Source organism: Panthera leo, chromosome A1 (genome assembly GCF_018350215.1).
Source record: "Panthera leo isolate Ple1 chromosome A1, P.leo_Ple1_pat1.1, whole genome shotgun sequence".
Classification (NCBI taxonomy): Eukaryota; Metazoa; Chordata; class Mammalia; order Carnivora; family Felidae; genus Panthera; species Panthera leo.
The window spans coordinates 83,528,143-83,672,321 of record NC_056679.1 but is presented as its reverse complement, the minus strand read 5'-3'; the positions used below and the strand labels follow the sequence as shown (position 1 = coordinate 83,672,321).

General features: G+C 35.6%; 2 pseudogenes; both read left to right on the top strand.

Annotated features, from left to right (window-relative positions):
* Positions 1-19,375: 19,375 nt before the first annotated feature.
* On the top strand, positions 19,376-20,295 carry LOC122229528 (annotated as a pseudogene).
* Positions 20,296-49,995: 29,700 nt separating this feature from the next.
* LOC122229519 lies at positions 49,996-138,366 on the top strand (annotated as a pseudogene).
* Positions 138,367-144,179: the final 5,813 nt, after the last annotated feature.

Below are 144,179 nucleotides of genomic sequence, written 5' to 3'. Positions count from 1 at the left end.
GAAACACTGATGTTACACAATTGTGTGAACTTTTTCTGCGGCGGGCTGATGCTCTGGGCATCAGCAGCAGCACGGTCTCCCAAACATTCTTGGGAATGGGCCGGCACCCAGCCATTGGTCAGTGATACATTCGCCAAGAATGTTTGAGCGGGACAAAGCCACAGTCCCTCAGAAGTGAGGGGTTGGGAAACACAGCCACGTGTGAGATAAAACTCAGGAGGGAGGTGCCACCTGGAAACTTGATTGGTTGGTCACAGACAGTGTAAAAGTGGGAGTGGACAGAAGCTGGACAGAAAAGGAAAGGTGCAAGATTGCTAATCAGGAAGAGCACAGAGTTCTGATACTAGAGACTGGGTAGCTGGGTGATGCCATTTTCACCCCTCCTGTGCATGTGCATACACACCTATAGCTGCCACAACAATCCACCCCAGTAATCTAAGCACCACCATCTAATGTACAATGGTGCCATTACACTAAGCCATGCTCAACTGGGCCAACCTCCCTCTTCAGGAACAACACAAGTCTTTCTGCTTACTTAGTTTACAGACTATAAAGTGCTTCATAGTTCGACTTGTAGCAGAAACCGATGTAATTTCAATCATACTTCGGTCTGTTTGCTTGTCCATCTATCCATTTTTTTTTCTTTTCTTATCCTTGAATACAGAAAGAGGAAAAATTATTTTTACTTTCCATTTCTATTAAAAATAATATTATTTAATTGTTTTCTACTATATTTTTATTGTTTGTAACTTTTTAAAATTCTATTTTTTACTTCCATCATTTCATTTTATACTATTTCACTGTATTCATTTTTTCAAATTTTCAGAAATTTTCCTTTCTTTTCTTTGCTTTTCTTTTCCTTTCTTTTATTTTATATCTTTCCCTTTTTTCTCTAATTTCTCAAGCTCCTTTCAACAAATACACCAGGACACACCTAGGATCTAGATTACTTTATTTGATTTTTGTGGAGTTTTTAATTTTTCAATTTTAAATTGTTTACCTTATTAATTGCTTTTCTCCCTCAAAATGACAAAATTAAGGAATTCACCCTGAAGGAAAGAATAGGAAGAAATGATATCCAGGGAATTTACAACACAGATACAAGCAAGATGTCCGAATCAGAATTTAGAATCACGATATTAAGAATATTAGCTGGGATTGAAAACAGATTAGAATCATTTTCTGCAGAGATAAAACCTAGTCGGGATGAAATAAAAAATGCTATAACTGAGCTGCAATCTCAAATGGTGGATGAGGCAGAACAGAGAATCAGCTATATAGAGGACAAACTTATGGAGAACAATGAAGCAGAAAAAAAGGGGATATAAGGCAAAAGAACACAATTTAAGAAATAGAAATATCAGTGACTCATTAAAAAAGAACAACGTCAGAATCATAGGGGTCCCAGAAGAGGAAGAGATAGAAATAGGGTAGAAGGGCTATGTGAAGAAATCATAGCATAAAACTTTCCTAACCTGGGGAAAGATGCAGACATCAAAATCCAGGAAGCACAAAGGAATTCCATTAGATTCAACAAAATCCAACCATCAAGAAAGCATATCATAGTCAAATTCACAAATACTCAGGCAAGGAGAGAATCATGAAAGCAGCAAGGGGAAAAAAACAAAACAAAACAAAACAAAATACAGTCCTTAACCTATAAGGGAAGATGGATCAGGTTTGCAGCAGACCTATCCACAGAAACTTGGCAGGCCAGAAAGGAGTGGCAGGGTATATTCAATGTGCTGAATCAGAAAAATATGCAGCCAAGAGTTCTTTATCCAGCAAGGCTGTCATTCAAAATAGAAGGAGAGATAAAAAGTTTCCTAGACAAACAAAAATTAAAGGAGTTTGTGACCACTAATCCAGCCCTGCAAGAAATTTTATGGGTGACTCTCTGAGGGGACAAAAGATGAAAAAAATAAAAATAAATAATAATAAATAAAGACCAAAAGCAACAAAGCTTAGAAAGGACCAGAGAACACCACCAGAAACTCCAACTCTACAAGCAACATAATGGCAATAAATTCACATCTTTCAGTACTCACTCCAAATGTCAATGGACTAAATGCTCCAATAAAAAGACATAGGGTAACAGAATGGATAAGAAAACAAGATCCATCTATATGCTGTTTACAAGAGACCCACTTTAGACCTAAAGTCACCTTCAGATTGAAAATAAGGGGATTGGGAACCATCTATAATGCTAATGGTCGACAAAAGAAAGCTGGAGTAGCCATGCTTATATTAGACAACCTAGACGTCAAAATACTGTATCAAGAGATGAAGAAGGGTCTTGTACTATAATTAAGGGATCTATCCACCAAGAAGACCTAACGGTTGTAAACATTTATGCACCAAATGTGAAAGCACCCAAATATATAAATCAGTTAATCACAAACATAAAGAAACTCATTGATAGTAATACCAGAATAGTAGGAGACATCAACATCCCACTCACAGCAACTGACAGATCATCTAATCAAAAAATCAAGAAAGAAACAATGGACTTGAATGACACACTAGACCAGGTGGACCTAACAGATATATTCAGAACATTTCATCCTAAAGCAGTGGAATATACATTCCTCTCCAGTGCACATAGAACATTCTCCAGAATAGACCACAGACTGGGACACAAATCAGCCCTCAGCCAGTACAAAAAGACTGAGATCATACAGTGCATATTTTCAGACCACAATGCTATGAAAGTCGAAATCAACCACAAGAAAAAAAAAATCTGGAAAGGCAACAAAAATTGGAGACTGAAGAACATCTTTCTAAAGAGTGAATGGGCCAACCAAGAAGTTAAAGAGTAAATTAAAAAGTATATGGAAGCCAATTAAAATTATAACACCACAACCCAAAGCCTCTGGGACACAGCAAAGGTTGTCATAAGAGGAAAGTACATAGCAATCCATGCCTTCTTAAAGAAAGAAGAAAGACCTCAGATACACAACCTAATCTTGTGCTTTAAAGAGCTGGAAAAAGAAAATCAAATAAAACTCAAAACCAACAGAAGACAGGAAATAATAATGATTAGAGCAGAAATTAATGCTATTGAAACAAACAAAACAAAACAGTAGAACAGATCAACAAAATGAGAAGCTGGATCTTTGAAAGAATTAACAAAATTGATAAACCACTAGCCACTTTGATCAAAAACAAAAAGGAAAGAACTCAAATAAAATAAATCAAAAAGGAAAGAGGGGAGACCACAACCAATACAGCAGAAATAAAAACAATAATAAGAGAATATTATGAGCAATTATATGCCAATAAAATGGGAAATCTGGAAGAAATGGACAAATTCCTAGAGACATATATACTACCAAAACTGGAAAAGGAAGAAATAGAAAATTTAAACAGACACATACCAGTAAATATATCAAATTACTAATCAAATACCTCCCAAAGAACAAGTCCAGGGCCAGAAGTCTTTCCAGGGCAATTCTACCAAACATTTATGGAAGAGTTAACACCTATTCTCTTGAAGCTGTTCCAAAAAATAGAAATGGAAGGAAAACTTCCAAACACTTTCTATGAGGCCAGCATTACCTTGATTCCAACACCAGAGACCACACTAAAAAGAAGTATAGACCCATTTCCCTGATGAACATGGATGCAAAAATCCTCAACAAGATATTAGCCAACTGGATCCAACAATACATTAAGAAAATTATTCACCACGACCAAGTGGGATTTATGCCTGGGATGCAGAGATGGTTCAATATCCACAAAAAAAAATTAACATGATCTGTCACATCAATAAAAGAAAGGACAAGAACCATATGATCCTCTCAATAGGTGCAGAGAAAGCATTTGACAAAATACAGCATCCTTTCTTGATAAAAACTTTCAAGAAAGTAGGGAAAGAAGGATCATACCTCAAGATCATAAAAGCCATATAGGAATGACCCAACGCTAATATAATCCTCAATGGGGAAGAACTGAGAGCTTTCCCCCTAAGGTCAGGAATAAGACAAAGATGTACACTCTCGCCAGTGTTATTCAACATAGTATTGGAAGTCTTAGCCTCTGCAGTCAGACAACACAAAGAAATAAAGGCATCCAAATTGCCCAGGAGGGGGTCTAAGTTTCACTCTTTGCAGATGACATGATACTGTATATGGAAAACTCAAAAGATTCCACCAAAAACCAGCTAGAACTGATTCATGAGTTCAGCAAAGTTGCAGCATATAAAATCAATGCCAGAAATTGGTTGCATTCTTATTCAACAACAATGAGGCAACAGAAAGAGAAATCAAGGAATTGATCCCATTTACAATTACACCAAAAACCGTAAAATAGGAATAAATCTAACCAAAGAGGTGAAAAATCTATACACTGAAAAGTATAGAAAGCTCGTGAAAGAAATTGAGGAAGACACACAAAAAAATGGAAAAATATTCCATGCTTCTTGGTAGGAAGAACAAATATTGTTAAAATGTCGATTATACCCAAAGCAATCTACATATTCAATGCAATCCCTATCAAAATAACACAAGCATTCTTCACAGAGCTAGAACAAATAATCCTAAAATTTGTATGGAACCGGAAAAGACCCGAATAGCCAAAGCAATCTTGAAAGAGAAAACCAAAGGAGGAGGCATGACAATCCTGGACTTCAAGTTATACTACAAAGCTATAATCACCAAGACAGTATGGTACTAACCCAAGAACAGACAGTAAGATCAATGGAACAGAATAGAGGACCCAGAAACAGACCCACAAATGTATGGCCAACTGATCTTTGACAAATCAGGAAAGAATATCCATTGGAATAAACAGTCTCTTCAGCAAGTGGTGCTGGGAAAACTGGACAGCGACATGCAGAAAAATGAACTTCGACCACTTTCTTACACCATACACAAAAATAAACTCAAAATGGATGAAAGACCTAAATGTAAGACAGGAAACCATCTAAATCCTTGAGAAGAAAGCAGGAAAAATCCTCTTTGGTCTTGGCTGCAGCAACTTTTTACTCAACACGTCTCTGGAGGCAAGGGAAACAAAAGCAAAAATGAACTACTAGGACCTCATCAAAATAAAAAGCTTTTGCACAGCAAAGGAAACAATCAGGAAAACTAAAAGGCAACCGACTGAATGGGAGAAGATATTTGCAAACAACATCAGATAAAGGGTTAGTATCCAAAATCTATGAAGAATTTGTCAAACTCAACACCCATAAAAACAAATAATCCAGTGAAGAAATGGGCAGAAGACATCAAAAGACGCTTCTCCAAAGACATCCAGATGGCCAACCAACACATGAAAAAGGCTCAAAATCACTCATAATCAGGGAAATACAAATCAAAACCACAATGAGATACCGCCTTACACCAGTCAGAATGGCTAACATTAAGAACTCAGGCAACAACAGATGTTTGTGACGATGAAGAGAAAGAGTATCTCTTTTGCATTGTTGGTGGGAATGCAAGCTGGTGCAGCCACCCTGGAAAACAGTATGGAGTTTCCTCAAAAAATTAAAAATATAACTACCCTACTACCCAGCAATTGCACTACTAGGTATTTATCCAAAATATACAGGTGTGCTGATTTGAAGGGACATATGCAATGTTTATAGCAACACTATCAGCAATAGCCAAACTATGGAAAGAGCCCAAATGTCCATCGATGGATGAATGGATAAGGATTGGTGGTATATATATATATATATACACACACACACACACACACACACACACACACACACACACACACTGGAGTATTACTTGGCAATCAAAAAGAATGAAATCTTGCCATTTGCAACTACATGGATGGAAGTGGAAGGTTATGCTAAGTGAAATTAGTCAGTCAGAGAAAGACAAATATATGACTTCACTCATATGAGGACTTTAAGATACAAAACAGATGAACATAAGGGAAGGGAAACAAAAATAATATAAAAACAAGGAGTGGGAGAAAACATAAGAGAGAATAAACAGAAGGTTACTGGAGGGTTGTGGGAATGGGGGATGGCCCAAATGGGTAAGTGGCATTAAGGAATCTACTCCTGAAATCATTGTTGCACTATATGCTAACTGATTTGGATGTAAATTAAAAAAAATTAAAAAAAATTAAAAAGCTGAATGAACAACATTCCATTGTATAAGTTCTGGATGTCCTATGTATAGCATGTTGACTGTAGTTAGTTTTCACAACTGTATTATATACTTAAAATTTACTATATGTGCAGATCTCAAATGTTCTCACTACACAATAATAATGGTATTGGAAGTGATAATTATGTCAATCAACTTATTGTGGAAGTCATTTCACAGTGTATTCATACATCAAAATATCAAGCTGAATATCTTAAATATGTGTAATTTATAATGGTTAATTATACTTTAATAAAACATAAAAATCAAACTGATGCTAGAATTGGAATATCCTGTCTTTTGTTCATTAGCTTGAACAGTTTGCCATTACCTTGGACAATTTCCTTAAGCAGTTTTATTATGGAAGAAAAGAAAAAAATAATAATAACAGTACCTGATACATGCAATGTTTGTAAATGTCTGTGAGTTCACATACATCCTGCTCAGTGTCAACCATATAGGAAGCACTCAATATGGTTTTCCTGTTATTGTTATGGATGTGAGGTGGAGCAGAAAATTTCAGTGAGTTCACACTAATACTTTAAGAAGGAGACATAATCATCTACCCAGAGTAACTATTTTCAAAAAGCATAAAAGCTAATTTTTTTTGTTGTCCTAGGAGAGGAGATGAAAAACAATGAAAGCTATTATAATTAAAGACAAGGGAATGGAATCTCCAGAGGGGTAACACATTAATTTTCCATCTTCTTCCCATGGTCAGACTGGGTAGGGTTTATCTAGGAATAAAAATTCTTTTACTTTAGACTGATGATTTGTGTCTTCCAGGGAAGTTAAAGAGAGTGAGATTTCAATAAAATAATTCAGAGCAGGTATGATGCCACATTCTATGAGTGCTTCTAGAATAAAGTGAAAATATATTCATAATTTTCTGTTTCAAACATTTTAAAAGAAAGTTATATTTTGACAGGTATATGTGTATTCATGATCAAGGATGTACCATACACATGCAATTAGAGTAATGCTGATTATCTGGGATGTTAAGTAATATAATAAACTGAGAATGATATTTAAATGAGTGCTGTTATGAAGACTTTGGACCCTTTCATGATTTCTATGAGTAGCTCTCATGATTACTAGGGGTTACTACGAGTATCCCTAAATGTGTTTATTTTCTCTAGTTCTTTAGTATGTTTTCCATTTATTAATAATGATAAAGTTTCCAATTGTGTGTGAAGTGTTTCTTTTTTATTATGTAGATAAAAACGTGCAAAATATGTAATTTTCTTTTTCTGTAGTGTAATATCTCATTGAAATTATATGCTATTTAGACTCCTACTAAGAGACAGTATAAATAATCAGGTAAGAGTGTTTGCAAGTTAATGCCAAAAGTTCTGTTGAAAATGGAGATCTGGAGATAATTGGTTTCATTTCTTAAGTGATTTTAGTCCTAAGCACTTTATGTGATTCTTTCATTTAATCTGTGCATTTTTTTTTTTTTGAGGAATGTGATAGTACTCTGTTTGTAAGAATATGAGAATTGTGGCAGGTGTTAAGTACTTGCCTCAGCTCACACATGGAAAAAATTGGGTAAAAATCCATGTTTTATTTTCATATAATGCTGAGAATAAGAATATGAGAATAGAATGAGAATAAGAATATGAGTGCATCATTTGAAATGCAATTTGAGACCTCATTGTCTTTTCTTTTAGTAAGCACAGCTCACACTCACAGAACCTGTACACTTGTTATGTTTTCTTTTAAGACCTTTATATGTATTTTAAAATAGATTCATATAACTTCAAATTTAACAACAAATTTATTATGTATAAAGCACTTTTGTAAAGGCTTTACAAAAACATTACCAATGTTTTTTTGGAAATCAGTCTGACACTCTCTAATTATATAACCTCCTGATTTGGTTATAATAACCATTATTTCGATACTGCTCTACTTCTTAAATAATGTATCATCTGTATTTAAATTTCATATCATAGAATTTGTGAGTTAACTGTGATCTGTTAATTCAACATTTCATTATTGAGGCTCATTAATTATAGTATAGCTATCAGAGAGTGTAGCTATGCTCTTAAAACGGGAATTAATGTACTTTAAGTCTGGATTTTGCTACTGGAAAAAGGGTTACTATGGAAATTTTTGCTCATGAAATTTTTTTCCTGTTCTCATCTATTTTTTTTCTGACCATTCCTCCACAAACGAGTATAATTAGTTTAGCATCCAGAATTGATTACATCAATATGTAGCCTGGCATCATTTCGCATACTGTTTTGCTTAATTTTTCTGGTCAAATCCTGGCCAGTCAGTGTATATCAATTAATTAATTAATTAATATCAATTAATTCGTTCAGTGATTCTTTTCTCAATATCTGGGAATGGTTTCCATGATTTATGGGTTGAACTTGTTATGGACACATACACAGAAAATCACTGTCACGGAATCAAGTCACTCTTCTTTGAGACTTAATGAGATCAAAATACAGAGAAGTCATTCTGGTAGATTAGTATTTGTAGGTTGTGATCATTCATGAATTGAAATTTTAAAATATTTTTAGGTTTTTCTCTTTCTTACTCACAGCATCATTCACAATTTGTATACACGATTACAACTTAAAGAACTACATACCCTCTTTTAAAAAATGAAAGATAAATTCAAACTCATGAGGCTGGATTCAAGGTTCTAGCTTCCTGTCAGCTACATTTTTCCTTGCTACTTAAGTTTTTGCTGCTGTTGTTGTTGTTTTGGTTTGGTTTGGTTTGGTTTGGTTTGGGTTTTTTACCTCTTCAAAAAATGTGATGCATGGATTAATAAAAGTATATTCATGTTAATTTTTATATTCATCAGGTTAGTCTTTTTGTTTATGACACTGTTTTTATTACCTGGAATGACCTGCTTCATATACAAACTTTTATCATACATAAATAATCACATAAAAAATAAATTTTAAATGTTACAGTGAACATGAAACATTAACTTAGCAATATCTGTTTTTCTAAAATCTTGTATATATGTAAATTTTTCACGCATGTTCCACTTTGTGGAATTTATGCATGGATTGTTCTTTATTATGATGTGCTGTCTTTTTTTTAACTTCCCCCTAGCATTTAGTCAAATACCACCAGATAAGTGAGGTCCCCCTGAGTACTCTCTTCAAAATGGAACACTCCATTTCAATTATGTTTCCACACCTTCATAGTGGTGTCTTTTTTGTTTTTGTTGTTGTTTGTTTGTTTTTGTCTCTATTGGTAAGGGTAAGTTTCTTTGTTGTTGTTTGTTTGGTTTTGTTTTGTTTTTGTGCCTGTTGTGATTGCTGCTTTACTCCCGGTGCCCAACACATAGACAGAACTTCAGAAACATTGTTTGAATGTTTGGACATTAAGTTTCTGTGAATTTCTGTTTTTGTATGTAGTAATTATTTAGAGGACATTTTGGATATATTGGCCACTCTGACTGGGATGAGGTGATATCTGAGTGTGGTTTTGATTTGTATTTCCCTGATGAGGACCGACGTTGAGCATCTTTTCATGTGCCTGTTGGCCATCGGGATGTCTTCTTTAGAGAAGTGTCTATTCGTGTTTTCTGCCCATTTCTTCACTGGGTTATTTGTTTTTCGTATGTGGAGTTTGGTGAGCTCTTTATAGATTTGGATACTAGCCCTTTGTCCGATATGTCATTTGCAAATATCTTTTCCCATTCCGTTGGTTGCCTTTTAGTTTTGTTGGTTGTTTCCTTTGCTGTGCAGAAGCCTTTTATCTTCATAATGTCCCAGTAATTCATTTTTGCTTTTAATTCCCTTGCCCTTGGGGATGTGTCAAGTAAGAGATTGCTACGGCTGAGGTCAGAGAGGTCTTTTCCTGCTTTCTCCTCTAGGGTTTTGATGGTTTCCTGTCTCACATTCAGGTCCTTTATCCATTTTGAGTTTATTTTTGTGAATGGTATGAGAAAGTGGTCTAGTTTCAACCGTCTGCAAGTTGCTGTCCAGTTCTCCCAGCACCATTTGATAAAGAGACTGTCTTTTTTCCATTGGATGTTCTTTCCTGCTTTGTCAAAGATTAGTCGGCCATATGTTTGTGGATCTAGTTCTGGGGTTTCCATTCTATGCAATTGGTCTATGTGTCTGTTTTTGTGCCAATACCATGCTGTCTTGATGATGACAGCTTTGTAGTAGAGGCTAAAGTCTGGGATTGTGATGCCTCCTGCTTTGGTCTTCTTCAAAATTACTTTGGCTATTCGGGGCCTTTTGTGGTTCCATATGAATTTTAGCATTGCTTGTTCTAATTTAGAGAAGAATGCTGGTGCAATTTTGATTGGGATTGCATTGAATGTGTAGATAGCTTTGGGTAGTATTGACATTGTGACAATATTTATTCTTCCAATCCATGAGCAGGGAATGTCTTTCCATTTCTTTATATCTTCTTCAATTACCTGCATAAGCTTTCTATAGTTTTCAGCATACAGATCTTTTACATCTTTGGTTAGATTTATTCCTAGGTATTTTATGCTTCTTGGTGCAATTGTGAATGGGATCAGTTTCTTTATTTGTCTTTCTGTTGCTTCATTGTTAGTGTATAAGAATGCAACTGATTTCTGTACATTGATTTTGTATCCTGCAACTTTGCTGAATTCATGTATCAGTTCTAGCAGACTTCTGGTGGAGTCTATCGGATTTTCCATGTATAATATCATGTCATCTGCAAAAAGCAAAAGCTTGACTTCATCTTTGCCAATTTTGATGCCTTTGATTTCCTTTTGTTGTGTAATTGCTGATGCTAGAACTTCCAATACTATGTTAAACAACAGCAGTGAGGGTGGACATCCCTGTTGTGTTCCTGATCTCAGGGAAAAAGCTCTCAGTTTTTCCCCATTGAGGAAGATGTTAGCTGTGGGCTTTTCATAAAAGGTTTTTATGATGTTTAAGTATCTTCCTTCTATCCCGACTTTCTGAAAGGTTTTTATTAAAAAACGGTCCTGGATTTTGTCAAAGGCCTTTTCTGCATCGATTGACAGGATCATATGGTTCTTATCTTTTCTTTCATTAATGTGATGCATCACGTTGATTGATTTGCGAATGTTGAACCAGCCCCGCATCCCAGGAATGAATCCCACTTGATCATGGTGAATAATTCTTTTTATATGCCCTTGAATTCGATTTGCTAGTATCTTATTGAGAATTTTTGCATCCATATTCGTCAGGGATTTTGGCCTGTAGTTCTCTTTTATTACTGCGTCTGTGTCTGGTTTAGGAATCAAAGTAATACTGGCTTCATAGAATGAGTCTGAAAGTTTCTCTTCGCTTTCAATTTTTTGGAATAGCTTGAGAAGGACAAGTATTATCTCTGCTTTAAACGTCTGGTAGAACTCCCCTGGGAAGCCATCTGGTCCTGGACTCTGATTTGTTGGGAGATTTTTTATACCGATTCAATTTCTTCACTGGTTATGTGTCTGTTCAAGCTTTGTATTTCCTCCTGATTGAGTTTTGGAAGAGTGTGGGTGTTTAGGAATTTGTCCATTTCTTCCAGGTTGTCCAATTTGTTGGCATATAATTTATCATAGTATTCCCTGATAATTGTTTGTATCTCTGAGGGATTGGTTGTAATAATTCCATTTTCATTCATGATTTTATCTATTTGGGTCATCTCCCTTTTCTTTTTGAGAAGCCTGGCTAGAGGTTTGTCAATTTTGTTTATTTTTCAAAAAACCAACTCTTGGTTTCGTTGATCTGCTCTACAGTTTTTTTAGATTCTATATTGTTTATTTCTGCTCTGATCTTTATGATTTCTCTTCTTCTGCTGGGTTTAGGCTGCCTTTGCTGTTCTGCTTCTATTTCCTTTAGGTGTGCTGTTAGATTTTGTATTTGGGATTTTTCTTGTTTCTTGAGATAAGCCTGGATTACAATGTATTTTCCTCTCAGGACTGCCTTTGCTGCGTCCCAAAGCGTTTGAATTGTTGCATTTTCATTTTCGTTTGTTTCCATATATTTTTTAAATTTCTTCTCTAATTGCCTGGTTGAGCCACTCATTCGTTAGTAGGGTGTTCTTTAACCTCCATGCTTTTGGAGGTTTTCCAGACTTTTTCCTGTGGTTGATTTCAAGCTTCATAGCATTGTGGTCTGAAAGTATGCATGGTATGATTTCAATTTTTGTATACTTATGAAGAGCTGTTTTGTGACCCAGTATGTGATCTATCTTGGAGAATGTTCCATGTGCACTCGAGAAGAAAGTATATTCTGTTGCTTTGGGATGCAGAGTTCTAAATATATCTGTCAAGTCCATCTGATCCAATGTATCATTCAGGGCCCTTGTTTCTTTATTGAACGTGTGTTTGGATGATCTATCCATTGTTGTAAGTGGAGTGTTAAAGTCCCCTGCAATTACCACATTCTTATCAATAAGGTTGCTTATGCTTATGAGTAATTAATTTATATATTTGGGGGCTCCCGTATTCGGTGCATAGACATTTATAATTGTTAGCACTTCCTGGTGGATAGTCCCTGTAATTATTATATAATGCCCTTCTTCATCTCTTGTTACAGCCTTTAATTTAAAGTCTAGTTTGTCTGATATAAGTATGGCTACTCCAGCTTTCTTTTGGCTTCCAGTAGCATGATAAATAGTTCTCCATCCCCTCACTTTCAATCTAAAAGTGTCCTCAGGTCTAAAATGAGTCTCTTGTAGACAGCAAATAGATGGGTCTTGTTTTTTTATCCATCCTGTTACCCTATGTCTTTTGGTTGGCGCATTTAATCCATTTACATTCAGTGTTATTATAGAAAGATACGGGTTTAGAGTCATTGTGTTGTCTGTATGATTTATGCTTGTAGTGATGTCTCTGGTACTTGGTCTCAGGATCCTCCTTAGGATCTCTTGTAGGGCTGGTTTAGTGGTGATGAATTCCTTCAGTTTTTGTTTGTTTGGGAAGACCTTTATCTCTCCTTCTATTCTAAATGACAGACTTGCTGGATAAAGGATTCTCGGCTGCATATTTTTTCTGTTTAGCACACTGTAGATATCGTGCCAAGCCTTTCTGGCCTGCCAAGTTTCAAAGGAGAGATCAGTCACGAGTCTTATAGGTCTCCCTTTATATGTGAGGGCACGTTTATCCCTTGCTGCTTTCAGAATTTTCTCTTTATCCTTGTATTTTGCCAGTTTCACTATGATATGTCGTGCAGAAGATCGATTCAAGTTACGTCTGAAGGGAGTTCTCTGTGCCTCTTGGATTTCAATGCCTTTTTCCTTCCCCAGTTCAGGGAAGTTCTCAGCTATAATTTCTTCAAGTACCCCTTCAGCACCTTTCCCTCTCTCTTCCTCCTCTGGGATACCAATTATGCGTATATTATTTCTTTTTAGTGTATCACTTAGTTCTCTAATTTTCCCCTCATACTCCTGGATTTTTTTATCTCTCTTTTTCTCAGCTTCCTCTTTTTCCATAACTTTATCTTCTAGTTCATCTATTCTCTCCTCTGCCTCTTCAATCGAGCCGTCGTTGTTTCCATTTTGTTTTGCATTTCGTTTAAAACGTTTTTCAGCTCCTTCTGACAGTTCCTTAGTCCCTTGATCTCTGTAGCAAGAGATTCTCTACTGTCCTCTATACTGTTTTCAAGCCCAGCGATTAATTTTATGACTATTATTCTAAATTCACTTTCTGTTATATAATTTAAAGCCTTTTTGATCAGTTCATTAGCTGTTGTTATTTCCTGGAGATTCTTCTGAGGGGAATTCTTCCGTTTGGTCATTTTGGATAGTCCCTGGAGTGGTGTGGACCTACAGGGCACTTCCCCTGTGCTGTGGTGTATAACTGGAGTTGGTGGGCGGAGCCACAGTCAGACCTGATGACTGCCCCCAGCCCACCACTGGGGCCACAGTCAGACTGGTGTGTGCCTTCTCTTCCCCTCTCCTCGGGGCGGGATTCACTGTGGGGTGCATGGCCCATCTGGGCTACTTGCACACTGCCAGGCTTGTGGTGCTTGGGATCTGGTGTATTAACTGGGGTGGGTAGGCAAGGTGCACAGGGCAGGAGGGGCAGGCTTAGCTCACTTCTCCTTAGGTGGTCCACTTCAGGAGGGGCCCTGTGGCAGCGGGAGGGAGTCAGAGCCGATGTTAGAGGGGTGGCTCCACAGAAGCACAGTGTTGGGCGTTTGCGAGGAGCGAGCAAGTTCCCTGGCAGGAACTGGTTCCCTTTGGGATTTTGGCTGGGGGATGGGCGAGGGAGATGGCACTGGAGAGTGCCTTTGTTCCCCGCCAAACTGAGCTCTGTCGTCCCCGGGCTCAGCAACTCTCCCTCCCTTTGTCCTCCAGCCTTCCTGCTTTCTGAGCAGAGCTGTTAACTTATGACCTCCCAGATGCTAAGTGGCACTTGCTGTCTGAACACTCTCTGTCCGGCCCTTCTGCTTCTACAAGCCAGATTCAGGGGCTCTGCTTGGCTGGTGGGCTGCCCCTCCGCCCCAGCTCCCTCCCGCCAGTCCGTGCAGCACGCACCGCCTCTCAGCCCTTCCTACCCTCTTCCATGGGCCTCTCGTCTGCGCTTGGCTGCGGAGACTCCATTCTGCTAGTCTTCTAGTGGTTTTCTCAATTCTTTAATTTAAAGAAAATCATTTAAATATTTATTATTATTTTGTATTTAACTTATTAGTACATTTATGGCATTTTCTTGAATAAGGACATTATAGTTTGTTTAAAAGTTATCAGAATTTTGTGGCATATGTCCAGGTAACAAATATTCTTTTTTCTGTGTTGGAAACCCAAATATGTATTCAGTTACTTGGAGTCACTTTGATTAAGATTTGGTGCACTGGGCTTTTTACATTTACTTAGTGTTTTATATTTTATTTTTATTCTTCATTTTCATTTTTCCAGGCTTGAAAAATAAAGCAATGTAGTACTTGAAATAAGATGATGATTTTTGGGGCGCCTGGGTGGCTCAGTTGTTTAAGCACCCAACTTTGACTCAGGTCATAATCTCACAGTTCTTGAGTTCAAGTCCCATGTCAGGCTCTGTGCTGACAGCTCAGAGACTGGAGCTTGCTTCAGATTCTGTGTCTCCCTCTCTGTTCTTTCCCTGCTCATACTGTGTTTCCCTGCTCTCTCTCTGTCTGTCAAAAATGAATAAACGTTATTTTTAAAAAAAAAAAAGGAAAGAAGATGATGTTTTTAAATCACACTTTCTATTTTCTTCATCACAAGTATGAAATTTTTATTTAATATTCCAGATCCAAACTCCTTTTCTTAAAAGATTTTTTTTAATATTTATTGATTTATTTTTGAGAGAGAGAGAGCTCTCATGCCTGTGTGAGAGGGGAAGGGCAAAGAGAAAAAGCTAAAGAGGAAATTTAAATCAGACTCCACCAGTCAGCACAGAACTCAGTTCAGGACTGGAAACTCGGTAATACTGATATCATGAACTGTGCTGAAAACAAGATTTGGATGCTTAGCTGAGATAATCACCTAGGCACCCCTTCAAGTGGTAAAGACTCACCTAATCTCCATGTATCAATTCAAAAAAGAAACGACTTTACTATTCAGATCCAAAGGAATTGAAAAATTACCAGTGGTCATCAATTAGGCATGGATACTTGTAAATTTTATTAATGATTATAGGTCTTACTTTGAAATTCAAGATATAAACTTATTGTTTTCTAAGAAAGCATATTATTATGTAATAGTAAGTATAAAATATTTATAACTCTGTTGCAGTCATATTTCTTTCAATGGAAATACTGTAATTCTAATTGCATAGGCTTTATTGGACCACTAAAACACAAGTGTATGAAATGTACTTAAACTGGTGAATGATCATACCAGTTAAAGAATGGGTCCATTTGACCATGAGAAGAGAGATATTTGCAGCATTGTTTCTGTGAGTCAGATTCTCCCATTTCCCCAGGGGGAGCAAAATATCCAATGGCCCAACTATCCAGATGGGAGTCTCAGCCAAAGATTTGTGTCATACAGCCAAGAGGTTTCATTTGATGGTACCCAATAAATACATAGGTGTTACAATCAATCAGTGCCAAACAAGTCATGTTCCCTTAATATATCAGAATGACTACACAACCCCATGGTATTCATCCCATATTTCTAGTACAGTGGGTTGATTCTGTTTAGAGTGATTGTTCTGTTCCCAACATAGGGATCCCCAGGTACTCAAATGCCCATAACCCAGAGCACCCCACATTAACCCATCCCAAATGAGCACAATCACCAAATCCTCTGGTGGTGGTATTTCCAGGACCTTATTTTCTTTTAAAAAAAATATTTAAATTCCATTATTTAACATAAAGTGTAATATTATTTTCAGGTGTACAATTTAGTGATTCAACACTTACATACAGCACCCTGTGCTCATCACAAGTGTACTCTAAGACCTTTTGGGTGAGCAAACTAAGGACACTTTTTGGGATGGGCACTGGCTGTCATATATAAGAGATGAATCACTGGGTTGGTTCTACTCCTTAAGCCAAAACTACACTCTATGCTAACTAACTTGAATTTTAAGAAAAAAAAACAAAGATCAACAAACATAAAACACTCAATATATTTCTATGTTTCAGCAAAAACAAAGAAAAGGTAATAGAAAAATACAAAAAGAAAAAAAATTTTAAAAATAAAAAATAAAAAAAATAAAAAATAAATAAAAAAATACAAAAGAACAATCAAATGTAAAACATTCAGGAGCTTTTCTATCCAACAAAGTTAATAACTTTAAAAACAACAATTTTGTGGATGGTAAAACACATGGAGGAAAATATTGATGGATTGAGAAGTATGTAGGAAACTTCAAGATATTAAAAAATGTCAATTCTTCCCAAGTTAAGAGACTCACATCTTGTATTATATTGGAAGACAGGAAGCAAGGGAGAGTAAAGTTGCAACATTTTATAATTTCTGGATCTCTAAATGTATAGCATGGTGACCAAAGTTAGTTAACACAACTGTATTATATACTTAAAATTTACTAAAAGTGTAGATATCAAGTGTTCTCCCTACACAGGAATAATGTTATTAGAGGTGCTAGTTATATTAACTTATTTTGAATGCCACTTCACAATGTATACATATATCAAAATACCAAGGTGAATATCTTAAATATATGCAATTTTTACTGGATAATTATACCTTAATAAAGCAGAAAAATGGAGCTGATGTTAACATTGGAATATCTTGTCTCCTACTTTTCAAAACCATTACTTTGGACAATTTGCTTAAGTAGTTTTATTATTGAAGAAATTAAACAAAAAAAATTATCAATAAGAATACCTGACACATGCAATGTTTGTAAGTGTCAGTGAGTTTAGACATGTGCTTGCCACAGTTCCAATTTAGTATGCTTTTTCTCTTACTGTTATGTAAGTGATGGGGAGCAGAAGTTTCAGTACTCCTCTAGTACTTAAGGAAGGAGATGTAATTATCTACCCAGGGTAAGTATTTAAAAAAAAAAGTGTTTTCATTTATATTGCTGCTTTTTGTCTTCCTGCGAAATTACAGAGGGTGAGATTTCAATAAAACAATTAACAGAAGGTATGACACAAGGTCTTATGAGTGTTTCTAGAATTTAATTGAAAATACACTCATAATTTTCAGCTTAAAATCTTTAAGAAGATAGTTATATTCTCAGAACTATATACATATTAATATTAATGGATATACCATAGCCCTATAATTAGAATACTGATTTTTTTTTCTGGGAGGTTAAATAATATAATAAACTGAAAAATTATATTTAAATACATGGTGATATGAAGACTTTGATCCCTCTCATGATTACTATGAGTAACTATCCTAAAATGTGCATCTTGTTTATACTTCATTATTATATCTTTCCATTCATTTATCAATAATGACACAATTTCCAATTGTGTATAAGGTGCTGCTTTTATTTTTTATTGTGGAAACACAAAAACATGCAATATATGTAGTTTTCCTTTGCAGTAATGTACTATTTCATTGGAATTATATACTACTTAGACTCATACTAAAAGACAGTATAAACAATCAGGTAAGAATATTTGGAAATTAATGTCAAATTTTCTGCTGAACATGAAGCTACAGAGATAATTGGTTTCATTTCTTATATGATTTTTGTCCTAAACATTTTATATCATTCTTTAATTTAATCTGTACAATATTATTTTGAGGAAAATAGTAGTACCCTGTTTGTAAGGATATAAGAATTGTGGCAGGAGTTAAGTTATTTGCTTCAGCTCACAGATGGGAGCAGTTTGTTAAAAGTCCATGATTTTTATCATATAATGCTTGTATTATTAAAAAAAATAAGTTTATTTATTTTTGACAGAGAGAGAGAGAGAGAGAGAAAGTGGGAGAGGAGCAGAGAGAGATGGAAACACAATCTAATCCAGGCTGCAGGCTCTAAGCTGTCAGCACAGAGCCCATTGTGGAGCTCAAACTCACAAACTGTGAAATCATGACCTGAACCAAGGTCAGACCCTTAATTGACTAAGCCACCCAGGTGCCTATCAATTCTTCCAATATCTGCCTCTATTATCATGAATTTTACCTGTGTCTGTCTTTACTTGACCTTCTTCTTATAAGGACATCAGTCATATTGAATTGGGGTTTGCCCAACTCCATCCAGTATGATTTCATCTTAACTAATTATTTTCAAATTAGTTTACATTCAGAGGTGCTGGGGTTGACTTGACATATATTTTGGTGAAACACAAGTCACCCTATCACACTGGGCTATTTTAGTACAAAGCTTCTACTAAGTACAAAGCTTCCATATTTGTATAATTAAAATCTTTCTCAATTCATCAACTACTGGACAGAATATTTTCTATAAATACAAATGAAACACTCTAAACTGTAAAGTAATAGATAAATGTAAAGGATTTGTTAACACTGATAAAAAAAGTGCCTAGTATCATGAGAGCTAATGTTCATATTGTATTCTTTATCTCTGTTACTTTTTCTGCCACAGGCTGACTTAAGTTGAATTTTTAAATCAACTTATCTTTAAAGGACTTTTGATATTTCCAAATACTATTTAATAGCTTTGGGGAAGTTTCCTTTTTGAGGATGCATTATAAATTATGTAAAAATGTATATTATTTGCTTAATTCTCAAAGGGTGACAAAGGGTCCTTAGAAGCTGAACTTAGCAAATGTTCAACACTTTTACAGATTGACAATACCAACAGACATATTTCTTTTCAATATTATAGTTCTTGAACTTTGAATTTCCTAATCCTGGTGAAGTCATCTTAATCATTGACCTGTGAATTTACCACAATCACAAGGTTTGTAAGACCCTGGGTACATATTTATCAAATTAATGAAGTAATGTCACTTTTTGTTGTATTAGATCAAAAAAAAACATTCATCACGGCACAGGACTATCAGATATTTAATACTGATATCATCATTCTAGGAATCTCCAGTCACAGCCCCAACCACATCTTCCTCTTCTGTTTGGTGTTGGGCATCTTCACAGTGGCCTTCACGGAAAACAGTGTCATGGTTCTCCTCATCTACCTGGAAACCCAACTCCACACACCCATGTACTTCCTTGTCAGCCAACTGTCCCTCATGGACCTCATGCTCATCTGCACCACTGTACCTAAGATGGTTTTCAACTACCTATCTGGCAGCAAGTCCATTTCTGTGGCAGGGTGTGACAGAAATTTTCTTCTATGCATCATTAATAGGTTGTGAATATTTCCTGTTGGCAGTCATGGCTTATGACCGTTATATTGCCGTTTGCCACCCTCTAAGATAAACTGATCTTATAAGTTCTAAAATTTGTGGACCTATGACTGTGTCTTTCTGGATCCTGGGTTCTACTGATGGTCTCATTGATGTTGTAGCTACACTTTCCTTCTCCTATTGTGGGTTCAAGGAAATAGCCAACTTCTGTGATTTTCCTTCCATGCAAATCATCTCATGCAATGATACTTCAACATTTGAAGAAGATATTTTCTACTGTTGTATCATAATGATTGTTTTCCCTGTAGCAATCATCATTGCTTCCTATGCTCATGTTATTCTGTCTGTCATTTGCATGGGTTCTGGAGAGGATACCCACAAACTTTTGCCAGCTGTTCCTCTCACCTCATGATGGTCATAATGTACTATGGAGCAAATTTGTTCATATACATGTCCACTTCGACTGTTCTCCCACTCAGCATAAAATTGTTTCTGTTTTCTACACCATCCTTACTCCCATGCTAAATCCTGTCATCTATAGCCTCTGTAATGAATAATTGGCCAGACTATTCATGAAGGTGTTGGGGAAAGAGAATTCTTCCAAGTATGGAGAATAATTTGCTTAATTACTTTCATGCTTTGCCAATATCTCTTTAGTGCTCCTTTTATTTTCATCAGTTGTAAAATGTGACACTTATGTGCACATTTTTGGAATAACACATTCATGGGCAACACACAAATCCTTGATTTTAAATAAAACTGTTTCACATTGTTATTATTATTCTATATTTAATTACATTATGATTAAATACAGTTTATGACCTTACAGTTATGACCTTTTCTTGAATAAGGACACTATAGGTTGATTTAAAGTTATCAGGAATGTTCTGACTTATATCTGGGTAACAAACAAAGCTTCTTTCACCATGTGGTAAACCCAAAACTTAATGCAGTCACTTTAGAGTCATTTTAGGTGAAGATTTCATACACTGGGATTTTTAAATTTATACAATGTTCAATATAGAGTGCAAGCAGGGGAAAGGCAGAAGGAGAGAGAGACACAGAATCCAAATCCAGGCTCTGAGGTGTCAACACAGAGCCCATTTGTGGGACTCAAACTCACGAACCGTGAAATCATGACCTGATCTAAAGCTGGACACTCAACCAACTGAGCCACCCAGGCGCCCCTACACTGTCTTTTTAAAATAATGTTAAGAGTTAATTGGGTTTCTGTAATGCCTAGTTGAATTATTTTCAGGATTTTGAGGGATTCTGTTTCCATGAGAAATCCAATTATACTCACATACTAATGTGTATTTTTTTTTATTCTGGATCATCATAGATGGACATATTTTCTCATATATTTCATGTCAGCTTCTTTCTTTCAGTGAATCTTCATAACTCCTAGTCAATTAAGGTAACTTCACATAGATTTTGAACAAAATTGAGGACTTTTCACACATCTTTGCTCTTGTTTATAATGTTTTGCCATGGAAAAAGAGATCCTGAATTATCTGTTTATTCTGTCTGCTTAACCAAATTTTCTTCGGTGAGTCTGCAGTATATTTATAGAAAAGTCTACAATGGACCTTATATATATAAGCATTCCCAATTTTTTATGTCTTTTGTGGGTTAACATCCTTTAATCACGTTCAACCTATGCTCTAATTGCCAAGGAATACTTAACTTTGTGTATAGATTTATTCATTTTTTTCTTGTCCCTTTTTTTTCAAACAACCAAAACAAACAAATGCACTGTACTATATGCGGAAACTGACAATTCTTCCTGTTTTCTTCCTTCTTCCTTCTATGTTTTCTTATATCTTAAAAGTCTCCAATCTTGTTCATTGATTATCTTAGAACTTTGGCTTGGCACTAATATTCCCTACCCTTTTACAATGGAAAGCAGATCCCTGTGTATCCTGGATGCTGGTGCCTATCCATATTGTCTCTGTAAGCCCTGATATAGGGTGGAAGGAGTTGCCTATGGACCAGAGGTCAGACCAATCACATTCTAAGAAGTTGGGTTCACATTCTGATCCAAGAAAAAATCATTTATATAACAAAAAAAAATTGCAAGATCTAGCTATTATATATTGATAGACTCCAGGAGGACATGCTTGCCCTATATTCTCTAGGTACTACACAAAAGAGGGGAAAATATGACACTAGATATAGCTAAATTAATTTATATGGGCTCAATGCTATCTTAATTCAACCATTCCCCATTTGGTCTGAAGTGACTATACATAAAAAAATGAAGTCTCAACCCTTTCAAGATTACTAAACATTGGTTCCAAATAATTCTGATTTCTAATGCCCTCAAATACCAATATGGTTGGCAAGTCAAAGTAAGGCTTATGGTGTTCTTGGGGCCATGACCTATACTTCCTGTTGTTCCTTCAGTACTGAATGTATAATTGGAATAAATATACTTGACAACCAGGAGAATCACTAGATCAATATTTAATCTATAGGATAAGGATATTATGGTTAAAAGAGCAATGTGAAAGGCTTCATTTTATCCAATTTAGCCCATATGGTAAAACAGAAACAATACTACATCCCCGAGGGAAGTGCAGAAATTAATACCATCATCAAAACATGAAAAATGCAAATTAGTGATAACTACTAGATTCCCATTTAATTCATTAGTTTGGCCTGTACAGACTCAGATGAATCTCAGAGTATAACTATGTATTATCAGGAAATTAATCAAGGGATAAATCTAATTATAGCTGCTGTCCTGATATATCATCTCTGCTGGAGACAATTAGCACAACTCCTGGTATTTAGTGTACATCTATTAACATGTTTTTTTTCTTCCTATACTACTTTGTAAATACCGCCTGAAACAGTTTGTTTTTACCTGTTTTGGTCAACAATGTACCTTTACAGTTTTGCTTCAGGGCTGCATCAGTTCTTTGCCAGAACATTGCCCATTGAACCTTGGTTGTTTTGATACTGCACAAATCCTCACACTGCTCCACTTATTGATGACATTGTGCCCATTGAACCTATTTAGCAATAACTAAATAGGTTATTGTATAGCAATATACAATAGCAAGTCTTTTTTTCTTTCTTTATTTCTTTTTTTCCATGTTGAGAACATTTTATTTTTATTTCATTCATCATCATTTTTCCCCCCTCAGGTTTACTGAGACGCAATTCAAACTCAGCACTGTACAAGTTTAAAAAGTACAGCATAGTTATTTCAGTCACACATATTGTGTAATAATTACCACAAATTTGAGTTAACATTTATCTTTTTGTATAAATCGAAATAAAAACCAAAAGAAGAGACTTATTTTTTTCTTGTGATGAGAATTCTTAGGATCCACCCATTTAATTTTCTTTGTCTTTTTTATCATCTTAACTTTCATATATAGCCATAGCAGTACCACAGTTTTTACTACAGTCATTATGTATTATATTGCATTCCTAATATTTATTTGGAAAAAAAATATCTAAACTCTTTATTTTATTTTATTTTATTTTAATTTATACCCAAATTAGTTAGCATATAGTGCAACAATGATTTCAGGAGTAGATTCCTTAATGCCCCTTACCCATTTAGCCCATCACCCCTCCCACACCCTCTCCAGTAACCCTCTGTTTGTTCCCATATTTATGAGCCTCTTATGTTTTGTCTCCCTCCCTGTTTTTATATTTTTTGTTTCCCTTCTCTTATGTTCATCTGTTTTGTCTCTTAAATTCCTCATATGAGTCTGATCTCTTTTCTAAGATATATATATATATATATATATATATATATATATATATGTGTGTGTGTGTGTGTGTGTGTGTGTGTGTGTGTGTATCGGTTCACATACAAGGGAAGTCATACAATATTACTTTGTTTTTCTTAATTGTTTTACATAAATGATGTCTTCAAATTCCATTTGTGCTGTAACAAATGAAATAATTTCATCATCATATTATGGCTGAAAAATATTTCAATAGATATATACACAACACAACAGTTTTATCTGTTCATCTATCCGTGGACATTTACATTATTTCCATGTCTTATATATTGTGCATAATGCTGCTATAATTATAGGGTTGCAGATACATTTTTAAATTAGCATTTTCATTTTCTCTGGGTATATTCTCAGAAGCAGAAATACTGTAACACGTGGTACTTCTATTATTTTTTAATTTGTTGAAGTTCCTCTACATTATTTTACATAGTGTCTTTACCAGCTTACAACCCCACCAAAATTCCCCTCTTTTCACACTCATGCCACTTTTTATCATTTCTTGTCTTTTGATGATGACCTTTCTAATAGGTTTGAGGTGAAATGTCATGGTGGTTATAATTTCCCTATTCTTAAACACTGCTGATGCTATCTTTTCATATAACCATTGGTAATTAATATATATTCTTTGGAAAAATTTATAATCAGGTAATTTGCTTATTTTTTAATTGAAATATATTTAGCGATTGAGTTGTATGAGGTTATTTTTTGCATATATGTTGGATACTCAACCCTTATCAGAAATACGGCATGAAAAAATAGATTTCATATTGTGTAGGTTGACTTTTAACTTTGTGTTTACTCATGTTGTTTTGCAGAAGCCTTTTACTTTGATATGATCTCATATTTAAAATTTTTAGTTATTAAGCTTTACGTGTTACATCCAAAAATATCATATCTAAAAGTCAAGTTAAAGAGGTTTGTTATTCTGTATTTTCCTTCAGGGGTTTCATGATATGAGGTTTTAGATTTAATTTTTAATTCATTACATGTTAATTTTGGTGAGTGGTAAAAGATAGTTTAATTTTATTCTTATATATGTGAATATCCAATATTCCCACCAACATTTGTTGAAGGTATTGTCTTTTTCCATTGAGTATTCTTGACTCTTTTGTCAATCATTAGGTGAAGGTATATACTTGGGTTTATTTCTGAGCTCTTAATTCTATTGCATTGATCTATTTGTCTGTTTTTACAATAAGACAATAATCTTTTCACTAGCATGATTTATAATATATCTTGAAATGAGGAAGTATGGTGCCTCATCTTTGTTCTCAGGATAGCTTTGGCTACTTCAGGTATTTTGTGCTCTACATAAATTTTTAGATTATTTTTTCTATTTTGCAAAATGTGCCATTAAAATATTGACAGGGATTTCATTGAATCTATAGATGGCTTTTGTGTATTGACATTTTAACAATATTAATTTTTCTAATTCTTGAAAATGAGTTATATATCCACTTATCTATCTTAAATTTTGCAACCTGTATAATGTAGTTTTCAAGGTAAAGATCTTTTGCTCCTTTGGTTAAGTTTACTTTTAAGTATTTTATTTTTATTTTTTTCTAAATTGTATGTTTTTATTTATTGCTTTTTTTTCAGATAATTTGTTATAGGTGTGGAGATGTACTACTAAATGCTGTATATTGATTTGTATGCAGCACCATTACTGAAATCATGGATTACACTTAAAAGGTTTTTTTTTTGTGGAGTATTAAGGATTTTCTATGTAAATAAAAACATGTCATTTTCATATAGAGACAATTTTACTCCTTTTCAAATTAGGATGCATTTATTTATGTCTCTTGTCTGATTACTCAGACAAGGACTTCAGTAAAAATACTGAATAGGATCAATGAGAGTATGCACTCTTGTCTTATCCTTGATCATAAAGAAAAGTTTCCAGTTGTTGATTATTGAGTACGATGTTAGTTTTGGGCTTGTCATATATTGTCTTCATTATGTTGAGATATTAATTATTTCTATACTTAATTATTAAGAGTTTTTAATCACAAACAGATGTTAAGTTTTTTTCAAACTATTTTTCTCCATCTATTAAAATGATCATAAGGGATACAGAAGATGGTGATGGACTAGGAGGACACATAGCTGGTGTCATACCATAAACACAAGTAGGTACCTATTAAATCATCCCACATATATCAAAAGTAGCCCTGAAGATTGAAAAAAACAAACCTCACAACTACAGGGAGAGAAGAGACCACACCAAAGAGGGTAGGAAGCGTGGAGACCGAGTTTAGGGGAGAAACAGATCACAGGAACTAGGGAGGACAGGGAGTCATGGCCACAGAGGAGGGTGAGAGAAAGAGAGCAGTACACAGAGACGTGCACAAGGAGATCATTTTTTTTCCAAAGCCATTATCTTGGGAAAATAAAGGAGGTGAATATCATGAGTTTTTGCAACATATGTGTTTTATTTTTAATTTTTCTTAATATGAATTTTTTTGTCAAATTGGTTTCCATACATCACCCAGTGCTCATCCCAACAGGTACCCTCCACAATACCCATCACCCACCCTCCCCTCCTTCTAACCCCCCATCAACCCTCAGATTCTTCTCAGTTTCTAAGCATACAGTTATAGAGGTCAGCAAGTGATGACCAGATAGAGCCCAGAGTGCACTCACTGCCCTGCCCCTGGAGAGACTCAAACAACCTGGGGGCAGATTGCATGAAAATAGCAATCTGAAGAATATCTGGGGAACACAGGGTAAAGATTATTTGCTCTTTGCAAGGTGTTTCCCTGAGTGGCAGCTTTCATTGAGATGACTCTCTGGGAACAAAAGAGTTGGTTGGCAATTTTCTCTTCCCTGCCACTAGTGTTAACACAGTGCCACCTGCAGGAAGAATCAGGACCAAACAGGGTTGTCTAACTTTTTACATCAAGCCCTGCCCTCAAGATATCTGATATCTCAGTCAAGCTTGGCTAATACCAACATGGTGAGCCCCTCGTTCAGAAGACCAGCAAAAACATCTCCCCACACCAGGTGTCCTGACCAGAGAGTTCTGCAGAGCCTGAGTCCCAGTGCAGGTGGTGTCAGGTCTCATTTCACAAGCATAACAGAGAACACCAAGTTAAAACCACTTTTAAGCCAGAGATCAAAAACTCCACAAATCATCCCAGGAGAGCTTTTGCAGATGACTGGCTTGAAGGATAGTGTAGCCAAAACACTATAGTAGAGTGAATACAACTCACACCAGAGGCACTACTTAACCACTAGATCTGGGGCAGTACATGACCTCTTCTTCATATTGCCATTACTTTCATGAGCAGGAAACATAACTCCCTTTCTAAAACAGGGGAAAAGACAGAGAATTAGACAAAATGTAATTATGGAGTAATTTATCACAAATGAAAGCACAGTATAAGGCAACATGAACAGAACTAAATAAATCAGATGTAAGTAATATGTCTGATGGATAATTTAAAACAATGATCAAAGGACACTAGTTGTGCTTGAAAACATCATAAAGGACATCAGTGCAAATATCCCAGAGAGAGATAAAAGATATTAAAAAGAATCAATCAAAGTGGAAGAATGCAAAAGTAGAGATGAAAAACAGGCTTGATGCAATGAGCAGCAAGCTACAAGAAACAAAGGAACAAATTAATGACACAGAAGCCTGGAAAGCAATGAAATATGGAACATGAGAATTGAATTAAGGAATTCAGTGAGTTAATCAAATGTAATAAATTTTATGTTGGAGGCATCAAATAAGAAAGAGCCACCTGGGTGGCCCAGTTGGTTAAGTGCCCAATTTCATCTCATGTCATTATCTCACAGTTCGTGAGTTTGATCCCCACATTGGGCTCTGTGTCATATGCAGCCAAAGCCATCTTGAAAGGGAAGCTTAAAGCAACACAGGCTTACTCCAAGATGTAAGAAAAATCTCAAATAAATGACCTAACTTTACAAATAAAGGAGTTAGGCAAAGAACAATAAACAAAGCCTAAGACCAGCAGAAGAAATAAAATAATAAATATTAGAGTAGAATTAAATGATATAAAAATGAAAAAAAGAAAAATAAAGAACAGATGAATGAAATAAGAAACTTGTTCTTAAAAAAATCAATAAAATTGCAAAAGCTATACCTGTACTTATCAAAAACAAAAGCAAAAGAACTCAATAGAATAACAAATGAAAGAAGAGCAATAAGAACCTACAAAAAGTACTACAACCAATTATAAGAGAGTTTTATGAAAAACTGTATTCCCGTAAATTACACAACCTGGAAAAAATGGATAAATTTCTAGAAATATATATACTACCAAAATGAAAACAAGAAGTAGAAAACTTGAACAACAAAGAATGATAACCAACAAAGACATTAAGTGATCAAAAACTCCCAGTGAACAAATTTCATGAACAATGTCTCCAAGGGGGTGCCTGGGTGGCTCAGTCAGTTAAGCCTCTGACTTCAGCTCAGGTTGTGATCTCACAATTCTTGAGTTTGAGCCCCATGTCATGCTCTGTGCTGATAGCTCAGAGCCTGGAGCCTGCTTCAGATTGTATGTCTCCCTCTCTCTCTGACCCTCCCCTGCTCACAATCTTTCTGTCTCTCTCTCTCTAAAAAATTAATAAACATTAAAAATTAAAAATACAAATAAACTTTAAAAATATTAAAAAAACGGCTTCTAGTGGAAATATTACCAAAGATATAAAGAAGAGTTGATACCTATTACCAAACCGTTTAAAAAATAAAAAAGAAGAAAGAAAAAGAAAAAGAAAAAGAAAAAAGAAATGCAAAGAAAATCCACGAAATTCATTTTATGAGGCCAGGATTATCCTGATACCAATATCAGAAAATGATGATAATCATACTACTAAAACAACAACAACGGCAACAACAACAAAGGCTAATATCCTTGATAAACTTAGATTTAAAAAAATAATCAATAAAGTACTATTAAACTGTATCCAAAAATGCATTTAAAAAATCCTTCACTACAATCAAGTGGCGTATATTTCTGGGTTGCAAGTGTGGATCAGTATTTAAAAACCAATCAACATGATACATCATATTATTTTTTTAAAAAAGATAAGAACCATATGATAATTTCAATAGATGCAGAAAAAGAATTTGGCAAAACCCAACATTCATTCATGGTAAAAACCCTCAAGAATGTACTTTTAGAGGGAACATACCATTACATAATAAAGTCCATATATGAAAAACCCACAACTAATATCCTCCTCAAAGGGGATAATGTGAGAGCTTTTTCTCTGAAGTCAGGAACCAAGAGAGGGATATGCAGTATCACCGCTGTTATTTAATATAGTACTGTAAGTCCTAAATGCAGCAACCAGATAATAAATACATACATACTTACATACATATATACATACATACATAACATCCAGATTGGGAAGATAGAAGCCAACATTTCACTGCTTGCAGATGACATGATACTCTGTATAGAAAACCTGAAAGGCTCCCCCAAAAAACTCCTGTATCTGATAAACAAACTCAGTAAAGTCACAGGACGAAAAAAATCAACGTACATAAATGTGTTTCATTTCTATAGACCAATAATGAAGCAGCAGAAGAGAAATTAAGGAATAAATCCCATGTTGCACCACATTGCACCAAAAAAACATAAGAAATCTAGGAATAATCCTAACCAAAGAGATAAAATAACTGCCCTGAAAACTATGCAACATTGATGAAAAAATTGAAGATAACTCTAAGAAATGGAAAGACATTCAATACTCATGGATCAAAACAGATATTGTAAAAATGTCTACACTTTCCAAAGCAATCTGCACATTCAATGCAATCCTTATCAAAAATTCCAACAGCACTGTTCACAGAGCTAGAACAAAAAAAAATCCTAAAATTTGTACAGAGTCACAAAAGATGGAGATAGTCAAAGGAAACTTGAAAAAGAAAAGCAAAGTTGGGGACATCACAACTCCAGACTTCAAGCTATACTATAAAGCTATAGGGATCAAGATAGTATGGAACTGGCACAAAACAGACACATAGATCAATGGAACAGGAAAGAAAATCCGGAAATGAATCCCCACCAATATAATCAATTAAACTTTGACAAAACAGGAAATAATATTCAATGGAAAAAGACCATCTCTTCACCCAATGGTTTGGAAAAATTGGACAGAAACATTCAAAAGAATGAAACTGGAAAACTTACACCATACAAAAAAGTGAAGCCCAAATAGATTAAAAATCTAAATGTGAGATTTGAAATGGTAAAAATGCTGGAGGAGAACATAGGCAATAAATTTGTCCCTTTTGGCAGTAGCAAATTATTTCCAGATGCATCTACTGAGGCAATAAATCAAAATAAAAAAATTAACTATTGGGACTACATCAAATTTAAAAACTTGTGCACAATGAAGGAAACAACAAAACTGAAAGCAACCTATGCACTGGGAGAAGATATTTTCAAATTACAAATCTGGTAAATGGTTATTATCTAAAATGTATAAAGAACTATTAAACTCAGCACCCCAAACTCAAATAATCCAATTAAAAATGGGCAGCATAGATAAATAAATATTTTTACAAAGAAGACCTACAGATGGCCAGAAGACCCATGGAAAGATACTCAATATGATGATCATGTAGGAAATTCAAAAAAAAAATACAATGAGATATCATTTCTCACCAGTCAGAAGGGCTAAAACCAACAACACAAGAAATAACAGGTGTTGGTGAGGAGGTGTAGAAAGAGGAAAATCCCTGCACTATTGTTAGAAATGTAAACTGCAAAACAGTATGAAGGTTTCAAAAAAGTTAAAAATAGATCTACCATATGATTAAGCAATTACACTACTAATTAATTACCAAAGAAATATAAAAACGGTAATTCTAAGGGAAAATGCACCCTTATCTTTATATAGCAGCATTATCTACAATGGCCAAATTGTGGAAATACCAAAAATGTCCATTGACTGATGACTGAATAAACGAGAAGTTTGTATTTCTGATGGAATTTTGCTCAGCCATAAAAAAAAAAAAAACAATTAAATCTTGCCATTTGCAACGATATTTGATATCCCATATGAATGGCACTTGATCATGGTGAATAATTCTTTTAATGTGATGTGAATTAAAAAGCTAATTTTATTGTTGTTATTGTTGCTGTTGTAGAATTTTTGCACTGAAATTCATTAAGGATATTGTCTGTAGTTTTCTTTCCTGGTAATGTCCTTTTCTGTCTTTAGTTTCAAAGTTAGGTGGGTCTCATAAAATGATTTTGGGAGTCTTATCTCCTTTTTTATTTTCTTGAAGAGATGGAGAAATATTAGGATTTATTCTCTTTTTTTTAAATATAATGTCAAATTTGCTTCCATACAACACCCAGGGCTCATCCCAACAGGTGCCCTCCTCAATGCCCATCGCCCACTTTCCCCTCTCCCTTACCCCCTAACAACCCTAAGTTTGTTTTCTGTATTTAAGAGTCTCTTGTGGTTTGCCTCCCTCCTTATCTGTATGTAACTTTTCCCCCCTTCCCCTCCCCATATTCTTCTGTTAAGTTTCTCAAGATCCATATATGAGTGAAAACATATGGTATTTCTTTCTCTGAATGACTTATTTCACTTAGCATAATACCCTCCAGTTCCATCCATATTGCTTCAAATGGCCAGATTTCATTCTTCTACTTGCCAGTTAGTATTCCATTCTATATATAAACAATATCTTCATTATCCATTTGTCAGTTGATGAACATTAGCCTCTTTCCATGATTTAGCTATTGTTGAAAGTGCTGCTATAAACATTGGAGTTCATGCACCCCTATGCATCAGCACTCCTGTATCCCTTGGGTAAATTCCTAGCAATGCTACTGCTGGGTCATAGGGTAGTTCTACTTTTATTTTTATTTTTTTTAGAGAAACCTCCACACTGTTTTCCAGAGTGGCTGCACCAGTTTGCATTCCACCAACAGTGCAACAGTGCAGTGTTTCTCCACATTCTCACCACCATCTATAGTCTCCTGATTTGTTCATTGTAGCCACTCTGACAGGCATGAGGTGGTATCACAGTGTGGCTTTGATTGGTATTTCTCTGATGATGAGTGACATTGAGCATCATTTCATGTGTCTGTTGACCATATGGATGTCTTCTTTGGAAAAGTGTCTATTCATGTCTTCTGCCCATTTCTTCACTGGATTATTTGTTTTTCAGTGTGGAGTTTGGTGAGTTCTTTATAGATTTTGAATATTAGCCCTTTATGTGATATATCATTTTCAAATATGTAATCCCATTCCGTTGGTTGACTTTTAGTGTTGTTGATTGTTTCTTTTGCAGTTCAGAAGCTTTTTATCTTTATTAGGTCCCAATAGTTCATTTTTGCTTTCAATTCCCTTGCTTTGGATATGTGTCATGTAAGATGAATGGGAAAAAAATGTGGTTTATATATACAAAGGAATACTACTTGGCAATGAGAAAGAATGAAATATGGCTTTATTTAGCAACGTGGATGGAACTGGAGAGTGATATGCTAAGTGAAATAAATCACAGAGAGAAACGTACCATATGTTTTCACTCTTATGTGGATCCTGAGAAACTTAACAGAAGACCATGGGGGAGGGGAGGGGAAAAAAGTTAAAGAGGGAGTGAGACAAACCATAAGAGGCCCTTAAAACTGGGAATAAACTGAGGGTTGATGGGTAATGGGAGGGAGGGGAAAGTGGGTGATGGGAATTGAGGAGGGCACCTTTTGGGAAGAGCACTGGGTGTTGTACGGAAAACAATTTGACAATAAATTTCATATTAAAATAAATGCTGCAGCTGAGATCAAAGAGGGTGTTTCCTGCTTTCTCCTCTAGGGTTTTGATGGTTTCCTGTCTCACATTCAGGTCTCTCATCCACTTTGAGTTTCTTTTTGTGAATGGTGTAAGAAAGTGGTCTAGTTTCATTCTTCATGTTCCTGTCCAGTTCTCCAATCACCATTTATTAAAGAGATTGTCTTATTTCCATTTGATACTCTTTCCTGCTTTGTCAAAGATTAGTGGGCCATACATTTTTGGGTCCAATTCTGGGCTGTCTATTCAATTCCATTGTTCTATGTGTCTGTTTTTGTGCCAGTACCATACTGTCTTCATTAGTACAGCTTTGTAGTAGAGGCTAAAGTCTGGGATGGAGATGTCTGCCACTTTGTTTTCATCCTCAATATTATTTTGGCTATTCTGGGTCTTTTTTGGTTTCATGCAAATTATAGGATTGTTTGTTCTAGCTTTGAGAAGAATGGTGGTGCAATTTTGATTGGAATTGCATTGAATGCATACATTGCTTTGGATAGGATTGACATTTTAACAATGTTTACTCTTTCAAACCATGAGCATGGAATGTTTTCCCCTTTCTTTATGTCTACTTCAATTTCCTTTATAAACTTTCTATAGTTTTCAGCATACAGATCTTTTACATCTTTGGTTAGGTTTATTCCTAGGTGTTTTACAGTTCTTGGTGCAATTGTAAGTGGGATAAGTTTCTTTATTTCTCTTTCAGTTGCTTCATTGTTTGTGTATAAATATGCAACTGATTTATGTACATTAGTTTTGTACCTTGAGACTATGCTGAATTCATGTATCAGTTCTAGTAGACTTTTGGTGGAGTCTGTTGGGTTTTCCATGCATGGTATGCTGTCATCTGAAAAAAGCTAGAGGTTGATTTCATCTTTGCCAATTTTGATGCCTTTGATTTCCTTTTGTTGTATGATTGCTGATGCTAGAACTTCCAACACTATGTTAAACAACAGCGGTGAGAATGGACATTCCTGTAGTGTCCCTGATATCAGGGGGAAAGCTCTCAGTTTTTCCCCATTGAGGATTATATTAGGTGTAGGCTTTTCATGAATGGATTTTATGATGTTTAGGTATGATCCTTCTATCCCGACTTTCTCAGGGTTTTTTATTAAGGAAAGATGTTGTATTTTGTCAAATGCTTTTTATGCATCTCTGACAGGATCATATGGTTCTTATCCTTTCTTTTATTAATGTGATGTATCATATTGATTGATTTGCCAATATTGAACCAGTCCTGAAGATCAGGAATGAATCCAACTTGATCATGGTGAATAATTCTTTTCATATGCTGTTGAATTAGATTTGCTAATATCTTGTTGAGAATTTTTGCATCCATATTCATTATGGATATTGGCCTGTAATTCAATTTTTTGATGGGTCTCTATCTGGTTTGGGAATAAAAGTAATGCTGGCTTCATGGAATGAGTACAGAAGTTTTCCTTCCATTTCTATTTTTTTTGGAACCACATGAGAAGGATAGGTATTATCTCTGCTTGAAATATCCGGTCGAATTCCCCAGGGAAGCTATCTGGTCCTGGACTCTTATTTGTTGGGAGATTTTTGAAAACTGATTCAAAATTTCACTAGTTATGGGTCTGTTCAAATTCTCTATTTCTTCCTCTTTGAGTTTTGGTAGTGTGTTTGTGTGCGTGTGTGTGTGTGTGTGTGTGTGTGTGTGTGTTTAGAGTTTGTCCATTTCTGCCAGGTAGTCCAGTTTGTTGGCATGTAATTATCCATAGTTTTCTTTGATAATAGCTTGTATTTCTGAGGGATTGTTTCTAATAATTTCACTTTCTTTCATGATTTTATCTAGTTGGGTCATCTCTCTTTTCTTGTTGAGAAGCCTAGCTAGAGGTTTATCAATTATGTTTATTTTAAAAACAATCTCTTAGTTTCATTGATCTGTTTTACTATTTTTTGTGGGGGTTTTGTTGTTGTTGTTGTGTCTGTGGATTTTTTTTTGGATTCTATATTGTTTATTTTTGCTCTAATCTTTATTATTTCTCTTCTTCTGCTGGGTTTGGTGTGTATTTGCTTTTCTGCTTCTAGTTCCTTTAGATGTGCTGTTGTATTCATATTGAGGATTTTTCTTGTTTCTTGAGATAGCCTGGATTGCAATGTATTTTCCTCTTAGTACTGCCTTTGCTGCATCTCAAGGGGTTGCATTGTTGTGTTTTCATTTTCTTTTGTTTCCAAATATATATTTTTAAATTTATTCTCTAATTGCCTGGTTGACCCATTCATTCTTTATTAGGATGTTCTTTAACCTCCATGCTTTTGGAGGTTTTCCAGATTTTTCCCTGTTGTTGATTTCAAGTTTCACAGTATTGTGATCTCAGAGTGTGCATAGTATGATCTCAATTCTTTTACATTTATTGAGGGCTGTTTTGTGACCCAGTATGTGATATATCTTGGAGAATGTTCCGTGTGCACTTGAGAAGAAAATATATTCTGCTGTTTTAGGATGTAGAGTTCTAAATATATCTGTAAAGTCCATCTGATCCAATGTATCATTCAGGCCCATTGTTTATTCACTGATTCTCTGTCTAGATATGTCCATTGTTGTAAGTGGAGTATTAAAGTCCCTGCAATTACCATATTCTTACCAATAAGGTTGGTATGTTTGTGATTATTTTTTTTATATTTGTGTGCTCTGGAATTCGGTGCACAGACATTTATAATTGTTATTTCTTCCTGAAAGATAGACCCAGTAATTATTATACAATGCCCTTCTTCATCTCTTGTACAATCTAATTTAAAGCCTAATTTGTCTGATATGAGTATGGCTTCTACAGCTCTCCTTTGACTTCCAGTAGCATGATAAATATTTCTCCTTCCCCTCACTTTCAATCTGAAGGTGTCCTGAGATCTAAAATGGGTCTGTTGTAGACAATAAATGTATGTATCTTGTTTTTTTGTTTAATCCATTCTGATACCCTATGTCTTTTGATTGGAGTATTGGTCCATTTACATTCAGTGTTATTGTTGAAAGATATAGGTTTAGAGTCATTGTGTCATCTGTAGGTTTCTTGCTTGCAGTGATGTCTCTGGTCCTTTGTGGTCCTTACAACATTTCACTCACAGAGTCCCTCTTAGGATCTCTTGTAGGGCTGGTTTAGTGGTGATGAATTCCTTCAGTTTTTGTTTCTTTGGGAAGACCTTTATCTCTCTTTCTATTCTGAATGACAGTCTTGCTGGATAAAGGATTCTTGGCTGCATATTTTTCCTTTTCATCACACTGAAGATTTCCTGCCATTTCTTTCCGGCCTGCTGAATTTCAGTAGACAGGTCTGCCACTACTCTTATGGGTCCACCTTTGTAAGTTATAGCCTGTTTATCCCTAGCTGCTTTCATAGTTTTCTCTTTTTCCTTGTATTTTGCCAGTTTCAGTATGATATGTCATGCAGAAGATTGATTGAAGTTACATGTGAAGAGAGTTCTCTGTGCCTCTTGGATTTAAATGCTTCTTTCCTTTCCCAGATCAGGGAAGTTCTCAGCAATGATTTGTTCAAGAACACCTTAAGCCCCTTTCTCTCTTTTATTCTTCCTCTGGAAAACCGATAATACAGAGATTGTTCTGTTTGATTGAATCACTTAGTTCTCTACTTCTCTCTTCGTGATCCTGAATTTTTCTATCTCTCTTTTTCTCAGCTTCCTCTTTTTCAATAATTTTATCTTCTAATTCATCTATTCTCCCCTCTTCCTCTTCAATCCATGTGGTGGCCACCTCCATTTTATGTTGCACTTCATTTACAACAGTTTTTAATTCATCATGACTATTTTTTTTAGTTCCTGGATCTCTACAGCAATAGATTCTCTACTGTCTTCTATGCTTTTTTCAAGACAGAAATTAATCTTATGACTGCTATTCTAAATTCTTGTTCAGTTATGTTGCTTAAATCTGTTTTTGATCAATTCTTTATCTGTCACTTCTTCCTGGAATTTCTTTTCATGAGAATTCTTCCGTGTCTTCATTTTGGATAGTTTTTTGTCCCTAATGAGTTTTAAAAGCTTGTTATGTACTCTGCACCTGCAAGCACTGCTATATTACTGTACACTGTCCATGCCCAGGCCCTTCACGAAGTGTTTTTTGGAGAGTGTTACTTCATTTCTGTTGTTGTGATTTTGGTTATTCTATTTCTTTACTTGTAGTGATGTTTTGGACCCTCCACAGGGTGGGCTTTGATTTGTTCCTTGAAGTAGCCCTAGAAAGGAAAAAAAAAACAGGCAAACAAATAGGAAACAAAAACACACAAACACTCAAACAAATGAAGCAAGCAAACAAACAAACAAACAAGTCCAAAAGCATAAAACCAGAAACACCAGTTACAAGAACATGGTGGAGATGGTGCTGATGGACTAGCACATATAAAGAGAGAAATTACAGGGAAGGGAAAAAGAAAAAAATAAACAATGTCCATGCTCAGAGACTAAAGAGCTTAATCTGGAAGTAGAAAAAGGAAAATAATGAAGGAGGTGGGGAAAAAGAAAAGAAGTTAGTTACCCAGAGAAACTATGTGACTTGATTATTCCAGAGAGAGAGAAAGAAAAGGAAAGGAGTATAGAACATGTATCAAGAGAATGGATTAAACATGTCTGCTTAAAAAACAACAACTAGAGTAACCAGGCTAGAGGAAGGAAGGATAAGGAGAAAAGGAAGGAAGAATATACCTAAGTAACAAGAATTGTCCTAGAATTCATCCAGACAATGCAGCAAAGCTGGTCTGGAAGATGGGGCAGTCTGATTCCTCAGTATCTATCCCACTCCAGTAGATTTGCAGTCACCAGGTGCAGAGGGGCATGGTTTGGTATATGCAGGTCCTGCCTCCACTGTGGGCCTTGAGGACCAATCCCTGAGGCCCCGCCTTGGTGGTGGTGGCAAGAAAAATGGCGAACCTTTAGTCTCTTCTCCAGGGACCTGTGTCCCAAATCGCTCAGTTTGAGCTGTCCTCACTGTGTGGGGGGTGTAGATGAGGCTGTCTTGCTCCACCAACTCCCATGCCCAGGTGCTTGGCTGGGATTCAAACTCCCACTCTGTGCAGCCAGGTACTGGGGAAGGGCCACTAGGGACCACCAGATATGTGGCAGGCTTTTCCCCACAGTAGTCTAGGGAGGGGATAGCTTTCTCCTACTGCAGACTGCACCCCCTACCTACCACCAAACCTCGGTGTGGTGCCCTTCTTCCCCAGGTGCGCAAACAGGGCAGCTGGCCCTAGTCCAAAAAAGCCTGGCAGTAAGAGATGGGCTCCTTCTCCATCCCAGTCCGAGGTTTTGCTTTTGTCCAGACACAGTCCTACACTTCCCCAGCCACCCCCTCTCTACCCTTTGTCTCTCTGCAGAAGGGGATCCCTCCCCTCCATGATACATGACCTGTTTTATCTCCCCCAGTTTGAAATCACCCACCTACGGCCTGTCAGGTTTTCCCGGTGTCTCCCTGGTAGACTCAGTCTCTTTTCCTCACAGTCTCTTGGGGTTGAAAGTCTCTTGGCTTCAATGCATTTTTGTTTGAGAGACGCAGGAATATGGAACCCCTTACTTCTCTGCCATGTTGGCCCCTCAGACGATTAGAAATTTCATCTCTGCCCTGCATTCTGTAGGAAGGAGAAAGGGACTGGAAATGAAGTTAATAATCGATCACACCTGTGTGATGTAGCCTCCATACAATTTCCAATCATATAGGGCTTCGAGAGCTTCTGGATTTGTGAACAAATTTCAGATTTATTTTTTCTTAAAATGTTGGGTAAAATTCAAAAGTGAAACTATCTGGTCTTCACTCAGCTTTAGAGATGTTGGAATACTAATTGAAACTCCTTATTAGTAAAATATCTATGTAGACATTTTATTACATTGCTATGTAGTTATGTTAGTTTGTATGTTTCTTAGCATTTGTCCATTTGTTGGTTGTCTAGTTTGTTGGCATTTCATTGTTCATAGTATCTCTTCTGACCTTTTCATCATATAATCCTTTGTATATTGAAAAGGTATCATTTGTAATATCTCCTTTTTTATTTATAATGTTATTGATTTGGATCCACTTTTTTTCCTTGATTAGTTGAGGTAAATGTCAATTTTGTTTATGTTTTCAAAGAAATAATTGCTAGTCAGGTGAACCTTGTTTTTCCATTTTCTGTTTTATTTGTTTTTGTTCTAATCTTAATTATTTCCCTTTTTTCTGCTAACTTTATTTTCATTATGTTCTTCCTTTCTAGTTCCTTAAGGCATAGTGTTAGTATGTTTATTTGAAATCTTTCTTGTATTTTAATGTAGGCATGTATTGCTCCAAACTTACACTTCAAAATGATTTTTCTTCATCCCATAAGGTTGGTATTTTGTGCTTCCATTTAATTTATTTCAAAATACTCTTTTCAAAATTTGTCTTATTTCATTACGTCCTCATTTGTTTAGAAGACTTTTATTTATTTTTTAAAATTTTTTGTTAACATTTATTCATTTTTTTCAATATATGAAATTTATTGTCAAATTGGTTTCCATAAAACACCCAGTGCTCATCCCAAAAGGTGCCCTCCTCAATACCCATCACCCACCCTCCCCTCCTTTTAAAAAATAATCAGTGTGAATTTTTCAGTTTTCTTCTTGTTATTCATTTCTAGTTTCATAACACAGAATTCACAGAAGACACTTGGTATGTCAGTCTTCTTGACTTTGCTGAGATTTCTTTTATGATCCAACATATGTATATCCTAGAAAATCCATCATGTGTACTTGAGAAAGGTGTTTATCCACTTATTTTCAGTATTTTGTATATATATTTTAGGTCCTTTTGTGTACACTGTTTTTGAAATCCATGGTATTCTTATTTTTATCTCTTTTGTCTGGATGATCTTTTGAGTGTTGGGAACATGGTATTAAACTTCCTATCATTTTGTTGGGTTTTATTTCTCCTTTTAGCTGTGTTACTTTTTTAGCTTTGTTTATTTAAGTGCTCCATTGTTGCATTCTTGCATGTATAACTATTACAATTATTTCCTTGATTAATTGTCCCATTTATATTTATTTAAAGAATTTATTTATCTCCATTATTTTTAGTTTTAAGTTTATTATTTCTGATAAAAGTATAGCCATCCTTCCTTTTTTTTCCCACGTGCTTTAAATATCTCCCTCCGCTCTTGGTCTATGTGTATCTGTAAGAATATAGTCAGTCTCTTGTAAGCAGCATATTATTAGCCCCTGCTTTTTTTCAAACCTTTAAACCATATTGTATTTTTGATTGGATGATTGAATTCATTTACAAATGAAAATATTGTTAAATGAGAAATTACTGTTGGCATTTTAATTGTATTCTTCTTTTGTATTCCTTTTTTTTTCTTGTAATTTATCCTTCTAACTATTTCTGTATTTTGGTGTCATGTGGGGCAGTATGCTTTGACTTCATCATGCTCTTTTATACTACTACCACAGATTTTTTCCTTTGAGCTTACCATGAGTATTAAATGAATTATTGGTGGTCTGGTGGTGAAGATTTCACTCAGTGTTTGTCTATCTTTTTTCATTTCTTAAGGGAAACTTTGGTATAGTATTCTTTGTTGAAAGTTGTTCTTTCAGAAGGTGGGAAGATGGCAGCGTAGGAGGACGCTGGACTCACCGTGTCCTGCTGATCACTTAGATTCCACCCACATCTGCCTAAATAACCCGGAAAACCACCAGAAGACTAGCAGAAATGATTTTCCGGAACCAAGCATAGACGAGAGGCCCACGGAAAAGGGTAGGAAGGACAGAGAGGTGCTGCACGCTACATGGACTGGTGGGAGGGAGCCAGGGCAGAGGGGCAGCCTGCTGGCAAAGCTGAGCCCCTGAGTCTGTCTTGCAAAGCAGAGGGGCCAGACACAGTTTGTTCTGACAGCAAGCGGGACTTAACATCAGGAAGGTTATAAGTTATCAGCTCTGCTCAGAGAGCGGGAGGGCTGGAGGACAAGGAGAGAGAGAGTTGTTGAGCCCCAGATGACAGAGCACAGTTTGGTGGGGAACAAAAGCACTCGCCAGCACCATCTCCCTCGCCCATCACCCAGCCAAAATCTCAAACGGGAACCAGTTTCTGCCAGGGAACTTGCACCGGACAAACACCCAAGGCTGTGCTTCTGTGGATCCATCCCTCCGGTGGCAGGTCTCACTCCCTCTGGGGGTCACAGGGCCTATCCTGAAGCAGATCTCCTAAAGAAAAGTGAGCTAAGCCTGCCCAACCCGCCTCTGTGCAGCTTGCCAATCCACCCCAGCTAATACGCCAGATCGCCAGAACCACAAGCCTGGCAATGTGCAAGTAGCCCAGATGGGCCACGCCACCCCACAGGGGATCCCGCCCTAGGAAAGGGGAAGAGAAGGTACACACCAGTCTGACTATGGCCCCAGTGGTGGGATGGGGGCAGACATCAGGTCTGACTGCAGCCCTGCCCACCAAAGCAAGTTATTCAAGACAGCACAGAGGAAGTGCCCTGCAGTTCCACACCATTCCAGGGACTATCCAAAAGGACGAAACGGAAGAATTCCCCTCAAAAAAAAGTCCAGGAAATAACGACAGCTAATGAACTGATCAAAAAAGATTTAAACAATATAACAGAAAGTGAATTTAGAATAGTAGTCATAAAAATAATCGCTGGGATTGAAAACAGTATATAGGACAGCAGAAAATCTATTGCTACAGAGATCAAGGGACTAAGGAACAGCCAGGAGGAGCTAAAAATGCTACTAATGAGCTGCAAACTAAAATGGAGATGACCACGGCTCATATTGAAGAGGCAGAGGGGAGAATAGGTGAACTAGAAGATAAATTTATAGAAAAAGAAGAAGCTGAGAAAAAGAGAGATAAAAAAATCCAGGAGTGTGAGGGGAAAATTAGAGAACTAAGTGATGCACTAAAGAGAAATAATCTACGCATAATTGGTATTCCAGAGGAGGAAGAGAGAGGGAAAGGTGCTGAAGGGGTACTTGAAGAAATTATAGCTGAGAACTTCCCTGATCTGGGGAAGGAAAAATGCATTGAAATCCAAGAGGCACAGAGAACTCCCTTCAGACGTAACTTGAATCAATCTTCTGCATGACATATCAGAGTGAAACTGGCAAAATACAAGGATAAAGAGAAAATTCTGAAAGCAGCAAGGGATAAACGTGCCCTAACATATAAAGGGAGACCTATAAGACTCGTGACTGATCTCTCTACTGAAACTTGGCAGACCAGAAAGGAATGGCAGGAGATCTTCAATGTGATGAACAGAAAAAAAAATATGCAGCCAAGAATCCTCTATCCAGCAACTCTGTCATTTAGAATAGAAGGAGAGATAAAGATCTTCCCAAACAAACAAAAACTGAAGGAATTTTTCACCACTAAACCAGCCCTACAAGAGATCCTAAGGGGGATCTTGTGAGCCAACGTACCAGAGACATCGCTATAAGCATGAAACCTACGGACATCACAATGACTCTAAACCCATATCTTTCTATAATAACACTGAATGTAAATGGACTAAATTCGCCAAGCAAAAGACATAGGGTATCACAAAGGATAAAAAAACAAGACCTATCTATTTTAGACCTGAGGACAATTTCAGATTGAAATTGAGGGGATGGAGAAGTATTTATCATGCTACTGGAAGTCAAAAGAAAGCTGGAGTAGCCATATTTATATCAGACAAACTAGACTTTAAATTAAAGGCTGTAACATGGGATGAAGAAGGGCATTATATAATAATTACAGTGTCTATCCATCAAGAAGAGCTAACAGTTATAAATGTCTATGTACCTAATACGGGAGCCCCCAAATATATAAAACAATTACAAACATAAGCAACCTTATGGACAAGAATGTGGTAACTGCAGGGGACTGTAATACCCCACTTACAACAATGGATAGATCATCTGGACACATGGTCAATAAAGAAACAAGGGCCCTGAATGATACACTGGATCAGATGGACTTGACAGATATATTTAGAACTCTGCATCCCAAAGCAACAGAATATACTTTCTTCTCGAGTGCACATGGAACATTCTCCAAGATAGATCATATACTGGGTCACAAAACAGCCCTTCATAAAGATACAAGAATTGAGATCATACCATGCATACTTTCAGACCACAATGCTATGAAGCTTGAAATCAACCACAGGAAAAAGTCTGGAAAAACTCCAAAAGCATGGAGGTTAAAGAAAACCGTACTAAAGAGTGAATGGGTCAACCAGCAATTAGACAAGAAATTAAAAAAAAATTGTGGAAACAAATGAAAATGAAAATACAACAATCCAAATGCTTTGGGATGTAGCAAAGGCAGTCCTGAGATGAAAATGCATTGCAATCCAGGCCTATCTCAAGAAACAAGAAAAATCCCAAATACAAAATCTAACAGCACACCTAAAGGGAATAGAAGCAGAACAGCAAAGAAACCCCAAACCCAGCAGAAGAAGAGAAATAATGAAGATCAGAGCAGAAACAAACAATATAGAATCTAAAAAAACTATAGAGCAGATCAATAAAACCAAGAGTTGGTTTTTTGAAAAAATAAAAATGATAAACCTCTAGCTAGGTTTCTCAAAAAGAAAAGGGAGATGACCCAAATAGATAAAATCATGAATGAAAATGGAATTATTACAACCAATCCCTCAGAAATACAAGCAATTATCAGGGAATACTATGAAAATTATATGCCAATAAATTGGACAACCTGGAAGAAATGGACAAATTCCTAAGTACCCACACACTTCCAAAACTCCATCAGGAGGAAATAGAAAGATTGAACAGACCCATAACCACTGAAGAAATTGAATAACTTATCAAAAATCTCCCAACAAATAAGAGTCCAGGACCAGATGGCTTCCCAGGGGAATTCTACCAGACATTTAAAGCAGAGATGACATCTGTCCTTCTCAAGCTATTCCAAACAATAGAAAGGGAAGGAAAACTTCCAGACTCATTCTATGAAGCCAGTATTACTTTGATTCCTAAACCAGACAGAGACCCAGGAAAAAAAGAAAACTACAGGCCAATATCCCTGATGAATATGGGTGCAAAAATTCTCAATAAGATACTAGCAAATCGAATTCAACAGCTTATAAAAAGAATTATTCACCATGCTCAAGTGGGATTCATTCCTGGGATGCAGGGCTGGTTCAACATTTGCAAATCAAGCAACGTGATACATCACATTAATAAAAGAAAAGATAAGAACCATATGATCCTGTCAATCGATGCAGTAAAGGCCTTTGACAAAATTCAGCATCCTTTCTTAATGAAATCCCTCGAGAAAGTCGGGATGGAAGGAACATACTTAAAGATCATAAAAGCCATTTATGAAAAGCCCACAGCTAATATCATCCTCAAAGGGGAAAAACTGAGAGCTTTCTCCCTGAGGTCAGGAACACAACAGGGATGTACACTCTCACCGTTGTTGTTTAGCATAGTGTTGGAAGTTCTAGCATCAGCAATCAGACAACAAAGGAAATCAAAGGCATCAAAAATTGGCAAAGATGAAGTCAAGCTTTCGCTTTTCGCAGATGACATGATATTATACATGGAAATTCCTATAGACTCCACCAAAAGTCTGCCAGAAGTAATATATTAATATAGCAAAGTTGCAGGATACAAAATCAATGTACAGAAATCATTTGCATTCTTATACACTAATAATGAAGCAACAGAAAGACAAATAAAGAAACTGATCCCATTCACAATTGCACCAAGAAGCATAAAATACCTAGGAATAAATCTAACCAAAGATGTAAAAGATCTGTATGCTGAAAACTATAGAAAGCTTATGAAGGTAATTGAAGAAGATATAAAGAAATGGAAAGACATTCCCTGCTCATGGATTGGAAGAATAAATATTGTCACAATGTCAATACTACCCAAAGCTATCTACACACTCAATGCAATCCCAATCAATATTCCACCAGCATTCTTCTCGAAACTAGAACAAGCCATCCTAAATTAATATGGAACCACAAAAGGCCCCGAATAGCCAAAGTAATTTTGAAGGAGAAGACCAAAGCAGGAGGCATCACAATCCCAGACTTTAGCCTCTACTACAAAGCTGTAATCATCAAGACAGCATGGTATTGGCACAAAAACAGACACATAGACAATGGAATATAATAGAGCCTCCAAAAATGGACCCACAAAAGTATGGCCAACTCATCTTTGACAAAGCAGGAAAGAAAATCCAATGGAAAAAAGACGGTCTCTTTAACACATGGTGCTGGGAGAACTGGACAGCAACATGCAGAAGAATTAATCTAGACCACTTTCTTACACCATTCACAAAAATAAACTCAAAATGGATAAAGGACCTGAATGTGAGACAGGAAACTATCAAAACCCTAGAGGATGAAGCAAGAAAATACCTCTCTGACTTCAGCCGCAGCAATTTCTTACTTGACACATCCCCAAAGGCAAGGGAATTAAAAACAAAAATGAACTATTGGGACCTCATCAAGATAAAAAACTTCTGCACAGCAAAGGAAACAATCACAAAACTAAAAGGCAACCAACGGAATGGGAAAAGATATTTGCAAATGACATATCAGACAAAGCACTAGTATCCAAAATCTATAAAGGGCTCACCAAACTCCACACCTGAAAAACAGATAATCCAGTGAAGAAATGGGCAGAAAACATGAATAGACACTTCTCTAAAGAAGACATCCAGAAGGCCAACAGGCACATGAAAAGATGCTCAATGTCACTCCTCATCAGGGAAATACAAATCAAAACCACACTCAGATATCACCTCATCCCAGTCAGAGTGGCCAAAATGAACAAATCAGGAGACTATAGATGCTGGAGAGGATGTGGAGAAACGGGAACCTTCTTGCACTGTTGGTGGGAATGCAAATTGGTGCAGCCGCTCTGGAAAACAGTGTGGAGGTTCCTCAAAAAATTAAAAATAGACCTACCCTATGACCCAGCAATAGCACTGCTAGGAATTTACCCAAGGGATACAAGAGTACTGGTGCATAGGGGCACTTGTACCCCAATGTTTATAGTAGCACTCTCAACAATAGCCAAATTGTGGAACAAGCCTAAATGTCCATCAACTGATGAATGGGTAAAGAAATTGTGGTGTATATACACAATGGAGTACTACGTGGCAATGAGAAGGAATGAAATATGGCCCTTTGTAGCCACGTGGATGGAACTGTAGAGTGTGATGCTAAGTGAAATAAGCCATACAGGGAAAGACAGATACCATATGTTTTCACTTTTATGTGGATCCTGTGAAACTTAACAGAAACCGAGTGGGAGAGAGCCAAAGCATAAGAGACTCTTAAAAACTGAGAACAAACTGAAGGTTAATGGGGGGTGGGAGGGAGGGGAGTGTAGGTGATGAGGATTGAAGAGAGCACCTTTTGGGATGAGCACTGGGTGTTGTATGGAAACCAAGTTCACAATAAATTTCATATAGTAAAAAATAAATAAATAAATAAATAAATAAATAAATAAATAAAACTGAGTATAACCTAAACATAAAAAAAAGAAAGTTGTTCTTTCAGTATTTGGAACTTGTAAACCAGTATTTTCTGTCATGAAGGATGCATGTTGAACAATCCATCAATCTTTTTATGGGGTTCTCTTATATGTATTTTTTTGTTGTTTTCTATTATTGCTTTTAAAATTCCTCAAAAAGCTAAAAATAGGACTACCCTATAACCCAGCAATTGCACTACTAGGAATTTAACCAAGGGATACAAGTGTGCTGTTTTGAAGAGACACATGCACCCCCATGTTTATAACAGCACTATCAACAATAGTCAAAGTATGGAAAGAGCCCAAATGTCCATCATTCGATGAATGAATAAAGAAGATGTGGTGTGTGTGTGTGTGTGTGTGTACACAATGGAGTATTACTTGGCAATCAAAAAGAATGAAATCTTGCCATTTCCAACTAGTGGATGGAACTGGAGGGTATTATGCTAAGTGAAATTAGTCAGAGAAAGACAAAAATCCTATGACTTCACTCATATGAGGACTTTAAGAGACAAAACAGTTGAACATAAGGGAAAGGAAACAAAAATAATATAAAAACAGGGAGAGGGACAAAACATAAGAGACTCATAAATATGGAGAACAAACTGAGGGTTACTGGAGGGGTTGTGGGTGGGGTGATGGGCTAAATGGATAAGGGGCACTAAGGAATCTACTCCTGAAATCACTGTTGCACTATATGCTAACTAATTTGGATGTAAATTTAAAAAAATTAAAATTAAAAATAAAATAAATAAATGATAAAATAAAATAAAATAAAATAAAATAAAATAAAATCCAACCAGACAATACAATGGTCGGAGAGGAACCTAAATGAATTGGTAATGAATAAAAACAGATCATTCAAAGCAAAATAATAATAACAATAATAATAATAATAATAATATAAATATAAATAAAATTCTTATTTGTCTTTGACCTATGATTTTAATTATAATGGGTACTGATGTAGCTGTAGTCAGACTCAATCTATTTGGTATCCTTTGGTCGTTTTGGATATGGAGATCTATTTCCTTCACTCGCTGTAGCTTTAAATATATTTTCTTTTCTTGTTTTCTCTTCTCCTTCTGGAATTCTTGTAATGTGAGTATTGTTTGTTTCTTTTAGAGTCCTGTAGTCCGTCCCCTATGCTCTGCATATTTAGCCTTCAACGGCTAAATCATCTTCCTGCATTAATCATCTTCCAGGTGTTCTCACTGGACCTTCCTCTCACCTAAGGCAGGGGCCACACTCTTTGGCCACTGGACTATGAGTCAGCTCTCCTACCTTGGCAGGACTGGGACGACCCACTTATGGGAATCCCCAAACTTTCCCAAATAAGCTTTTCAGTCAGCATGAGCCAAGAGCTATGCTCTATAGTGTGTGTGTGGAGCCATACTTCTCATTTCAACACTTGACCCAGGCAGACCTGCACCCTACTAAATTCTCTGGCCATACTGCATCTCTGTACTTCTGCAGATAGCAAAACCACTGGTAGGAACTTCTGCTTAGACCCTGCAGGTAAGAACCTAGTCTGCCAAAAATTGAGTGGTGGTTTTTGGAATCCCCTCCCTCCTTCTCCCTCACAATCAGATTCCCAGTGGTTGAGCCCTGCACATTTCCATTATACTGAGGGATGAAACTAAAGTGGAGGCTTCCATGAAGTGATCTTCAATGGTGAGGGTGGGGATGGGTATTATCCCTGGTTTCTCTTTTCCTACTGAACAACTGTAGGTTTAGGAAGAATTCATCTGCATGGGGGTGTGCTGGACAGGGAAAGGATTAATGAGGTCATGATGTAGACATCCCTATTATTATTCTTTTTTTACTTTTTTTTACATTTATTTATTTTTGAGAGACAGAGACAGAGTGTGAATGGGGGAAGGTCAGAGAGAGAACCTGAAGCAGGTTCCAAGCGTGGAACAAGCTGTCAGCACACAGCCTAACATGGGGCTCAAACCCACGAACCTTGAGATCATGACCTGAGCCGAAGTTGGACACTCAACCAATTGAGCCACAAGGCGCCCATCTCTGTTACTATTCTTGTCTGTCTTAGTTTCTGTGGCACGGGGGTGTTCCTTGGCCTTCCTCTTGTGTTTTAGGATTGTCTCAGTGGTGTCTTGTCTATGTATAGTTGTTAGTTGTTCTCTCGTGAAGCACAGCAAAGTCAAGAATAATTTATGTTGCCTTATGTGGTCTGTCATTTTCTTTTCTAGACATTAAGAAATTAAGATTTTCTATTGAAGTGACAAAATTTTGGTAGGATGTAAAAATAATATAATGTTGTATATAATAGATTTATCAATTGAATTTGGTAATGTTTTTATATATAAACCATATAATCAATTCAGTTTTATTTATTTCACCAAATTAAGTTACAAAAGTATAACTCTTTGCCACAAAGTCACAAAACATCACTTACTAAAGTATAAATAAAGTTCCAAGCCCCTTAGATGTATCTCTGTATGTAAGGTATAGCAGAGACAACAAACACATAGCAAATTACAGCTTATGTAGGTTACATAGAAGCACATGTTGCCAATTACCAAATTAAGCAAATCAAAACACAGAACAGCTGATGAATTTAAATACTAGATAAACAGCAAATACTTTTTAGTGTAACTTTGCCACAAATATTGTATCATGCATTTTACATTAATAATGATTATTAGTTGTCTGATATTCAAAATTAATAGGCTACACTATATTTTATCAAGCAAGAATATTCAAGCTATAAATTGAAAACTTGTAAATTATTTACATACTATGAAATTATTTAGTTATTCTAAAATTATTATTATAAAATTATAAAATAAAATTCATTATAATTTTTCTGCAGTATTTATTTCTCTCCTGCTTAATTAAAATTATTGAAATCAGAAAAAAATATAGTGCTCACTTTTTTTTAAATTTAAGGGTCACAATTATACATTTATGTTATGTTATGTTATGTTATGTTATGTTATGTTATGTTATGTTATTTTTTGAGTTTCTATACTGGATCCTCTTTTTATTTTATTGTTTTAATCCAAGTTAGTTAACATACAGTGTAATAATGGTTTCAGAAATATAATTTAGTAATTCATAACTTACATAGAAGATCCACAATGCTCACTTGTAGCCCCTTTAAAAAAGTGCATTGTTTATCATGTAGTTTGCATTTAATGAATATTTGAATTAATGACTAAGTAATAAGAAAGGAGATGACTCCAAAGGATGAGGATCCCAGTAAATTATGACTGATTTCAGTTATAAAGCATCACATGCGAAAACCCAATGGGAAACTATAAGTACAGTATTTTAGCACATGCTGATTTTTATTATAATAATATGTAACTGAGGTAAAATATGCAATAGGGATAATTTCACCTATGAAAGAATAGAACTGTATCAAAAAGAAAAGTCAGTTAGCAAACTAAAACCTAAATGATCTAAATACTTGAGGTATAAAAGCTAAAAAAAATAAAAATGTATATTTATCAAAGCTATGTGAATGTGAATAAAGCAAAATTAATAAATACGTATTTAGGAGTGGGTACCTGTTTGTGGAGAGACAAGAAGATAAAGAGAGTCTGTGTAAATGTAGTATTGTATTTGGACAAAAGAAAAACCTCTCCAGACCATGGACTGGGGAATGAGAAATACGTAGAGAGCCAGTTTCTACTTGCAAACAGCCTTAGCAGCTGAAAATAGGAGTTTTCAGGGATGCACATCTTTCTCCTGACCACATCTTTCTCCTGCCTGCATGTGCATGGGGGATGGAAGCCAGGCCTGGGTCAAGGTAGTGATTTCAGGGGCACACTGGGAGACAACTGTCCCTTCCCTCAAGTACTGTGGGAAGAGTTTATTGCCCACCTCCTGCCCGCCCTCGCTCCACCAAGGACAATGGTTGCCAGCACCAGTCACAGGCCCTTTGTCAGCTTCATGGAGTAGCACTACCCCAGAACCAGGTCCACATGGTTTTGGATCCCTTAAGACAATGGGTTTTGAATCCCAGCTGAAGCACCTAGGAGGTCTGGGAGACTGTGAAGCAAGACAGGCTGAGTGCCCACGCTACTCTGCTGCCTGAACAGTATGGTCTGAGAGACCTGGTGTGGGGAAGAGAGATTGGGATGTCACATTTTTCTCCCCATCACCAACACAGTGGGGTTTCAGAAAACAGGACAGCAGCCCCCAGTGGAGGCGGGACCTACTTACACCAAACCCAGTTCTTCCATGCCTGCTAACTGCCTATCTACCAGAATGGGATTGATGCTGAGCAAACCAAATGGCCTCTCCTCCAGATCCACACAGCCACCAGTCCCAGGCACCAATGGACAACGGTCCTGTGATTTTGTGTGTTAGTCTGTTTTGTTATTATTATTACTATTATTATTTTCTCTCTTCTTTCCTTCTCTTCTCTTTTCCCTTCTTTTTTTTTTTTTTCTTTTTACTTTCCTCCTTTTTTTTCCTTTTCTTCCCTTTGGAATTTTAGTATATCTATATCATCTATATCTATATCTATATCTATCGTCTTTCTTTCTTTCTTTCTTTAACTTTCTCTCTTCTGGTTGTTTGTTTAATCACGCATTTTTACTCTATTTTTTACACCTTTTCCACCTCTCCTTCTTCTTTATTTTCCTCCCTCTCTTTATCTCTGGATTAAGCCTTATAGTTTCATGATTCCCTGCCTGGTATTTTTTCTTGCCCCTTTCATTTCTCTTTTTGTATGGGATAAGGTTTCTCTTCCCCTTTTTTCTTCTTTTTCAGGGTTACTTCAACAAACATATCAAACCACATCTAGTGGAAGGTCCAATCCACCACTAAGAGCAGTGAGATAGAGCAGCCAAAGATGCAACAACAGAGTGTACACAACCCACTCCAAAAACACTTCCTAAAGTGCCAGACCCTGGACAGTGTATGACCCTTTTTAAATACGGTAGTACTCACAAGTGCAGGATATATAACAATCTATTACAACTCGTAAAAGACATAAAACTAGCCAAAATGCCAAATGGAAGTAATCTACTCAAAAGAAATTCCAGGAAAAAATGACAGACAGAGAATTGCTCAAGACAGATATAAACAATATATCTGAACAAGAATTTAGAATAATAGTTATAAGACTAATGGCTGGGCTTGAAAAAAGCATAGATTACAGCAGAGAATCGATTGCTGCAGATATCAGATACCCAAGTAGTAGTCATGATGAATTAAGAAATGCGGTAAATGAGATGCAAAGTAAATTATACATAGTGAAAAGGATGTGAGAAACAGAGGAGAGAATGGGTGAAATAGAAGATAAAATTATTGAAAATAATGAAACTGAATAAACGAGGGAAATGAGATTACTAGATCACAAGGGGACAATTAGAGACCTAAGTGACTCAATGAAACCTAATAATATCTGTATCATAGGAGTTCCAGAAGAAGAAGAGAGAGAAAAGGGGGCAGAAAATATATTTGAACAAATTATAGCTGAGAACTTCCCTAATCTGGGGAAGGAAACAGACATCCAAGTCCCGGAGGCACAGAGAATCCCCCTCAAAATTTACAAAAACAGGTTAACACCATGACATATACTGTAAGTATCAAATTACAAAGATAAAGAGAGAATTCCCAAAGCAGCTAGGAACAAAAGGGTGGTGGACACATGAGGTTAGTAACAGATGTATCCACTGAAACTTACAGGTCATAGAGCAGTGGCAGGAAATATTCAATATGCTGAATAGAAAAAAAAATGCAGCCATGAAGCCTTTATCCAGCAAGGCTATCATTCGAAATAAAAGGAGAGATAAAGGCTTTCCTAGACAAACATAAACTAAACGGGTTTATGACCACTAAACTATCCCTGCAGGAGATTTTAATAGGGACTATATGAGAGCACCAAAGACTACAAAAGACCAGAGATAACCATAAGCACAGAACCTAGAGATAACACAATAACACTAAATCCATATCTTTCAATAATCACTATGAATCTGAATGGACTAAATGCCCCAATCAAAATACACAGGATAGCAGAGTAGATTTTTCTTTTAATCTGTCTATATGCTGCATACAAGAGACTCATTTTAGACCCAAGGACACCTGCAGTTTGAAAGTGAAGTGATGGAAATATCACATTACTGGATGTCAAAAGAAAGCCAGAGTAGCCATACTGATGTCAGAGAAACAAGATTTTAAAACAAAGACTGTAACGAGACATGAAGAAGGACATCCTATCATAATTAAGGGGGCTAACATTCAAAAAGAGCTAAGAGTAAATGTTTATTCCCCCAATGTGGAATTTCCAAATATATAAATCAATTAATCACATACATAAATAAATATGTAGATAATAATACCAGTATTGTAGGGGACTTTAATACTCCACTTACTGGGGCGCCTGGGTGGCTCAGTTGTTTAAGCATCTGACTTGGGCTCAGGTCATGATCTCACGGTCCGTGAGTTCAAGCCCCGCGTGGGGCTCTGTGCTGACAGTGCAGAGGCTGGAGCCTGTTTCAGATTCTGTGTCTCCCTGTCTCTCTCTCTGACCCTCCCCCACTCATGCTCTCTCTCTGTCTCAAAAATAAGTAAACGTTAAAAAAAAAATTTAATACTCCACTTACAACAAAGGGCAGATCATCAAGGCAGAAAATCAATAAGGAAACAACTCTTTGATGACACTTTGGACCAGATGGACTTAACGGATATATTTAGAACTTTTCATCCAAAGGCAGTAGAACACACATTCTTTTTTTTTTTTTTAACATTTTTTAAAAGAATAATGTTTATTCATTCTTGAGAAATAGAGACAGAGCATGAGTGGGGGAGAGGCAGAGAGGGAGACACAGAATCCCAAGCAAGCTTCAGGCTCTAAACTGTCAGCACAGAGCCTGACACTGGGGTTGAACCCGCAAACAGTGAGATCATAACCTGAGATAAAGTCGGATGCATAACTGACTGAACCATTCAGGGGCCCCTAAAATACACATTCTTCTTGAGTGCAAATGGAATAATCTCCAAAACAGATCACATACTGGGTCACAAAATAGTCTTCAACCAATATTAAAGGATTGAGATCATACATGCATATTTTCAGGTCACAGTATGAAACTTAAAATTAAGCAGAAAAAAACTTTAAATTCCCCAAATATATGTAGGTTTAAAAATATCCTATTAAAAATGAATGGGTTAACCAGAAATTAAAGAACTTCAAAAATATATGGATGCAAATGAAAATAAAAATACAACAGTACAAATCCTTTTGGAATTAGCAAAGGCAATCCTAAGAGAAATATACATTGTAATCCAGGTCTATCTCAAGAAACAAGAAAGGTTCTAAATACAGAACCTAACCTCACACATAAAAGAATAAAGGACAGCAGCAGAGAAAGTCCAACACCAGCAGAAGAAGAGAAATAATAAAGATTAGATAAGAAATAAACAATATAGAATCAAAAAAATTAGAACAGGTTACTGAATATAAGATCTGGATTTTTGAAAGAATAAACAAAATTTATAAACACCTAGCTGACTTCTCAAGAAGAAAAGAGAGAGGACCCAAATAGATAAAAACAAGAATGAAAGAGGAGAAATCACAATCAAAGCCAAACAAACAATTATTAGAAATACAAACAACTATTAGATAATACTATGAAAAATTATATGTCAATAAACTGGACAATCTGGAAGAAATGGACAAATTCCTAGACTATCCACACAATACCAAAACTTGAAAGGGAAGAAATCGAAAATTCAAACAGACCAATTGAATCAATTTTCAAAAATCTCCCAACAATTAAGAGTCCTGGGTCAGATAGCTTCCCAGAGGAATTCTACCAGACATTTAAATCAGGGTTAATACCGATTCTTCTCAAGTTGTAGCAAAAAATAGAAACAGAAGGAAAGCTTCCAGACTCATTCTATGAAGCCACCATTATCTTGATTTCAAAACCAGACAAAAACTCCACTAAAAGTAGAATTACAGGCCAATATCTCTCATGAACATAGATGCAAAAAATCTCAAAAAGATACTATCAAATCAAATTCAACAGTGTATTAAAAGAATTATTTGCTATGATCAAGTGGGATTCATTCATGGGCTGCAGGGCTGGTTCAATATTAGAAAATCAATCAACATGATACATCACATTAATAAAAGAAAGGATAAAAAGTATATGATCCTGTAAATAGATGCAGAAAAAGCATTTGATAAAATATAGCATTCTTTCCTAATAAAAACCCTCAAGAAAGTTAGAAGGAATATACCTTAACATAATAAAAGCTATATATGAAAGGCCCACAGCTAATGTCATCCTCAATGGGGAAAAACTGAGTGCTTTCCCCTTGAGACCAGGGATATAATAGGGATGTCCACTCTCATCACTATTGTTTAACATAGTGTTGGAAGTCCTAGTCTCAACAATCAGACAACAAAATGAATTAAAATGCATCCAAGTCAGTAAGAAGGAAGCAAAACTTTCACTTTCGACAGATGACATGATACTCTACATGGAAAACTGCATGCAAAGACTTCACCAAAAAGCTGCTAAACTGATATATGAATTCAGCAAAGTAATGGATATAATAAAATCAATGTACAGAAATAAGTTGCATTCTTATACACCAATAATGAAACAACAGAAAGAGAAATGAGGGAATTGATCCTATTTAAAATTGCACTAAGAGGCATAAAATGCCTCTATTACTATAAAATGCCTCTATTACTTTTAGAATAAAAGTAATCAAAGAGGTTAAATATCTGTAGTATAAAAACTATAGAAAGCTGATTAAAGAAATTGAAGAAGACACAAAGTGGGAAAAGATTCCCATGCTCATACATTAGAAGAACAAATTTGTTAAAATGTCGACAAGACCCAAAGAAATCTACATATTCAATGTTATGCTAGTCAAAATAGCCCCAGCATTCTTCACAGAGCTAGACAAGCAATCCTATTTTTTTTATGGAACCAGAAAAGTCACCAAATAGCCAAAGTAATCCAAAGTTGTTGCTGGAGATTTGAAGTTGGATCATTTGTCACCCATAATTCAATTAGGTCCCTGTCATTGGATATATGTAGAGAACTGAATCCCTGCTACAAGGTTCAGGTTCAAGTTTTAAAACAATAAACAGTGAGAGTAATTCCACTACTTGGTATTTACAAAAGTAATTCAAAATATATGTGGTATCTGGGTGGCTTAGTTTGTTGAGCATCCAACTCTTGATTTTGGCTCAGGTTATGATCCCAGGGTCATTGGATAGAGCCCTGTGTCAGGCTCTGTGCTCAGCATGAAGCTTGCTTAAGTTTCTCTCTCTCTGTATGTCTCTGTTTCTGTCACTCTCCCTCTCTCCCTTTGCCCATCTTTCTTACAGCCTCTCTCTCTCTCTCTCTCTCTCTCTCTCACTCTCCCAAATTAAAATTAAAGACATAAAAAGATATATGCACTCGTATGTTTATTGTAGCATTATTTACAATAACCAAGAAATGGAAACATACCAAGTATCAATCCATAGATGAATGAATAAAGAAGATATGATGTGATATATAGATAGTAGGTAGATAGATATGATATATGATATGACATGACATTATAGAGATATATAGAAATATATAGAGATATGATATATATCATATGATTTCATTCATATGTGGAATTTAAGAAACAAACAGATGACCATGGGGGAAGGGAGGGGAGAAAATAATTACAAACATAGAGGGAGGGAGCAAACCATAAGAGACTCTTAAATACAGACAACAAACTGAGGGTGGATGGGGGGTGAGAGAGAAGGAAAATGGGTAATGGGCATTGAGGAGGGCACTTGTTTGGATGAGCACTGGGTGTTGTATGTAAGACAATTTGACAATAAATTATACACACACACACACACAGACAAAACAATAAAAAACAAACAAAAACAGATAAACAAACAAAAAACCAGACTCTTAAGTACAGAAAACAAACTGGTGGCTGCCAGGGAGAAGATGGGTAGGGAAATGGATGAAGTAGATAAAGGGCAAAAACTCTGCATCCCAAAGCAACAGAATATACTTTCTTCTCAAGTGCACATGGAATATTCTCCAAGATACATCACATACTGGGCCACAAAACAGCCCTTCATAAATGTGAAAGAATTGAGATCATACTGTGCACACTTTCAGGCCACAATGCTGTGAAACTTCAAATCAACCACAGGAAAAAGTCTGAAAAACTCCAAAAGCATGGAGATTAAAGAACACCCTACTAAAGAATGAATGGGTCAACCAGGCAATAAAACAAGAAACAAAAAATATATGGAAACAAATGAAAATGAAAATACAACAATCCAAATGCTTTGGGATGCACTGAAGGCAGTCCTGAGAGGAAAATACATTGCAATCCAGGCCTATCTCAAGAAACAAGAAAACTCCCAAATACAAAATCTAACAGCACACCTAAAGGAAATAGAAGCACAACAGCAAAGACACCCCAAACCCAGCAGGAGAAGAGAAATAATAAAGATCAGAGCAGAAATAAACAATATAGAATGTAAAAAAAAACAGTAGAGGAGATCAATGAAACCAAAAGTTGATTTTTTGAAAAAATAAACAAAATTGACAAACCGCTCGACAGGCTTCTCAAAAGGAAAAGGGACAGAACCCAAATAGATAAAATCATGAATGAAAATGGCATTATTACAACCAATCCCTCAGAAATACAAGCAACAATCAGGGCATACTATGGAAAATTATATGCCAACAAACTGGAAAACCTGGAAGAAATGGACAAATTCCTAAGTACCCACACACTTACAACACTGAAACAGGAGGAAATAGAAAGCTTGAACAGACCCATAACCAGAGAATAAATTGAAGCAGTTATCAAAAATCTCCCAACAAATAAGAGTCCAGGACCAGATGGCTTCCCAGGGGAATTCTACCAGACATTTAAAGCAGAGATAATACCTATCCTTCTCAAGCTATTCCAAAAATAGAAAGGGAAGGACAACTTCCAGACTCATTCTATGAAGTCAGCATTACTTTGATTCCCAAACCAGACAGAGACCCAGCAAAAAAAGAGAACTACAGGCCAATACCCTTGATGAATATGGATGTAAACATTCTCAAAAAGATATTAGCAATTCGAATTCAACAGAATAGGAAACAAATATTCACCACAATCAAGTGGGATTCATTCCTGGGATGCAAGGCTGATTCAACGTTCGCAAATCAATCAATGTGATACATCACATTGATAAAAGAAAAGAAAAGAATATTATGATCCTGTCAATCGATGCAGAAAAATCATTTGACAAAATTCAGTATCGTTTCTTAATAAAAACCCTCAAGAAAGTTGGGATAGAAGGAACTTTTTAAACATCATAAAAGCCATTTATGAAAAGCCCACAGCTAATATCATCCTCGATGGGGAAAAACTGAAAGTTTTCTCCCTGAGATCAGGAACATGACAGGGATATCCACTCTCATGCTGTTGTTTAAGATAGTGTTGGAAGTTCTAGCATCCGCAATCAGACAACAAAAGGAAATCAAAGTCATCAAAACTGGCAACGATTAAGTCAAACTTTCACTTTTTGCAGATGACACTTTTTGCAGATACATGGAAAAGCCAATAGATTCCACAAATATCTGCTAGAACTGATACATGAATCCTGAAAAGTCACAGGATACAAAATTATTGTACATAAATCATTTGCATTCTTATACACTAATAATGAAGCAATAGAAAGACAAAGAAAGAAACTGATCCCATTCACAATTGCACCAAGAAGCATTAAATGCCTAGGAATAAACCTAACCAAAGATGTAAAAGATCTGTATGCTGAAAAGTATAGAAAGTGTATGAAGGAAATTGAAGAAGATATAAAGAAATGGAAAAACATTCTGTGCTCATGGATTGGAAGAATAAATATTGTAAAATGTCAATACCACCCAAAGCAATCTACACATTCAATGAAATCCCAATCAAAATTGCACCAGCATTCTTCTCGAAGCTAGAACAAATCATCCTAAAATTTGTGTGGAACCACAAAAGGCCCCGAATAGCCAAAGTAATATTGAAGAAGACCAAAGCGGGAGGCATCACAATCCCAGACTTTAGCCTCTATGACAAAACTGTAATCATGAAGACAGCATGGTATTGGCACTAAAACAGACACATCGACTGCTGGAATAGAATAGAGACTCCAGAATTGGACCCACAAAAGTATGGCCAACTAATCTTTGACAAAGCAGGAAAGATTATCCTATGGAAAAAAATATAGTCTCTTTAACAAATGGTACTGGGAGAACTGGACAGCAACATGCCGAAGAATGAAACTACACCACTTTCTTATACCATTCACAAAAATAAACTCAAAATGGATAAAGGACCTGAATGTGATACAGGAAACCATCAAAACCCTAGAGGAGAAAACAGAAAAAACCTGACTTCAGCCGCAGCAATTTCTTACTTGACACATCTCCAAAGGCAAGGGAGTGAAAAGCAAAAATGAACTATTGGGACCTCATCAAGATAAAAAGCTCCTGCACTGCAAAAGAAACAATCAACAAAACTAAAAGGCAACCAATGGAATGTGAAACGATATTTGCAAATGACATATCTGACAAAGGGCTAGTATCAAAATCTATAAAGAACTCACCAAACTCAACACCTGAAAAACTAATAATCCAGTGAAGAAATGAGCAGAAGACATGAATAGACACTTCTCTAAAAAAGACATCCAGATTGCCAACAGGCACATGAAAAGATGCTCAACGTCACACCTCATCAGGGAAATACAAATCAAAACCACACTGAGATATCACCTCATGCCAGTCAGAGTGGCTAAAATGAACAAATTAGGAGACTATAAATGGTGGAAATGATATGGAGAACGGGAAACCTTTTGCACTGTTAGTGGGAATGCAAACTGGTGCAGCCACTCTGGAAAACAGTGTGGAGGTTCCTCAAGAAAATTAAAAATAGATCTACTCTATGACCCAGCAATAGCACTGCTGGGAATTCACCCAAGGGATACAGGAGTGCTGATATATAGGGGCACTTGTACCCCAAAGTTTATAGCAGGATTTTAACAATAGCCAAATTATGGAAATAACCTAAATGTCCATCAACTGATGAATGGATAAAAAGTTGTGGTTTCTATATACAATGGAATGCTATTTGGCAATAAGAAAAAATGAAACATGGTCTTTTGTGGCAACGTGGATGGAACTGGAGAGTGTTATGCTAAGTGAAATAAGTCATACAGTGAAAGACAGATACCATATGTTTTCACTCTTATGTAGATCCTGAAAATGTTAACAAAAGACCATGGGAGAGGGGAAGGAAAAAAGAAAAGTTAAAGAGGGAGAGAGCCAAACCATAATAGACTCTTAAAAACTGAGAATAAACTGAGGGTTGATGGTTGGTGGGAGGGAGAGTGAGATGGGTGATGCGCATTGAGGAGGGCACCTGTTGGGATGAGCATTGGGTGTTGTATGGAAACCAATTTGACAATAAATTTCATATTAAAAAAACATAAAAAGCATAATTTAATGTTTGTTTTGGTAGGGATATATTTTACTCTAAGAATTACATCAACACATGCATTAGTATACTGTAGTCTGCGTGTCAGCAGGGTCATTTTTAGTATTACACTGAAATACACTTTTGATCTAATCAACACAAATGGATGTTTATCACTTCAAATGTGTTGTTTTTGTATTTTCCAATGTAACATTATGTAATGTGTTTCTTTGAATATGTAATGTAGACAAGATGAGTTACAGTGGTCCCTAGATTCATAATTAGTAATTAAATTCACATACTTATTTTATAATTTATCATTATTTTACCTTTTTAAAATTTTCTTTCCTTTACTTTTTTAATTAAATCAAAGTTAGTTAACATAAACTGTAATACTGATTTCAGGAATAAATTTTAGTGATTCATCATTTACATTTAACACCCAGTGGTTGTCCCAACAAGTGCCCTTAATTCCCATCAGACATTTAGCCCTTCCCTCCGCCCCCTACCAAACACCCCACCAGCAACCCTCAGTTTGTTCTCTGTATTTGAGAGTCTCTTATGGCTTTTCTCCCTCTCTGTTTTTATATTATTTTCTCTTCCCTTATTTTCATCTGTTTTGCATTTTAAATTCCCCATATGGGTGAAATCGTATATTTGTATTTCTCTACCTGTCTTATTTTGGTTTGCATAATAAAGTCCAATCCCATCCACGTTGGTGCAAATAACAGGATTTCATTCTTTTTGATTGATGAGTAATATTCCAATGTGTGTGTGTGTGTGTGTGTGTGTGTGTGTGTGTGTGTGTGTGTTATATCAAATCTTCTTTATCCATTCATTAGTCAATGGACATTTGGGCTCTTTCCATACTTTGACTATTGTAGACAGTGCTGCTATAAACATTGTGGTGCATGTGCCCCTAGGGATCAGCACCCCTATATCCTTTGGATACTTAGTGAAATTGTTGATTTGTATTATAGTTCTATTTTTTACTTTTTTTATGAACCTCCATATGTTTTCCAGAGTGGCTGCACCAATTTTCACTTCCTTCAATAGTGCAAAAGGGTTCCTTCCCCCCCCCCCCATCCTTGTCAACATCTGTTGTTGCCTGATAATTTTAGCCATGCTGACAGGTAAGAGGTGATATCTCATTGTGGTTTTGATGTATTTCCCTGACGATTGGTGATGATGAGAATTTTTTGATGTGTCTGTTGGCCCTATGGATGTCTTCTTTTGAAAAGTGTTTGTTCATGCCTTTGACTATTTCTTCAGTTGGTTATTTGTTTCTTTGGGCGTTGAGTTCTATAAGTTCTTTATAGATTTTAGATACTAACCCTTTATAAGATTATCATTGGCAAATACCTTCTCACATTCCATCAGTTGCCTTTTAAAGTTTCGTGATTATTTAATTCACTGTGAAGAAACCCTTTATCTTGATGAGGTCCCAATAGTTCATTTTTGTTTTTGTTTCTCTTGCCTCCAGAGACAAATCAAGCAAGAAGTTGCTGCAGCCAAGGTCAAATAAGTTGTTGTTCATTTTGTCTTCTGGGATTTTGATTGTTTCCTGTCTTACATTTAGGTGTTTCATGCATTTTGAGTTTATTCTTGTGTATGGTGTAGCAAAGTGGTCTAGGTTCATTCTTCTGTGTTTCGCTGTCCAGTTTTTGCAACACCATTTTCTGAAGAGACTGCCATTTCTCCTTTGGATATGCTTTCCTACTTTGTAAAAGAGTAATTGGCCATACATTTGTGGGTCCATTTCTGGGTCCTCTATTCTGATCCATTGATCTTTGTGTCTCTTTTTATGCCAGTGCCATACTGTCTTAATGATTACAGCTTTGTAATACAGCTTGAAGTCCAGAATTGTGATGTCTCCGGCTTTGTTTTTCTTTTTCAGGATTGTTTTGGCTATTCAAGGTCTTTCCTAGCATACAAATTTTAGGATTATTTATTTTACCTCTGTGAAGAATTCTGGTGTTGATTTGACAGGGATTGCATTGAATATGTAGATTGCTTTGTGTAATATTGACATTTTAACAATATTTATTCTTCCAACTCATGAGCATGGAATGTTTTTCCATCTGTGTCTTCTTAAATTTCTTTCATAAGATTTCTATAGTTCTCAGTATATAGATTTTTCATCTCTTTAGCTACTTTTATTCCTAGGTATTTTATGGCTTTTTAATATGTTTTTTCATTCTTTTTCAATAAGTCACTTAGTTCTCTAAGTCTCATATCATGCTCTTTTGCCTTTTTTCCCTCTTTTTTCTGCTCCATTATTCTCCATAAGTTTGTGTTGTATATTGCTGATTTGCTTCATCTACCCTTGCAGTCATGGAATTTATTCAAGATTGCATCACAGTAATAGTATTTTTTTTATTTCTTCCTGATTAGATTTTATTTCTATTATCTTCCCCCAAAAAAAGATTCTATTATTTTTTCAACCCCAGATAGTATTCTCATTTTCATGGTTCTAATTTCTGGTTCAGACATCTTGGTTACATCTGTGTTGACTAGGTCCCTGGTGTCATTTCTTACTGTTTTATTTTTTTTTTTTAAGGGGGGGAATTTCTTCATTTTGTCATTTTGGAGGAGGAAAAGATAAAATTAAAAATTAAAATTAAAAAAAATTAAAAAGAAACATAAAATCAACTAAAGAAAGCTAGACCCTAGGTGTGTTTGGTCTTCTTGTTGAAAGAAGCTTGATAGAATAGTGAAAAAATGGAAAGTAAAGGGAAAAAAAGGTAAGAAATTATTTACACATTAAACATATATACACATAATAAAATAGAATAAATGAAATAAATAAAATGAAATGGAATAAAAAATTAAGTAAAAAAATAAATTTTTCTCTTTCTGTATCCCAGAAAGATGAAGAAAAGAAAAAAAAGAAAAGAAAAAAAAAATTTAAGCAAAAACAGAAGCAAGGAAAACAAATAAATAAACCAGCCAACAGAATGAAATCTGAATGAAGTTACATCCAGTTTCCCCAAAACTGAAACTATGAAGTTCTTGATGGTCCTTAAATTATGCAAGTGGAGTGGCTAGTGCTGGTCTTCTACGGGACGTGCTTGGAGGGCTCATTTGGGCGCGCCTTGGTGTAACAGCTCCATTCTCCACTAAGTGGTGCTGCTTAGCTTATTGGGGTGGATCAGTGGGATGCACGTGCATACATGTGGGTGCACAGGAAAGGTGGAAATGGCTTCACCGATCTCCCTAGTTTCTGGCACAAAAACTTCACTCTCTCAGTGGCCTGAGATCAAGTGCCCCTCTTTTGTCACAGGCCTCCACTCCCCGCCTCTACCCTGCTCATGTGCAAGCTGTTCTCCTGACAGGTGGCACCTCCCTCCAGAGTTTTATATCAGATGTTGTTGTGTTTTAAAATTCCACATTTCAGAAGCCCCTGCGGGTTGGACCTGCACTGATTCTCTGAGGGAAGGTCTCACTGAGCAATGGCCAGGTGCTGGCTTGCCCCAGAAAACCAGGTGATCACACAGTGGCAGAGGTTCAAAGATTATGGCAACTCACAACACACTTCTGGCACCAGGTTTCACCACACTCTGCCATCTTTGTCCCAATACCAGCAAATGTAGCTGTTTTCTGGGTTCTGCTGGGAACTTTTCCTGCGGGGAGGTTGTAGAGCCTCTACCAAATGCACTCCACACAGGGGGATTGCTTCTCCTCATGTGGCATATGGACTCCACAGACCCCACTGTCTGCTCCTGGGGATTTTCCCTACTTCCTCACCAGAGCACTGCCAAGCACTGAGCTCTGAAACCTCAGACTCTTGGATCCACTGTTTGTAAAATTCTGGTGGTATAGAAACCCTCTCCTTTTTTCTCATTAATTGTTTTGGGGAACAGATTTCTTGTCTAATCCCCTGCAAGTGTTTTCAGTCTTTATCTCTCTTTATAGATTCTTTCAGGGGAGTGCTTTTCTTGCAGGATCCCATTGTTCCACACTCTCCCTCTTTCTTTTTCTCTATCTTCTTTTCACAAAAACAGCTCCCTACCCTCCTTGGCTTTTCTCTCCCCCAGTTCATCCCTCCCCACAATGTACTTGCAGAGTTCCATGGCTCAAGTTATGCAGATTGTTGTACTAACCCTCAGATAAATTTCCTAGGCATTCAAAATGGTTTGTTGCTGATCTAGCTTCATTTCAGGGATGAGACAAGCTCGGGGTATCCATGTTGCTCTGCCCTTTTAACTTCTCCCAGAAATACCAAAAATATTTTCCTTTTTAAAAAAGTATTTATTTATATTTAACTTAGGTAACACAGTGTACTACTCATTTCAGAGATAGAAGTTAGTGATCCATCATGGGAAAGACAGTGTCTTAAGCAAATTGTGCTGGTAAAACTGGATGTTGACATGCAGAAGAATGGAATTGGGTCACTTTCTTACACCATACAATAAATTAAAAGAAAAAGGATGAAAGTCCTAAATGTGAGACAGAAAACCATCAAAATTGAGGAGAAAAAAGGCAGCAACCTCTTGGACTTTGGCTGCAGCAACTTCTTACTAGATATGTCTCTGGAGGCAGGGAAATAAAAGCAAAAATTAACTAGTGGATCTTCATTAAGAGAAAATCTCCTGCACAAGGAAGGAAGCAATCAGTCAAACTAGAAGGCAATTGATGAAATGGGAAAAAAGTATTTGCGAATTACATATCAGATAAAATGTTAGTATCCAAAATCTATAAAGAAATTATCAAACTTAATACCCCAAAAAACAAGCCAGTGAAGAAATCTGCAGAAGAAAATATTTTCTAATTTAAAAAATTGTGGACAAATTTAGATTACTATAACAAGGATGATTTTCTCTTTCACAAACAATTTTTGCTAAAAAAAATACAAAGCAAAACAAAACAAAATAAAACAAAACAAAAACACAAGCTTTTACCATAGCAAAAGTTGTTTGAGCCATGTCAGAGTAAAAACTCTAGATTTTTTGGAATTTTAAAACATGGTAATATTTCCTTATTTCCATTATTCTTCTATGTGATACATATTTAAGATATTTATGCTCAAATTTCTGAATTATAATCTATGTGTTATGCATATAAGTGTTAAATTTATTGTCTATACTTGTAAATGTTATGATTCATCACCAATGAATTAAAATTAATATTCAATTAATTTAATATCAGAATAGGAATTGATAATTAAATAATATTGGGTAAATGAATATTTGGTATATATAATGGGATATTACTTACTCATCCATAAAAATAACGAAAACTTGCCATTTTCAATGACATGGAAATAATAAAGTGTATTATGCTAAGTGAAATAAGTCAGGCAGAGAAATACAAATACCATGATTACAATCATATATGGTATTTAAGATACAAAACAAATGAACATAGAGGAAGGGAAAAAATGAGAGAGACAGACATAGAGAGACAGAGACAGAGAGACACAGAGACACAGAGAGAGAGAGAGTGAACCATAAGAGACTCTTAACTATAGAGAACAAACTGAAGGTTGATGGAGGCAGGTGGGCATGGGATGGGTTACATGAGTGATAGTTATTAAGGAGGGCAATTGTGATGAGCACTGGATGTTACATGCAATTGATGAATCACTAAATTTATCACTTGAACTCAGTTTTACCATAAATGTTAACTAACTAGAATTTAAATAAAAACATGAGATCAAAAAAAATTAAAAATTAAATCTTGAGTCTTTAGTTGGTGTTTGATGACTGAGTCATGAAAGAGTTTTACAAAGATTTACTGTATTTTTACTCCAATCCAAGATCTTGGAATCAAGTATATATTATAATATATAGCATACATTTAATTAATTAAGACAACAGGGGTGTCTGGGTGGCTAAGTCGGTTGAGTGTCTGACTTCATCTCAGGTCATGATCTCACAGTTCATGGGTTCGATCCCCAACTCGGGCTCTGTGCTGACAGCTCAGAGCCTTGAGCCTGCTTCGGATTCTGTGTATCCCTCTCTCTCTACCCTCCCCTGCTCATGATCTGTCTCTCTCTGTCTCTCAAAAATAAATAAACATTATTTTTTAAATAAATAATTAAGACAGCAAATGACAGTGCTTATATTTTATCAGAAGTATACTATCAGCTAAATTTGAAGCTCCAAAAAAGAAATATTTATTTTTGATCTGGCTAGAAAAACCTGAAAGTTTATAAATACAATCATATAAATTTTATAATTTTACATCTTCTATGAAGAATAATTTAACTTTCTTCATCAGGGTTATATAAATTGCAAACTCTACAAAAAACATTTGAAGAGTACTCTTTACACCGATAAACTTAAAATTTTTCTTTTTGAAGTTTATTAATTTATTTTTAAGAAATAGAGCATTCAAAGGGAGAGGAGGAGAAAGAGGGGGAGAGAGAGCATCCCAAGCAGCATCCCCACTCTCAGTGTGGAGCCCAATGTTGGGCTCAAACTCATGAAACGTAAAATCATGACCTGAACAGAAATCAGGAGTTTCACACTTAAGCAACTGAGCCACCAGGTACCCCAAATTTAGAGTTATTTATGTAAAAACTTTAGTAATAAAGTTACTTTTAACTTTGAATTTGGGTTAATGATACTGAATTGATTAATTTACTTAACTTCAACAGGGAAAGTTTTTAAGTGGATATGCTTTCACTTCAAAATAACATCAAATAATCTAACAATAAAGAAATGTTATACTTTTTATTATTTGATTCAGTGACTTAAAATGTTTAAGAGTATGGAACTTTTTGGTTATAAGAATCTAACTTTTTAACTGTAAATTTTATTAAATATAAATACTTACCAAATATGTACATGTATATACATATATGTATATACACATATACATGTGTATACATATATGTATACACAATAGGTATATATGAAATATCATATATTTCATGACATATATATGTATAATTAACAATGTAATATTTCTCAGATTAACACATTTACTTATACTAACATTATTATATGTGTGTAGTGAGGTGCTTAATGTTTTCTACAGGCAAATATTCATTCTACTAAAGACCATAGGTGCCCTCTAATGGGTGTGTTACTTCAGGGTTCTATATTCTAAAATACTAAAATTGTCTTCTTTGAAATTATTCATTTATACTCTCTTAAAATCACCTAATTCCTTGGTTATTTTTGTCTAAATACAATCTATGACTATAAATATTCATATATGCAAAAATTATTTCTCCTCATACCTTATTCTCAGGATAAATAAAGAGTTTGTTAACTGCCTTCTTTAGGAATTCTTTGTATTCTGAGAATTGTTTTCAATTATTATACTGTATGTATTTTAAGATATTTTAACAGATACTGTAGTTTAGATAACACTAGTAATCTACTGATAAAATTAGAAATAAAAAAGTAATATAATATATTTGACATCTATTGAATTTGAACACATAAAAACCTTATGGTTCATGATATGTACCAAGACACAGATATCAATGTCGATCATTTATTATGATAGTTTCAAACTGTAAAAAGCCTAAATGTTGTCAATAATCAAATGTACACTTGTGTTACCATCCCCAGAATACAAGTAATAAACATACCCTTTGCATATGCCTAAATTCACTAAATTTTATATATTAATTATTAGCAGGTTTGTGTATATTAATTATACCTCATTAAAGATGAAAACAAATTAAATATATACATAAATCGTGTTATAGTTTGAGCAATGAGCACCCTTAACTTTTACATTGTAGAGTTTTGCACACTCCAGCATCATAAAACTATTGAGAAATTGAAATATGATCAGTCATAATTGAGATATAGTACCAGTGTAAAATTCACACTACATTACTAAAACTACATATGTAAAAATAATATGAAATATCTCAGTAAAACTTTGCAATAATTATGCACTGAAATGGCAATGTTTGGGATATATTGGAGTAAATGACATACGCTTACCATTGCTTTATTCTTATTTAAAGTGGTTGCACAGATAATTAACGTTATATTTGTGACTAGCATTTGTGGGTCTCATATTTAGAGCAGTGGTAGGTGCTACTCTAAAATAATATAAATAATGAAACTGATAATTTCAAAGCATGAATGATTATCACAAATAAAATATTTGCCTGAGGAGTCCATGAAAAAAGGGATGTATGGTATATCTTTCTATTAATGCAAATTTGAATATAAGCAATATGAGTCTGTCATTGTTTGGAATTTATTAAAATGTTTCTTTTAGGAGGATGGGTGTTTATTGATTTTTAGAAAACATGCTTGTTGCTTTTTACAAATTGTGAGTTTTTTTAATATAGATGTGTGCATTTTATGAAAAATGATCACTAAAGTGTGCATTTTTCCTGTATTTGGTATACTTCAACAAATAATATAATTTTTAAAAATGTGTGTGATTTAAATAAGGAAATTTAAACAGAAATTATACAGAATTACATACACATATTATAAATGGAAAGTAATATAAACCTGAGATAAATATTAATCTGCATAATGGGAAATTCAGCAAAATATCTACAAAAGAATAAGATGGAATGGAATAGCAAGCATAAGAGTAGAAACATGCAATTAAGGAAAACACACAATAGAAGGTTCCCAAAAAATCAAAGGTTGGAAAATTGAGATTGATCAAAATAAAGAGAAAAGATAAGTTAAAAATATAATAACAAAATAATGCATAACCATAAAATGAGCAGCCATTTATGAGAAAATATCTTGATATAAGTGTTGTAATTTTTGGCTTTACATTTGATATTTTACCTGAAATAGAAAAGTTGATGGCAAAATCAATACAAATAAGAATTGCAAATTCAGTATCCTAAACAGAGGCTAGTGAAATATATTCTAAAGACAAAATAATAACAAATATACATTACATTAAGTAGTCTTATTTTTAGTAGTACCACTCATACTGTAAAGAAAAGCAATTAATGCTAACATTTTTTAAAAATTTAATGTTTATTTGTGTGTGTGTGTGAGAGAGAGAGAGAGAGAGAGAGAGAGAGAGAGCATGAGTGGGGGAGGGGCAGAGGGAGAGGGAGACACAGAATCAGAAGTGAGCTCCAGGCTCTGAACTGTCAGCACAGAGCCCATTGTGGGGCTTGAACCCACAAACCACGAGATCATGACCTGAGCCAAAGTCAGACACTTAAATGACTGGGCATTCAGGTGCCTCACTAATATTTTTAAGAAGCAAACTTTTCATGGTAAGATAAAATATACCACACATGGAGAATCAAATACTTTATTTGAAATTATAGAATCTTAATTTCAATTAGAAATACAATGTAAAACCGTGATGTATCTTTTTTTTCTAGATGATACATATTTTAAACTCTCTGTTGCAGAAGTTTAGAAGCCATTGCAATGAGTAACAGTAACAATGAGCCCAGTTTCAAAAATGTGGTGTGTAGATGCAATTGTTAGGAATGTCAACGACTGTTTTTAAGAAATTGCTCACAAACACCACAAAACACGTCCTTTTTCAGAAAGCAAAAGAATTCCAAAGAGTAACAAAGTTAGGTCACAGGAAATTGGAGTCAACTTGAAGGGATTCAACTGGCCAAATATGGGATAATTTGATGATGATGCAAATATAATAATCATAGCGGTTTAATTTTAATGAATGTCACAATTCCTAATGATCCTCCCTCCCCCAACTAGGAGTATTATTCACTACTGGGGGACACATATCTTGTCTTTACCACATGTGTTTTATTAGTGTGACCAAATAATTGTTAGAGAAAGTTTTCATTATAAAATGCAGAAAAAGTTACAATATTTGCAAAAATAATCTTGCTGTATTGATTAAATCATGGATCTAGGCAACAACCATCTATGTCTCTTCATATCATTAGTGAATTTATAAGAGGGGTATTTACTAATTATTGACCAAAGTTATAATAGATTAATCCATTGATCAAAAGTGGTATCAGTAAGAGTGAGCAAATTGGAAACCAGATCCTCATGAGATCCCATAGGAAGTACCCAGCATTGACTCTGAAGTACATTTGATGTATTTCAGACTACATTTGATGGCAAATTTGGATCAGAAGCTACTCAAGCCAATTATTTAACAGAAATAAAAATATTTATAACAAAAATTCAGAAAGTATAAAGATCAAATCAAGTTGAAAAACGCACTAATGGTGTAGTCAGCCAAATACAAATATGAAGCATTCTATAGGATTATATGTCTCTAAGAAATAAATAAAATTATCCTAGACTGGAGAGTGTCAACTTTGTCTTAGTTGGGATTCCACAGAAGCAGATCTAAGTTGAAGATCTGATATAAGTTTAACTGAGAGTTGAGGCATAAGGAATGACTACAAATAAGGAGAGTTAACTAATCATGAAGCAATGTACAAAAGTGTGGGACTGCAGCTTAATTCAATGAGTCATTTCTGGAAAAGTGTATAAAGCACACCCTCCTTAGAATCACCCTTGCCAGTGGGAATGGACAAACATCCTGACTCTCACCAAAGGTTGGTTGAGAACTTCTTTACTGGGGTGGGGCAGGAGGAAAGTTAATTCCTTGATTTTCAAGGTTATGTACACATGAATGCAGTGACCTTTCCTGGAAGTCAAAGGGATGTATTTGAGACTGATGGTATAATTTGGAAATTATTATATCAAAAAAAACAAGCTAAGGAAGAATCAAACGGCATAACAAACCATTGCAACATGTGAATTTTATATCCTGATCTAAATAAGCCAACTGCCAAAAAAAAAAAAAAAGAAAAAAAAAAGAAAAACACATGATTTTTAAGACAATTGAGAAATATGATTAAGGATGTGATATTAGATGACATCATAGAAATATTAATTTTCTTATCATAATAAAGTACCATGTTTTTGTAAAAAAGGAAGAGTTATAAATTTCATATATAAGATGTCTAAGATATGCTTTAAATACCCCATATCATTTAAGTGTACTATGTTGGGTGGACATATATGAAACAAGATTTTGTGGGTTATGCTAGTTTCTCCTTTTTTATACACAATTGTCTTAAATTTGAAAACTTCTGCTGAAAATTAAAATATAGCTAAACTTCAGAAAAAAGAAAGAATATAAATAGAAAGAAAGAACAAAGAAAAGAAAGAGAAAAAAAAGGAGGAATAGAGGAAAAAGGAAGGAAGGAAGGAAGGAAAGAAGGAAGGAAGGAAGAAGGGAGAGAGAAAGGGGACACCTTCTGTGTGGTGTTCCTCTCCACATAGTACTCCTTGCAACTGTTGCATTTGAGACTGATGCATGAAAACCTGGGGAGAGGCTCTATCTTCTTAGGTCCCTGAAATGTCATTAAGAAGAAGTACCTACTGTACATTGATTTTGTATCCTGCAACTTTGCTGAATTCATGTATCAGTTCTAGCAGACTTTTGGTGGAGTCTATCAGATTTTCCATGTATAATATCATGTCTTCTGCAAAAAGCAAAAGCTTGACTTCATCTTTGCCAACTTTGATGCCTTTGATTTCCTTTTGTTGTCTGATTGCTGATACTAGAACTTCCAGCACTATGTTAAACAACAGCGGTGAGAGTGGGCATCCCTGCAACAGAAAGACAAATAAAGAAACTGATCCCATTCACAATTGCACCAAGAAGCATAAAATACCTAGGAATAAATCTAACCAAAGATGTAAAAGATCTGTATGCTGAAAACTATAGAAAGCTTATGAAGGTAATTGAAGAAGATATAAAGAAATGGAAATACATTCCCTGATCATGGATTGGAAGAATAAATATTGTCACAATGTCAATACTACCCAAAGCTATCTACACATTCAATGCAATCCCAATCAAAATTGCACCAGCATTCTTCTCGAAACTAGAACAAGCCATCCTAAAATTCATATGGAACCACAAAAGGCCCCAAATAGCCAAAGTAATTTTGAAGGAGAAGACCAAAGCAGGAGGCATCACAATCCCAGACTTTAGCCTCTACTACAAAGCTGTCATCATCAAGACAGCATGGTATTGGCACAGAAACAGACACATAGACCAATGGAATAGAATAGAAACCTCAGAACTAGACCCACAAACATATGGCCAACTCATCTTTGACAAAGCAGGAATGAACATCCAATAGAAAAAAGACGGTCTCTTTAACCAATGGTGCTGGGAGAACTGGACAGCAACATGCAGAAGATTGAAACTAGACCACTTTCTCACACCATTCACAAAAATAAACTCAAAATGGATAAAGGACCTGAATGTGAGACAAGAACCCATCAAAACCCTAGAGGAGAAAGCAGGAAAAGACCTCTCTGACCTCAGCCGTAGCAATCTCTTACTCGACACATCCCCAAAGGCAAAGGAATTAAAAGCAAAAGTGAATTACTGGGACCTTATGAAGATAAAAAGCTTCTGCACAGCAAAGGGAACAACCAACAAAACTAAAAGGCAACCAACGGAATGGGAAAAGATATTTGCAAATGACATATCGGACAAAGGGCTAGTATCCAAAATCTATAAAGAGCTCACCAAACTCCACACCCGAAAAACAAATAACCCAGTGAAGAAATGGGCAGAAAACATGAAGACACTTCTCTAAAGAAGACATCCGGATGGCCAACAGGCACATGAAAAGATGTTCAACGTCGCTCCTTATCAGGGAAATACAAATCAAAACCACACTCATCACCTTACGCCAGTCACAGTGGCCAAAATGAACAAATCAGGAGACTATAGATGCTGGAGAGGATGTGGAGAAACGGAAACCCTCTTGCACTGTTGGTGGGAATGCAAATTGGTGCAGCCGCTCTGGAAAGCAGTGTGGAGGTTCCTCAGAAAATTAAAAATAGACCTACCCTATGACCCAGCAATAGCACTGCTAGGAATTTATCCAAGGGATACTGGAGTACTGATGCATAGGGGCACTTGTACCCCAATGTTTATAGCAGCACTCTCAACAATAGCCAAATTATGGAAAGAGCCTAAATGTCCATCAACTGATGAATGGATAAAGAAATTGTGGTTTATATACACAATGGAATACTACATGGCAATGAGAAAGAATGAAATACGGCCTTTTGTAGCAACGTGGATGGAACTGGAGAGTGTGATGCTAAGTGAAATAAGCCATACAGAGAAAGACAGATACCATATGGTTTCACTCTTATGTGGATCCTGAGAAACTTAACAGAAACCCATGGGGGAGGGGAAGGAAAAAAAAAAGAGGTTAGAGTGGGAGAGAGCCAAAGCATAAGAGACTGTTAAAAACTGAGAACAAACTGAGGGTTGATGGGGGGTGGGAGGGAGGAGAGGGTGGGTGATGGGTATTGAGGAGGGCACCTTTTGGGATGAGCACTGGGTGTTGTATGGAAACCAATTTGACAATAAACTTCATATATTAAAAAAATAAATAAATAAATAAATGCTAAAAAAAAAAAGAAGTACCTACTCACTTTTCCAGCACTACTACATGAAAAATAAACAAATGTCATTTAGTTGTAAGATATTATAAATTATTGTGTCTAATTTTTATTATAATTAACCCAATTCAAATGATACAACTTTTTGAATACAATTATATCTGCACTTAACTTTATTGGATGCTGAAGAAAATACCCATAAGAAGAAAAAATAAACTTTATTCCCAGCAAACAATGTATAAAATCAACTTAGATTAAAAGGACATATTCAAAACAAAAAATAAACATTTATTATAAGTTATAGGCAACTATTTTTATGTCATAGTTGAAAGAAATCTATCAAATAAGTTATAAAGAGTAATGCATAAGAATATTATTAACACATTTAAACAATGTAAAAACTAATATAATGTGTCCACTGAAATATTCCACCTTGAAGAATATGGATAAATTCCTAGAAAAACTACGAAGTCATGAAAAAAAGAAAATCTGAAGAGATTAATAATGCATATGGTGATTGAATCAGTAATCACAAAACTCCCAACAAAATGTCCAGGACAAGACATATTCATGCCTTAATTATACCAAATGTTTAAATAAGAATTAATGTCAATCCTTCTCAAAATATTTCAAGAAAAATGAAGAGGAAGGAGCACCTCTAAACTCACTTTGCTAAGACAGCATTATCCTGATACCAAAGACAGATAAGGACAGTACAGGAAAAGAAAGTACAGGCAAAGTCCCTAATACATATATGTACTTTTTTTTTTCCCAATAAAATACTAGCAAAGTGGAATTCAATAGCACATTAAAAAGATTTTACACCATGATAAAGTGTTATCCATCCCTGGGATTCAAAAATGATTTAATTTATGCAAATAAGTGAATGTGATACATAAAAAAATATATAATGCAAGAAAAACATCATATGACAATCATTTTTAAATTTTATTACTTTGGAGGGGGGGCGCCTGGGTTGCTCAATCTGTTAACATTGTCTCAGGTCATAATCTCACGGTTTGTGACTTCAGTCCTCGCACTGGGCTCTGTGTTGAAAGCTCAGAGCCTGAAGCCTGCTTCAATTTCTGTATCTTCCTCTATCTCTGCCCCTCCCTCACTCACACTCTGTCTCTCTTTCTGTCTCTCAAAAATAAATAGACATTAAAAAACACTATTTTTTGACATGACCTTTTTTTTGAGGTTTTTATTTTAATCCCTACTAGTTACCATACAGTGTTGTATTAATTTCAGGTGTACAATATAGTTATTCAAAACTTCCATACACCACATCAGGACAAGTGCATGCCTTAAACCCCAACACTTGTTTAACCCATACACCCACACCTCTCCCCACTAGTAACCATCAGTTTGTTTTCTATAAATAAAGGTCTGTTTCTTTACTTGGCTCTCTCTATCATTCCCTTTGCTCCTTGGAAATGTTTCTGAAATACCAAATATAAGTGAAGTTATATATTAACTTTCTTTTTCTGATTGGTGTACTGATAGGCATGAAATTAATTCCATCCATGTCATTGAAAATGGCAAGTTTCCATCCTTTTTTATGGCAGAATTGTGTTCCATTGTGTATATCACTTACTCTTTATGAATTAATCAATGGACTTAAGCTGCTTTTATGTCTTGACTGTTGTAAATAACACTGCTATAAACATAAGGGAGCAGGTCTTGTTTGCCTAGCATTCAGTATTGTGTCTATTTCTATCAGAGAAGTCATTTATGTGATTAGCTGTGGAGAACCAAAAATATACAATGTAAAGTCAAGGTTCTGTGTCCTTGGATTCCTATTACACGATTTAAATTAATCTGCAATGTTTTACCACTCTATCTACCAATGCCTACCTATCAATGTTACTGAATATATCAGTAATATGGTAAATCACCTAAGAGTTGAAAAGGATCTCAGAAGAACACTGGTTTGATAGCCTTTCTTTCTTTTCTTTCTTTCTCTTCTTTCTTTCTCTTCTTTCTTTCTCTTCTTTCTTTCTTTCTTTCTTTTTTCTTCCCTTTCTTTCTTTCTCCCTTTCTTTTTACAAACATGGTGCAATTGAAATAAATGATTGACTAAGATTGTCTAAGAGATTCTTGTTTCATTCCTTCAAGTTTTCACGTATTAAATTATTAAGAAGCAAAAACAGGCTAGAAATAATGGTATTTCCCCGGCCTCCTAGATTTGGGAGATTGCCATAGAAGCCCTCCAAATCAATATCAGGTTTGTTGGGCCTATAATATAATCTGTTACATATATGTGATTTTATTTAGACACAGTTTAAAAAATGTGTTGAGAAAGATTGTGCAGTATTCTGCTACTCAATATATCAATGAAATTGGTAAACAGAGGTTTAAGGGCACTTCCAACTGCCTGGAAATCTAGACAAATTATGATCTTTAACTCACTTTTTTCCCCCTCTTACATTAGTGGGGATGAGATATTAACTAACAATGACATCAAAGCACTATTTATAGACACTTATGCGCTCTAAGCATGGAAGGGAAAGGCCTTAATTGAAAGAGCAGGGTTCAGGGGCTTATTATATCAGGCTTTTGGCATTGAAGTGAAAAATTTTTAGTGACTGGCTAAATCAAGCACCCACAGAGCCTTGTTAAATAGCCTCCAATTACCAAGAGTTAAAACTTTATATTTCCCCTTAGAAATTATGGTTAATTGGTTCTTTGATTTATTGGGGGAATTGAGGAAAATTCTCTGAGATTAGTAAGAAACCTTTATTAACAATTCAAACAAAGCAGTGTGGTTTCCATGGTAATACTTGGTAGAGGAATAAGTCTCATAAGCAATAAAGTGTCCTCTCTATGAATTGTACACCAAACCAGTTAACTATAGCCAGCATATGCTTGATAAATAATAGTTACCAGTTATATGATAAGATTTTAACAGTATGACACTGTCTCCTTCTGTCTGAATATAAAGACATGAAGCCACAATGGGTTCATTCAAGCTCACAAATGAAAATTAGACTGATTTATCAGTATTAAAGAAAAGCACAAATATTCACTTCAGAATATGATCACTATAGCATTCACTGTAATGAACCTGGCATATGTTTCAGAAATACCATAAAAGTGTGTTTTATAACATTAAGAAAGTAAAAATATGTTGAGATAACACATTTCATGTCATGTTTTATGTCCATGATATGATAGTGGATTATTCTCCCTCTGTGAAGAGGGATTTCTTCTGGATAGTCTATAAGAATTCAAAAGATCCAGCTAGATAATTATCTCCAAGTTTATAGCATCTTATCAAACTGATAAATAGACAGAAGGTATACATTTTAAATTTAGAATGCTTTAATAAAAGAAAAATGCTTAATATGGCTTGAAATATTTGAAATATACAGATAAGAATAGAAATAATTCACATTTAGAAACCTATAACCTGGGTTAATCTTCCTTAAATTTGGTATTTGTTTATGATTCTTTTTTAAAATTTTTAATGTTTATTTTTAAGAGATATAGAGAGAGACAGACAGACAGAATCCAAAGCAGGCTCCAGGCTCTGAGCTGTCAGCACAGAGCCTGATGTGGGGCTCGGCCTCATGACCTGTGAGATCATGACCTGAGCTGAAGTCGGACCCCCAACCTACTGAACCACCCAGGTGCCCCATGATCTTTTTCAAAAAAAGAAATACAGAAATACAGATAGAAATGAGGCCTGGTGGTGCTTTTCCTAATCCCTTCCTTGTTATTCCCACTTTCTATTGTTGTTGCAGTAACCAATAGCATGAAATCAGTATTAGTTGATCCTGTGTGTGGTAAGTACTATGGATTTTCTTATTCAAGCTCCATTTCACCATTCTTGTTGGAATATGACAAAGATGATTCCCAGACTTCTTGTTTCCTTGATCTTCTACACATATAAACTATTTGGCCAGTTTGGTGTCCACTCCAGTAATTGAAATGTGGAATTGGACCAGAGATCTCTTCTGTCTCCATTTTCCCATTGTCACCATGAAACAACTTTTTGCATATGGGAGCAGCCATATCCTCCACAGCACTCTGCCAGCATCCATTCCCTTCCTTCCTGTAAAAAAAATGTTCTCATAGTGGGAACAGTGTTCTCATCACTTCTGAATCATGTTGGGGCAGACACTGTGGGATGGAGATAATCTTTAGATGTTTGCCACAAAATTCCTTTACTAAAAACCATTCTGCCTAGATTCCTGCACTAATCATTATAGAAGGGAAAAAAATGAATGGTTCCAGTTTTGGCTAAAAATGAATAAATCCAAAAAGGTTACTATCACTTGAAACAATACTTTAAACATATATCATTGATCTTAATGTTTTTAATGTTTATTTATTTTTGACAGAGAGAGAGAGAGAGAGAGAGCAGAGAGAAAGTGGCAGGGAGGGAGGGTCAGAGAGAGAGGGAGACACAGAATCTGAAACAACCTCCAGGCCTGAGCTTTCAGCACAGAGCTTGATGTGGGGCTTGAACCCATGAACTATGAGATGATGACCTGAGCTGAAGTCCAGCACTTAACCAACTGAGCCACCCAGGTGCCCCTATGTCATGCACCTTATTAAGAAATTCTAACTTAGAGAAACAATGGTTAATATTGTAGATACATGCAGTGATGCAGTTGCACATCATTCACATAAATTGTGGAATTATATTTTGTTTTATTAATTTCTACCATGACTTGTTTACCAATTCTTATGTTAATATGAATTTCAGTGGATTCCACAAGCAGTAGAGGAATATGTGAATTTCCTTATGCATGTTTCAAAGTCTCTAAATGTTATAATACTATTCAAGTCTCTTGTTATTATTCAACTATTTTAAATGCATATTTCTTTTATAAGTTTAAACTTCTGTGAACTGTTCATAAATTGATGCATGATTTCTAGTGTATAGTGATAGTATTAATTTTAAATTTCTTTTTCAAAGGTTTATTTATTTATTTTGAGAGAGAGAGAGAGAGAGAGAGAGAGGAGACCACATGAGGGTGGGAGGAAGGGGCAGAGAGGGAGAGAGAATCTTAAGAAGGCTTCATGATCAGCATGGAGCCTGTTGTTGATCTTGATCCCATAACCATGAGAACATGACCTAGATATCAACAGTCAGACACTTACTTCACTGAACCAGCCAGGCACCCCAATATTAATTTGAAATTTTAAGAATGAGACACTATTCTAGGAAGATGGCAGTGTAGGGAGATGCTGGGCTCACCTCGTCCTGCTGATCACTTAGATTTCACCCACATCGGCCTAAATAACCCAGAAAGCAGCCAGAAGACTAGCAGAATGGACTCTCCAGAGCCAAATGTAGACAAGAAGTCCACGGAAGAGGGTAGGAAGGACAGAGAAGCAGTGTGTGCTACATGGACTGGTGGGAGGGAGCAGGGCAGTGGAAGGGTAGCACGCCTGGCAAGGCAGAGTTCCCTGAAGTCTGGCTTGCAATAGTGGAGGGGCTGGACTCTGTGAGTTCTCACAGCCAGTGAGACTTAACATCTGGAATGTTAAAAGTCAACAGCTCTGCTCTCAGAGAGCAGGGAGGGCGAGAGGATGCAGGAAGGGAGAGTTGAGCACCAGGACAGAGCTCAGATTGGCATGGAAACAAAGGTGCTGGCCAGCGCCATTTCTCTCTCCCATCCCCCAGCCAAAATTCCAAAGGGAACCAGTTTCCCTCACCAAACTTGCTTGCACTGTGCAAATGACCAACACTGTGCTTCTGTGGATCCATCCCTCTGATGGGCCTGCCTCCCTCCCAGTGCTGCAGGGCCCCTCCCACAGGGGACCACCAAGGCAAAGCTAGCTAATCCTGCCCCTCCCGCCCATGTGCACCTTGCAGATCCACCCAATCTAATACCCCATTGGCCAGATACCATCGAAGCAGCAACACAAGCCTGACAGTGTGCAAGCAGTCCAGACAGGGGCCACATCACTCCACAGTGAGTCCTGCCTCTGGGAGAAAGTAATATAAGGTACACACCAGTCTGACTGTGGCCCCAGTGGTGGGCTGGGGGCAGACATCAGGTCTGACTGGGCCCAATCCACCAACACAAGTTACTCTGAATAGCACAGAGGAAGTGCAATGCAGTTTGGAGCTACCACATGGAGTACCTAAAATGACAAAACAAGAAATTTTCTCAAAAGAAATTCTAAGAAGTAGTGACAGCCAACATGTTGATCAAAAACGACTTAAGCAATATAACAGAACAAGAATTTAGAATAATAATCATAAAATTAATCGTTGGGCTTCAAAACAGCATAGAGCACAGTACAGAATCTATTGCTACAGAGATCAAGGGACTAAAAAACAGTCATGAGGAACTAAAAAATGCTATAAATAAGGTGCAGAATAAAATTGAGGCAGCCATATCATGGATTGAAGAGGCAGAGGAGAAAATAGGTAAACTAGAAGATAAAATTACAGAAAAAGAGGAAGCTGAGAAAAAGAGAGATAAAAAAATTCCAGGAGTATGAGGGGAGAATTAGAGAACTAAGTGAAGCAATCAAATGGAACAATATCCTTATCATAAGAATTCCAGAAGAAGAAGAGAGAGTGAAAGGGGCTGGAGGTGAGCCTGAACAAATCACAGCTGAGAACTTCCCTGATCTGGGGAAGGAAAGAGGCATTGACATCCAAGAGGCACAAATAACTCCCTTCAGACGTAACTTCAAAGGATCTTCTGCATGACATATCCTACTGGAAATGGCAAAACACAAGGATAAAGAGAAAACTCTGAAAGCAGTTGGGAAAAACAGGCTCCAAGTTACAAAGGTAGACCCATAAGAGTAGTGGCAGACCTCTCTACTGAAACTTGGCAGGCCAGAAAGGAATAGCAGGAAATATTCAATGGGATGAACAGAAAAAATATGCAGCCAAGTATCCTTTATCAAGCAAGTCTGTCATTCAGAATAGAAGGAGTGATAAAGGTTTTCCCAAACAAACAAAAACTGAAGGAATTCATCACCACTAAACCAGCCTTATAAGCGATCCTAAGGGGAACTCTGTGAGTGAAATGTTGCAAGGACCACAAAGTACCAGAGACATCACTACAAGTATGAAACCTACAGACATCACAATAACTTTAAAACCATATCTTTCAATAATAACACAATGTAAATGGACTAAATGTTCCAACCAAAATGCATAGGGTATCCGAATGGACAAAAAAACAAGACCCATCTATTTTCTGTCTACAAGAGACTCATTTTAGACCTGAGGATACCTTGAGATTAAAAGTGAGGGTATGGAGAACTATCTATAATGCTACTGGAAGTCAAAAGAGAGCTAGAGTAGCCATACTTATATTAGACAAACTAGACTTTAAATTAAAGGCTGTAACAAGAGATGAAGAAGGGCATTATAGAATAATTACAGGGTCTATCCATCAGGAAGAGCTAACAATTATAAATGTCTATGTGCTGAATATGGAAGCCCCCAAGTATATAAAACAATTATAATCACAAACATAAGCAACCTTATTGACAAGAATGTGATAATTGCAGGGGACAAAAATACACCTCTTACAACAATGGATAGATCATGTAGACACAGGACCAATAATACAAACAAAAAACAAGGGCTCTGAATGATACATTGGGTCAGGTGGACTTGACAGATATATTTAGAACTCAGCATCCTAAAGCAACAGAATATACTTTCTTCTGGGACATTCTCCCAGATACATCATGGAACATTCTCCAAGATACATCACATACTGGGCCACAAAACAGCCCTTAATAAGTGTAAAAGAATTGAGACCATACAATGCACACTTTCAGACCACAATCCTTTGAAGCTTGAAATCAACCACAGGAAAAAGTCTGGAAAATCTCCAAAGCGTGGAGGATAAAGAACACTCTACTAAAGAATGGATGGGTCAACCAGGCAATTAGAGAAGAAATGAAAAAAAATATGGAAACAAATGAAAATGAAAATATAAGAATCCAAGTGCTTTGGGATGCAGCGGAGGCAGTCCTGAGAGGAAAATACATTGCAGTACAGGCCTATCTCAAGAAACGAGAAAAATCCCAAATACAAAATATAACAGCACACCTAAAGGAAATAGAAGCACAACAGCAAAAACACCCCAAACCCAGCAGAAGAAGAAAAATAAGAATGATCAGAGCATAAATAAACAATACAGAAACGAAAAAAACATGTAGACCAGATTAATGAAACCAAGAGTTGGTTTTTTGAAAAAAATAAACAAAATTGATAAACGTCTAGACAGGCTTCTCAAAAGGAAAAGGGACAGAACCCAAATAGATAAAATCATGAATGAAAATGGCATTATTACAACCAATCCCTCAGAAATACAAGCAATTATCAGGGCATACTATGGAAAATTATATACCAACAAACTGGGCAACCTGGAAGAAATGGACAAATTCCTAAACAACCACACACTTCCAAAACTGAAATAGGAAGAAATAGAAAGCTTGAACAGACCTATAACCAGCGAAGAAATTGAAGCAGTTATCAAAAATCTCCCAACAAATAAGAGTCCCAGACCAGATGGCTTCCCAGGGGAATTCTACCAGACATTTAAAGCAGAGATAATACCTATCCTTCTCAAGCTGTTCCAAAAATATAGAAAGGGAAGGAAAACTTCCAGACTCATTCTATGAAGCCAGCATTACTTTGATTCCCAAACCAGACAGAGACCCAGCAATAAAAGAGAACTTCAGGTCAATATCCTTGATGAATATGGATGCAAAAATTCTCAACAAGATACTAGCAATTCGAGTTCAACAGGATATGATACAAATTATTCACCATGATCAAGTAGGATTGATTCCAGGGCTGAAGGGCTGGTTCAACATTCACAAATTAATCAACGTGATACATCACATTAACAAAATAAAAGATAAGAACCATATGATCCTATCAATCAATGCAGAAAAAGGCTTTGACAAAATTCAGCATAGTTTCTTAATAAAAACCCTCGAGAGAGTCGGGATACAAGGAACATACTTAAACATCATAAAAGCCATTTATGAAAATCCCACAACTAATATCATCCTCAAGGTGGAAAAACTGAGAGCTTTCCCCCTGAGATTAAGAACACGACAGGGATGTCCACTCCCACTGCTGTTGTTTAACATAGTGTTGGAAGTTCTAGCATCATCAATCAGACAACAAAAGAAAATCAAAGGCAACTGGCAAAGATGAAGTTAAGCTTTCACTTTTTGTCAATGATATTTATACATGGAAAATCCAATAGACTCCTCCAAAAGTCTACTAGAACTGATTACATGAATTCAGCAAAGTCGCAGGATACAAAATTAATGTACAGAAATAAGTTGCATTTTTATACACCAATGATGAAGCAACAGAAAGACAAATAAAGAAACTGATCCCATTTACAGTTGCAGCAACAATCATAAAATACCTAGGAATAAACCTAACCAAAGATGTGAAAGATCTGTATGCTGAAAACCATAGAAAGTGTATGAAGAAAACTGAAGAAGATACAAAGAAATGGAAAAACATTCTGTGTTCATGGGTTGGAAGAATAAATATTGTGAAAATGTCAATACTGCCCAAAGCTATCTATACATTCAATGCAATCCCAATCAAAATTGCACCAGCACTCTTCTTGAAGCTAGAACAAATCATCCTAAAATTTGTGTGGAACCACAAAAGACCCCCAAAGAGCCAAAGTAATATTGAATAAGAAGACGAAAGTGTGAGGCATCACAATCCCAAACTTTATCCTCTACTTCAAAGCTGTAATAATCAAGACAGCATGGTATTGGCACAAAAACAGACACATAGACCAATGGAATAGAATAGAAACCCCAGAATTAGACGCACAAGAGTATGGCCAACTAATCTTTGAAAAATCAGGAAAGAATATCCAATGGAAAAAAGACAGTCTCTTTAACTAACGGTGCTGGAAGAACTGGAACAACATGCAGAAGAATGAAACTAGACCTCTTTCTTACATCGTTTACAAAAATAAACTCAAAATGGATGAAGGACCTGAACGTGAGACAGGAAACCATCAAAACCCTAGTGGAGAAAGCAGGAAATAAAACCTCTCTGACCTCAGAAGCAGCAATTTCTTACTTGACATATGAATAGACATGAATAGACATGAATAGAAATTTTTCAAAAGACATACAGATAGATAACAGAGAAATGCAAAGATGCTCAACATCACTCATCATCAGGGAAATACAAAATAAAACTACAATAAGAAACTACCTGTCACCTGTCATGTGGCTAATATGTGTGTGTGTGTGTGTGTGTGTATATATATATATATATATATATATATATATATATATATCATCCATCAAAAAGAATGAAATCTTCTCACTTGTAATGACATGGATGGAGCTAGAGTGTATTATATTAAGTTAAACAAGTCATGTAGAGAAAGACAAATACCATACGATTTCACTAATATGTGAAATTTATAAATCAAAACATGAACATTGAAGATAAATAAAGAGAAGTTGGCAAATTATAAAATACACTTTTAGGTATAGAGAAAAAACCAAGGGTTGCTGGATGGGAGGTGGCAGCGGGTTGTGCTACATAGATAATGGGTATTAAAGTAGGAATTTGTTGTGCTGACCACTGGGTATTATATGTAAGTGATGAATCACTAAATTTTATTTCTGGAACTAATATTATACTATTAGTTTTTTTAAGTTTATTTATTTTTATTTATTTATTTTGACAGAGAGAGAGCAAAAGCAGAGGTGGGCCACAGAGAAGGAGAGACAGAATCTCAAGAAGGAAATGTACCATCAGCACAGAGCCTGATGTGGAGCTTAAACTCACAAACTGTGAGATCATGACTGGAGACGAGATCAAAAGTCGGCACTTAACCAACTGTGTCACCCAGTTTCCCCTATACTGTATGTTAATTAACTGGAATTGAAAGAAAAAACTGAAACATTAAAATGGCATACATACATACTTAAAAAAAGAAAAAGAAAAAAAAATGACTTGAATTTTGGTGAACACATTTTTCTCCCCTACATGTTTTTTTCAGATAATCTGGAAATACAATGTGCTCTATTAAATAAAAGCTCAAATCAATTCAATTAAAAAATAAACAGAACAGCCATATTAAAAAAAAAAAACAAACAAACCTTGAACCTATCTCACTCCACGAGTTAAAAGTCATTTCAAGGTGGATTGTATACCTAAATATGTAAATCAAATATTTAAGCCATAAGACTTATAAAAGACAAGTTTGGAAGATGGCAGTGGAGTAGGGGAACCTAGGTTTGCCTTATTCCATGAATACTGCTAGTTAACCAAAAAATCATCCTATATAACCAAGAAATTTAACTGATAACTGGAAGAATAAACTTCACAACTAAAAGTAGATAAGAGGCCACATCTGAAAATGGTAGGAAGTGTGCAGATGCAGTTTAGGAGAGAGATAGATCATGGACACTGTGGTGGGGAGGGAGCCATGATTACAGAGAAGGGCAAGAGACAGTATAACACACAGAGAAATGCAAGGGGAAGACTTCCCATAGGACTTGGGTTGGAACAGAAGAGGGGCTGACGTGTGGACTTCTGGCAAACTGCAAGCCTTAGAGCCTAGTGTTTTAATGGTCAGTAGGCTTGTCTGGGATAAAGCCTACGTTATTCTCTGAGAGGCCCAGCCAAACAAGTCATGGATATACAGCATGGAAGCACCAATCTGGAGTGCCTAGGACACACAGTGGGGAGGTTATTTACACATATCAAAGTGCATCCTAGAGAGTCAGTATTCACAGATACCCTTCCATGAACAAAGAAAGTGGCCAGTACTATCCCCCCCTCCTCAACATAAGCACAGCGCAACCTGCAGGAACCAATACAGTGCCCTCACTCCTTACCTAAGTGCTTACATGAAACCCTGTCTTCTCCCACGAAACTCCAGAGGAACCACTCTAGAGTTAGATAAAATTTATTATGTTTATGCAAGGGACTAAACACTGAACAAAAATGGCAAAGAGATCCTTTGCAAATGACTGACCTGAAGGATAAAGTGACAAGGACACAAAAACAGAGCACATGCAGCACACATTGGAGACACATAGAAAGAAACAGGCCCTGGAGAACAGGGGACACTACATAGCAGTGCGTTACATGAACTCTTTTTCATAAGGCCCTCCTTACCCTCAAGACCAAAAGACAGTGATGACTTTCCTAATACACATAAACATGTACAGATACTCAAACAAAATGAGAAAACAGAGAAATTTATCCCAAATGAAAGATGAGGACAAGCCCATAGCCTGATATCTAAGTGAAATAGATATAAGAAACATGCTTGATGAAGTATTTGAGGCAATGATCAAGAAGCTAAACACTACACTTGAGGACAGAGTGGAAGAGGGTCGCCTGGGTGGCTCAGTCAGTTAGGTGTCTGATTTTGTATCAGGTCATGATCTTACAGTTTGCAAGTTCTAGCCCCACATGGGGTTCTGTGCTGACAGCTCAGAGCCTGGAGCCTACTTCAGATTCTATGTCCCCCTCTCTCTCTGCCCCTCCCCTGCTTGCACTCTGTCTCTTTATCTCTCAAAAATAAATTTAAAAAATTAAAAATAAATAAATAAAGGAGTGGAAGACATGTCTAAGAACCTTAACATGGAGATAAGGAACAACATACAGATAAGTGAAATGAGAAACATGCTTCATGGAATGAACAACAGGCTAGAAGAGGCAGCTCTGAATGATCTAGAAGACAGAGTAATGGAAAGTAATCAAACTGAAAAAAAAAGAAAAATAAATATGCAAAATGAGAATAGAACTCTGTGACTCCATTGAACACAGTAACATTTATAGTATTAAGAGTCCCAGAAGAAAAGAGAGAAAAAACGGGACAAAAAATTTACTTGAAACACATAATAGCTGAAAACTTCTCTAATCTGGGGAAGGAAACATATATCCAGATCCAGGATGGACAGTTAATCCACATAAAAATATATATATATTTCAATTAAATTGGCTATTTTAAAAATTTAATTAATTCATTTATTCATTCATTTTGAGAGAGAGAGATAGAGAGCAGGAGAGGGGCAGAGAGAGAGAGAGAGAGAGAGAGAGAGAGAGAATCCCAAACTGGCTTCACACAGCCAGTGCAGAACCTGAAATGGTACTCAAACTCATAAACCATGAGATCATGACCTGAGCCCACGTCAAGAGTCAAACATTTAACCATCCAGTACCCCATGAAAGAAAATTTTAAAACCAGCTAATTAAAAAAAAAAAAAAAAACAGTAACATAAAAAGAAGAACCCAAAAGGCTGGCAGAGGATACTTCAGTAGAAACTATCCAAGCCAGAAGGGAGCAGCATAATATATTGAAAGTGCTGAAGGGGAAAAATGTGTAACCAAGAATACACTATTCAGCAAGATCAGACAAACAAAAAATAAGTAGTTTGTGATGAACTCTTCAAGAAATATTAAAGGGGACATTTTGAGTGGAAAGATATCAAAAGTGACAGTATAAAAGTAGGAAACAAAAAAGCAGTAAAAATAAATATTTATGTAAAACTTTATTCAATGAACTCACAAAAGAAGAGCATTTAGATTGGCAATATACAGGCTAAAATGTGGGGAGGATAGGAGTAAAGAATAGGTTTAAAAATTAATGACTATCATCTTAATGTAGACTTCATGTGCAGAACAGGTTAAATACAAACCTAATGGTAACCATATTTTAAAAGACACCAATAAATATATGAAGATAAAGAGAAAGAACTTCAAATATATCAGTAAAGAAAATCAGCAAACCATGAACAGGAGAAAGAGGGGAAAAAAAGGAGAAAAAATCTTCATATACAACCACAAAACAAATAATAAAATGATGTTTAAAATATCTATCAATAATGAATTTGAATGTAAATGCGCTAAGTGCTCCAATCCAAGATATATGGTGGCAGAAAAGATAAAAAATCAAGAGCTATCTACATGCTGTCTACAAGAAAGTAATTTTAAACCTAATGACACCTGCAGATTGAAAATGAGGTGATAGAGAAAGATCTATCATACAAATGGATTTCAAAAGAAATCCAGAGCAACAATACTTCTATCAGACAATGTAGACTCTGAAGCAAAGATTGTAACAAGAGAAAAATAAGGACACGATAATAATAAAGGGAATGATCCAAAGAGAATATATAACAAATGTAATTACTTATGCACCCACTATAGAAGTACCTAGAGATGTAAAAGAGTCAATAACAAACATAAAGGAACTAACTGATAATATTACAATAATAATAAGAAACTTTAACACCTCATTTACATCAATGGACATATTATCTAAATAGAAAATTAACAAGAAAGGAATGGATTTGAATGACACACTGGAACAGATGAATATTTTCATGACATTACATCCCAAAACAGAAGAAAACACACATGCTTTCCAAGTATACATGGAACATTCTACAGAATAGATCACCTATTAAGCCACAAAACAAACCTTAACACATTCATGAAGATTAAAGTCTGACATGCATCATTTCTGATCACAATGTTATGAAACTAGAAGTCAACCACAAGAACAAACCTGGAAAGAGCACAAATACATGGAGGTTAAATAACATTATACTAAGCAATGAACGAGTCAACCAGGAAATAAAAGAAGAAATAAAAAAGTACCCGAAAACAAATGACAATAAAAACACAATGGTCCAAAATCTTTGGAATGCACCCAAAGCAATTCCAGTTCTAAAAGTGAAGTTTACAGCAATAAAGCCCTACCTCAAGAAACAAGAAAAATCTCAAATAAACAACCTGAGTTTACACCTAGAGAACCTAGAAAAACAACAACAAACAAAACATAAAACCAACAGAAGGATGTAACTAATAAAAACTACAGAAAAAATAAATGATATAGAAAACTAAAAAAAAAATGAAACTATGAGCTGATTCGTTAAAAATAATAATAAAACTGATAAGCCTCTAGTCAGACTTATTAAAAAGAAAAGAGAAAGATCCAAATAAATAAATTTTCAAATAAGAAAAGGCAAATAACAACCAATACCATTGAAATACCAATAATTATAAGGGAATATTATAAAAAAGCTATGCCAACAAATTGGACAACATAGAAGAAATAGATAAATTCCTAGAAACATATTAACTACCAAACTTAATAGGAAGAAATAGAAAACCACAATGAATGACAACCAACAAAGAATTGAATAAATTATTTTTAAAAAATCCCAAGAAAAAAATCTAGGACCAGATGGCCTTACAGGGGAATTCTACCAAACATTTGAAGAAGAGTCAATATCTATTCTTATCAAACTATTGAAAAAAATTAGGAAAGGAAGAAAAAAAATCCAAAACCATTGTATTAGGTCAGCATTGACCTGATACTAAAAGCAGATAATGACACCACTAAAGAAAGAAAGAAAAGAAAGAAAGAAAGAAAGAAAGAAAGAAAGAAAGAAAGCAAAAAGGGGGAAAAGGGGGGGGGGAAGCATTACAAGCCAATATTCCAATGCAAAGGATTTCAAAATTCTCAACAAAACTCTACAAACAAATTTCAACAATACACTAAAAAAACTCATTCATCACAATCAAGTGAGATTTATTCCTGGCTTCTACAGGTGGTTGAATATTTGCAAATCTAAAAATGTGATACATCATATCAATAAGAGAAAGGATAAGAACCATAAGATCATAACAATAAGTGCAGAAAAAGTATTTGACAAAGTATAACACCAATTCATGATAAAAATCTTCAACAAAATAGGTTTACTGGGAACATACTTCAACAAAATAAAGGCCATCCCTGAAAAACGCACAGCTAACCTCATCCTTAATGTCAGGAACAACATAAGTATGCCCACTGAGACCATTTTTATTCAACACGTACTGGAAGTCTTAACCATAGCAGTCAGACAAAAAAAAAAAAAAAAAAAAAAAAAAAAAAAAAAAAAAAAAGAAGTAAGAGGATTCCAAATTGGTAATGGAGAAGTAAAACTTTCACTATTTGCAGATGACATGATACTCAATATAGAAAACCTGGAAGACCCCACTGAAAACCTGTGAGGACTGATAAATGAATTCAGTAAGTTGCAGGATACAAAGCAATGTACAGAAATCTGTTGTATTTCTATACACCAAGAATGAAGCAGCAGAAGAGAAATCAAGGAATTAATCCCATTTATATTTGCATCAAAAGCAATAAGATACCCAGGAATAAACCTAACCAGAGAAGAGAAACGCCTGTACTCCGAAAACTATAAAGCACTTATGAAAGAAATTGAAGATGACACAAAAAATAGAAAGACATTCCATGGTCATAGATTGGATGGAAAAATATTGTTAAAATAAGTGTACTACTCAAAACAATCTACACGTTTAATGCAATCCCTATCAAAATACCAACAGTGTTTTTCACATACATTTAACAAACAATTCTAAAATTTGTATTGAACCACAAAATACCCCGAATAGCCAAAGTCACCTTGAAAAAGAAAAGCAAAGTTGGAGGCATCACAATTCCAGACTTCAAGTTATATTAGAGAGCTGTAGTGAGAAAATAGTATGGAACAGGCACAAAAACAGACACATGGATCAATGGGACAGAATAGAAAACCCAGAAATGGACACACAACTATATGGTCAACTAATCTTGGACAAAGCGGTAAAGAATGTCCAATGAGAAAAAGAGAGTGTCTTCAACAGATGGTGTTGTGAAAACTGGACAGTAAGAAAAAAAAAAAAATGAACCTGCACCACATACTTAAAATCTACACAAAAATAATTTCATATGGATGAAGTACCAAAATTTGAGACAGGAAACCATCAAAATCCTAGAGAAGAACACAAGCAGCAACCTCTTTGACCTCGGCCATAACAAATTCTTACTAGACATGTCTCTAGAGGCAAAAGAAAAAAAAAGCAAAAATTAACTATTAGGAATTTATTAAGATAAAAAGCTCCTGCACAGTGAAAGAAACAAACAAAAAAGCTAAAAGTGACCCTATGGAAGGGGAGAGGATATTTGCAAATGACATATATGATGAAAGATTAGTATCCAAAATCTATCAAGAACTAAGAAAACTTAATACCCTCAAGATAACACAATTAAAATGGGGAGGGGCGCCTGGGTGGCTCAGTCGGTAAGCGTCTGACTTCAGCTCAGGTCATGATCTCACCTTTGGTGAGTTCGAGATCCACATAGGGCTCTGTGGTGGCAGCTCAGAGCCTGGAGCCTGCTTTGGATATTGTGTCTCCCTCTCTCTCTGCTCCTCCCCCACTTACACACTGTCTCTCTGTCAAAAATAAATAAACATTAAAAAAAACTTTTAAAAATGGGGAGAATATATGAACAGACATTTTTACAAAGAAGAACTCTAGATGGCCAATATACAAATGGAAAGATGTCCATCATCACTTACCATCAGGGAAACGTGTCAAAACTACAATGAGATGTCAACTCACACCTGTGAGAATGGCTACAATTAATATAAGAAACAACAGGTGTTGGTGAGGATGCGGGGGGAGGGGGGGGGAAGGAAGCCTCTTTCACTGTTGGTGGGAATGTAAACTCATGCAGCCACTGTGGGAAAGAGTACAGAAATCCCTCAAAAATTAAAACAGAACTACTCTAACATCCAGCAATTGCACTACTATTTGCCCAAACTATACAAAAACACTAATTCAAATGACACATGCACCCCAATGTTTATAGCAGCATTATTTACAACAGCCAACTTATGCAAGCAGCCCAAGTGTCCATCAATTAAAGAATGAAAACAGAAGTGGTTTATATATACAATGGAATATTATTCAGCCATAAAAAGAATGAAATCTTGTCATTTGCAATGACATGGATGGAGCTAAGTAAAATAAGTCAGCCAGAGAAAGACAAATACCATAGAATTTCAATGATATGTGAAATTCAGGAAACAAAGTAAATGAGGAAAGGGCAAAAAGAGAATGAGAGGGAAATCAAGAAAAAGAGTCTTACTTATAAAGAAACTGATAGTCTTTTATAGTTCTCAGAGTGCATATCTTTTACCTCTTTAGTTAGGTTTATTCCTAGGTATCTTACGGGGTTTGGTGCAATTATAAATGGGATTGATTCCTCAATTTCTCTTTCTTCTTCATTATTGGTGTATAGAAATGTAATGGTTGTCGATATATTTATTTTGTATCCTGCAACTTTACTGAATTCATGTTCTAGCAATTTTTGGTGGATTCTTTGGCTTTTCTATATAGGTTTCATGTCTCCTGCAAATAGTGAAAATCTGACTTGTTCCTTGCTTATTTGGATGCCTTTCATTTCTTTCTGTTGTGTGATTGCTGAGGCTAGGACTCACAGTATGATGTGAAATAACAGTGGTGAGAGTGGACATCCCTGTATCATTCTTAAATTTAGAGAAAAAACTTTCATTTTTCCCTCATTGAGGATAATATTAGCTGTGAGTTTTTCATATATGGACTTTATTATGCTGAGATATGTTTTCTCTAAATCTTCTTTGTTGAAGATCTTTATCATAAATGGATGTTGTACTTTGTCAATTGTCTTTCCTGCATCCATTACAATGATCATACAGTTCTTATCTTTTCTTTTTTTAATATGGTATAACACGTTGATTGATTTGTGAATACTGAACCACACTTGCAATACATGCATTAACCCTATTTATCCTGGTGAGTGATTCCTTTAATATATTGTTGGATTTCATTTGCTACTATCTTGTTGAGAATTTTTCACCCATGTTCATCAGGAATATTTGCCTGTCATACTCTTTTAATTAGAGTATCTGGTTTTGTTATAAGGATAATGCTGGCCTCATAGAATAAATTTGCAATTTCTTCCTTTTCTATTTTTTGGAACACTTTCAAAGTAATGAGTATTAACTCTTTTTAAAATGTTTGATAGAATATGCTTGTGAAGACATCAAGCCCTGGAATTTTGGTTTTTGAGAAATTTTTATTACTAATTCCATTTTATATTTTGGCTGGTTATTTGTTACTTCAAGTTTTCATTTCTTCCTGATTCACTTTTGGTAGTTTATATATTTCTAGGAATTCAACCATTTCTTCTAGGTTGTCCAATTTTTTGGCATAAACCTTTTCATAAAATTCTCTCATATTTTTTTGTATTTCTGTAGTGTTGTTATTTCTCCTCTCTCATTTATGGATTAATTATTTTGATCCTTTCTCTTTTCTATAACTGTTGTTAAGGGATTTATCAATATTATTAAAAATTTCAAATTACCAGCTCCTGGCTTCACTGATCTGTTCTATGGTTTTGGCAGCAATTTGTTTCTGTATCATTTATTTATATTCTAATCTTCATAATTCCCTTCCTACTGCTGGCTTTAGGCTTTGATTGTTCTTTTTTATACCTCCTTTAGGAGTAAGGTTACGTTGTTTACTTGAGATTTGTCTTACTACTTAAAGTACACCTGTAGTGCTATAAATATCCCTCTTAGGACTGATTTACTGCATCCTAAAGTTTTGGACCATTGTGCTTTCATTTTCATTTGTTTCCAAATATTTTTTTAATTTAATTTATTTTTTTAATTTATATTCAAGTTAATTAGTATATAGTACATTTAAAATGATTTCAGGAGTAGATTCCTTAATGCCTCTTACCCATTTAGCTCTTCCCCCCTCCCACAACTTCTCCAGTAACAGTCTGTTTTTTCTCCATATTTAAGAGTTTCTTATGTTTTGTTCCGCTACATGTTTTTATATTATTTTTGTTTCCCTTCCCTTATGTTCATCATTTTGTATCGTAAAGTCCTCATATGATAAAAGTCATATGATATTTTTCTTTCTATGTCTGACTAATTTCGCTTAGCATATTACCTTCTGGTTCCATCCATGTAGTTGCAAATGGCAAAATTTTCATTCTTACGCATTATTCCTAATACTCCATTGTGTGTGTGTGTGTGTGTGTGTGTGTGTGTGTGTGTGTATATATATATATATATATATATATGAATGGATAAAGAAGATGTGTTATAACACATCTTTATCCATTCATCCATCAATGGAAATTTGAGCTGTTACCATACTTTGGTTATTCTTGATAGTGTTGCTATAAACATTGGGGTGCATGTGCCCCTTTGAAACAACATAAACACCATACCTGTATGCCTTGGATAAATACCAACTAGTGAAATTGCTGGGTCATAGAGTAGTTCTATTTTAAAATTTTTGAGGAAACTCCATATTGTTTTCCAGAGTGGCTGCACCAGTTTGCATTCTCACCAGCAGTGCAAAAGAGATCCTCTTTCTCTGCATTCTTGCCATTCTGACAGGTTTGAGGTGGTATCTCATTATGGTTTTGATTTGTATTTCCCTGATGATGAGTGATATTGAGCATTATTTCATGTGTCAGTTGGCCATATGGATGTCTTCTTTGGAGAGTGTCTATTCATGTCTTTTGCCCATTTCTTCACTGGATTATTTGTTTTCTGGGTGTTGAGTTTGATAAGTTCTTTATAAATTTTGGATACTAATACTTTATCTGATATGTCATTTGCAAATATCTTCTCCCATTCTGTTAGATGCCTTTTAGTTTTTTCTGATTGTTTCCTTCACTGTGCAGAAGCTTTTTATTTTGATGAGGTCCCAATAGTTCATTTTTGCTTTTGTTTCCCTTGCCTCTGGAGACTCATTGACAAAAAAGTTGTTCCGGCCAAGGTCAAAGATGTCTTTGCCTGCTTTGTCCTCGAGGATTTTGATGGCTTCCTGTCTTACATTGAGGTCTTTCATCCCTTTTGAGTTTATTTTTGTGTATGGTGTAATAAAGTAGTCCACGTTCATTTTTCTGCATGCTGTTGTCCAATTTCCTAGCACCATTTGCTGAAGAGACTGTCTTTATTCCATTGGATATTCTTTCCTGCTTTGTCAAAGATTGTTGTCCATACATTTGTGGGTCCATTGCTGGGCTCTCTATTCTCTTCCATTGATCTGAGAGTCTCTTTTTGGGCCAGTACCACACTGTATTGATGATTACAGCTTTATAATACAGCTTGAAGTCTGGTTTTGTGATAACTCTTGCTTTGATTTTCTTTTTCAAGATTGCTTTGGCTATTCAGGGTCTTTTCTGGTTCCAAACAAATTATAGGATAGTTTGTTTTAAATCTGTGAAGAATGCTGGTATAATTTTGACAGGCATTGCATTGAATATTTAAATTTCTTTGGGTAGTATTGATGTTTAACAATATTTGTTCTTCTTATCCAGGGGCATGGGATATTTTGTTCCTTTTTGTGTGTGTATCTTAATCAATTTCTTTCATACACTTTCTATAGTTTTCAGTGTATAGATTTTTCACATTTTTGGTTAGATTTATTCCTAGGTATTTTATGGTTTTTGGTTCCAAACCAAAACAGTTTGGTTTCTCAAACTTTTCCACAAAATACAATTGGAAGGAAAACTTTTAAACTCATTCTCTGACGATTGCAAAACCAGACAAAGACCTCATTAAAAAGGAGAACTATAGACCAATTTCCCTGATGAACCTGTATGCAAAAATATTCAAGAAGACATTAGCAAACTGGATCCAACAATACATTAAAAAAAATTATTCACCACAACTAAAAGGGATTTATACCTGGGATGCAGGGCTGGTTCAATATCCACAAAGCAATCAATGTAATTCACCACGTCAATAAAAGAAGGACAAGAATCATGTGATCCTCTCAATAGATGCAGAGAAAGCATTGACAAAATATAGAATCTTTCTTGGTAAAAATGCTCAAGAATGTAGGGATAGAAGAAGATAATACCTTGAGATCATAAAAGTCATCTATGAAAGACCCACCGCTAATATCATCTTCAATGGGGAATAACTGACAGCTTTCCCCCTAAGGTCAGGAACAAGACAGGAATGTCCACTCTCACCACTGTTATTCAGCATAGTATTGGAAGTCTTAGCCTCAGCAATCAGACAACACAAAGAAATAAGAGGCATCCAAATCGGCCAGGAAGAAGTCAACCATTCACTCTTCACACATGACACAATACTCTACGTAGAAAATCCAAAAGATTCCACCAAAAAAAAACTGCTAAAACTGATTCATGAATTCAGCAAATTGCAAGATATAAAATCAATGCACAGATCATTGTTGGGTGAAGATGGCGGCATAGGAGAACGCTGGGGTCACCACATCCTGCTGATCACTTAGATTCCACCTACACCTGCCTAAATAACCCAGAAAACTGCCAGAAGACTAGCAGAAGGAGTCTCCAGAGCCAAGTGCAGATGAGACACCCATGGAAGAGGGTAAGAAGGACAGAGAGGTGGTGAGCGCTACACGGACTGGTGGGAGAGAGCCCGGTGGAGGGGCAGCCCGCTGGCAAAGCAGAGCCCCGAGTCTGACTTGCAAAAACGGAGGGGCTGGACAGAGTATGTTCTGACAGCAAGCAGGACTTAACATCTGGAAAGTTATAAGCTAACAGCTCTGCTTGGAGAACGGGAGGGCTGCAGGACAACGGGAGGGAGAGTTATTGAGCCCCAGATGATAGAGCACAGCTTGGCGGGGAACAAAGGTGCTCACCAGCGCCATCTCCCTCGCCCATCCCCCAGCCAAAATCCCAAAGGGAACCAGTTCCTGCCAGGGAAATTGCTTGCACCGCGCAAACACCCAACGCTGTGCTTCTACGGATCCGTCCCTCAGGCTGGTCTGACTCCCTCCCAGTGCCACAGGGCCAGTCCTGAAGCAGATCTCCGAAGGAAAAGCAAGCTGAGCCTCCCCCTCCCGCCCCCTGTGCAACTTGCCGATCAAACCCAGCTAATATGCCAGATCCCCAGCACCACAAGCCTGGCAGTGTGCAAGTAGCCCAGACGGGCCACACCACCACACAGTGAATCCCACCCCTAGGAGAGGGGAAGAGAATGCACACACCAGCCTGACTGTGGCCCCAGCGGTGGGCTAGGAGCAGACATCAGGTCTGACTGTGGCCCCGCCCACCAATGCAAGATATTCAAGACAGCACAGGGGAAGGGTCCCGCAGTTCCACACCATTCCAGGGATTATCCAAAAGGACAAAATGGAAGAATTCTCCTCAAAAAAACGTCCAGGAAATAACGACAGCTAATGAGCTGATCAAAAACGATTTAAACAATATAAAAGAAAGTGAATTTAGAGTAATAGTCATAAAATAAATCGCTGGGCTTGAAAACAATATAAAGGACAGCAGAGAAGCTATTGCTACAGAGATCAAGGGACTAAGGAACAGCCAGGAGGAGCTAAAAAAAATGCTATTAATGAGCTGCAAAATAAAATGGAGATGACCACGGCTCATATGGAAGAGGCAGAGGAGAGAATAGGTGAACTAGAAGATAAAATTATGGAAAAAGAAGAAGTTGAGAAAAAGAGAGATAAAAAAATCCAGGAGTATAAAGGGAAAATTAGAGAAATAAGTGATGCACTAAAGAGAAATAATCTACGCATAATTGTTATTCCAGAGGAGGAAGAGAGAGGGAAAGATGCTGAAGGTATACTTGAAAATAATAGCTGAGAACATCCCCGATCTGGGGAAGGAAAAGGCATTGAAATCCAAGAGGCACAGAGAACTCCCTTCAGATGTAACTTGAATGGATCTTCTGCACGACATATCATAGTGAAACTGGCAAAATACAAGGATAAAGAGACAATTCTGAAAGCAGCTAGAGATAAACATGCTCTAACATATAAAGGGAGACCTATAAGATTCGTGACAGATCTCTCTACTGAAACTTGGCAGGCCAGAAAGGAATACCAGGAGATCTTCAATGTGATGAACAGAAAAAATATGCAGCCAAAAATCCTTTATCCACCAAGTCTGTCATTTAGAATAGAAGAGGAGATCAAGGTCTTCCCAAACAAACAAAAACCGAAGGAATTCTTCACCACTAAACCAGCCCTACAAGAGATCCTAAGGGGGATCCTGTGAGACAAAGTACCAGAGATATCACTACAAACATGAAACCTACGGACAGCACAATGACTTTGAACCCATATCTTCCTATAATAACACTGAATGTAAATGGACTAAATGTGCCAACCAAAAGACATAGGGTATAAGAATGGATAAAAAAACAAGACCCATCTATTTGCTGTCTACAAGAGACTCATTTTAGACCTGAGGACACCTTCAGATTGAGAGTGAGGGGATAGAGAAATATTTATCATGCCACTGGAAGTCAAAAGAAAGCTCGAGTAGCCATGCTTATATCAGACAAATTAGACTTGAAATTAAGGCTGTAACAAGAGATGAAGAAGGGCATTATATAATTATCACAGCGTCTATCCATCAGGAAGAGCTAACAATTATAAATGTCTATGCGCCAAACACAGGAGCCCCAAAATATATAAAACAATTACTCACGAACATAAGCAACCTTATTGATAAGAATGTGGTAATTGCAGGGGACTTTACCACTTCACTTACAGAAATGGAGAGATCATCTAAACACACAGTCAATGAACAAAAAAGTGCCCTGAATGATACATTGGATCATACGGACTTGAGAGATATATTTAGAACTCTGCATCCCAAAGCAACAGAATATACTTTCTTCTCAAGTGCACATGGAACATTCTCCAAGATAGATCACATACTGGGTCACAAAACAGCTCTTCATAAGTATACAAGAATTGAGATCATACCATGCATACTTTCAGACCACAATGCTATGAAGCTTGAAATCAACCACAGGAAAAGTCTGGAAAACCTCCAAAAGTATGGAGGTTAAAGAAAACTCTACTAAAGAATGAGTGGGTCAACCAGGCAATTAGAGAAGAAATTAAAAAGTATATGGAAACAAATGAAAATGAAAATACAACAATCCAAACGCTTTGGGATGCAGCGAAGGCAGTTCTGAGAGGAAAATACATTGCAATCCAGGCCTATCTCAAGAAACAAGAAAAATCCCAAATACAAAATCTAACAGCAGACCTAAAGGGAATGGAAGCAGAACAGCAAAGACACCCCAAACCCAGCAGAAGAAGAGAAATAATAAAGATCAGAGCAGAAATAAACAATATAGAATCTAAAAAAACTGTAGAGCAGATAAATGAAACCAAGAGTTTGTCTTTTGAAAAAATAAACAAAATTGATAAACCTCTAGCCAGGCTTCTCAAAAAGAAAAGGGAGATGACCCAAATAGATAAATCATGAATGAAAATGGAATTATTACAACCAATCCCTCAGAAATACAAGCAATTATCAGGGAATACTATGAAAAATTATATGCCAACAAACTGGACAACCTGGAAGAAATGGACAAATTCCTAAACACCCACACTCTTCGAAAACTCAATCAGGAGGAAATAGAAAGCTTAAACAGACCCATAACCAGCGAAGAACTTTAATTGGTTATCAAGAATCTCCCAACAAATCAGAGTCCATGACCAGATGGCTTCCCAGGGGAGTTCTACCAGACGTTTAAAGCAGAGATTGGGGCGCCTGGGTGGCTCAGTCGGTTGAGCAGCCGACATCAGCTCGGGTCATGATCTCACGGTCAGTGAGTTCGAGCCCCGCATCGGGCTCTGTGCTGACAGCTCAGAGCCTGGAGCCTGTTTCAGATTCTGTGTCTGCCTCTCTCTGACCCTCCCCCGTTCATGCTCTGTCTCTCTGTCTCAAAAATAAATAAACGTTAAAAAATATTTAAAAAAAAAGCAGAGATAATACCTGTCCTTCTCAAGCTATTCCAAAAATTAGAAAGGGAAGGAAAACTTCCAGACTTATTCTATGAAGCCAGTATTACTTTGATTCCTAAACCAGACAGAGACCCAGTAAAAAAAGAGAACCACGGGCAAATATCCCTGATGAAAATGGATGCAAAAATTCTCAATAAGATACTAGCAAATTGAATTTAACAGCATATAAAAAGAATTATTCACCATGATCAAGTGGGATTCATTCCTGGGATGCAGGGCTGGTTCAACATTCGCAAATCAATCAACGTGATGCATCACATTAATAAAAGAAAAGATAAGAACCATATGATCCTGTCAATTGATGCAGAAAAGACATTTGACAAAATTCTGCAACGTTTCTTAATAAAAACCTTCGATGGGGCCCCTGGGTGGCTCAGTCGGTTAAGCGTCCGACTTTGGCTCAGGTCACGATCTCGCAGTCCATGAGTTCGAGCCCGCGTCGGGTTCTGGGCTGGTGGCTCAGAGACTGCAGCCTGCTTCTGATTCTGTGTCTCCCTCTCTCTCTGCCCCTCGCCCGTTCATGCTCTGTCTTTCTGTCTCAAAAATAAATAAACGTTAAAAAATTTAAAAAAAAAAACCTTCGAGAAAGTCTGGATGGAAGGAACATACTTAAAGATCATAAAAGCCATTTATGAAAAGCCCACAGCTAACATCATCCTCAATGGGGAAAAACTGAGAGCTTTTCCCAGGAGATCAGGAACACGACAGGGGTGTCCACTCTCACCACTGTTGTTTAACATAGTGTTGGAAGTTCTAGCATCAGCAATCAGACAACAAAAGGAAATCAAAGGCATCAACATTGGCAAAGATGAAGTTAAGCTTTCACTTTTTGCAGATGACATGATATTATACGTGGAAAATCCAATAGACTACACCAGAAGTCTGCTAGAACTTATACATGAATTTATCAAAGTCGCAGGATACAAAATCAATGTACAGAAATCAGTTGCATTCTTATACACTGATAATGAAGCAAAAGAAAGACAAATAAAGAAACTGATCCCATTCACAATTGCACCAAGAAGCATAAAATACCTAGGAATAAACTTAACCAAAGCAGTAAAAGATCTGTATGCTGAAAACTATAGAAAGTGTCTGAAGGAAATTGAAGAAGATATAAAGAAATGGAAAGACATTCCCTGCTCATGGATTGGAAGAATAAATATTGTCACAATGTCAATACTACCCAAAGCTATCTACACATTCAATGCAATCCCAATCAAAATTGCACCAGCATTCTTCTCAGAACTAGAATGAGCAATCCTAAAATTCATATGGAACCACAAAAGGACCTGAATAGCCAAAGTAATTTTGAAAAAGAAGACCAAAGCAGGAGGCATCACAATCCCAGACTTTAGCCACTACTACAAAGCTGTCATCATCAAGACAGTATGGTATTGGCACAAAAACAGACACATAGACCAATGGAATAGAATAGAAACCCCAGAACTAGACCCACAAATGTATGGCCAACTAATCTTTGACAAAACAGGAAAGAACATCCAAAGGAAAAAGGTCCTTTTAACAAATGGTGCTGGGAGAACTGCACAGCAACTTGCAGAAGATTGAAACTAGACCACTTTCTCACACCATTCACAAAAGTAAACTCAAAATGGATAAAGGACCTGAGTGTGAGATAGGAAACCATGATAACCCTAGAGGATAAAGCAGGAAAAGACCTCTCTGACCTCGTAGCAATTTCTTACTTGCCACATCCCCAAAGGCAAGGGAATTAAAAGCAAAAATGAACTACTGGGACCTTATGAAGATAAAAAGCTTCTGCACAGGAAAGGAAACAACCAGCAAAACTAAAAGGCAACCAACGGAATGGGAAAAGATATTTGCAAATGACATATCGGACAAAGGGCTAGTATCCAAAATGTATAAAGAGCTCACCAAACTGCACACCCGAAAAACAAATAATCCAGTGAAGAAATGGGCCGAAAACACGAATAGACACTTCTCTAAAGAAGACATCCAGATGGCCAACAGGCACATGAAAAGATGCTCAACATCTCTCCTCATCAGGGAAATACAAATCAAAACCACTCATATACCACCTCACGCCAGTCACAGTGGCCAAAATGAACAAATCAGGAGACTACAGATGCTGGAGAGGATGTGGAGAAACGAGAACCCTCTTGCACTGTTGGTGGGAATGCAAATTGGTGCAGCCACTCTGGAAAACAATGTGGAGGTTCCTCAGAAAACTAAAAATAGACCTACCCTATGACCCAGCAATAGCACTGCTAGGAATTTACCCAAGGGATACAGGAGTGCTGATGCATAGGGGCACTTGTACCCCAATGTTTATAGCAGCACTCTCAACAATAGCCAAATTATGGAAAGAGCCTAAATGTCCATCAACTGATGAATGGATAAAGAAATTGTGGTTTATATACACAATGGAGTGCTACAGGGCATTGAGAAAGAACGAAATATGGCCCTTTGTAGCAATGTGGATGGAACTGGAGAGTGTGATGCTAAGTGAAATAAGCCATACAGAGAAAGACAGATACCATATGTTTTCACTCTTATGTGTATCCTGTGAAACTTAACAGAAACCCATGGGGGAAGGGAAGGAAAAAAAAAAGAGGTAGAGTGGGAGAGAGCCAAAGCATAAGAGACTGTTAAAAACTGAGAACAAACTGAGGGTTGATGGGGGGTGGGAGGGAGGGGAGTTTTGGTGATGGGTAATGAGGAGGGCACCTTTTGGGATGAGCACTGGGTGTTGTATGGAAACCAATTTGACAATAAATTTCATATATTGAAAAAAATAAGGTAAAGTAAAATCATTGCACAGAAATCGGTTGCATTCCTATACACCAACAATGAAGCAACCAAAGAGAAATCAAACAATAGAACCCATTTACAATTGATCCAAATATTTTTTTATTTCTTCTTTGATTTCTTGTTGACCCATTGTTTTTGTTCAATAGCATGCTGTTTATCCTCCACGTGTTTATGGTCTTCCCACACTGCTGTTGTGGTTGACTTTAAGTTTAATAGTGTTGTATTCAGAAAGGATGTATTTGTTGAAGCTTTATTTGTGCCCAATGTGATCTAATCTGAAAAATGTCCCTTGCGAACTTGAAACAATGTATATACTGCTCGTTTAGGATGGAATAATCTCAATGTATCTTAATTCTCTCTGGTCCAGTGTGTCATTTAAAGCCATTGTTTCCTTCTTGATTCTCTGCTTGGATTATCTGTCCATTGCTGTAAGTGGTGTGTTCTAGTGCCCTATTATTGTATTGTTATCAATATGTTCCTGTTTGTTTGTTACAAATTGTTTTATATACTTGCGTACTCCCAAATCATGTAGAGACATAAATGTTTACAATTGTCAGATCTTTGTGGATTGTCCCTTTTATGAGAAGATAGGTCCTTTATTGAACCCTTTTATAATCTTTGGTTTAAAAATCTAGTTATTTTCTGATATAAATATTTCCACTCCAGCTTTCCTTTGATACTAATTTGTCTGATAAATGTTTCTCCATCTCTTCATTCAATCTACAGGTGTCTTTTACTCTGAAAAGAACCTCTTGTATGCAGCAAATATAGGTGGGCCTTGTTATTTTTATCCATTCTGACACCCTATGTCTTTAGATTAGAACTAGCTCACCTTGCTGAATTCTTTAATTTTGCTGGATGCGTTTTGCAGACCCTTGAAATTATTTTTTAATAAAGAACATCACACTATCTTTAAAAATGGGAAACGCTATTTCTTCTTTTCTATTCTATATTCACGTTCATCTATGTAGATCAGAGATACTGGTTTATAATCTCCTCCTTGTCCTCCTCCCTCCCCTCATCCTAATACTTCTGCTTCTTCTGCTTCATCATCTTCTTCTTCTTCTGGTATATTTGGTTTTGTTATATGGGCAATGCTGGACATGTAGAATGAATTTGGAAGTTCACATTTTCTATTTCTGATTCAAATTGGGAACATCATACATTTCTAGGAATTAATCCATTTGTTCTACTGTGTCCAATTTGTTGGCATGTATATTTTTAAATTTTTTAAATTTTTATTTATTTATTTTGAGAGAGAGAGAGAGAGAGAGAGAGAGAGAGAGAGAGAGAGAAGGGGAGGGGCAGAGAGAAAAGAAAGGGAATCCCTAGCAGGCTCTGCACTATCAGCACAGAGCCTAATACTGTGCTCGAAATCATGAACTGCAAGTTCATGACATGAGCCAAAATCAAGAGTCAGATGCTTAACCCACTGAATAGCCCGGGCATAAATAGTGACATATAAGTGGCATATAAGTATTTTATAGTATTGTGTTAATATTTGTATTTCTGTGGTGTCAGTTGTTATTTCCACTTCATGTCTGCTTTTTTTGAGTACAGTCTCTTTTTTTTTCTTGATGAGTCTAAGAGTTTATTATTAAAAAAAGTTTTAATTTTCCTTTATCTTTTTCATTTTTTGTCTTTAATTTATTTCTGCTCTGCTCTTTAGTATTTCCTTGTTTCTATTAGCTTTTGACTTTGTTCTTATTTTTTCTAGTTCTTTTATATGTAAGGTTAGATTGTTTATTTGAGATATTTATTCTTTTCTGAGTTAGTCTTATTAGAAACTTCTGTCATAGAACAGCTTTTGCTGTATCCACAGAATTATTCATTTTAATTTGTCTCTACATATTTTTGTACATTCTACTTCACATTCTTTTTGACACACTAGTATTTTTTTTTTACATTTTATTTCTTAAATGTTTACTTATTTAGTTTTGAGGGCAAGAAAGAGCACAAGTGTGAGCAAGAGAGGGGAAGAGAAAGAGGGAGAGAGAGAATCCCAAGTAGGCTCAACACTGTCAGCATAGAGCCCAACACAGGGCTTCAACCCATTAACTGTGAGATCATAACCTTAGCTGAATTCAAGAATCAGACACTTAACTGACTGAATCACCCAGGTGTCCCAAAATTTTATTTTAAACTAGTCTCTACACCCAACATAAGGCTCAAACTCACAACCCTGAGATCAACAGTTGCATATTCTATTGACTGTGCCAATCAAGCACCCCATTGTTCGCTTAGTAACATTGCTGACCGTCAAATGCTCGTGTTTTTTCCTCCTTTTTTGTAACTGATTTCTAGTTGATACTGTTGAATTCAGAAAATATGCTTGATATGATTTCAATCTTCTTAAATTTGTTGAGATTTTTGTGGCCCAGTATGTGATCTATCATGAATATACCATGAGCACCTGAAAAGTACATGTATTCTGCCGTTTTTGGATGAAATGTTCTATACATATTTGTAAAGCCTATTTGATTTAACGTGTCATTCATAGCCACTGTTTGTTCTTGCTGTTGTTGTTTTTGTTGTTGTTGTTGTTGTTGTTGTTGTTGTTGTTTTGTTGTTATTTTGTTGGTGCTGATTTGTGTTTAGATAATCTATCTGATGATAGAGGGTTGTGTTAAAACTCTACTATTATTGTATTACTGAAGATTTTGTAATATCTGTTAATATTTACTTTATTTAGGTGTTCCAATTTTGGATGCATATATATTTACAATTGTCATATCCTGCTATTGGTTTGATATTTTTATTATTATGTAATATCCTTCTTTATCTTCTGCTAGAGTCTTTGTTTTAAAGCATATTTTTTCTAAGTATTGCTATCCTGACACGTTTATGCTTCCATTTGCATTGTGTCTTTTTCCATTCCTTCACTTTCAGTCTTTCTGTGTCTTTAGATCTGAAGTGAGTCACGTGTAAGGAGCATATTGATGAGTATTTTTCACTTTTTTTTAAATGTTTTTTATTTTAGAGACAGAGGGCAAGAAGAGGAGTGGAATGGAGAGGGAGGGAGACACAGAATCCAAAGGAGGCTTCAGGCTCTGAGCTGTCAGCCTGGAGCCCAATGAGGGCTGGAACCCATAAACTGTGAGATCATGACCTGAGCCTAAATTGGCTGCTTAACCGACTGAGCCACCCAGATGCTCTTATGGGTATTTTTTTAATCCATTAAGTCATCTTATGTCTTTTGATTAGAAGATTTACTGCATTTCCATGTAAATTGATTATTGATAGGTCTGTACTTATTGACATTTTGTTTACTACTTTGTGTATGCTTTTGTAGTTCTCTATTCATTTCTTCTTTTCTCACTCTCTTGTGGTTTGATGGTTTTCTTTATTTTTGTGTTTTGATCTCTTTATCTTTATTTGTAATGTATCTATTACAGGTTTTTGACTTGTGGTTACTATTTGGTTTATATATAACACTCTGTGTGTATAATAGTCTATATGACATTGATGGTTTCTTAAGTTAAAATACATTCTAAAAGCATTAAATTTTTACTGACTCCTTATACATTTTACATATACGTAATTTACATTTTTTTTAATTTTATTGATCCTTTGACTAACTTTTGTAGATATAATTGATTTTATTTCTTTTCTCTTTTAACTTCCGTACTGGCTTTATAAATGATGAATCTATTACTTTTAACATATGTTTCCTTTTTGTGTGTGAAATTTTTTGCTTTAATAATTTTCTTAGTCCTAGCTACAGGCTTTTCTTTTCACTTAAAGAATTCTCTTACATTTTATGAAGGTTGGTTTGGTGATGATTGACTCCTTTTACTTTTCTTTACCTGAGAAACTCTATTTCTGTTCAATTTTGAATGGTAATATGTCAGGTAGAGTATTCTTGGTTCAAATTTGTTTTCTTTTTTCTTTCTTTCTTTCTTTCTTTCTTTCTTTCTGTCTTTCTTTTCTTCTTTTTTTTTTCCTATACTTTGAATATATAATGGTATTTATTTATGGTCTGTAAAATTTCTGCTGAAAAATCAATTGATAGCCTTATGAAGTTTGCTCATGTGTAACTGCTTTTAAATTCTTGTCTTGGTGCCTTTAAAATTCTAATTAATTTTTGCCATTTTAATTAGTGTCTCATCATGGCCTTCATTTGGTTTATCTTGTTAAGTGTTATCTTACTTCCTGCACCTGGATGTGTGTTTTCTTCCCCAAATTAGACAAAAATTTAAACTAGTATTTCTTTAAATATTTTTTCTGCCCTCTCTGTTCTCTCTTCTTCTTTGTTAGCTTATTATGTAAAATTTATTATTTACACCAGTCATTTTATAATCGGATTTGAAATAAAATACCTAGTGTATCCCATTTGTTTGTCAATTAATATTTAGCTGTAGTCTCTATCCCCTGAATATATATGTTTACTCGAAAAAAATAAAAAATCAAACAGTTGATTGTCATTATATAAGACAATTATGGAAAATCCCTTGTTTGTAATTATTAGCCATGGTTAATTATTAACATTATTAAGTGTGTCAGTATGCTAGAGGATTTGCAGGATGGGAAAATAAAATATAAACATTTTTATCAAATGACAGAAAAAGTGAAAACAATCTTCATGTTTTAGGTTCAAACTTAAAAATAGAGTAGTTTTTAAATGATTTATGAATTGTCTTATAAAAAGTAGACCTGATTAAACACACACACACAAACACACACACACAAACACACACACAGAGGGGTGCCTGGGTGGCTTAGTTGGTTAAGCATCTGACTTTGGCTCAGGTTATGATCTCATGGTTCATGGGTTTGAACCCCACATCGGACTCTGTGCTGACAACTCAGAACCTGGAGCCTGTTTCAGATTCTATGTCTCCCTCTCTCTCTGCCCCTCCCCCCACTTGTGCTCTGTTTCTCTCTCTCTCTCTCAAAATAAATAAATAAAATTTTAAAAAAAAGAAAACAAAAGTAGACCTGATTATTTAATGATATGGCTCTTGCTTTTTGTATAGACATATCATCAGTGCAAAAAACAAAAGCAACACATATCAATAAATAAATAGTCAGTTAATGACTATGTCAGATAGCATAAAACAGAATTCTAGAATTTTTCTTTTGCTAGCACAGATTCAGTGGCTCACAGATGGCAGAACTAAGTGTTATATACAACTCTATTGTTCTTTCTCCTTTGTTTTTATATGGCTGCTGCAGTCACACATCATCCCTTTATTTTAAAGAAGAATAAGACAAAAGGTAATACTAGTTATATCATGCCTTTTCAAAAGTTCGAAAGAGACTCAACTAATCATCTTTCCCTGTCTGAATAAAATAATTAAAATAAACCTTATTTTTTTTTCATCCTGAGTACATTTTTGTTCTACAAGACTGGAGACTTTGTTAAAAGATAAAATGTGGAGAATGAATATGGCATTGACAAATTGTAGGCTTTCTCCAAATGTGCTTGAAAACATAAGAAAATGAAATAGATGATAAATAGCAAATGAATGGAGTTGAATAAATTTGTACATTATTTACCTACCAGAAAGAGAGTCACTGAACTTTCCATTATTAATTTTATTATTGAAAATTTTAGGCAACTGGTTTCCTCAAAGTTTTTTTGTTGAGGTTTAAAATGAGAGTATTAACAACTTAGATATATACAGAACACTGCATTCAAAAACAAGAGAATACACTTTCTTCCCAACTGCATATGGAACACTCTCCAGGACAGATTATATGTTCAGCCAAAAAACAAGCCTTAGTGAATTTTAAAGGATGGGAATCATATGAGGTATCTATTTTTGGTCCACAATGGTATGAAACTAGAAATTACATAAAGATAATTGAAAATTTCAGAAATAGAAATATGTGGAAATTAAATAACATATTACTGAACAACTGATGGATCAAATAAGAAATTAAAAAATTAATTAAAATATGTTGGTACTAATGAAAATAAAAATAAAATGTATTAAAACTTATGACATTCAGGTAAAACAATTCTAAAAGGAAAGTTTATTGTGGCAAATGCCTACCTGAAGAAACAAGAAAAGTCTAAAATAAACAACACTGCATCTTAAGAAACTAGAAAAAAAACTGAACAAATGAAGTCCAAAGTTTGTGGAAGGAGAAAAAACAAATATTAGAGGAAAACTATATGAAATAGATATTAAAAAGACAATATAAAAACATCAATAAAATCGGCGCACCTGGGTGCCTCAGTCGGCTAAGTGTCTGGGCTCTTCTTGGTCTCAGCTCAGGTCTTGATCTCAGGGTCCTGAGTTCAAGCCCCATGTTGGGCTGCACGCTAAGCATGAAGCTTACTTAAAAAAAAAAAAAAAACTACGTTTTTTTTACATAAACAAAATTGACAAATATTTACCTAGACTCTAAAAAAGAAAAAAAAAAGATGAGACTTAATGGCAATTAAAACAGGAGATGTTACAACTTTACAACTGTTACCATAAAAATACAAAAAAAATGGTGGGGGGTTTATGTAACATCTATGAACAATTATGAAGCAACAAATTTTACAACTGAAAATGTGGATAAGTCCTAGAGACCTACAACTTACCAAGCCTGAACTATAAAGAAATACTCAGTGGTTTATTACTAATAAGGACATTAAATCAATAATCAAAATTTTTTTCAAAGAAAAGTTTGGAACCAGATGGCTTCACTGGTGAATTGTAACAACATTCAAGCTCTTCCAAAAAATAGAAGAGAATTAAAATCTAAACATATTTTATGAAACCACAGTTACCTTCATAACAATACCACACAAAAATGTTTAAAGAAAATAAAATTACAGATCAGCATCCCTGGTGAATATAGATGCAATAATCCCCAACAAAATAGTAACAAACAGAATTATACACTACATTCAAAATATCATACATAATGATTGAGTGGGATTTACTCCAAGGATGCATGCATTGTTCAACATTGGAAAATCAGTCAATGTGATACACAACATTAACAAAATAAAGGATAGAAAGTGTATAATCAACTCAATACATAGTGAAAAATCATTTTAAAATTTGGCATACATTTATTATAAAAACTTTAAACAAAATAAGTATAGAAATAGTATACATCCATGTAATCAGGGCCATAAATGATAAATCCACAGGTGACACCATCCTCAGCAAGGAAAAGTTTAACTTTTTTCCTCTAAGATCAGAAATAAGACAAGGTTGCCCTCTCAAGCCATTTTTATTCAACATTGTATTGGAAGCCTTACCCAGACTCATTACAAAAGAAAAATAAAATACCTCCAAACTGAAAAGTAAGAGTACAACTGTCACTTATTTCAGATTACATGATTTTATATATAGAAAACCCTAAACTCCACCAACAAAGCCAATATAACTAATAAACACATCCAGTAAAGCTGCAAGATACAAAATTTAAATCAAAACATTTGCTGTTTCATGTTGGCTATAACCATCGCCAACACTACATAGCATATACTACAAAATATAAAAAAATAAAAATAAAAAGAATTCTCATTTATAACACATCAAAAATAATAAAACACCTAGAAAGCAATTTTACAAAAGAGGTGAAAGACCTGTATTATGTAAAGACAATAGTGAAAGAAATTAAAGAAGACACAAGTGGAAAAATATTCTGTGCTCATGGATTAGAAGTCAATATTGCTAAAATGTCCATACTCTTCAAAGTGATATATGAATTCAATGAAATCTTTATCAATATCCTAATGTTATTATTCACAAAAATAGAACAAATCATCAAAAAAATATATAGAACAGCAAAAGACCCCGAATACCCAATGTAATTTTGAGAAAAACAAACAAAGCTGAAGGCATCATGTTCCTGATTCCAAACTCTATTATAAAGCCATAGCAAGTAAAACAGTATTCATTGGCATAAAACATATGCATAGATAAATGAAGCAGAATAGAGACTCAGAAATAAACCAAAGCATACATGGTAAATTAGTTTAGGACACAGTGACCAAGAATATACAATGGGGAAAGGAAAGTTTCCTCACTAAATGTTGTTGGGAAAAATAGAGAGGTAATACAAATGAATGATACTGGGTCACTATCTTACACCACAAACAAAATTTAAGTCTTAATTAAAGACTTTAATATAGGCAATAAACCCCTTGACATAGATCCTGGTGATCATTTTTTAAATTTGGTACAAAAGTAAAAGTAATAAAGGCAAAAATAAGCAAGTGGGATAAAATCAAACTACAAAGCTTTCATACAAAGAATGCCATTAACAAAATGAAAAAGAAACCTATTGGATGGGACAAAATAGTTGAAAACCATGTACATGATAAGAGTTTAATACACAAAATATATAAAGAACTCATTAAACTCAAAAGCAAATTAACCGTTTGATTTAAAAAAAGGAATAGACAATTTCCAAAGAAGACACACATATGGCCCATAGTTATGAAGTGATGCTTAAAGTATTTATCATCAGGGAAATTGAAATATAAACCACAATGAGATATGAACTCACATCTCTCAGAATGGCTATTACCAAAAAGAAAAGAAATAACAGGGGTTGATTAGGATGTGGAGAAAATGAAACTCTTCTGCACTATTGGTGGAAATGTAAATTGGTGCAGTCACTATGGAAGAGTATGGAACTTATTCAAAAAAAGCAAAAAGTAAAACTACCCTATTGTTCCATTTCTGGGTATTTATCCAAAGAAAATAAAAAACACTGACTGGAAATGACATATGCACTTTTATATTCATTGCAGCATTATTTACAATAGTCAAGATATGGAAATAACCTAAGTGTCCATTAATGGGCATGTCTATACAATGGAATACTATTCAGCCATAAAAATGAGATTTTGCTATTTGAGACAATATGGATGGAACTTGAAGTTATTATGCATGAGAAACAGGCCATTTGGAGGAAGACAAATTCCATATGATCTTTCTTGTAGGTGGAATTTAAAAACCAGATAAAACAAGCTTACAAATAGAACAGATTGGTGGTTGCCTGAAGCAGGGGATGGGGGGTGGAAAAAATGATTAAACATAATCAAAAGGTAAGGAAAAAAGGTAAAATGAAAATATTAAAGAACAGTGCAGCAAATTTCTCCCTAAATGTTAAAAGCCAATATAAACATGTTATACAAATGATGATGATAACAATGATGGTGATGATAATGATGATGAAGATGATTGTTAGCATATTAAAAATTATTGAATGTTAATATATATATTTTAAAACCTTCACTCAACCATACAATATAATGGTTCTCAGAAGTAAAGTAAACAGATTTTTGATACATGCTGTTGAGTGGGTAGATCTCTTCAGGGCATTGTGCTAAGTTAACAAGACTATCTCAGACTATAAAGTATATGCATATATATAGTGTATCCATATGTATATATTTATACATGTATATAGATGCACATATATGTGTGTGTGTGTATATGTATACACATATGTAGGAGAGAGAGAAAGAGAGAAAGAGAGAGAGAGAGAGATGAAATTATAATAATGAAAAATAGATCAGAGGTCTCCTGTGATTAGTGATTAGCACTAAGGAAAGGGTGTGACTATTAGGAAGTAATACAAAAGAGTATTGTTGTCGTGAAAAAGTCTTTATCATGATTGTAGTAATATTTATATGCATTAACAATGTGGCAAAATTTTATAGAACTCTATATTATACACACACACACACACACACACACACACACAATTGCATAAAAGAAGTGGTGATACTCAAATGAGGTATAATAGTGTACTACCAAAGTCAGTTTTCTGAGTTGGATAATGTACTTTGGGTATGTAACTTATAATCATTGGGGGAATCTTTTTTTTTCCTTTTTATCTTTATTTTCCTGATTTATTTATTTTTAAATTTTTTTAATTTTTCCCCAAATTTTAATTAATTAAATTAGTTTTAAATACATATCATTTTATTTAATTCCACGAAAGCAGACAAATTCATACATGTTACATAACTCTTAAGCAAATCCAGAAACTCCTTAATTATTTTAACTAAATGGCAATTCATTGTGCTTGAAAAAGATAAAATGATATTTCGTCTTAAATACACCAGAATTGGAACTTTTTCCTCCGTTAGATTAATGTTCTCCCACAGTTTGAATTAGCGAGTTTTTATTATAATGTTCACAGGTTCTGTCATGTGACGGGATTTTATTAATAAATCTAGTCATTTGGTAACTTATCATTGGTATTTAAGGATGGTTAGTCTACACATTCACTATTTATTTTAGGCTCATATAAGACTGAGGCCTATATTAGTAACAAATCTTACATTTTGATTAACATTTTTCTTACAAATTTTAATTTAAATTAGTTAACTACAGTGTAATATTAGTTTCAAGTGTATAATTTACTGATTCATCACTTATATACAAAAGCCAGAGTTCATCACACGTGCCCTCCTTAATACCCATCACATATTTAACCCGTCCCCCTGCCGACCTTCCTTCCAGTAATCATCAGTTTGCTCAGTATATTTAAGAGCGTTTCTTGATTTGCCTCTTTTAATTCCCCAATGTTAATTCCTTTTGTTTTTTTAACGTTTGTTTATTTATTTATTTTGAGAGAGAAAGAGAGAGAGTTCGAGCAAGGGAGGAGCAGAGAGAGAGAAAGAGAGAGAATCCCAAGCAGACTCCATGCTCAGCATAATGCCCAATGCAGGACTTCATCTCACAGTTTGTGAGCTTTATAATATAGCTTGAAATCCAGAATAGTTATGCCTCCAGTTTTGTTTTTATTTTTCAGGATTGTTTCAGATATTTGGGGTATTTTGTGGTTCCTTACACATTTTTGGATAGTTTGATCTATCCCTGTAAAAAAATAAATGCTGGTGGTATTTTGGTTGGAATTGTATTAAATGTGTAGATTGCTTTAAGCACTATAGACATTTTAACAAAGTCTGTTCTTCTAATCCATGAGCATGGGATGCTTTCCATTTCTTTGTGTCCTCTTCAATTTCTTTTATAAGTCTTCTATAGTTTTCAGAGTACAATATTTTTATCTTTTTGGTTAGGTTTATTCCTAAGTATGTTGGTTTTGGTACAATTGTAAATAGGATGATTCCTTGATTTCTTTTTTGGCTGCTTTGTTCTTTGCATATAGAAATGCAACAGATTTCTGCACATTCATTTTACTTTTTGTGACTCTACTGAATTCATGCATTGGTTCTAGCAATATTTTGGTGGAATCTTTCAGGTTTTCTACACAAAGTATCATGTAATCTGCAAATTTGAGTTTGACGTCTTCCTTGCCAATTTGTATGCCACTTATTTCTTTGTGTCTGATTGCAGAGGCTAAGATTTCCACTACTATGCTAAGTAGCAATAGTAAGTATAGGCATCCTTGTCTTGTTCTTAACTATGGGAAAAGGGCTTTCAGGTTTTATTTTTTTCCCATTGAGAATGATATTAGCTATATGTCTTTCGTATATGGCATTTAAATGTTGAGGTATGTTTCATCTATCCCTACTTTATTGAGAGCTTTTATCAAGAATGGATGCTGTACTTCGTTAAATGCTTTTTCTGCATTTATTGACAAGATCATATGGTTCTTATCCTTTCTTTTATTAGTGGTGTATCACGTTGATTGATGTGTGAATATTGAACCAGCCCTGCATCCCAGGGATAAATACCAATTAATTGCGGTGAATAATCATTTTAATGTAATGTTGAATTAAATTTGTTAGTGTATTCCTGAGAATTTTTGCATTTGTGTTCATCAGGGATATTGGCTTGTAGTCATCCTTTGTAGTCGGATCATTGTGTGGTTTTGGAATAAATGTAATGCTGACCTTGCATAGTGAGTTTGGAAGTTTTCTTTCCGTTTCTGTTTTTTTTTTTTAATAGTTTGAGGAAAATAGGTATTATGCTTCTTAAATATCTGATAGAATTTCTTTGGGAAAGCCTTGGGAAGCCATTTGTCCCTGGACTTTTGTTTGTTGGAGATTTTTTAAATTAATTAATTAATTAATTTTTCATTTACATTCAAGTTAGCCTATAGTGCCACAATGATTTCAGGTGTAGATTCCTTGATTCCCCCTACCCATTTAGCCCATCCGACTTCCTACAGCCCTTCCAGTAACCCTCTGTTCTCCATCCATATTTAAGAGTCTCTTATGTTTTGTCCCCTTCCCTCTTTTTATATGATTTTTGCTTCTCATCCCTTGTGTTCATCTGTTCTGTGTCTTAAAGTCTTCATATGAGTGAAGTCATATGATATTTGTCTTTCTCTGACTAATTTCGCTTAGTATAATACCCTACAGTTCCATCCATGTAGTTGCAAATGGAAAATTTCATTTTTGCAATTTCCAAGTAATACTCCATTGTGTGTGTGTGTGTGTGTGTGTGTGTGTGTGTGTGTGTGTATGACACATCTTCTTTATCTATTCATCCATCGATGGACATTTGGGTTCTTTCCATACTTGGCTATTCTTGATAGTGCTGCTATGAACATTGTGGTGCATGTGCCCCTTTGAAACACCATACCTGTATCCTTTGGATAAATACCTAGTAGTGCAATTTCTGGATCATAGTGTAGTTCTATATTTAGGTTTTTGAGGAAACTCTATACTGTTTTCCAGAGTGGCTGCACCAGTTTGCATTCTCACCAGCAGTGCAAAAGAGATCCTCTAATCCACATCCTCACCAGCATCTGTTGTTGCCTGAGTTGTTACTGCTACCCATTTTGACAGGCGTGAGGTGGTATCTCTTTGTGGTTTTGATTTGAATTTCCCTGACGACGAGTGATGTTGAGTATTTTTTCATGTGTCAGTTGGCTATCTGGATGTCTTCTTTGGAGAAGTGTCTACTCATATCATTTACCAATTTCTTCATTGGATTATTTGTTTTCTGGGTGTTGAGTTTGATAAGTTCTTTATAGATTTGGGATACTAACCCTTTGGCTGATATGTCATTTGCAAATATCTTCTCCCATTCTGCCACATGCCTTTTAGTTTTGCTAATTATTTCTTTCACTGTGCAGAAGCTTTTTATTTTGATGAGGTCCCAATAGTTCATTTTTGCTTTTGTTTCCCTTGCCTCTGGAGACTCATTGACAAAAAAGTTGTTCCGGCCAAGGTCAAAGATGTCTTTGCCTGCTTTGTCCTCGAGGATTTTGATGGCTTCCTGTCTTACATTGAGCTCTTTCACCCATTTTGAGTTTATTTTTGTGTATGGTGTAAGAAAGTGGCCAGGTTCATTTTTCTGCATGTTTCTGTCCAGTTTTTCCAGCACCAATTGCTGAAGACACTGTCTTTATTCCACTGAATATTCTTTCCTGTTTTGTCAAAGATCAGTTGGCCATATGTTTCTGGGTCCATTCTGGATTCTCTATTCTGTTATATTGATCTGTGTGTCTTTTCTTGTGCCAGTACTATACTATCTAGATTATTACAATTTTGTAATACAGCTTGAATCCGGGATTGTGATGCCTCCTGTTTGGTTTTCTTTTTCAAGATTGCTTTGGCTATTCTGGTTATTTTCTGGTTCCACACAAATTTTAGGACGGTTTGTTCTAGGTCTGTGAAGAATGTTGGTGTAATTTTGATAGGTATTGCATTGAATATATAGATTGCTTTGGGTAGTATTGACATTTTGACAATATTTGTTCTTCCCACCTAGGAGCAAGAAATGTTTTTTTTTTTCCTTTTTTTGTGTCTTCTCCAATTTCTTCCAGAAGCTTTCTATAGTTTTCAGTGTATAGATTTTTCACCTCTTTGGTTAGATTTATTCCTAGGTATCTTATGCTTTTTGGCGCAATTGTAAATGGGATCGATTCCTTGATTTCTTTTTCTGTTCCTTCATTGTTAGTGTATATGAATGCAACAGATTTCTGTGCATTAATTTTAATCCTATAACTTTGCTGAATTCATGAATCAGTTCGAGCAGTTTTCTGGTGGAATCTTTAAGGCTTTCCATATAGAGTATCAAGTCATCTGCGAAGAGTGAAAGTTTGACCTCTTCCTGGCTGATTTGGATGCGTTTTATTTCTTTGTGTTTTCTGATTCTTGAAGCTAAGATTTCCAGTACTATGTTGAATAGCAGTGGGAATAGTGGACATCTTTCTCTTGCTCCTGACTTCAGGGGGAAAGCTCTCAGTTTTTCCCCATTGAGGATGATAATAGCATTGTGTCTTTCATATATGGCTTTTATGATCTTGAGGTATGATCTGTCTATACCTACTTTATTGAGAGATTTTATCAAGAAAGGGTGTTGTATTTTGTCAAATTCTTTCTCTGTATCTATTGAAAGGCTCAAGTGGTTCTTGTCCTTTCTTTTATTGATGTGATGAATCACATTGATTGTTTTGCAGATATTGAACCACCCCTGCATCCCAGGTATAAATCCCACTTGGTCGTGGTGAATAATTTTTTTTAACATATTGTTGGATCCGGTTGGCTAATATCTTGTTGAGGATTTTTGTATGCATGTTTATCAGGAGAATTGGTCTGTATTTCTCCTTTTTACTATGGTGTCTGTCTGGTGTTGGAATGAAGGTAATGCTGGCTGGCCTCATAGAAAGAGTTTGGAAGTTTTCTTCCATTTCTATTTTTTGAAACAGGTTCAAGAGAATAGGTGTTAACTCCCCCTTAAATGTTTGGTAGAGTTCCCCTGGAAAACCATCTGGCCTTGGACTTTTGTTTTGGGAGATTTTTTTTATTATTACTAATTCAATTTCTTTACTGGTAATGGGTCTGTTAAAACTTTCTATTTCTTCTTGCTTCAGTTTTCGTAGTGAATATGTTTCTACGAAATTTTCCATTTCTTCCAGATTGCTCATTTTATTGGTGTATAATTGCTCATAATATTCTCTTGTTTTTATTTCTTAATTTACTTCTTAATTTCCTCTTTAACTTCTTAGTTAGCCCATTCATTCTTTAGTAGGATTTTTTTTAGTCTCTAAGTATTTGTTACCTACCCAATTTTTTTTTCTTGTGATTGATTTCAAGTTTCATAGCGTTGCGGTCAGAAAATATGCACAGTATGATCTCAATATTTTTGTACTTGTTGAGGGATGATGTGTGTCTTAGTATGTGGCCTATTCTGGACAATGTTCCATGTGCACTGGAGAAGAAAGCATATTCTGCTGCTTTCGGATGAAATGTTCTGGATATATCTGTTAAGTCGATCTGGTCCAGTGTGTCATTCAAAGCTATTGTTTTCTTGTTTGTTTTGTTTTGTTTCTGTTAAGATGATATGTCCATTGCTTTAAGTGTGGTGTTTAAGTCCCCTGCTATTATACTATTATTATCAATGGCTTTCTTTATGTTTGTGAATAATTGATTTATATATTTGGGTATTATCACATTTGTAGCATAAATGTTTACAATTGTTAGGTCTTCTTGGTGGATAGACCCCTTAATTATGGTATAATTCCCTTCTTCATCTCTTGTTACAGACTTTATTTTAAAGTCTAGATTGTCTGTTATAAGTATGGTTACCCTGGCATTCTTTTGTTGACCATTAGCATGATAGATAATTCTCTATCCCCTTACTTTCAATCCAAAGGTGTCTTTAGATCTAGAGTGGGTCTCTTGTAAACAGCATATAGATTGGTCTTGTTTTCTTCTCCATTATATTGTGTCTTTTTATTGGAGCATTTATTCCATTGACATTTAGACTGAGTAGTGAATGATATTAATTTATTGCGATTATGTTTATTGTAGAGTTGGAGTTTCTGGTGGTGTTCTCTGACCCTTTCTTGTCTTTGTTACTTTGGATATTTATTTATTTGTTTATTTATTTATTTAATCTTTTCTCCCCTCAGAGAGTATACCTTAAAATTTCTTGCAGTGCTGGTTTAGTGGACACGAACTCTAATTTTGTTTTTTCTCAGAAACTTTTAGTCTCTCCTATTTTGAATGACAGACTTTCTGGATAAAGGATTCTTGGCTGCATATTTTTCTGATCCAGCACATTGAATATATTCTATCACTCCTTTCTGGCCTGAAAACCCAGTTTCTGTGGTTTGGTCTGCTGCAAACCTGATCTGTCTTCCCTTCTAGGTTAAGTACTTTTTTTCTCCCTTGCTGCTTTCATGAGTCTTTCCTTGCTTGATTATTTTGTGATTTTGACTATGAAATGCCCTGTTGATGGCTGTTCTTTGTTGAATCTAATGGGAGTCCTCTGTGCTTCCTGGATTTTGGTATATGTGTCTTTCCCCAGGTTAGGAAATGTTCCACTATGATTTTCTCACATAACCCTTCTACCCTCCTTTTTTTTTCTTTCTTCGTCTTCTGGGACCCCTTTTATTGTGATGTTGTTAGTTTTTAATAAGTCACTGTTCTCTAATTCTTAAATCATGCTCTTTTGCCTTAGTCTCCCTATTTTTTTTAGCTTCATTATTCTCCATAAGTTTATAATCTATATCACTGATTCTCTGTTCTGCCTCATCCTTCCTTGCCACTGCAGCATTCATTCAAGATTGCAGCTCAGTTATAGCATTTTTTATTTCATTCTACCTAGTGTTTACTTCTATTATCTCCACAAAAAGGATTCTAATTTATTTTCAATTCCAACTAGTATTCTTACTATCATGATTCTAAATTCAAGTGCAGAAGCCTTGCTTGTATCTGTGGTAGTTAAGTCCCTGGCTGTCGTTTCTTTCTGTTCTTTCTTTTGGGGTGAATTCCTTCATTTTGTTATTTTCAAGTGAGAAAATGACTTAATGAGGTTAAAAAAATTAAGGAAAGTAAAATTGAAAAAGAAAATAAAATTTAAAACAACAAGCATAAAAAAATCAAATAAATGATGTAGGTCCTAAGTTGTTTTTGGTCTGGGTGTTGAAAGGGGCTTGATAGAAAAGAGAAAAAAGGGGAAAGAAAAAAAAAAGAGAGAAAATCATTTGAAAATTTGAAAAAATGAATGCACTGAAATAAAATAAAAGGAAATGATGGAAGTAAAATAGAATTTGAAAAAATACACAAAAGAAAAAAATATATTAGAAAAAATTAAAGAAAAATATTTTAATAAGAATTGAAAATAAAAATATTTTTTCTCTTTTTGTATTCAAGAAAAAGAAAATAAGTGAAAAAGAGAAAAAAAGGGAAATTAAAAACAAAAATTGAATATATCGACCAGTGAACAGACTGAAATTCGATTGAAATGACTTCGTTTTCCCCTAGAAGTCAAAATGTGAAGTGCTTTATAGTCGGTAAACTAACCAGGTGGTGAGACTTGTGTTCCTGAAGAGAGAGGTTAGCCCAATTGGGTGGGGCTTGGTGTAATGAGTCTGTTCTCCACTAGATGGTGCTGCTTAGCTTAGTGGGGTGGATTGTTATGGCCCTTGTAGGTGTGTATGTGCATGCACGGGAGCAGTGTAAATGGTGTCACCCAGCTACCCAGTCTCTAGTTTCAGAACTCTGTTCTCCCCTATAGCAATATCCCACCCGTCCTTTGTCTTCAGCTTCCATGCACTCCTCACATTTACATTGTCCATGACCAAGCCATCAGGTTCCCAGACAGCACCTCCTTCCTGAGTTTTATCTCAGATGTGGCTGTGTCTCCTGACCCTGTACTTCTAAGGGACTAAAGCTTTGACCTGCTCTGCCCATATGCTGGAAGGTCTCACTGAGCAATGGCCAGGTGCTGGCTGCACCCAGGAATGTTCGCGGGAAGGTGCTGCTGCCAATGCCTAGAGACTACAGCTGGGTGCCAGACCACCCCAGAAAAAGTTTACGTGATCATGTAGCAGCAGCATTTTATGTATTACGGCAAATCACAACATGCACCTGGCACCAGACTTCATCCCCAATGACCTTGTTCCAACACCAGTGAATGTGGTTGTTCTGAGTCCACTGGGGCCTTTGCCTTTGGGGGAGCCACACAGCCTCTACAAGATATTCTCCCAGCAGGGGAACCACCTCTCCCTGTGTGGTCCAGAGACCCCTGGACTTCACTCTGCTCTTGGGGCTTTGCCTTTCCCACCAGAGCACCACCAGGTATTGAGCTGTGGAGTTTCAGACTCTGCACTCCCCCTGTTTATAGAGTCTTAATGGAATTTAAACCCTTTCCTTTCTTTCTTTTTAGTTCAGTCCCTATGGCTGTTTCCACTTTTCCACTGTCTCTCCTGCTGCTTTTGGGGGGATGTTTTCCCCATATTATTCCCCCTTTCTCCATCCTTTCTCTGAAATCAAAACAGCTCCCTGCCCTCCATGGCTTCTCTCTCCCCCAGTTCCCCTTTCCGCACCACAAACCTGCTGAGTTCTGTGGTTCAAGTTGTGCATATCATTGTGTCAATCCTCTAATCAGTTTTCTAGGTGTGCAGGATGTTTTAGTGTTGCTCTGGCTGCATTTCATGGTTGTGAGACACACACACACCAAAATTCCATGCTGTTCCACCATCTTGGCTCCTTTTGGGAGATTTTTTATGTCTGTTTCAATTTTTTTTCTGGTTATTGGTCTGTTTAAATTTTCTATTTCTTCCTGTTTCAGTTTTGGTTGTTTGACTATTTCTAGTAATTAATCACTTTCTTCTAGGTTGCCTAGTTTGTTGGAATATAGTTTTTGTAATATTCTCTTATAGTTTTTTTTTTTTTTTTTGTATTCTTGTGTTGTTGGTTGTGCTCTCTCCCATTTCATTTGTGACTTTATTTATTTGGATCTTTTCCCTTTTCACTTTCATAAGTCTGGCTAAGGGTTTATCATTTTATTGATTCTCCTGAAGAACCATCTCTTAGTTTCATTCATCTGTCCTACTAATTTTTGTTTCTATGTTTCTGTATCATTTATATCGGCCCTATTCTTTATTATTTTCTCTCCTCTGCTGACTTCAGGCTTTTTTTGCTGTTCCTTTTCTAGCTCCTTTAGGTTTAAGATTATGTTATGTCTTTTGAAACATTTCTTGCTTTTTGATGTAGACCTTTATTGCAATACACTTCCCTCCTAGGACTGCTTTGCTGTATCTAAAAGCGTTTGGATTGTTGTATTTTCATTTTTATTTACTTCCATGATCATTTTTATTTCCTCTTTAATTTCTTGTTTAACATACTCATTCTCTAGAATGATGTTCTTTAACTATAACCTCCTTTGTGGTCTTTCTGAATTTCTTGTGATTGACTTCAAGTTCATAACATTTTGGTGTGGAAATATGCATGGTGTGATCTTAATCTATTTGTACTTGTTGAGGGCTGATTTGCGACCTCACGTATGATCTATTTTGGAGAATGCTCCATGTGCATTCTAAAAGAATATGTATTCTGCTGCTTTAGGATGAAATGTTATGTGTATATATATATATATATATATATATATATATATGTGTGTGTGTGTGTATGTGTGTGTGTGTGTGTATATATATATATATATATATATATATATATAGTCCATCTGGGCAAATGTTTCATTCAAAGCTATTGTTTCCTTGTTTATTTTCTGCTTAGATGATCTGTCCATGGCTGTAAGTGAGGTGTTAAATTCCCTACAATTATTGTATTATTTTCAATGAGTTTCTTATTAATTGTTTCATATAGTGAGGGCCCCAAGGAGGTGGCATAAATATTTACAACTCTTAGCTCTTTTTGATGGATAGGCCCCTTAATTATGATATAATGTCTGCCATCATCTTCTGTGGCAGGCTTTTGTTTAAAATCTGCTTGTCCAATATAAGTATGGCTACACTGGCTTTCTTTTGGAATTCATTAGCATTATAGATTTTTCTCCATCCTCTCCCTTTCAATCTGCCAATGTCTTTAAGTCTAAAATGAGTCTCCTGTAGGTAGCAAATAGCTAAGTCTTGTGTGTGTGTGTGTGTGTGTGTGTGTGTGTGTGTGTGTGTTTATTCCTTCTGATAACCTGTGTCTTGTAATTAGAGAATTTATTCCTTTTGTTTTCAGGGTGATTTTTGAATGACATGAGTTTAGTGCCATTAAGTTACCTGTAAAGTTGGTGTTTCTGATAATATTCCCCTCTAGTCTTTGTCACTTTTGGTCTTTCCTTCCCACTCATAGAGTCCCCCTTAATATTGCTTGGAGGGCTATTTTAGTGGTCACTAATTCCTTTAGTTTTTGTTTGTCTGGAAAACTCCTTATCTTTCCTATTCTGAATGACAGTTTTGTAGGGTAGAGTATTATTGGTTGCATATTTTCCCCATTAGAACATTTAAGATAGCCTGCCTCTCCCTTCTGGACTGGAAAGTTTTTATGCATAGATATGTTGTGAATCTGATCTGTCTCCCTATGTAGGTTAAGGACTTTTTGTGTTTTGCTACTTTCAGGATTCTTTCTTTGTCTGTGTATTTTGTGAATTTGACTATGATATGTCTTGGTTATGGCCAGCTTTTGTTGAATATAATGGGAGTTCTCTGTGCTTCTTGTTTTTTTTTTTTTTTTTTTTTGTTTGTTTTGGTTTTTTTTGTTTTTTGTTTTGTTTTTTTTTTTTTTTTTTGTCTGTGCCCTTTACCAGATTAGGGAAATGTTCAACTATTATTTTCTCACATAAACCTGCCTCTTTTCCACTGCCTTCATCTTCTGGGACTCTTATGATACAAATGCTTTCCAGTTTAATAAGTTGCTTAGTTCCCTAAGTATACCTTCCTCATCCATTACTTTTTTTCCCTCTTCTTTTCAGCTTCACTATTTTCCATAATATTATGTTCTACATCACTACTATGTTCCTCTACTTTGTCTATCCTCACTATCATCCATTCAAGTTTGTATCTTTGTTATAGCATTTTTAGTCTTGGCCTGAATAGATTTTGTCTCTTTTATCTCTGCAGTAAGGGATTCTCTAGCGTCTTCTATGCTTTCTTCAAGCCCAGATAGAATTCTTATAATAGTTTTTTTAATTCTAATTTAGACATCTGATTTATTGATTAAATTCATAGACTTAATTTATTCCTGATTTCTTTTTTTTTTTTTTTTTGTGGAGTTAATCCCTCTTTCTCTTCTTTTAGGAGGAATAAAATAACATAATATTTACAAATTTTTAAACACTTAATTAAAAAAATCAAATAAAAGAAGATAGATCCTAGTTTTGATTCGGTCTCATGTTAAAAGAAGCTTGTTGGAAAAAAGAAGAGAAAAGAGAAATAAAACAAAAATAAAATAAAATAAAATAAATAAAATAATAAAATAAATTTGCTCTTTCTGTATCCAAGAAAAGGAAAACAACAACCACAACAACAAGAAAACCAGAAGCTAACAAAACAAAACAAAATAAAAAGCAAACAAACATAGAAACAAACAAAAATCCCACATGAAGCTAGATCCAGTTCTGCCTAGAGCTGAAACTGCAACACTTTATGATCAGTGAACTTAGTGAGTTGAAGGGCTTGTGTTGGTCTTCTGGGTGAGGTGCCTGTTGCACTGATTCTCAGGTAAACTTGGCATAATAAAGATACGCCTGCAAGATGTCAGGGTTTGGTGATTGTTGTAAACAGCTCTAGCCTCCACTAGTGTGCACTCTGTTGCTCATGGAAGTTGGTCAGTCCTGGTGTGTGGAAGGTAATGACATTGTGTGAGTCTCTCATCCCCAGAGCAGATATTTTACACCCTCCATCTATAGTAAGACTTCACAGAACAAACACTCCCCCCTCTTGTGTTCCCAGATTCTGTCAGATTCCTGTCTTCACCCTGTCTATGTCTGAGGTTTCTGGATGCCAGGCAGCACAGTACTCCTTTTTTTAATCTCAGGGATATAGATGTGTTTTTAAAAACCATAAATTTTAGGAACCTGGCACAGCTCAGACCCACTCTGATCCTCTGGAGGAGGGTCTCACCATGCTGTGTCAGGTGTCAGTTTGTCCCAGAAGAATGGTCATCCAACCATGCACAAGTTAAGAGTTTGTGGTAAAGCATAGCAAAAAGCTGGCACCAAGGTTTACAGCCCTCAATAGTTATCTCTGTACTATGTTGGTGAACCAGGCAACATGTTGGAGACCACCAACACTTTTGTCCCCAGAGATGCCATGCCATGACTCTTAAATGCACTCCAGGAATGGGAAACATTTATCAACATGTAATCTAGAAGATCCTGAGCCAATTCTGTCTTATCCTGGGCCTCTGACCTCCTTCCCCAAAGAAACACCACTAAGCTGCCAGGCATGGCCCTGGTGATGGCGCAGACTTCTAAAATTTCAGACTTTGAGCTCTACTGCATATAAAAATTTACAGTATTCAGTCCCCCCTCCTTTTCTCAGTTAATTGTTTTAGGGAAAATTTCTTTCTTCCTTTCTTTCCTTCTCTTTTCCTTTCTTTCTTCTTTCTTTTTTAATTTGAGAGAGAGATAGAGCATGAGTAAGTGGGGGAGAAGGACAGAGGGAGAGAGAAACTTAAGCAGCCTCTATGCTCAGCACAGAGCCCAACACAGGGCTTAATCCCGTGAACCTGGGGTCATGTCCTGAACCAAAATCAAGAGTGTGACAATAGCCTGAGCCATTCAAGCATTTTGGGGAAAGTGTTTTCTTGTGTGAGCCCCTGCATACTTCTCTCTCTCTCTCTCATATTCTTCTTTCTTCATGATCAGGTATTACTCCTCTTGGCAGCACCCGTAATTCTTTTCTCCCCCAAAACAACTCCACAGTTCCTACCTTCCATGATGTGGCCTTTTGTCTGCCTCTAGATGTGTAATTTGTTCTCTCAGTACTCAGATAGACTTCTTGTGTATTCAGAATCATTTGATATTTATCCATTTGTGTTCAAAATGCTAGGCAAGCTTAGGGTTTTCCTACTCCTCTACCATCTTAACTGAAGAGATCTAGCTTGATTGATCAAGAAAAAAAGAGATTCAGTACACAGATAAATTATAAACAAAAGAAGGAATATTATATTTGATACCAGAGAAATACAAGAGATTATAAAAGACTACTATTAACAATTTATTTACATGACAAAAAACAGATATCATAGAATAGATAAATTCCTAGGTATATACACATACCAAAACTGAATCATACAGTAATCAAATTTCTGAGCAGACTAATAATGAGCAAAAAGATAGAATATTTTACCTAACATCTAAAAAAACAACAACAACAAAGGCCTGGAGCAGATGATATCATTTTTGAATTCTAAAAAAAAACCAAAAAACTAAAAAACTCACAAGTAAATAATTATAGAATTAACATTGCTCTTTCTCAAACTTTTCTCAAAAATTGCAGAAAAGGGGAAATCACAAAACCTATTTTTATGAGGCCAGTATTCCTCTGGCACTAAAGTTGTATAAGGACATTGAAAAACAATAAAAGCAAGTAAAAATATCCTTGATGAATATAACTGCAAGTATCATACTGTTTTGATCACTACAGCTATATAATAAAACTTTAAGTCCATAATTCTTATGACCCCAGCTTTGCTTTGCTTTTTCAAGCTTGTTTGGCTTTTCAGGGTCTTTTGTGGTTCCATACAAATTTTAGTATTGTTTGTTCTAACTCTGTGAAAATTGTTGTTATTTTTATATAGATTGCATTAAATGTGTAGATTTCTTTGGGTAGTATAGACATTTTAACAATATTTGTGCATGCAATCCATGAGGATGGCATATCTTGAAATTTGTGTGTGTGTGTCATTTTTAATTTGTTTCATCAGTGTTTTACAATTTTCAAAGGATAGTTTTTTCACATATTTAGATAAGTTTATTTATAGGTATCTTATTGTTTTTTTGTAGTTGTAAATGGGATTGATTTTTTCATTTCTCTTTATGTTGTGTCATTATTGGTGTATAAAAATGAAATAACATTCTGTGTTTAATTGTTTTTTTTTAATATGTATTTATTTGGAGAAGGGGCAGAAAGAGGGACAGAGGATAAAAGGGGGTTCTGAGTGGAGAAACTGACAGCAGTGAGCCTGATGTGGGGCTTGAACTCATGAACCACAAGATCATGCCATGAGATGAAGTCAGTCATTCAGCCGACTGAGCCACCCAGGGGCCCCTGTGCTTTGTGTATCCTGTGACATTGCTAAATTTGTTAACCAGTTCTAGCAGTTTTTTTGGTGGAATCTTTCTGGTTTCCTATATAGAATATCATGTGATTTGCAAAGAGTTAAAGTCGACTGCTTCCATGCCAACTTGGATGTCTTTTATTTCTTTGTGTCATTTGATTGATGTGGCTAAGATTTCCAGTAATATGTTTAATAACAGTGGTGAAAGTGAATATCCCTGTCTCTTTCCTGGTCATATAGGAAAAGCTCTCAGTTTGTCCCTATTGATGATGATATTAACTTTACTTTTGTTTTTTATATATGATTTTTATCATGTTGTGATGTGTTCCCTCTAAATCTACTGTGTTGAGATTTTCTATTATGAATGGATGTTCATAATAAATACTTTTTCTGTGTCTATTGAAATGATCATATGAATATTACCCTTTCTTTCAAAGCTGTAGTGGTCAAAGCACTATGGTACTGTCACAAATATAGACACACAGATCAATGAAGCAGAATGGAAAACCCAGAAATTAATACACAACTACATGGCTAATTAAACTTTGATAAAGCAGGAAAGAATTGCCAGTGTGAAAAAGATAGTCTCTTCAACGAATGGTGTTGGGAGAACTGGACAGCTTCATGTAAAAGAATGAAACTGGACCACATTCTTACACCAAACACAAAATAAATTCAAAATTGGTTACAGATCTGAATATGAGACCTGAAACCATTAAAATACTTGAAGAGAACATAGGCAATAGCTTTTATGACATCAGCTGGAGCAAGTTTTTTCTAGACATGTCTCCTGAGGAAAGGGAAGCAAAGCAAACAATAAACTATTGGGATATCAAAATATAAAGCTTCTGCACAGCAAAAGAAACAGTCAGCAAAACTAAGAGGCAACAGAGTGAGAGGAGATGTTTCTGAATGATATAGCCAATAAAATATATGAATAACTTATACAATTCAACATCCAGAAAAACCAAATAATCTAGTTAATAAATGGGCAGAAGTCACGAATAGACATTTTTCCAAAGAAGACATACAGATGGCCAACTGATACATGAAAAGATGCTCAACATCATTCATCATCAGGGAAATTCAAATAAAAACTCCAATGAAATATCACCTCACACCTGTTAGAATAGCTAAAATCAGAGAAATAACAGGTGATTGTGAGGATGTGGACAGAAGAAAACCTTCTTGAACTATTGGTGGGAATGCAAACTTGTGCAGCCACTCTGGAAATCATTATGGGGTTTCTTCAGAAATTTAAATCACTACTACCCTAACATACAGCAACGACACTACTAAGAATTTACCCAAAAAATATAAAACTAGTAATTCAAAGGAGGTACACACATCCCAATGTTTATAGCTGTGTTATCTACAATAGTCAAATGATGCAAACAGTCCAAATGTCCGTCAACTGATGAATGAATAAATAAATGTTATTTATGTCTATACATTGGAATATTACTCAGCCATAAAAGGAATGAAATCTTGTCATTTGCAATGACAAAGGTTGAGCTAGAGAGTATTATGCTAAGTGAAATAAGTTGTGGGGAATAAGCTTAGAAATTCCCTGAGCCTACCCTGATGGGCTAACAAGGCATAAAGAATTAAAAAGTCATAGGATATTCTCACCCAAATTTGGGTAAACAAGATTAGGTAAATACGTATAAGTAAGGTGGAGCAGAAGCCCCAGTATAGATAGGGTGGGGCAAAAACTACAGTATAGGACAAAGGTATATGAGGTAAACAAGATTAGGTATTCAGGGTGGAAACGTCCCCCAACTTAGTACTATAGCAGAAAACTGCTTTCACAGGAAAGAAGGACCAAATTAGGTAAACAGGTAAATAAGGCTATAGACCGCTGTGGTGCAAAGTTGTCCAGAGCGGAGCTAATCAGCAAAAGAAAGGTGCCTTGTTGACCCTGAGGTAACATTCTCTGTCTTTCTTGCCCACTAGACCAGTTTAGGTAAACAGAGGTGGTTCCTCACATCTGCTGTAAACAACCTTCTGCCCAGGGCCAGGGTTTTGTTTTGTATTAACCCAAACCTCTAACACCACATACTTTCAAAACCCCCTTTCCCTCATGCCCATGAGTTAATGTTCAAAGTTTCATTATATCTTTGTGCACGTCCATCATCATGTTTGTACGCCTTCTGATCCTAATAAAAACGGAGGAAGAACCCTTAATCAGGGCTCTTGTCTTCTCCCAGACATTAACCATCTCTTGTATTTTTAATCCTGCATCCTGCTTTCTTGCTGGACAAGAAAGAACTCCAGACCCAGAGTCTACAAAAATAAGTCAATCTGAGAAATAGAAATACCAGATCATTTCATTTATCTGTGCAACTTAAGAAGCAAAACTAATTATAATATGGCAACATATATGGAGAGAGGAAAACCAAGAAACAGTCTCTTAACTTTAGAGAACAAACTGATGGCTACCAAAGAGGAGTTGGTGGTTGGGGGTCTCTGTTAACTAGATGATGGAGATTAAGGAGAGCAATTGCTGTGATTAGCACAGGATGTTGAATGGAAGTGCTGACTCAGTATTGATTCAATGTTGATTGTACACCAGAAAGTAATATCACACTATATTTTAACTAACTGGAATTTGAACAAAATCATTTAAAAAATCATATAAATGCAAAAATTCTTCATATAATACTGTTTATTATTCTTATTCAACAGTTTATCATTCTTATTCTTATCCTAGCCAGAGCAATCTGGTCAGAAAAAAAATAAGAAAGGCATCTAAATCATAAAGGAAGTAAAATTTTCTGTGTTTTAGATGGCATAATCTTATACACAGAAATCCTAAAGATTCAACCAAAAAAATCTTATATCAAATAAATCAATTCAGTAAAACTGAAGGCTTCATTAAGATCCTTAAATATTAGTGAGTTGCTTTGGGCAGCATACCTCTTTAGCCATTTGGTGTCTTTTTGATTAGAGAATTTAGTTCATTTACATTTAAAGTAATTATTGATATTTATGTAATTATTGTCATTTTACGAATTACAAACAGTTTTCTGACTGTTTTTAGTTCCTCTATTTTCCTTTTTTCTTGTCTAGTTTTCCTCTCTTTCGGTTTGATGGCTTTCTCTAATGTGATGCATAGGTTTTTGTGTATCTACAATAGGAATTTTCTTTGTGGCCATAATGAGGCTCACATATAAAACCCTAATTTATGTTGATAGCAAGGTAAGTGTGAGTTCATTCTAAAACTTAACATCTTTAAAATGTTTATTTATTTTTAGACAGATACAGAGAATGAGTGGGTAGGGAAAGATTGAGAGGGAGAGAGAGAATCACAAGCAGGTTCCATAGTGTCAGCACTGAATCTATCATGGGGCTTGATCCGATGAACTTGTGAGATTCCGACCTGAGCCAAACCCAAAAGGTGGATGCCCAACTGACTGAGGCACCCAGGTGTCCCTAAAACTGAACATTTTTCCTTGTCAATATTTAATTTGTTTGGCCATCATATTTTACATCTCTTTATTTTGTGTGTTCCTTAGCTAATTATTGCAGTTAAAGTTATTTTTATTACTTTGCCTTTAAACTTTTAAACTAGTTTTATAAGTAATTGACCCACTACATTTATTATGTATGTAGTTTTACAAGTGAAATGTTAGTCTCATATACTTTATTCCTACTAACTAGTACTTTTCTTTTCACTTTAAAGAAATACCTTTAACATTTCTTTTTTGGCCAGTTTGGTGGTGGTGACTTCTTTCGCTTTTATATTTCTGAAAAGAATATATATATATATATATATATATATATATATATATATATGCTGAAAGTGAATATGCTGAAAGTGAAGGAATAGCTTAAAAAGTTTCATGCAAATGAAAAACCAAAAATCCTGGGTACCTATATTTATATCAGACCACATAGATTTTACTTATTTATCTTTTAGACATCACAGACCTTAAACAAAGATTATAATAACAAAGATGTTCCCTACACACTGAAAAAGAGGTCAACCCAACAAAAATATTTAATATTTCTAAATTTTCTGCACCCAACATAGGAACACTTAAATATATAAGGCAAATATTAAGAAGCTTAAGGAGAAAAATACAACAAATAGCAGGGAATTTAATACCCCACTTACTTCCATTAACCAACCATCCAGACAGAAATTAAATACAAAGTGACCATAGGAAATACATTAAAGCAGATGGACTTAATAAATATACACAGAACATTCCCTCCCCAAAAAGCTTGATACATATTCTTTCCAAGTGCACATGAATCGTTCTCCAGTATAGATTATATTTGGCCAAAAAATAAGCCTCAATAGATTTAAGGTTATTGAAATATTTTTTTTCTACCAGAATGATTTGAAAATAGAAAGCAATCACAAGATGAAAGTTGAAAAACACAAATATGTGGAGATTGGAAATCATGCCACAGAACAATGAGACAACAAATAAATCACAGAAGAAATCAAACTTTACTTTGAAACAAATGAAAATAAAATAAAACATATCAAAATCTACAGAATGTAATAGAATCAATTCTTTGGGAGAAATTTATAGAGCTACAGGTTTACCTCAAGAAACATGAAAAAACTGAAATAAACAATCAAACTTTGCATCCAAAGTAACTAGAAAGAGTAGAACAAACAAAGCCTAAATGAGGAGAAGGAAGGGAATAACAAAGATCAGAGAAGTAAATAAAATAAAGAGTAAAAAAAGAAAAGTTTCAAAGAACAATGAAACCAAGAGCTGTTCTTTGGAAGGATAAACAAAATTGACAAACCTTTAGTTAGACTCACTAAGATAGAAAGAGAGAGGGTTGCAATAAGTAGAAATGAGAAGAGGACAATTTGCAACTGATAACAAAGACATACAAAATTTTATAAAATATTAGTATAAATAATTATACATCAACACATTTATCAATCTAAAAGAAATTGACATATTTTAAAAGCATGGAATCTTCCAAAGCTGAAACATGAAAAAGTAGAAAACCTGAATCTACTGATCACTAGGAAGGAGATTAAATCAGTAATAATTTTTTTTTTAATGTAAACCTCAGAAAACAAATGTCTAGGACCAGCAATCTTCACTGGTGAATTCTACCAAACATTTAAAGATTAAATACTAATCCCTTTCACACTCTTCCAAAAATTGAAAAAGGAAAAATATTCCCAAACCCATCTTACATAAGACAGTATTACCTTGTTAAAACACACACACACACACACACACACACACACACACACACACGAGGATGTCACAGGAAAAGAAGATTAGGGATTAATATCTCTGATGAATATAGGTACAAAATATCATCAACAAAATATTAGCAAACTGAATTCAACAATACCCTAAAAGATTCATACACCATGACCAAGTGGCATTGATTACAGGAACGTAGGATGTTTCAACATTTGTAAATCAATCAGCATGATACATCACATTAACAAAATGAAGAATAAAATGTATATGGTTATCTTAGTAGATGACAAGAAAGAATTAAAAAACAAATTAACACACACATACACACACACACATATATATACATATATATATACATATACATATAAATACATATATACATATATATGATAAAAATATGTGATAAAATATATGATAACAATATATATATGTTATATATATACATATATATATATGATAAAAAACTCTTAACAAAGTGGATATACATGTAACATACCTCAATATTAGAAAGACCATATATGATAAGCCCACGTCTAACATCATACTCAACAAAAAGCTGGAAGTTTTTCCTTTAAGTTCAGGAACAAAACAAAGATGGCCAATCTTACCAGTTTTATTCAACATAGTATTAGAAGACCTAGCCAGAGTAATTAGATAAGAAAAATAAATAAAAGACATCCAAATTGGAAGGAAAGAAATAAAATTGTCACTATTTATAAATGATATAATTTTATATATAGAAAATCCTAAAGACTCTAAAAAAAACTTTTAGATATAATAAAGTTAAAGTTACCAAAATCAATGTACAAAAATTAGTTTCATTTAATGCACTAACTACAGACTGTCAAAAAGAATATTTTGAAATTTTTTCAAAAAGAAGAAAAAAAACCTAATAATGAATTTAACCAAGGAAATGAAAGACATGTGCAGTGAAAACTATGAGACAGTGGTAAAATAAATTCAAGAAAATGCAAATAAATGAAAACATATTTCATGCTCACGAATTGGAGGAATTAATGTTGTTAAAATATCCATATTACCCAAAGCAATGTATGGACTCAAATAAATCCCTATAAAACTTCCAATGGCATTTTTCACAGAATTAAAACAGATAATTCTAAAATTAGGAAACCACAAAAAATTCCTTATAGCCAAAATAATCTTGAGAAAACAGAACAACACTGAAGTCATAACAACCCTTGCTTTCAAACTATATTATAAAGTTACAGTAATCAAAAGAGTTATGGTATTGGCATAAAGTGACACATAGAACAATAGAGCAGAATAGTCCAGAAATAAAACCCTACATATATTGTCAATTGTCTAGCATAGGAGCCAAGACTACACAATGGAGAAGTGTGGGGAATAAGCCTAGAAATTTCCTGGGCTTACACCAATGGGTTAACAAGGCATAAAGAATTACAATGGGTGGGATGCTCACACCCAAGTTTGGATAAACAAGGTTAGGTAAATAAGTATAGAGAAGGGAGGGCAGAAGCCCCAGTATAGAGAGGCAAAGGCCCCAATATAGAATATAGGTATATGAAATAAACTAGATTAGGAATTCAGGGAGGAAGTGCCCCCCCCCCCACCATTTAGTACTATAGCAGAAAGCTACTTTCACAGGAAGGGAGGACCAAGTTAGGTAAACAGGTAGCCTGAGCTATAGACCACTGCACTGCACTGCTGGTGAAGCTGCCCAGGGAGAAGATGATTAACACAACAAAGGTGCCTTGTTAACCCTGAGGTCAAGTGTCCTATCTGTCTTATTCCTTAGTCTAGCTAAGATAAACAGAGGTGGTGCCACATGTCCCCTGTAAACAACCTTCTGCCCAGTTGCATGGCATCAGGATTTTGTTTTGTATTAACCCAAACCCTTAACCCTGAATATCTTCAAGATCCCCTTTCCCTCATGTCCGTGAGTTAATGTTCACAGATTCATTGTGTCTTTGTACAAGTCCATCACCATGTTTGTAAGACTTCTGCTCCTAATAAAAATGGGGCAAAGACCCTTATTTGGCGTTCTTGTCTTTTCCCGGACATTAGTCTTCTCTTGCATTTTAATCCTGCGTCCCGCTCTCTTGCTAGACAAGAAAGAACTCTAGACTTAGAGTCTATGACAGGGGGAAACAGCTTGGCAGTGCAAGATGTGTAGATGTGAATTCCAGGAGAGAAAAAATGGTAGCACTGCAGAGAGGAAGGAACCCTTTCTTTACAGAGACAAAAGAGGGAGAAAGAGAGAGGGGTTGCAATTTTGTTGCATTAAGTTAGCACAAGAGGAAATCCTTTCTGGACCATGGACTGGGGAGTGAGGAGTACTGAGTGTTCCAGTTTTGTTTTGTTTTGTTTTTCAAAAGCTGATTGGAGCTTGAACGCTGAGATTTTGGAACTGTGCAACTTTCTCTATATCAGAGCTGTGGTGTGTACTCCTGGGAGGCTGGCCCCAGAGTGCATAGTGACATGTCATAAGGAAATTTTCAAAATACAAAAATAAAGAGAGAATTCTGAAAGCATCTGGGGACAAAATGTCCTTAACCTGCAAGGTTACACATATAAGGGTGAGGGCAGACAAGTTCTGAAACTTGTCAGGTCAGAAAAGAGTAGCAGGACATATTCAATGTGCTGAACAGCTAATGTGCAGCTAATGTGCAGCAATGTGCAACTAAGAATTCCTTATCCAGCAAGGTTGTCATTCAGAATAGGAGAAACAAAGACTTTCCCAGAAAAACAAAATCTAAAGGAGTTAATGACCACTAAACCAGCTTTGCAAGAAATTTTAATGGGGACCCTCCAGTGGAGGAAAAAAACAAAAACAAAAACCCAAAGCAACAAAGATTACTAAGGAGCAGAGAATATCACCAAAACCACCAACTCTACAGGTAACACAGTGGCACTAAATTCATACCTTACAGTAATCACTCTGAATGTAAATGGTCTAAATGCTCCAATCCAAAGACATAGGGTATCAGAATGGAAAAGATCCATCTGCACGATACCTATAAGAGACTCAATTTAGGCTTACAAACATCTGCAGATTGAAAGTGAGGGGATGGAGAAACATCTGCCATGATAGTGGGCATCAAAAGGAAGCTGGAGCATCTGTACTTATATCAGACAAAGTATATTTTAAAACAAAGACTGTAGAGCCACCTGGGTGGCTCGTTTGGTTAGGTGTCCAACTCTTGATTTTGGCTTAGGTCATGGTTTGTGGCTTCTTGCACTGGCAGTGTGCAGCCTGCTTGTTATTATAACTTTCTCTCTCTTTATGTCCCTCCCCCACTCTCACTGTTTTTGTTTCTCTTAAAATAAATGAACTTAAAAAAAAAAAAAACAAAGACTGTAACGAGATAATGAGGGGCATTATATCATAATTAAGTGGTCTATTTATCAAAAAGATCTAACAACTGAAAATATTTATGCCTCAACTTGGAGAACTCAAATATACAAATCAACCAATCACAAGCATAAAGAAATTCATGGGCATAGGAGTACAAGATTTTAATGCCCCACATACAACAATGGACAGATCATCTAAGCAGAAAATCAACAAAGAAACAATGGAAAAAATGGCTTTGAATAACACACTGTACCTGATGGACTTAACTTATTTTTTAGAACATTTCATCCCAAAGCAGCAGAATAAACATTCCTTTAAAGGGAAAATAGAACATTCTCCAGAATAGATTGCATTCTAGGTCAGAAATTAGCCCTCAATATATGAAAATAGAGATCATACCATGAAAAATTTCAGATTACAAATTTATGAAACTAGAAATCAACCAGGAAAAAAAAATGGAAAGGGCTCAAATACAGCGAGGTTAAAGAACATCCTACTAAAGAATTAATGGTTTAACCAACAAAGTAAATAAGAAATAAAGATAAAATACAAAGAAGCAAATGTAGATGAAAACATGACAGTCCAAAACCTTTGGGATGCAGCAAAAACAGTCCTGAGAAGAAATTACATTGCAACTCAATTCAGTCCTATCTCAAGAAGGCAGAAAGGCCTGAAACACAACCTAAACTTACACCTAAAGGAGCTAGAAAAGGAGCAGACGATAAAGCACAAAGCCAGCAAAAATGAAACAATAAAGATTAGACATGAAATAAATTATATATATATATATATATATATATATATATATATATATATAAACAGTAGGATCAATGAAACAAAACACGGGTTTTTGAAATACAAAGGTTGATAAACCCCTAGCCAGACATCTCAAAAAGAAAAGAGAGAGGACTCAAATAAATAAAATCACAAATGAAAGAGGAGAGATAAACACCACAGAAATATAAACAATTATAAGAGAAATTATATTATGAAAAATTATATGCCAACACACTGGACAACCTGGAAAAAATGGACAAATTCCTAGAAGCTCACACAAAACCAAAATTCAAACAGGAAGAAGTAGAAAATTGGAACAGTCCCATAACCAGGAAAGAAATTTAATCAGTAATAATAAATCTCCAAACAAACTAGAGTCCTGGACCAGATGGATTTCTGGGGGAATTCTACCAGACATTAAAGAAGAGTTCATGTCTATTATTTTCAAACTATTCCAAAAAATAGGCAGAGAAGGAAAACTTCCAAAATCATTCTATGAAGAGGGACTTATCTTGATTACAAAACCCAATAAAGACACCAGACAGATATTCCTGATGTCCCTGGATTCACAAATTCCTAACAAATACTAGAAAATCAAATTCAACAGTACATCCAAAGAATTATTCACCATGATCAAGTGGGATTTATTCCTAGGCTGCAGGGCTGGTTCAATAATAGAAAATCAATCAATCAATCAATCAATAATAAAAGAAAGGATAAGAACCATATGATCCTTACAACAGGTGCATACAAGGCATTTGACAAAATACAGCACTATTTCTTGATAAAAAACCTTAAGACATTTGGGGTTGGAGAAACATACCTCAGCATCATAAAAGCCATAGAATAAAGGCCCACAGCTAATATCATCTTCAATGGGGAAAAGTTGAGAGCTTTCTCTGTAATGTCAGGAGCACAAGGGATGTCCACTCACACCACTGTTGTTCAACATATTCCTGGAAGTTCTAGCCTTTGCAATCAGACAACAAAAAGAAATAAAATGTACACAAATTAGCAAAGAAGAGATAAAACATTAAATCTTCACAGATGGCATGATAATCTACATGGAAAATTCGAAACACTCCACCAAAAAAAAAAAACTGCTAGAACTGATTGTGATTTCAGCAAAGTCACAGGGTATAAAATTAAATACAGAAATTGGTTGCATTTCCCTACACGAATAAACTGGACAGCGACGGATAGAAGAAAGAAACTGGACCACTCTCTTACACCATACACAAAAAGAAATTCAAAATGGATAAAAGATCTAAACGTGAGAGAGGAAACCGTCAAAATTCTAGAAGATAAAGCAGATAGCAACTTCTTTGACCTTGGCTGCTGCAACCTCTTACGAGCCACATTTCTGTAGGCAAGGGAAGTAAATGCAAAATGAAATATTGTGACATCATTAAGATAAAAAGGCTTATGCGAAGTGAATAAAACAATCAATAAAATTAAGGTAACCAATGGAATGACAGAGGATATTTGCAAACGACATATCAGATAAAGGATTAGTATCCAAAATCTATCAATAACTTATCAAACTCAATACCCAAAAAACAAATAATCCAGTGAAGAAATAGGCAGAAGACTTGAATAAACACTTTTCCAAAGAAGACATCCAGATGACTAACAAACACATGAGAAGATATTCAACATCAGCTCAAATTCAAGAAAATAGAAATCAAAACTACAATGATATACCACATCGTACCTGTCATAACGGCTAAAATTAACAACTCAGGAAACAACAGATGTTGGCAAGGAGGTGGAGAAAGAGGAACCCTTTGCACTGTTATTGGGAATGTCAACTGGTGCATCCACTCTGGTAAACAGCATGGAGGTTCCTCAAAAAATTAAAAATAGAACTACCCTATGACTCAGGAATTTCACTACTAGGTATTTATCCAAGGGATACAGAAATGCTGATTCGAAGGGGCACACTCACCCCATTGTTTATAGCATCACTATCAACAATAGGCGTATTGTTGAAAGAGCCCAAATGGAAAGAGCCCACTGGAAAGAGCCATCCAGTAACTGATGAATGGATAAAGTATAGTGGTATATACATACAATGGAGTACTACTTGGTGATCAAAAAGAATGAAATCTTGCCATTTGTAACAATGTGGATGGAACTAGAGTGTAATATGCTAAGCAAAGTAAGTCAGTCAGAGAAAGACATAATATCCTATGATTTCACACATAGGTGGGATTTAAGAAACAAAACAGATGAACATAGGGGAAGGGAAGGAGAAATAACGATAAAAACAAATAGGGAGACAAACCATAAAAAACTCTTAAATACAGAGAACAAACTGAGAGTTGCTGGAGGGGAGGTCGGTGGTATATATGCTAAATGGGTGATGGGCATTAGGGAGGGCACGTTTTGGGATGAGCACTGGGTGTTATATGGAAATTATGAATCACTGCATTCAACTCCTGAAACCAATACTACACTGTATATCAATTAACATGAATTTAAATAAACAAATTAAAAAATAATCAAAATGATATAAGTACTAGCAATTTTAATTTCCTTGGTAATTAAAAATATTACATTTTTAATCTTGTCAATAATTGAAACTAATAATATAAATTACTTTATGATACTAGTCTAATATGCTGGTTTTATGCTCATCCAAATGACAACTTATAAACAAAACTAGCACTCTCAATTTTTCCTCTGAATGTTGACAGTTATTGCACAACAATTGAAAATTAATTGCTCCTAATAGACCCAGGGAAATGCTGTAGGTTTTTTCACAGTGGATTTGGGCATTGACATAGCCAATAATTTGAGTACATGCAATTTATTAATGGAAAGACCTTTTATATAATTTCCATATTTTATTCAAATAATGCATTGACAGGGCATCAACCAACTACAGGGTAAACTGGTATTCCCATAACCCACACCTCCAGACCCCTAAGGAAAATACTTCAAATTATTTCATAATTTTTCCCAGTACTTTCTTGATATTGTAAACAATATGCTTATCTTCTAATGGTTGACTCATAAATCCAAATATGAGACCATAATTTGTACCTTAGGCCACTGTGGATGGAATGTTGCCCCTCACTACATCACCCACTTTTTCCTCTTTCCCTCTCTCCCCATTCAACATAGTTATGTTTTATGTTTGGGGACATGCATTGATGGCATTGTTCCATCATTAGAATTTATTGGTTACATATATAATATATAATGGTACTATAAAACATGATGTTAGTTTATTTGATAATTCTCACTATCACCTAAACAAGAGATCTTAAAATCTTCTTGAGATAAATTATAGTAATATAGGAAGAATTGAACAGTTATTCATTCTAATTTTTCTCATTCTCTTATTTTCTCTTTTTGACAACCTGTCCATGATCATCCTCATCCTCCTGGACACCTATCTCCATGCATGCATGCATTTTGTACTTAGTTCTCCCTCGTGGACCTGAACTACATCTCCACCATTGTCCCCAGGATGGTGTCCAATTATCTCTTTCAAAACAAGTCTATTTCTTTCATTGGCTGAGGGGTTCAGAGCTTCTTTATCTTGACTTTAGTAAGTGCAAAAGGATTACTATTGACCACTATGGCATATGATAGCTAGGTGGCTATTTGCTTTCTTCTCCACTATCCCATTCATATGAGTAAAAGAGTCTGTGTGTTGATGCTAATGGGATCCTGGATAATGGGCTCAATCAACTGTTGTGCCCACACTGTATATGCCCTCCATTTACCTTACTGTCAATCCAGAACTGGCAACCATTTCTTCTGTGATGTACCGGACATATTGGCCTGCATGGGCCTGGCCAATGGTACTGGTCTGCATGGGCATCTCAGCCTCAGAATACAGTGTTTGGAAGCACCACACTATTGATTGTGTTTCCTTTAATTGGCATTACATGTTCCTATGGCCACATTCTCCTTGACATCTACAGCATGCACTCAGCAGAAGGGAGGAAGAAGGCCTATTTGACACACCGCACCCACTTCGCTGTGGTGACTTTCTAATATGCACCCTTTGTTTACACTTATCTATACCCAAGATCTCTCCAATCTCCAAGAGACAACAAGGTTCTTGTTGTCTTCTACACCATGCTTACCCAAATGTTCAACCCAAATGCTCAATCTACAGCCTTGAAAAAAAAAAAAAAGAGGTGATAGGGACCATGGGAAGAGTAATTGAGAGGATCTGTTCTGTAAAAATGTAGAGGAAACTCTCAGTCCTGCAGTCTCATAAGAAGACCAATTTCACCTTTTTTACACCTTAAGGGCAATATTATTTCAGGATTGAAGACAAGCACTAAAATAACCTAGAAGATTAAAATAATTGAGATTTGACAAAACAATTGTATATTACTGATCACTCTTTTTGTTTTCTTTGTGGTAATTTTTTCAATAAAGATAAAGGCCATATATTTTATCCTAATTTGTGGGCACTAAGGTTTTTTTTCTAATTTTTTAAATGTTTTATTTATTTTTAAGAGACCATCAGAATGTGAGTGGGGGAGGGGCATGGAGAGGGAGACACAGAATCTGAAGCAGGCTCCAGTCTCTGAGCTGTCAGCACAGAGCCCAATGTGGGGCTTAAACCCATAAACCTTGAGATCATGACTGGGCTGAAGCAGGATGCTTAACCTACTGCACCATCCAAGAACCCCCAATAAGGCTTTACTGATATGTAGAAATGATACTGGAAAGAGTCAAATTTAATGGAATTATTCAGTATAATAGTTTTAATGCTTAGATATATCCCCAAAATGGGAAAACAAGACAAAGGACAAAAGTACAATAAATGCGATACCTTTTCTGGGTTTATTTAAATAAATGCTTTTAAATAAATGTATATTTGAATAAACAAAGAGAAGCAAAGATTTCAAATAAACTTTAACTTGATAAATGAGCAATGTCTTGTAATACGAGTAGTACATGACTCTGAATGTTGCATGATCACAACTGAGGCAATGGTTCCTGAAATTCGCTGTGATATACAAGTGCTTTGGATTATAAGTATGTTTCCGGAACACATTATGCTCACAAACCAAGATTTTACTGAATATATATATATATATATATATATATATATATATACTCTAAAATAGTGAATACTGGTTTTTCTGTTTCCCAATTTTCAGGGAAGGTGATAGATGTAGAGACTAGGCATAAAAATCTGCATGGAATTAGATGCCTTCACACCGTTAGAGAGGAAATTTTATATCTTTTATGAGAGGGAGCCTGAAAACATCTAGATGAATCAAAAGAAAACAATTTTATTACAGGTCTATCCCAGGAAAAATAACTATGACTGGAGAGAGGCAAATTAAAGAATCAGAGCCATTTTATAAAAATATTGATGGGAATTACACACTATTAAGTGATGAGTAATCAATCTGAGCCAATTGCAAATCATTCCTCAAAACACTCAAATTTTACATTCCCAAAAGCCAAGCCATTATTACTGTTTTATACGATAATTTCTGTTATGGACATTTCATTATACATTTAGCATTGTCATAATTCTACTGAACCAGGATTGAGGGATTGATTTTAGTTAGCCTTTCTCTACCACATTTTTAAATAGATATATCTGTTTAGTCACTAGACTACAAAAGTCCTACCATTATATCCAGCTTAACTCTACTCCTGAACGCTATCAGTGAATGGTCATCAGTGTTCGTTTATGGGATAATTCAGTTATAATCTTTATTTTCTGAAATCAGATGTAAATAAGGAGGCTAGAATAAACATACAAGAAGTATTACCCCAAGCATGATAGTAATAGATGACTGATGCATTTGAAAGGAAATAGTTATTTTTTTCCAAAATAAAAGATCTGCACTTCAGAAGGTTTCATATAAGTTTGTATATTTTTATACTTAATCTAAGTGAGCTTTTAGAGATTTATAGACTATTAAGAACTTGATTAAAAACTTGATTTGGGAATGACAAAAGTATCACTTTTCTTCAAATATACAGTGGACAATATTCTCATCACAAGAAACTACAATAATATAGTAATACTTTTTAAAAGGAAGCATTTGCTTAAGATGAAAGATTTACCACATATCATGTAACTGAATTTTCAAATTTGGAATAAAAGGAAGATATTCACTGCTTCAGTGGCCAAATTATCATTAAGCATTTAGTCTTTACTAGAAAAGTTTACAATTGAAATAAGTTGGAATTTAAAATGTGATTACCTAAGGTTCTAAACTGAAGGGAATTTATTTCTTAACAAAAATAAATTCAGTCTAAATTAAGCAGAAAATACTACATTAAAAAGACTGAGGGAGGAGCTAAGATGGCAACATAGTAGGAGAACCCTAGGCTGACCTCATTCCTTGAACACAACTAGATATCTATCAAATCTTTCTGAATACCCAATAAATCAAGATGAGGACTGATATAACAAATTTCACACATAGAAAGAGAGAAGAGGCCAAAGAGAGAGAAGAGAAGAGAAAATAGGAAGTGCAGAGACTTAGTTTGGGGGAGAAACAGGTGTTGCGAAGGTGAGGGAGCCCTGGTCACAGAGAAAGGAAAGAGAGAGAAAGGAGCACACAGAGCAATGCACAAAGAGAACACTTTCCCAAAATCACTAGCTAGGAAAATGAGAGGGACTGATTTTCACAAGTTTTTGCAACTAGTGGTGCTTGAACACTGATGTTTTTAAGGTGTGCAGGCTTGGCTGAGATAGAGCCCTGATAGCACTGCTTTGCTGGATAAAAGGCAGGTAAGCAACCCATTGACAGACAGCAGTATCCGAAGACTGATTAGAGACACACAGTGGTGTGTGTGTGTGTGTGTGTGTGTGTGTGTGTGTAGATTATTCACTCTTATTGGAGCATGTAGATGACAGGTAGTGTTCATGGAGACATCTCTCTGGGGACCAAGGAGCCAGCAGGTGCCATTTCCCTCCACTGCTTCTCAGCAAAAATGGAAAGCCACCTGATCAGGGCAACTTCACCCCAACACTGGCTGCCTAGCCTGATGCTCTAAATCCTATGCTGGTGCACTCTGGCACAACTGCACTTTTTGGGTCAAACCTGCTTCAATCACAGTGCAGGGATATCTTCCCCTCTAAGAGATCTGGTGCACCATGTCTACATGTCCCCAGATCCTGGAGTTTTAAAAGTCAGCAGGCTTGGCTGAGATAGAGCCTGAGTGCACTACACTTCTCATGGAGAGAAGACAGGCAACCAACCTAGCGTAAGACAGGATGAAAACAGTGACTGACAAAATGCCTGGGACACACAAGGGAGAGGTTATTCACACTTCTTGGAGTACTTCCCTGATAGCAGCAAGCAGGGAGATCCTCCTCCAGAGACAAAGGTGCTGGCTGGAGCAATTTCCCTCTCCATCCCTGGTGTAAACAACCTGAGATAAACAGTACAAGGCTTACACTGGCTGCTTAAGCTTCCCACGCTGGTTCCCACACTCCTGTGCTCTGATGCTACTGCCCTTTCTTGTCAAATTTGCCTCAGTCACAGCATGGTGGCCCCTCCTTCACAAGACCAGAGTGTAAGATCCTGCCCACACCAAGTATACTGACCAGAGAGATCTATAAGGCTTCAATTCTAATAGAAATAGCATCAGGTCTCATTTAAAAAGCAGATCAGAGCCATGAGCTCTGTAGTAAACCTCCCAACTCTGGCCAAGGATGAAATACTACCCATTGCAGGCAGGGAGAACTTCCACAGATGACTGACCTGAGAGATAGAGCAGCAAAAACAGCAGCAGAGTGCATGAAGCATACACCAGAGAGTCCCTGAAGCATGAGGACCTAGACACTATACAACCTCTTCTTCATTAGGTCATCTCTCTAAGGGGCAGGAAACAGAACAGTCTTCCAACACAGAAATAAAGACAGAGACTTATGCAAAGTGCCAAGAGAGAGGATTTCATCCTAAATAAAATAAGATAAGGTCACAACCAGAGACTAAATGAAACAGATACAAGTAATATATCTGATGGACAATTTAAAACAATAATAAAGATAGTCACTGGACCTGAGATAAAGAATGGAAGGCTTCAGGGAGGTTCTTACAGCAGAAACAAACAAAAATGTTAAAACAAATAGTCAGAAATGAAAAATGCAATAAGTGAGATTCAAAACAGACTGGATGCAGTGCACATAAGAATCAAAGAAGCAGAGGGGCACCTGGGTGACTCAGTCAGTTAAGCATCCGGCTTTGGCTCAGATCATGATCTCGCGGTTTGTGAGTTCGAGCCCTGTTTCGAGCTCTGTGCTGATGGCTCAGAGTCTGCAGCCTGCTTCAGATTCTGTGTCTCCCCTTCTCTCTACCCCTCTCCTGCTCGTGCTCTGTCTCTCTCTGTTTCTCAATAGTAAATAAACATAAACAAATTAAAAAGGATGGAAGAAGCAGAAAAACAAATAAGTGATATAAAACATAAAATAATGGAAAATAATGAAGCAGAACAAAAGAGAGAAACAGGAATTATGGAACATGAGAATAAACTTAGGGACTTCAATGACCCACACCTACTAATATCCTTATTATAGGATTCCCAAAGAAGCTGAGGACTGAAGAGTGGGCAGAAAACTTATTTGAGAAAATAATTGCTGAAAACGTCCCTAAAATGAGAAAGGAAATAAACATCCAGATCCAAGAGACACAGAGAACTCCCATCAAGAGCAAAAAAATGGAGGCCAATGTCGAGACATGTTGTAATTGAATTTGCAAAATATAGTGATAAAGAAACAATCGTAAAAGCAGCAATACAAAACAATTCCCTAACTTACAAGGGAAGACGTATATGGTTAGTTGCAGATGTCTCCACAGGAACTTGGCAAAACAGATGGAATTGACACAATATATTCAACATGTTGAATAGGAAATATCTGCAGCCAAGAATACACTATCTAGCAAGTCTATCATTCAGAATAGATGGAGTTATAGTTTTCCCGACAAACCAACCTAAAGTGGTTCATGATCACTAAACCACTCCTGCAGGAAATATTAAAAGGCTTGTAGTGCACAGGAGAGACTAACTGTGAGAGAGTAGAAAAAAATAAAACAAAACAAAACAAACAGAGAAAATCTACAGAAAAAAAAAAACAAGTAATAAAATGGCACTTAACTCATATATATAATCACTCTGAATGTACATGGACTAAGTATTCCAATCAAAAGACAGAGTTTCAGAATGGACTTAAAATAAGATCCACCTTACACTGCCAAAAAGTCTCATTTTAGACCTGATGACATCTGCAGATTGAAAGTGAAGGGATGAAGAAATGTGTATCATGCAAATGGATATCAAAAGAAAGCTGGAGTAGCCATACCTATATCAGACAAACTAGATTTTTAACCAAAGAAAGTAACAAAAGATGAAGAAGGAGTTATATCATAATAAAGGGGAATATTCAACAAGATCTAACAACTGTAAATATTTATAACCTCAACATGAACACCCAAATATATAAAACTATTAATAACAAACATAAAGAAACCTATTGATAATAATAATAGGGGACTTTTATACCCCACTTACATCAATGGACAGATCATATAAGCAGCAAATCAACAAGGAAATAATGACTTTGAATGACATGCAGTACAAGATGGACTTTACATATATATTAAGAACATTACATCTTGAAGCAGCAGAATATGCATTCTTTTCAAGTGCACATGAGACAGTCTCCATAGTAGATCACATACTAGGTCACAAAACATAATTCAACAATTACCAAAAGATTAGGATCATATCATGCATAATTTATGACCATAACACTATGACACTTGAAGTCAATCATGAGAAAAAAATTTGGAAAGACAACTAACACATGGAGGTTAAACAATATGCTATTAAACAATGAGTGGATCAACTAGGAAATCAAGAAGAAATTTTTTAAAAATGCATGGAAAAAAATAAAAATGAAAACACACTGCCAAAAACCTTTGGGATGCAACAAAAGTGATATATAAGAATATATATCAAAAAGTAAAAAATACCAGAATAAATAAAATCACAAATTGGAGAGGAGAAATAACAACCA